The 144,179-nt window shown below is 38.5% G+C and overlaps 5 protein-coding genes across 5 annotated transcripts; all 5 read left to right on the top strand.

Annotated features, from left to right (window-relative positions):
* The first annotated feature begins 49,348 nt into the window (after window positions 1–49,348).
* On the top strand, window positions 49,349–52,436 carry LOC311077794 (B-cell receptor CD22-like). Its single transcript, XM_084106417.1, has 7 exons — window positions 49,349–49,755; window positions 49,854–50,102; window positions 50,191–50,433; window positions 50,517–50,613; window positions 50,782–50,875; window positions 51,822–52,030; window positions 52,148–52,436. The coding sequence occupies exons 1-7, from the start codon at window positions 49,485–49,487 to the stop codon at window positions 52,203–52,205; spliced, it is 1,221 nt and encodes a 406-aa protein (XP_083962543.1). The 5' UTR covers window positions 49,349–49,484; the 3' UTR covers window positions 52,206–52,436.
* A 26,500-nt stretch (window positions 52,437–78,936) lies between these two features.
* Window positions 78,937–113,181, top strand: LOC311069545 (B-cell receptor CD22-like; the record flags this gene model as incomplete). Its single annotated transcript, XM_084092771.1, has 7 exons — window positions 78,937–79,270; window positions 79,369–79,617; window positions 110,879–111,136; window positions 111,360–111,477; window positions 111,834–111,927; window positions 112,787–113,007; window positions 113,124–113,181. The coding sequence occupies exons 1-7, from the start codon at window positions 79,006–79,008 to the stop codon at window positions 113,179–113,181; spliced, it is 1,263 nt and encodes a 420-aa protein (XP_083948897.1). The 5' UTR covers window positions 78,937–79,005.
* On the top strand, window positions 79,903–82,589 carry LOC311069556 (uncharacterized protein; the record flags this gene model as incomplete). Its single annotated transcript, XM_084092793.1, has 5 exons — window positions 79,903–79,963; window positions 80,055–80,297; window positions 80,381–80,474; window positions 80,644–80,737; window positions 82,497–82,589. The coding sequence occupies exons 1-5, from the start codon at window positions 79,960–79,962 to the stop codon at window positions 82,587–82,589; spliced, it is 528 nt and encodes a 175-aa protein (XP_083948919.1). The 5' UTR covers window positions 79,903–79,959.
* On the top strand, window positions 105,711–113,326 carry LOC311069550 (Fc receptor-like protein 5; the record flags this gene model as incomplete). Its single annotated transcript, XM_084092782.1, has 6 exons — window positions 105,711–105,756; window positions 110,096–110,437; window positions 111,248–111,490; window positions 111,574–111,664; window positions 111,834–113,007; window positions 113,124–113,326. The coding sequence occupies 5 exons, from the start codon at window positions 105,711–105,713 to the stop codon at window positions 111,949–111,951; spliced, it is 840 nt and encodes a 279-aa protein (XP_083948908.1). The 3' UTR covers window positions 111,952–113,007; window positions 113,124–113,326.
* Window positions 113,327–132,400: 19,074 nt separating this feature from the next.
* LOC311069539 (B-cell receptor CD22-like) lies at window positions 132,401–137,609 on the top strand (the record flags this gene model as incomplete). Its single annotated transcript, XM_084092755.1, has 7 exons — window positions 132,401–132,641; window positions 132,731–132,979; window positions 133,067–133,309; window positions 133,393–133,486; window positions 133,593–133,638; window positions 137,313–137,390; window positions 137,478–137,609. 7 exons carry the CDS (start codon window positions 132,401–132,403, stop codon window positions 137,607–137,609), a joined length of 1,083 nt encoding a protein of 360 aa, XP_083948881.1.
* Window positions 137,610–144,179: the final 6,570 nt, after the last annotated feature.

The raw sequence follows: 144,179 nt of genomic DNA, 5'->3' as shown, positions 1-144,179 counted from the left end.
GGAATTAATTTGATTAATTATTACTCAATTCTAATTTGTTAAATTTAATTAATAATATTGCTTGTAATCTGTTGCCTCATTTTTATTAATTAGATATCAATAAAATCAATGTATTCTTTTTTACAGTGTAGATTCTTAAATTTGAATCCTTCAACAGTGAAGGACTTTGTGTGGATAACACTGTTTATTAACACCCAGCGACGGAAATATCACAGTACCTCCCTCAACAAGAGAACAACATTACTGAACTAAACCTACTGAAAGAAAAACTATGATCTTAGTTAAAAGAAAAAGTTAGTTAAAACTTAGAAAAGTTAGTTCATGCATTCATGACCTCTAGACTAGATTACTGTAATAGATTACTAACTGGTTGTCCTGCATCCTTAATAAACAAGCTACAATTAGTCCAAAATACCTAATTCTTCACCAGCTCTAGAAAATATGATCATATAACAACAATTATATCATCTCCACACTGGTTACCTATTAAATCCCATAATGAATTCACCCTCAAGCCATCCTAGGTGTATATGACTTTATTATATATTATATTATAACTATATTAATATACTATATTATAAAACATCCTGGCTCTATAGTGAATAGCGCTTCTGATTTTGAAGTTCATAAAAGTCCATCCATCCATCATAAAAGAACTCCACATGGCTACGGGGGGTTAATAAAGGCCTTCTGAAGTGAAGCGATGGGTTTGTGTCATTTATATTTAAACATTTTTAAACTAAAATAACTAGCAGACGGCAGACGGCCCTACGCAAATCGACTTGCACCAAAAGAGTAACACCTCTGACATGACGCAGAAGCGCAGAGGAGAGAGCAAAACAAAACACCGGTCACGATTTAGAAGTCTCGACCTGCTCCAAGCGGGATTCAGGCTGGGGACTCCAGCATGGGAGTCAGGCGCACTAACAAGGAGGCTAAAGACCGCAGTCTCTAACGTCAGTTGCTAGTGTGCCACTTGAGGCCAGGGGAGTGAGGTTTACATGCACAGCTCTCACTGGCTTACGTCTGTTACACACCTCATAACCTTGCACTGCACAGCAAAATCCCCAGTGTTAAATTAACACTCCTTGGTGTACATATAGGTCCAACTACAGAGTGTTAAAAAATAACACTGAAGCAGTGTTAAAGTTAATGAGATAATTAAGTGATTAATTACGTGATGATTGGGCATTAGTGGTGACACCTAATGTTAATAAGCAGAATCATTGAAGGAAAGAGAAACACAAGAACTACAACTGACTTGGAGCCTTTACACATTATTGCACTTATTATTACCAGTTTGAGCATTTATTTCTGTCATACATCTACAAAAGTTATTGAGATTCAGCAGAAGTTTAGACGGTAATGTTTTTTGAAATTTTTCATTTCGGTTTCATTTTAGTCACCATTATGGTGGTCAGTGTTTGCTTTAGTTGGGCTCTTGACCCTTTTAATTTTTTATTGTTAGTTTTTCTCTGATAGTTCCAACATTGTGTTTATGAAGCACTTTTGGTACGCCAAGCGAAAACCTGCTTGACATTATCATCATGTTGTGACCTTTTTCACTGATGTCATTCAGAGTCAAAATCTATGACTACATGCTTTGTTACATTTTATTATCGGTAATTTGTAGTCCTCAGAGTTTACAGTTTGAGATTCAAAAGCAATATGAACAATTTTGAAAAAACTTTTGAGCACAATCACTATTGTGTTTAAACACAGAGACATCAAGAATCAGCATATGAATCTCAACAATGGTGACAATAAACAAACTAGTGACAAACAGATCATCTATGAACATCACAAAACTAAAGTCATAATAAAACAATAGCAAAATAAAAGCAAACAGGAAAAAACAATGAAAATTAAAGGACAATTCAGCTGCATAATTTATTCATGCTGCAATGCATGATGTCAGCCAGGGATGCATTTTGATTGGTGGCTCCCATCATGCACTGCAACATGAAACATTTGTGTGATTGTCACCATTGTTGAGATTCATATGTAGATTATTGATATCTGTGTGTGATTTAAAAATATCAGATTGTTTTAAGCACTGTTGGAATTAACTATTGTATTGTATATGGAGAAATCATTTGAATATTAAGTTATAATGCTGATTCAGTGAATTAGGACAGTACAAGATTGCAACTTCATCAGGTAAACATTATCATCATGACCTGGGCTTCGTTTCCCAAAAGCATTTTAAGCCTAACTTGACTGTAGAACAATTGTAATAAATGGTCTGTACAATCAAATTAGGCTTACGATTGCTTTCGGGAAACACAGCCCAGGTAATAGTTTCTCTTGCCACAACAAATGTGCTTTATACACACAGAGGTGGAGCAGACAGAGAAAAACTAATGTTAAAAAGGAAAGGGTCAAGAGCCCAACTAAAGCAAACACTGATCACCATAATGGCGACATGAAACGAAACATTCCATAAAACATTACCATCTAAACTTCTGTTAAATCTAAATAAGAACTTTTGTCGATGTATGACAGAAATAAAGTCAAACTGGTAATATTACGTGCAATAGTGTGTGATGGCTCGAAGTTAGTAGTTTTTGTGTTTCTCTTTTTTCTGTTCTTCTTGTTTCTCTTTCCGTCAATGATTCTTATTAACATCAGGTGTCACCACTAATGGCCAATCATCACTTAATTAATCACTTTATTATCTCATTAACTTCAACACTGCTTCAGTGTTAATTTTTAACACTCTGTAGTTGGACCTATATGTACACCGAGGAGTGTTAATTTAACACTGGGAATTTTGCTGTGTGCAGTTTAGAAGTCCGATCCTAATTTCATGCAACACAAGATTCAATTCCCCAATGAAAGACGGTAGCAGTCGGTAACTCTGGTGTATTTTGGATGGGAGCGTGTGGTCAGACAATAGACCGGCCACTCCAGACATCCTTTGACAACAGCGTATCCGTGCTTGAACTTGAAGTGAACAAAACTTTCAGCAGTGGGGAAATTCACAGAGTTCCCAGTTCCTGCCCTGGCATGATATGTTCTGTGCATCCTGGCCACGAGTGCACCGTCAGAGAGAACATTCAGCCTTTGCGCTAGCATTTTGGAGGGGAGATGTAGGCTACTGAAACCGTAGTCAATCAGACATTCTGCTCCTGCATGGATGTTTAATTTTTTTTATTTCATTTATCAGTAGTAAAGCTAAGCCAACAGTGTCTGTTTATACATTGGGCTTTTGAGTGACAGATGTTTTATTTAATTTAGACTATTTTTGTCTGTGACTTTTTTTTTCTTTTCTTTTTTTACTGTTCCATGATAAGACAAAAAACAAACAAATAATATCCCAAGATTAGTGGGATTTAGTAGGATCGGTCAGGTCAGGAAGAAAATCATTCTGAGCAGATAGCGGGTGAACACAGAGTGAATTTTAAGTGGGAGTGGAATATAACCTACCTAGCAAACACAGAACGTTCCCCTAATGTTCCCATATGGTTCCCATTCAATTTTTTTTTTTTGGGGGGGGACCAAAAAATAACGCTTTAGGAAAGTAGGTTATTTTTTTGCAACTAAAGAGAACCATCCCAGAACGTTCCTGCAGGTTAGTTTTAGATTTTATTTTTATAATCATGTTATGCTGAAATGTGTCATTTTCCATAAACCAAGTATATGTTGCTGATACAGTTTATTAAAACCTGGATTAGATCAGTCAAAATGCATTTAAGTCAAGGTTAAGAGTAGTCATGACTGACTAACATTAATATGTCGACCTCTTTATTGAATATTCCTGGATAACCAAAACAACCTTTACAAATACATGTTTTGGGAACATTCCCAATTGTAGACTTAGTCTGGCCCAAAACATAAAAATTGTAAGCCCGATTTTGGGGCCAATTTGTAACCCCCAACAATCTGGGGGGGGGTGGCCCAATTCAAGGCTTCTCGCAACTGACTTTTTGTCCAAAAATACTCAATTGTGTGGTGTCATTAGAATTATCATGTGTCATTATAATCATGTTTGATATTTACGACTCCTGTATGGGCTGCCAATGAGAGCGAGCGAGCTTCACCAACCGGATGTTACGTGCCTCTATAGCGGAGACTTGGCAGCCACAAACATGCCATGAAAGTGGAGTATTGAGAAAGAAGATCACCCATATCCTTTTTTTCTCCCTTTTTTTTCTTCCTGTAAAACAAAACTCACGCCAGGAGTACCAGCTGATGCATTGATCATCCTCCATTTGTATTTCTTCTCAAGTCATGTTTGATCACACGAGTCTCCTTGAGATGAGAACTCGTCTCACGGTGAAAATGTTGCTACAGTCAAGAGGTGTACTAGCTTCTAGTATGTGCATTCGGAGGATTACAATGCTAAAATGTCTGTGTCTGTCTTGTGTCCCAGGCCTTACACAGATATTAGATGACCCAACACCTGTGAAGAGATGACGCCAACTCCTGCAAGGACTTCAGATGACGCCAACTCTGAATCAACACACACAACGGCCAAATTTCCCGTATTGTAATCATTATGATAACAACCTGTTATCATTGCTTTAACATACTCATTGTTTTTGCATAAATGAATACATGGGTTTATTAACTGCATGATTTGTATTATCTTAGAACTGTACATTTCTTAAAAATGTAACATTGCTTTGACATAGTCGGCTCTGTTAACAGATTACTCTGAGCTGTAATGTAGACACATGCATTTTCTGTAAAGCTGCCTTGAAACAAAGTGTATTATGAAAAGCGCTTTACAAATAAATGTGCATTGAAATGAATAAAAACTCGGGAAACATAACATACATTATGGGGTTTCTTTCTACTTGAAAACAGCGCCTTGTCATATCGTAAATATTTTAAGTTAATCTTCTCAGAATCTTTTGACTGAGAGATAAAAATAAATTGATCTCAGTGTGAATTACTTCATCAGCTTTGATGGAGGATGATGCAGAAATAAACTCACAGAGTTCGTGTGAAACCATAGCAAAGGAAGTCATGCTGCACTATCAAATAATCAAAGACATTATAATCACTGATGATATAAAAAATGTGAGTTTTATGGCTTTTAGTTCATGTCTATCAGCTCTGAGATCTTCTGCTAATAAAATCCTTTGACACATAAACCTCAACAATATCTCCACATTGTCTTCTGAGAAAACAAGCCAAAAATAATCATGATCTGGCGATACACAGATGCTTGTCCAATCAAATGCTCTGATGAGTGAGAAAGTCCCTCCCCTGAACCACCTGACACTGACTAGCAAGTAGTAAATTAGCAACTCATGTTCAAGACTAAAAAACTACTGGATATTTATAAAATAGACAAGCCCATTGACATGCCTCACCCAAACTTCATGCTCCAAAAGTAAATACATCAACATACCACAGAAAACTGCTCATTAATCATAAAAAAAAACAAAAAAACGTCACTATAAACATCAGAACAAAAGAAAAAAAAATCGAGCAGCAACTAGTTGCTTTAGCGCCTCAGAAGCTGAAATGTAAGAGAGACTCACCGTGAATCATGAGCAGAAATATCAGAGGAAGAGGAGGAGCCATTCTGACCCACATCAGCATAACATATATCTATAATACAAGCATTAAACATCACTTATATGCTCATAAACAGTGTATGTTCATCACCCTAAACAGCTCTTAGTGTTAGTAAGATCTCTGCACATCTGAAGATTATTAACCCATTTAATCCCAAATTTTTCTCAGACACAAAAATATCCAAATCATGTGTCATTAGTTTCCCTTTGAAACAATCAATCATAATTTTTTTAAATTTTCATGGAAAAGTGTGTGAAAAAGTGTGTTTTATGATCGGTCACAATTGTGACCGGTGGGATACTGTGTTGTATCAACCATTGGACAGACTGAATATAGGTCTATTTGACCTGTGCAGTGTGTGTGTGTGTGTGTGTGTGTGTGTGTGTGTGTGTGTGTGTGTGTGTGTGTGTGTGTGTGTGTGTGTGTTTTTGTGTGTGTGTGTGTGTTTTTGTGTGTGTGCGTGTGCGCGTGCGTGCGTGTGTGTGTGTGCATAAGAGTGTAGGCTATAAAATCCTTATAAAATCCTTAAGATACTATCTTGAGGCCATGGGATAGTATCTTGAGGCCATGGGATAGTATCTTGAGGCCACGGGATACTATCTTGAGGCCACGGGATACTATTTTGAGGCCACGGGATAGTATCTTGAGGCCACGGGATAGTATCTTGAGGCCACGGGATACTATTTTGAGGCCACGGGATAGTATCTTGAGGCCACGGGATAGTATCTTGAGGTAACGAGATAGTATCTTGAGGCCACGGGATACTATCTGGAAGCCACGGGATAGTGTCTGGAGGCCACGGGATAGTGTCTGGAGGCCACGGGATAGTGTCTGGAGGCCACGGGATGTGTCTGGAGGCCACGGGATAGTGTCTGGAGGCCACGGGATAGTGTCTGGAGGCCACGGGATAGTGTTTCGAGGCCACGGGATAGTGTCTGGAGGCCACGGGATAGTGTTTCGAGGCCACGGGATAGTGTCTGGAAGCCACCGGATAGTGTCTCGAGGCCACGGGATAGTGTCTGGAGGCCACGGGATAGTGTCTGGAGGCCACGGGATGTGTCTGGAGGCCACGGGATAGTGTCTGGAGGCCACGGGATAGTGTCTGGAGGCCACGGGATAGTGTCTGGAGGCCACGGGATAGTGTCTGGAGGCCACGGGATAGTGTCTGGAGGCCACGGGATGTGTCTCGAGGCCACGGGATAGTGTCTGGAGGCCACGGGATAGTGTCTGGAGGCCACGGGATAGTGTCTGGAGGCCACGGGATAGTGTCTGGAGGCCACGGGATAGTGTCTGGAGGCCACGGGATGTGTCTCGAGGCCACGGGATAGTGTCTGGAGGCCACGGGATAGTGTCTGGAGGCCACGGGATAGTATCTGGAAGCCACGGGATAGTGTCTGGAGGCCACGGGATAGTGTCTCGAGGCCACGGGATGTGTCTCGAGGCCACGGGATAGTGTCTGGAGGCCACGGGATAGTGTCTCGAGGCCACGGTATAGTGTCTGGAGGCCACGGGATAGTGTCTGGAAGCCACGGGATAATGTCTGGAGGCCACGGTATAGTGTCTGGAGGCCACGGGATAGTGTCTGGAGGCCACGGGATAGTGTCTGGAAGCCACGGGATAGTGTCTGGAGGCCACGGGATAGTATCTGGAAGCCACGGGATAGTGTCTGGAGGCCACGGGATAGTGTCTCGAGGCCACGGGATAGTGTCTCGAGGCCACGGGATAGTGTCTCAAGGCCACGGGATGTGTCTCGAGGCCACGGGATAGTGTCTGGAGGCCACGGGATAGTGTCTCGAGGCCACGGTATAGTGTCTGGAGGCCACGGGATAGTGTCTGGAAGCCACGGGATAATGTCTGGAGGCCACGGTATAGTGTCTGGAGGCCACGGGATAGTGTCTGGAGGCCACGGGATAGTGTCTGGAAGCCACGGTATAGTGTGGAGGCCACGGGATAGTGTCTGGAGGCCACGGGATAGTGTCTGGAAGCCACGGGATAGTGTCTGGAGGCCACGGGATAGTGTCTGGAGGCCACGGGATAGTGTCTCGATGCCACGGGATAGTGTATCGAGGCCACGGGATAGTGTCTGGAGGCCACGGGATAGTGTCTGGAGGCCATGGGATAGTATCTTGGACATTTAGGACATTTTGATGGGGGGGGGGGGGTTCAGCTTTTCTTCCTAGACCACTTGTGCGCGTGTGTGTGTGTCTGTGTGTAAAGTTAGGTAGAATTAGTTAGCTAGCTAGTTTTTGTGTGTGTGTTTGTGTGGAAAGTTGCAGTAGGTTGGAAGTTAGGTAGCAGCAGAATTAGCTAGCAGAATTAGCTAGCTAGCTAGTCTTCCTTGGGTCCGTGTGTGTGTGTGTTTCTGTGTGTGTGTCTGTGTGTAAAATTAGGTAGAAAGTTAGGTAGCAGCAGAAAGTAAGGTAGAACAGTTAGCCTATGTGTATTAGCATGTAGATACAATGGGTTATCCCACCGGTCACTATTGTTGCCGTTGACATGTTTGTGAGTTCTATGACCACATTAAACAAATTTGAGTAATTGCAAATGCATATATCAATACTAGACACCTTAAACATGATGTGTACCAAAAATCGATGTCCTATCTTTATGTTAACATACTTTAATAACCTTTTCTTTGGGAGCTTTTTTGCTGCCATCCTCTTCTCTTGGCGCAAACAGGAAGTAAACAGCTCTGGTCATGTGACAATTTACAGTAAACATGCGACACTGCACATATTTCATTGAGACCCTTTATTATTTCAATATCTGCTGGAAATGCATTGATAGATCATTCAGTAACATTTTTATAGCCTTAGAAATGAAACATTTTTTTACGGTCACTATTGTGACCGGTGGGATTATGCTCAACATCAGTGTGTGTAAATGAACTGATCATTAGATGAACAGAAGATATTCCTCATGTCAGGAATCATGTGTTATATGAGCTTCATCTATAGAAATAATCATCAGTTTTCATTTAATTACGAATGGTGTTGAAGCTCATCAGATCAACAGCAAATAAAGATCGATTAGTAAATGATGCTCTTACCCGTTTCACCAACACTCATGACCAGTGACAAATGAACTGAGTAAAACCAGCGTTGGGTTTTTATGTGGTCAACACGTTATATGTAACACAGGATATGACACTTCCACCAGTGCTGATAGCAGAAGCAAAGTTTAAACATCGCAACATCAGAGACAACATTAGACTAAAGTGATAAAAGTTAAACTGGTGAAACTCAGTCATTATAATGTTTTCAAACTTCTGTGCATATATAATGCACTGTGAGGAGCGTGGAGTGAGGAAGCTTCCAGAGGAGCTACAGTATGTGCAAGGAACAGTTTAATTAGGTTCATTTTAGCAAATTTCTCTTTTTAACTATTGTGTCATAACTTGTTTATTGTTTAAAAAACTGATTATGTCCGCATACTAAAGAACCAAGAAAATAATTGATTGTGCATTTGATAAATCTTGACTAATCAATAGCAATTTGGTAATAAAACAAACACTAAGAACTTTTCAGTAATAATTAACAGAGTAATAGAATACGGAAGTTTCATCCTCATGTCTAAAGGTTTCATATTATGAGAAGTTCTATATGGGGCGCCGTTTGTAAAGCGGCTCATACTGAAAATAACAGCAACATTTTGTCACATTAAGCTTCAAACAACGTTTAAAAAAACTGCTATGAATTTTTGACGGTCACTTTTTAGCACATTTACAACAATATTTGTCAACTTAGAGATATTTTAAATAGTTAAATCTAAATATTAAATGTTACACCTAAATGTTAAATGTTAAATGCCAAATGTTACACCTAAATGTTAAATCTAAATCTAAATTTTAAATCTAATTCTAAATCTAAATGTTAAATCTAAATATTAAATCTAAATCTAAATCTAAATGTTAAATCTCAATGTTAAATCTAAATCTAAATGTTGAATCTAAATGTTAAATCTAAATCTAAATCTAAATGTTGAATCTAAATGTTTCGGGTATAAAAACCAAACAAATAAAAACCATCTCATCCGAGGAAATGGACTCTTGGACATGGATTATTGTGATAGTAACTAATAAAATAATAAGCAAGCGAACATAACAGAGAGTGATGACAGAGTGATGACATGACATTCAGATTTAACATTTAGATTTACATTTAGATTTAACATTTAACATTTAGGTGTAACATTTAATATTTAGATTTAACTATTTAAAATATCTCTAAGTTGACAAATATTGTTGTAAATGTGCTAAAAAGTGACCGTCAAAAATTCATACCAGTTTTTTAAACATTGTCTGAAGCTAAATGTGACAAAATGTTGCTGTTATTTTCAGCGTGAGCCGCTTTACAAACGGCGCCCCATACTTCTATGCTTTTCATTATCACAGTGACATATTGTGTCACTTCTAGTGAAACTCTAAATGTGGCCATGCAGTTTCCTCTGTAGGTGAGAGGAGAGGTGAGAACAAAACGTATGCTGAGTTCACACAGTCCGCCTGGACTCTACGAAAACGCAGTCCTGAAGTGTCAACTAGTCTCTCCCTTTTGAAGGCCTCCTTCACTTTACCTCTGTACAGATAAACCGTTGTCAAAATAATTCCAGTAAACATGGATACGCGGAAGCGATAAAAAACTTTTGTATTAAACATTTTTAAGGCCAGACAAGTCATTTGTTGAGGTCAATTTGCAAAGAAAGACTACACGCCTGCACACACACAGAATATATATATATATATATATATATATATATATATATATATTACTATTTCAAGGTTTGCGTTCTTGAGTCACCAGGCACAGTTGTTATGCAAATATGTTGTTATGCAAATGAGCAAGTCGGAGGTTAGATAATGAAACTAAATGAACATAATGGTGACATATCGGCCCACTTTGACTATGGAGGAGGACGAGGTGATGGTGAGGGGATGGTGAGAAGCAGATGACACTAAAGGATGGTGATGGCAGGATGACGATCTCCTGGTGGCGACGATGGTGGTTTTGGCACGGCATAATTGAAGTGACACGCCCATTTTTTCCAGGTGCAGCGAGATGAAAAAATCTAAAATTTTCAGAATGCCGCAAGCTTCACCCTTTCCGTAACAGCATTGAAAGCTCAGTCAACATGAAGGATGGGGGTGCACCCAAACACTACAGGTGTTTTTCTCTAGCTACTAAAACTTCTTTGTCGTTGGGGAGAGTGCAGTGGTTGCATAGCATGGCTTACGATATCTGGGGCACAACCAATGTCGTCGAGGCCGATGGATCCCTAGGTGCTAGGATGCATCCCCTTCTGGAGGCCTAGGCGATGAGCGATGGAGCACCCAAGGACTGGGGCGATGACGGTGTGACCGAGGACAGAGGCGTACCCGGCGGGAGGGAGGAACCCGCTGCAGCCGAAGGGGTGGAGGGTCGGCGCGTAGCGGACGGCGCGTCCTAGACGGATCCTCTAGGACAGGCACTGCTAGTGATTGCATGACCTGCGGCTCGACGTCCTGGCAGGGCATCCCCAGAGACGGTGCAGGGCTGCAGACATCTAGTAGCGATGGGGCTGGAGGACTGGCTGAGCATTGTGGTGACGGAGAGAGGAGACTTGCTAAAGCCACAGTCACAATGACACAGTCTATGCAGGTTAATGAAAGTAAATGCTTCAAGTCCAACTGTTAAAACTGTTACAAACTGTTAAAAAAGTTATTGTGTGCAGATCCCACCATCTGGCAGGTGCTGGACAAAAAAGACTACTGAATAGAAAAGATTGAAATGTCCGCAACACTGCTTACTCCCATATTTTAATAAAAAAGCAATGTTTCGACCCTACTGGGTCTTCTTCAGGCAAAACTTTATTAAAATATGGGAGTAAGCAGTGTTGCGGACATTTCAATCTTTTCTCTTCCAAACAAACTGACAGAATATTGTCCAGACAGTTCTCATGGTCCAAAATGGTGGGAACCGACAAGTCTCCATTGTCCATCAGCCAGTCCTCACGTTCCGTTCCCTCGACCGCTGGTGTCTCGGGCTCACACCCCTGGTCAGATTCACACTGAGACTCCACTACCGGGGCGATGGCAAGCTCTGGCCTCTTATCCTCGGGCTCTGGCTCATTCGTGGCGGCGAGTGGTGTTGCTCGATCTGCGGGGGGCTCTCGTGACTTTTCCACGGTCGCTTGGGTTGAAATTTGCTCTGGGTCTTGGTGGATTCTGAATCGGGATGCGACACTCTCCAGACACCGAATGACGGCTTCCCTCCAATCCAGCCCTGTGGTGTCTGGGAGGTCGATATGCTGGTGAAACGTTGCCTCCGATCCGGAATAGGGTCTTTAGGGTCTCGTAGTCCAGGCAGCTGGTAGAAAGAAAATCCTTGACAAATGAAAAAAAGGTATGGCTCTCCTGAGCCAGGACGACAAACTTAGCCCATTCGTCCATTTTTGGGTAGTCCGATCTAGTGATGTGACGTTTGGCACCGAGGCTTCGAAGCTTGTATCAAAAAAACAAAACATCACACATTGAAGCAGTGTATCACAGCTTGATTTGTTTTGCCATAACCACGTGATCTGTGACGTCCGAAGCTTCGTTTCCACACACAGTCACGTGACTGCTTCGTATTCAGATTCAAAAATAGCGCAAACCCCTTGAGCAGGTTTCGAGTGTCATGCTCTTCGGTAGTAGTAAATAAAAAAAGAAATAGACTTAGCCCTCACTCTGTTGAACAAGTCCTGTTCCTTAATATAAAACTTTAATTTATTAAATTACCCACAAAATAAAATGTTAGCTCCCCAGTTCACAAGCACTTCACCATTCCACACAATTTTCTTTTATTTTGATTATATATGCTTAAATGAGCCTTGCCTATGAACTCGTAGGATTAGGAATGAGGCTAAAGTTTATGTGAATAAGGCTGCATTTGTAGATCAAAGCAGATTCATAAGAATTGTGAAAAGTGAATTAGTCCCATTTATTATTATTTTTATTTTCATAAATTAATTCATACAGTTGTTTGTTATACACTGTATAAGAACTACATCAACACTAACACATTAATTATGAGGATTAATTGTATTGTTTTGTGTTTTACAGAGCACAAAGTGATTTATTAAATGAAACAAAACAAAATAAATGGATGGGTCTTCTGGGACAAAAAGTCAGCTTTTCCACCTTTTGACCACAAGATGTCGTTAGTATGCAACGTGTTGAAAAGCTTCCAGTAATGAACCATTTTATAACACAGTCGAGGAGGAAAGCCCCAGTGCTTCACAAAAGCTTAATTTCACCATCACTAGTCCGGTCATCTGTCACGTGTGGTTTCAGGCAGACAGAAGAAGGCAGAAGAATAAAGTTTCGGTTCCCATGTTAACAGGTTAGAGCTTGCACACTGCCTGCGTGACACGCTCGTCTCAGGCACCGATAACGCCTGCATGCTAGAAATAGAACCGACTATTTTTCACGCGACATGCGTGTTGGAAGCGTTTCCAGGCAAAATAGAATAGGAAAAGATGTTTATGTCATTTTGACACGAATACATGTTTTTTGAAAGTCTCTAGATTTTGACATAAATGTAGATATAAATGTAATTAAAAAAAAATAATAGAATAATAGCTGTGGGATCATCGTCCTCTAACGCCAAATCATCACAATTTCAGATTCTCATATTCAGAAGAGTCTGACTGGTGAACATCAGGTCTGGGATGGACAGTCTATGGGAAAAACACATTGATTATTTATTACCCGAGTTTTGAATGAACAAACTCTTTTGCACTTGTAGTTTTTGATGTTTAATTTACTGTGAGTGTGTCGTAGAGGTCAGATGATCTGGACTTGAGGTCGAGAGCTGCATATAAGCCTGTACTGGGATCATCGTCCTATAGGGAAACAGAGAGAAATATATTATATACACTGTATACTATACTATATATATATATATATATATATATATATATATATATATATATATATATATATATGTGTATATATATGTATATATATATATATATATATATATATATATATATATATATATATATATATATGTATATATATGTATATATATATATATATATATATTGATTGATTGATATATATTCTGTAGTTCTTTGATCAGCTCACCTCACACTTGTGTATTGCAGATTGTCTGTTCATTATTTTTCTCGTACTGTCAAAAAAAGGAAACATATAATTCATATAGATAAAAACGACATATCCTTCTGCATTCGTTTTTAAGTAAATTATACTTGTACTCTTTATTATTTAATTTACATTATAAATAGTATGATGATGAAGATGATGATGATGAATAATCCTCCAGATGCCGCTGTGATCACAATCACATTCCCACCAGCAACATGATGAACTGAAAGAGGAAGATCATCATGATTAACTCTCCAAACTGATGAATGATGTGAAGATACAGGAGTGTGTTAATAAAAGCTTCACCTGTGACAGTTACAGCGTCTGATCTCTGAGATCCATGTTGATTGTGAGCCTGACAGTAGAAGCGTCCACTCTGTAGTGCACTGAAACTCTGTCCAGATCCAACAGCTGAGGTTTCATTCTCCTTAAACCAGCTGAAGTTCAGAGCAGGAGGGTTTGAGTCACTGATGCAGTTCAGAGTCACTGAATCTCCCTCCACTATTACACCAGATCCACTCATCAACACTGAGACACTCCTGGGAGGATCTAAAACAGACAAAAATTAAAACCCTTAAATCATCTATTTTAAACACAATTATATTATATAACTAATAAATCTGCACTCACACGTGACATTGATCTGAACCTCAGGAGAGATGTGAGTGTGTCCGTCTACAGCACAGCTATATCTGCCTGAATCCTCTCTTCTGACTGACTGCAGCAGGAGTTCATTGTTTCTGTCTCTTCTCTCAGTTAATGGCTGTGAGTTTCTGTACCAGATGAATGTTGCTCTGTCAGTCAGAGCGCAGCTGCTTTTACATCTCAGAGTGACTGAATCTCCCTCTGTCACTCTCTCAGGAGACTCCACCTGAAGATCTGAACACAACACACACATTATATCTAGTGCTGCTGTCATACACTGATTATTATTCAACATAATGCACAGAAGAAGAGATGAACCTCACCAAAGTCACCTGTGACATTAAGAGTCACTCCAGAACCATTTCTTATCAGGTTTATCAGTGATGAATCTGAAATAGTACATGTGTTCATCCTTCAGTGTCACATGACTCAGTCTGATGGTGCAGTTCTGCTGTTTATCTCCCAGATACTGAAGCCTCTGACTGTATTCAGGGTCCTTAGACAGATCTGGAAACTCTTCATCTTTCTTTTTATCTTTTGTTTTGCTCCAGAACACTTTCATGATCTGATGTCCAGTAGGGTATGTATAAGTGCATCTCATTATCACTGTTGAGTCCTTTAGTGCACAGATGTGTGAAGGACTGTAACTCACACCCCAATCATCACTAGAAACCCCTGAAACACAGAATTCATACTAATGAAAATGTTGTTTTATCAACTCCAACGGATCACAAAAACTTTAGGCTACTTGTAAAAGGTGACTCATTACAGGGAATATTATAAGTAAATCTTCTCAGAATCTTTTGAGTGATAAATGATCTAAGTGTGAATTTCTTTATTGGTTTTGACGGAGGATGTTGCAGAAATAAACAGAAGTGAAACCAGAGCAAATAAATCAGTCATGAACAACATGCTGCCCTCTAAAATAATCAAAAACATGACAATTAAGTCTAAGAAAATGTCTATATGCCAAAGTCATTTGACACACAAACCTCTTCCTCAAGGGAGCCAAATTCTGTTCCTGGAGATCTACCTTCCTGCAAAGTTCAGATCCAACCCTGATCACACACACACACCTGTCTGCAATAATCACATGCTTCTGCAGATCTTCATTAGCTAATTCAGTTGTGTTCGATCAGGCTTGAAGCTGAACTTTGCAGGAAGGTAGATCTCCAGGAACAGGATTGGCCACTCCTATCATATCTCCACAATGTCTTCTGAGAAAATGAACCAAAAAATCAGTTTGTCCAATCAAATGCTCCGATGAGAGAGAAAGTCCCTCCCCTAAACCACCGGACAATGACTAGCAAGTAGCAAATTAGCAATTCATGTTCAAGACTGTGATATAACTAAAAACTACTGGATATTTCTAAAATATACAAGCCAATTGACATGCCTCACCCAAACTTCATGCTTCAAAAGGAAATACATCAACATAACACAGAAAACTGCTCATTAAACACTCATTATGTGGTCTTTGAAAATAAAATAAAAAAAGTAATGTAACATTAACTCACCATGAATCATGAGCAGAAAGAAGATCAGAGGAAGAGGAGGAGCCATTCTGACCAACATCAGCATAACAAATATCTATAATACAGCATTAAACATCACTTATAAGCTCATAAACAGTGTACGTTCATCACCCTAAACAGCTCTTAGTGTTAATAAGATCTTTGCACATCTGAAGATTATTAATGCTCAACATCAGTGTGTGTAAATGAACTGATCATTAGATGAACAGAAGATATTCCTCATGTCAGGAATCATGTGATATATGAGCTTCATCTATAGAAATAATCATCAGTTTTCATTTAAATATGAGTGTGTTTGTCTTACCGTGTTGTCGCTCACCAGATTAACAGCAACCGAATGACTGTACTGTACTAACACAAGCACTTTTAGCTTTACAGTGAAAGACTTTAAAGTGTGAGAAGTGTGGTTAACACTGTTTTTTACACACAGCTGCAGAATGCAGGGATGACGTATTTTTGAAGGCATTTTAGCACTTCCGGGTGCATCGTCCTGAAGTCAATGGGTTTTTGGTTAAATGCTTGATAAAAGGTCTGTGGTGAACACAAGCTCACAATATTTTCATGTTTTTTTCTACGATATGAAATGCATATACAATACACATGCAATACCCTCTTGTGATTTTTTACAATCTTTTATGCGTTTATGTGATTGCTAACAAGTGGTTAAATGGGAGCACAGAGTTTGTCTGGGACATTAAACTGTCACGGCTCAGGATGCATCATGGGCTTCCCCTGTTGTCAGTTTATCCTGACATGTTCTGCTGCTCATGACCAGGGCAATCAGCACTGACTTAGCAGTGCAGTGTGCAAATCACAAGCTGTGATTTACTGTTTGCTGCGATCAACACCTGTCACTTATATTCTCTGTTGTGTCTGAAGCTCTGAGACTGGCGAGAGCATCTTCCAAATCCTCAGTACTCATCCTTCTGGATCTGTCTGCTGCTTTTGACACAGTTAACCACCAGATCCTCCTGTCAACCCTCATGAAGATGGGCATCTCAGGAACTGCACTCCAGTGGTTCAAGTCATACCTCTTCAGGGTGTCTTGGAGGGGTGAGATGTCAAAGTCACAACATCTAGCTACTGGGGTGCCTCAGGACTCAATGCTTGGACCACTTCTCCTCTCCATCTCCATGTCATCACTGTCATTCAGAAACAATTGCTTTTCCTATCACTGTTATGCAGATGACACACAACTCTACCTCTCATTCCACCCAGATGATCTGACAGTAGCTGCTCGCATCTCAGCCTGCCTGACAGGCATTTCTTGCTGGATGAAGGACCATCACCTTCAACTCAACCTTGCTAAGACAAAAACTGCTTGTGGTCTCAGCCAACCCAACACTCCATCACAACTTCTCTATACAGCTAGGTTTGTCAACCATAACTCCTTCCAGGACAGCCAGGAATCTTAGAGTTGTGATTGATGATCAGATAAGTTTCACAGACCATATTACTACAACGGCCCAGTCCTGCAGATTTGCTTTATACAACATTAGGAAGATTAGACCCTTCCTATCAGAGCAGACCACACAACTCCTTGTCCAAGCTCTTGTTCTCTCCAGACTGGACTATTGTAATGCTCTCTTAGCGGGCCTTCCGGCATGTACTATCAAGCCTTTGCAACTGATCCAGAATGCAGCAGCGAGGGTGGTCTTCATAGAGCCGAAGAAAGTACACATAACACCTCTCTTCGTCAATTTGCACTGGCTGCCAATAGCCACTTGCATCACATTCAAGGCACTGATGTTTGCCTACAAAACAACCACTGGCTCTGCACCAATATACCTTAACTCGCTAGTTCAGACTTATGGCCCTCCAGAACCTTTTCCTGGTCTGTTCCCTGCTGGTGGAATGACCTGCTTATCTAAATGCGAGAAGCTGAGTCTGATTTTTTTCAGAAAAAACAACTTCCTATGTGTACTGTGCTAGACTAACTGAGTTACAGCACTTGCATATTGTTGCCCTCTTGTTGGTCTGATTGCTTCTATTGTTCTCCTCATTTGTAAGTTGCTTTGGATAAAAGTGTCTGCTAAATGATTAAATGTAAATTAAATGTGTCTGCCCCATGTTGTCAGTAGATCATTTATGCTCCGTCTCATGTGTTCTTTGGACTGTTCTGTGTGTGTTACTTGTGTCTCACCTTTTGTTTGCTACTGTGCCCAGGACGCTTAGACGAGGAGTTCGTTCTCTCGTTCTCTCCCGTTGGGCACTGCATCTCGGGAGGTCTCTACAGCCTGTGTGTCCGCTGTTGTTATAAGGACAGCACTGGAGCTCCCATACATTCCCTTATATTCTCAACGCACGTCACTTTACGTTGATGCCGATTTCATGAAGTTTTCTAATAAACTTTGGTCACTCTGCATTTGAGTCCTCTGTTCATGTCCCTGACAGAATCTACTAAACACAACTCTCGCCGCACCTACTCTGAGATGTCTCTCCAGCTTTCAGAGCTCACAGAATAGCTTGAGAGGTTCCAGACCAATGCTCCCGTGGCTCCGACTGTACCGCCTTCTCCCGACACTGATGTGGCCGTTCCCTGTCGTGTCGAACCTCGCTTTAATCCACCTGCTCCATACTCCGGTGAGACTAATTCATGCCGCTCCTTTTTGTCATAATGTTCTCTGACTTTTTAACTCCAACCCTCCTGTTTTTCCACAGAATAATCCAAAGTGGCCTTCGCCATAATCCACATCTGGAAGGAAGGGGGTGAGGTTGATTTCCATTTTTTTAAGCACAAGTCTCTTAGCCACGACCATACCCAGCATTAGGGACTGTTGCAATGCTCCTGAAAGGCAAGAGGTGCGCTGTGAGAGGCCGAAGATGGCAAGTTCAGCATCCGGTGGAAGAGGCTTATTGTGAGCCTTGGAGTACCAGTCAAAAATGCTTGACCAAAATCCAGAAAATAAAGGGCAAAACCAGAAAGCATGAGAAGCAGTATCCTCTGCTACCTTACACCTGTCACACATTGGTGAAACAGAGGGGAACATTTTATGGAATTTGATGCAACTCTCGAACACATCCGGTGCTTTGATCGATTCTGGAGCGGAGGACTATTTTATGGACATACAATCGTGTGAAGGACTGTAACTCACAGCACTAGAAACCCCTGAAACACAGAATTCATCATGATGAAAATGTTGATTTGTCAGTTACAACAGACCATGTAAACGCAGGACTGAAAAATTCTCAAAATCTAATAAATGATCTGTGAAGTTCTTCATCAGCTTTGAAGAAAGATGAAAACAGCAAAGAAATCAGCAATGAACAACATGCTGCTTTGTCAAATAATGCAACTAATGACTTTTTTTTTCAGCTTTTAGTTTATGTTCATTAAAACAGGCCAAAAAAATTAATGATCTGCCTAACTTCCTGTGTGTTTGAGCTTATCAGATCAATAGCAACCAAATGACTGCTTGTTATAACAGTATTTTTGGACTAATGGACTTTGTGTGGTTAACACCATTTTTTTAACACACAGTCTTTCCCCCTTAAAATAACAACATCACTGAGATGAAACTCTATAAAGTAAAATCATTTTCTTTTCAAGTTTATATCGTTTTTTCATAGTATGTATTTTTCTGTTCACCCTCATCATTGTCACCATTATGTTCTGTTTAGTTCATGGACTTGTAGTTTCTTCAGTTCCTGTTTTCCTTGTGTTATCCGTTACTATGGTCACCGTCATTATGAGTTCATCTAGATCAGCTGAGTACCCTTCATTATCTCGTTTGTGCTTGCCCATTGTACCGTTCCTTCACACCTCGTCCGATCACCGTTATATTTAGTTGTGTTTGCCATTGCCTGTCTGAGGTATTGAGATTAAACTGGATCTGTCTGTCTGTCTTCGTCTTCCTGCCTGAAACACAACGTGACAATCATGAAGTTTAGCTGTTGTTTTTTCACAGCCTGTATATCTCCCCCTGCTTGACAGCTTTAGTCATTGTTTATTTATTGCACAAGTCATACATAAATTCATTCATTCATTCATTCATTCATTCATTCATTCATTCATAACGTGCATGAACGAATAAAAAATAAAATAAAAGGAACAGGAAGAAGAAAATCTTATGGTACCTGTCGTTTATTTGTGCACATCAAAAAACAAACAAAAAAAACAGCTGCTTTATAAATGGATCAACCCCAATCCTCACCCCAAACACCAAATATTTTCAGTAATATCTATCTTTACACTTAATTATCATCATTTTAAGCATGTTAGTCATCATTTTTCTTATAACATTCCTGTATTTTTTTCTTATACAAATTCTTAAATTTACAAACACTTTTGCAGCACTTCAGTTCATAGTCCAAGGTGTTCCACAGTTGAACTCCGTAAATAGACACACACATCTGTTTCTGTGTAGTACGTGCAAAAAGAGTTTTAAAATGATATTGCCTTCTATGCCCATCTTCCTCTGATACAAAGGTAAATAAATTTTGCAAGACCATAGGCAGAACTCTCTGCTTAGCTTTCCACATAAAAATCAAAATCTTCAAATCAACCAAATCTTTAAATTTTAGAAGTCCAGAATTTACACGTGATTCACTCGTAGAAGCTCTTCCGTACAGCAGTGGCGGTCCTTGGGAGCTCAGACGAGTATTATGTTAAGTATAACGGTTTTTTTTTTTACTTTTTTTTCATTCACAGAGCTTTAGGGACTTTTGAATCCTGAAGGCGAAACTGACCAATCCAAATTTATATTCAAATTGCACAACATCACTTGTGAACTGCAAATGAAATACAAGCAAACATATCAATGGCTCTGTCCCAAATGGCACAATTAATATGCAGTTTCGTTCTTGTGGACTTAATGGCTGCCGTGTGCTTGTGTCCGTTAAAGGCCCACTGTAGTGCGCTGGAACGAGCAGCTTTATATGATACGCTGACGTAATTTCCACCGAAACAGGAAGCTAAGGAGTGACATATTGAGTGGCTCCTCCCCCTTTTCAAATAGCCAATAGCATTTAGTTTACCTCACAGATTGGGAGCTGTTCTTGACAGCACCATGGAAGCGAATCTGAGCGCTGATGATACATTGGATTCAATAGTAGAAGTGAAAATAAATTCTAGACATTTAAATTTTAACAGTTGGAAAATGTAATAAATTTCAAGTGTTTAAGCAACCTGTATGTGCTTGATGTCTTTGATGCAGACAGCGTTTTAATCTTTTGTTTGTATTAATTAAGTGTAACCTTTATTAGTCGATTCATGTAAAATATCAACCTACTCCTATATTTTCTTTACATAATCATGCAAGTGGTGCTCACTGCAAAGTCAAATAATGTCCAGTCCCATAATGGGGTGAAGGGATTATGGTGACCACCCGTCCCACTTTGCGTTGTACCACGCAGCATTTTCACTCCTTGTCCCACACGTCGCATATTGAGAAAATGTCCCACATTTTCATCAGTCTAATGGTTTTTAATTATCATATTAAGAAAACGTGCATGCGTTATTTTGCCTTTTTAAGAAAGCATTTTATTTATCCTTTTTGCGGCGTAGTTTTTCACCTATATTATAAAAGTCTTCTAACTGATTGTTATAATATTGTTGGATCTCATGCTGCAGTAACACATATGGAGGAATTATTGGGTCAGATTTAAAACTAAAAGTCTAAAACTAAAAGTCTTAAACGAAAACTAAAAGTCTAAATTTGAAACTAAAAGTCTAAGTCGAAAACTAAAAGTCTAAGTCGAAAATGAATTTGGTATTTAGGATTGGGCATTTGGTATTTAGGATTGGGCATTTGGTATTTAGGATAGGGCATTTTGTATTTAGGATTGGGCATTTGGTCATTTAGGATTTAGGATTGGGCATTTAGGGATTTAGGATTGGGAATTTGGTATTTAGGATTGGGCATTTAATCATTTAGCCATTTAGGATTTAGTGTTGGGAATTTGGGGATTTAGGATTGGGCATTTGAGGATTGAGGATTGAGGAGTGTATGCAAATAAGGAGGCGTGGCCCAAATACTGGAGGCTGGGTTTGAAATGGCTGGTGCGCAGAGGCACCTTATGGACAGCAGAGGGAGCACCCAGTGCTAAGAACCACTGTAATGAAACCAAAAAGAGCGAGTGAGCAGGGCTGGAGCGAGGACTGTTTTATATTGAAAATCCTGAATCTCTTTTTTTAGAATCATAGTGATGCTGTAATCAACAATATAAATTTAAGTCAGAGATTAAGGGTCAATAGCCCAACTAAAACAAACACTATTCTCCATAATGGTGACTTAAAAATAGTGATTTTCTCCTTCAGTGATTCTGCTTGTTAACATCAGGTGTCTTCAATAATGATCAACCATCACTCAATTCATCACTTATTTATCTCATTAACTTCTTATCACTGGAGTTTTTGCTTTGTACGTTTTAGGAGAACATTCTGTGAAGCAAAATAAAACTACCCGCTGAAAACATTATTAGAACTTCATGGTAATGTTCTCAGAACGTTATTAGAACAAAACATTTAGCTAGCTGGGTTGCATCTTCTGTGGAAATGTTTTGCTCCAACACTAGCAGCTCAATATTAATATGACCTTATTCTAGATATCATCATGTGTTTCATTTGTTGCTCTGAAGAGCTGATGTGAAAATAACAGTAAAGTACAGATGTGTTCCAGCCAGCACACCCATGTGCATCAACAGCTAAACCTCTGTTCATTCTCAATAAGAACTTCTGTAGAGGTCTGACTGAAATAAAGTGTTTTGAACTGCTTTTGAACTACTTTCTGTTTTAATAAAATGGTCAGTTGTCATTATTATCACAGCATTTTTGTTTTTATTTCATATTTCATTCTTGTGTATCTGCTTTATAGCACTATTGATATATATATATGCTCCAGTCCAGCAGGGGCGGCAGAGAGCAGGTTTATCAGACTGAAGTGATCAGAGAGGAACAGAAACATCAGATTCAGGCACTTTCTGCTGTTTCCTGCATCATCAATGCAAAGGTCCAGTTTGGCCTGTTTAAGGGTGTTTGCGTTTATTTGAGTGTTCACAGATTCCTCTTGTTGACGTTTGAAGCTTATAACACGTGGTTGAATGTACAATACACAAACACAGTAGTATGAGTCTGTTTTTATTCAGTGTGATATGAAACCACTTCTTGTGTGTGTTCAGCATAGAACACACACAAATAATTTAAACTGAAATATTGAATGCATAGATATTACAAACACAATTGGACCTCGAACACAGAGTAACTGTCAGGATGAAGGAGAAGATGAAAAGCTCAGTAAGCAGAAAAATACTTTAAAGCTGAAATTTAACACAAGCAAGAGCAAAAGTGAAAGTGCAAAAAATGAATAGAGAGAAGAGTTTGTTTTGCTAAACATCTTTGGTTGTGGTGTTTATGGAAGAGTTGTCTTCAGCTAATTTTAGAGGTTTACTTACTTTTTCAATATGTTTGTATTCAGATATACCGTATGTTTGTCTTGTAAAAGAATATACTCTATAGAACTCTATGTAGAATTATCTAAAGAAAAATGTTGATTAAAATTTTGATTTTAAATGTTAAATCTAATAATATAGAATGAATTGTTCTTTGTGTGTTTTGTCTCTGTTTGTCAGGAAGAAGTAGGAGTTTGGTGTTGATGACAGTGTGTCTCGGGCTCATTTGTGTTCTTCTGCTGGTCTTCATCACATTGTTCTTGAATGTTTTTTGATAAATAGTCTACATAAAAATCACAAACAATACTTAAAAAAAGTTTTGTCAGTTCAACTTAGAAAATGTACTTCATGTGGTAACATCTACAATAACTGGTTTTGTTGAAATCAAATAAATGATTTAAAATGACTGATTATTACTGAATTCAACCAACCTGAAAAACATCTCGTTTACTAACGTAACCTCGGTTCCCTGAGATGAGGGAACAAGTATTGCTTAAGGCTAGCTTGCGCTATGGGAAAACTGCTTTTCTCGAGAATATTGAAACCAAATCTTTAAACGCAGTGCAGCTGCACAGCATACACAGATGAACGGCAAGTGCGGTCATTGGCTGTGCTGCGGCAACTGCACGAACCTATGGCGAGGCGGCTCAGACGCGCGAACCAATCAGGACACTTCGTGCCCTAGCACGTCAGAGCCCGCCAGAATGGATGTGGCTACAAAGGCTACGACGTTCGTCTGTTATAGGACAACTTAGTTTGAATAAAATTTATATTTGTGTAGTGTTCAGTGTTGTTATCAATAGAGATACGCGGATGGGGTATTAGTTCATCCGCAACCGGATCACATAACTCATCATCCGCACCAACATTTTTTGACCAGATTTCAAAGCCGCACCCGCCCGCCATCCGCTGATTGTTTTGCGGTCTATGGACGATGCAATGCTCTGCTGATGCGAGCCGCAAGAAAGCCCTTGTCTGTTCTAGAAAGGATGCAGCAAAGATGTTTAATGCTAATGTATGAGGCATAGGCCTACGCTACGAATGAGTTTCATTAATTTACGATGAGATGCACTCTAGTTCAACTTCACAATGCAATGCAAGTGAACGCGGCGCATCGGAGCCTCCATGTCACGGTTATTTTATTGTCCTATATTTGCTTTTTATTTATTAAATACATGCAATTGGTTGATGAAACATTTATTAAAATTAAGATACAATTTGTACAAAATGAAATTCGCTTTAAAGAAAGGCTTTCTACAAAGCAAAACTTAATGAAGTAGTAAAAAATCATATCTGACGATTTACAAAACAAAACTTCATTAAGTGGTAAAAACCATGTCTCCCGATTGCAAATGTTTTTCATTTGTTTAATAAATCTCATAATGATGGCACATCACTATATCATAGCTTTTATTTATATCTCAAATGACTGGCGGTCGGTCAGGGGGTACTTGGCAAAGAATCAAATACAGTTGGAAAGACGTAGACCATTAATAACACAGACTGTTAACAATTGTTTTTAATTAGTATTTAAACATTCTCTATGATAAAAAATGTTTGTAAAAAATATTTTAATAACACGGTTTTGGCAGTTATAGAGTTGTAATGACGGTGTTCAACTATAACCGTCGGTCTCACGGTTATATACTAACCGTCACACCCCTACCAACATCCTCTGAAATCTTTTGAGAGGAGCGCGAGCGCCCGCTCTGAAAGATGCCGCTAGGCATTGAATGGTGAGCGAGCACTCTGGTGAAAAGCACGCTTTCATTCGTATAGAGTCTATCACTGTACCCAGGAAAGAAATACTCTGGCTGGGAGACAATGTGCTCTTGGAAACGTTGATCCTGAGATCCAGGCATTCTAGATGGCTGAGGAGCCAGGATCTGTGAGTTGCCAACTGTGCCTGCGATTGAGCTATAATCAGCCAATCGTTGAGGTAGTTTTACACTCGCAGTCCCCGCTATCTCAGGGGGGTAAAGTGCTGCGTCCATACACTTCGTAATTTACGAGGTGCTAGCGATAGGCCGAACGGTAGTACTGTGTACTGGTAAGCCTGCCCCTTGAAGGTGAATCTCTGGAATGGCCTGTGAAGAGGCGATATTTGGATGTGAAAATAAGCATCTTTCAGATCCACTGAGAAACACCAAAAAAAATTGCACGAGGATTTGCTTGGTTGTCAGCATCCTGAACGGACGCATTTCATCAGCGCTTTGTTCAGGTGTCTGAGGTCTAGGATGGCCCTGTTTCGACAGCTCCTTTTTCTAACAGTTTCGACACTTCGGTGCGAAGAACGTGGGCAACGTCCTTTCTCACCGTTGTTTCGACCATGGCTGAAAAGTGCGGAGGTCTGCGAGCAAACTGTAGCGAGTAGCCTCGTTTTATTATGTTCAACACCCATTCTGATATACCAGGGATAGCCTCCCAGGCCTTGGCCCGCATAGCTAGGGGTTGAATGAAGACTGGAGACGGGCCGCTGTGAGATAGGGACCCGGCCGTCCAGCCGTTTTGTGCTTTCAGTGCTGTGTGAACAGCGCTCATGTGCAGGGGCGCGTGCTTTACAGCGGGGGCACCCTTTATCACATCTCCAGTGCAAGCTGGAGGGGAAACATTGATGTGGGAACAGTTTTTGTGTGTAGGGGTGCATACTTTACAGTGGGCACACAATCTACATTTATTATCTCTCCCGTGCTGGCTGGGGGGAGAGTTAATACCATGTTGGCAGTGTTTATGTGCAGGGGTGCGTACTTCATAGTGGGCACACGCACTACATTTATTACATTTCCAGCGTGATCTGAGGGAAAGCTTGAAACTGTGGGAACAGTGCTTGTGTGTAGGGGTGTATAGTTTATAGTGGGCACGTGACCTACATTTATTATACCTCCAGTGCCGTGGCTAGGAAGGTTTTCGAAGCTTGGGGTCCAACAAAATCTCGGGGCCCAGCTGCTCATGCTCGTGTGCTATTGGCACAGTGCTTGTGTGCAGGGGTGCATACTTTCTAGTGGGCACACAGCCTACATTTAGAACACCTCCAGCGTGAGCCAGAGGGGGAAAATGGTAGAAAGCACTCTTTCTTCATTAGAGTCGCTGTTGGAACAGCGTATGTTTGCAGGGGAGCGTACATTACAGTGGACTCAACCTGCATTTTAACTACCTCCAAGCTTGAGCTAAAGAGGATTGTTTTCACTACCCATTTTGTAGGAAGCCAGAGATGGCTCTTAAACATGGCTAAACTGACTATGCTTCGTCCAATCACACTTATGCTGGGCTTAGATCGGGGGTGGGGTCAAAAGTTGAGCCCGACCAACCCCGTCTTCGGACGCTGCCAAAGAGAGTGAGTCACGCGGGGGCGGGGTAAGCGCCAGTGTGAGCTCGTTCCCTTTGGTGAAAAGATTTAGCGCAGCCGAGATTCGAACTCGGGTCTCTGGCGTGAAAGTCTTAAATTTCACCACTGAGCCACAGGGGAATGTAGAGTCACGCGGGGCCGGTGTGGGCTCACCTGTTTTTGAACGCTCCTTCCCAATAAACAAAATGATGTCCAAAAGACATCTTTTCAACGTCTTTGTCAAAAAGTCGGACGTTGAAAAGACGTCCACTGGGGGGCCAGAATGAAAGTTTTTATGACGTCTTTTTTTGACGTGTTCTGCTCGTCCGATATAGAAGTTCATGGAACCTCCGTACAAGGTTAAAAACGAGTTCAAATGTGACCATTGTGGATGTATTTTCAACATCATTTATGGTCTCATTTAGATATAATTTATACTGTTTCTCGACCAAAAACTCTCAGGATGCATTAAATTAAAACTTGTGTTTATTTCAATGTTATTTCCTTTTGTAATTGCAAAGCAACTCACAGACAGTTTGTGTTTGTCCAAAGATCATGAACATAAAAGACACATCTGTAAATCACACATCTTTGGATCATGAGAGAAACCACATCTGAAGGAAAGACTTTATGGCTCAGACACTTGTGAAACTTAATCACAGACATAAAATACAGATACTTTGACTATTTCTGTCAGACATCTACAGAAGATCTTAGTGAGAATGTTGTCAGATGGTTTGGCATTTATAGCCGCCCACCTTGTGGAACTGCAATATTGGCACCAATAGCATATAAATTATCACTTATTTAGAGGTGGATAAAAAGGATGTGCACACGATATTTTGAGCAAGTGTGGGTGGCTATAAATGCCAAACCATCTGACAACATGAGATGCTTGTTTTGTAAAGATTTTGCTGATAACAGCTGATCTTGCTTTTTCTTGGCCTTTTCTGCCATAACAATTGTGTTTTACAAACACAGTTACAGCAGCCAAAGAAAAGCTAACGAAAAGAATGGGGACCAAGAGCCCAACTAAAGCAAACACTGGACACCACAATGGTAACTTCAAATGAAACAAATATCAACATCTAAACCTCTGTTAATTCTAAGATCTTCTGTAGATGTCTGACAGAAATAGTCAAAGTATCTGTATTTTATGTCTGTGATTAAGGGCAGCACAAGTGTCTGAGCCATAAAGTCTTTCCTTCAGATGTGGTTTCTCTCATGATCCAAAGATGTGTGATTTACAGATGTGTCTTTTATGTTCATGATTTTTGGACAAACACAAATTGTCTGTGAGTTGCTTTGCAATTACAAAAGGAAATAACATTGAAATAAACACAAGTTTTAATTTAATACATCCTGAGAGTTTTTGGTCGAGAAACAGTATAAATTATATCTAAATGAGACCATAAATGATGTTGAAAATATATCCACAATGACCACATTTGAACTAGTTTTTAACCTTGTACGGAGGTTCCATGAACGTCTATATCGGACGTGCAGAACACGTAAAAAAAAGACGTCATAAAAACTTTAATTCTGGCCCCCCAGTGGATGTCTTTTCAGGTAAAGAGAGCTAGCCGCTGGTGTGAGGTGCAAACATCGCTCGTGTCCATCCGCTCTGATATCCTTTGTGCGTGACGCTTCTTTTGCGCGGCTCAAGCAAAGGGGAGGAAGAGCAGGAAGCACGGGGTCGAGATCGGCGAAACCAGCCAGTCGAGCCCGCAGGGTGGGGAGATCCATCTCGTCGCACTCAGGGCTATTTAGCCAACCTTAGCGAGTGCAGCTTCCGCGTGGTCACGACCCAGACAGGAAGTGCAGAGGATGTGACGGCCTCCGTCGAAGAGAGAGCCTCTGCATGAGGTGAAGGTGGTTCGAGGCATTTGCAGCAAAGCCTCAAATTTGCTCTTTGTGTGACGCAACGGCGAACACCTTAATGTGTTAAAAGGATATATAGCGTGGTGGCGTCCAGCTGAAAAACCAGGAAAGCCGGCGTCCTCAGAACTGCAAGGCTTGTTCCGCTGAGCCGCCTCGCCATAGGTTCGTACAGTTGCCGCAGCACAGCCAAGGGCCGCACTCGCCGTTCATCTGTGTATGATGTGCAGCTGCACTGCGTTTTAAAGATTTGGCTTCAATATTCTCGAGAAAAGGAGTTTTCCCATAGCGTAAGCTAGCCTTACGCAATACGAGAAATCTCTCGAAAGGGAACAAGGGTTTACTGAAGGATATCGGTCTGTATATAACCTGATTTCTCCAGCAAGGTAAAATTACTTAATAAGTTTGATATAATCTTTTTTTTTTTTTTTTATATATGATGAAAGTCTTTTTCCACCTTGATGTAAATACACTCAAAAAAATATTTCACTGTCCTTAGAGAAATGTAGGATCTTCTAAGCTTCTACCATTCAGATTTAAACTCAAAGTTAAAGGGTTATTTATTTACTTATTTAATTTATTTATACCATCATAGTGAAAATGGCAGAACAGTGACATCTACTGAGAAAATGAATATGTGAATATCCTGTTGTTACACACTTGTGTTTAATAACATGAAGTCCTCATCCCACAATCTCTATTTCCCATCATCCTCTCTGTTCCTGAACACAACAGCAATGTTAATCATCATTCCCTTCCAGTTTATGGTCATCAACACACAGGTCCAGTTTGGCCTGTTTAAGGGTGTTTGATCATTTTAGGTGATCACAGATTCCTCTTGTTGGACGTTGTAGATGCTAACTTGATCACAGGGAAAACTCCACAATGCTCTGACTATATGAGGATGAATATGCAATATGTGTTCAATCATGCAGTAGTATAAGCATAAAGAGAGTTTAAGAGTGAGAATGAAATCTAGATTTATCTGTGTCTGAACTAATAAAAAACACTTCCTGTGTTGGTACTATTTAAAAACACAGCACACATCCTAAAGACCACACCTCATCTGTGAACACATACTGTACTGCACTGTAAGACTGTGAGTTTGAGCTAATAATGGAATCAGGGACCTTTTATGTAAACAGAAATATTAATAACAGATCGAGACCTCCAACACAGAGTCGCAGCAACGATGAAGGAAAAGATCGAAAGCAAAGTAAGCAGAAAGCTTCGTTTGATGCAGAGACGGTGTCGCTAATGTTTGAGCGGATGAGAAATGTTACGTAAAGTTTCAATCATAGTTTTCTGTGAAAAAAAAAAAGTCATTGTTTCTGATTTTATATGAAATGTTCCATATTTTACCGTATAGGAATTCCAGATGTTTGTCATTATAAAAGAACATAAAAAATCCCTACCGTTTATCTAAAAACAATGCTGGATTACTAACAAAGTTTGATTTGAAACATATTTTCTAATAATATGAAGGTTATACACTGATATGTGTGTGTTTTGTGTCTGTTTGTCAGGAGGAAGCAGGTGTTTGGTGTTGAAGACAGTGTGTCTCGGGCTCTTTTGTGTTCTTCTGCTGGTCTTCATCACACTGTACATCACCATCACAGCAGAGAGAGACCTGTTAAAGAGTTACAAGAACACAGTTGAAGAGTTCAATCACACTATCAACAGCTTACAGGACAAGAACACTGATCTAATGACTGAAAAAGACCAACTGAAGAACAACTTCAGCTCTTTGAGTCAGAAGAAACTGGAGTTGGAGGCTGAACTACGGAAGTTATCTGAACAAGGTCAGTAGCTACAAATGGATTTATATGTTTATTTGCACTTTACAACACAACACAAATAACACGCAAAGTGTTTGTTTGTTGAAAGGAAATGGCAGGTTTTTCATATTCAATGAGTTGAAGAACTGGTCTGAGAGCAGGCAGTACTGCAGAGATCGAGGAGCTGATCTGATCATTATCAACACTGAAGAGAAGCAGGTGAGTTTGTGTGAGTGACTGTTAATCAATGAGAGGATTCACACTTACTCCCGTTTTTATTCACACAGAGGCACATATCTTCATTCATCAAGGAGAGAGTGTGGATTGGTTTGTCTGACACTGAGCACGAGGGGATCATGAAATGGGTGGATAATTCAACACTGAATCAAGGGTAAGTGATAAAACACTCAGAGAAACACTTCGGATTAATTTGTTAAGTCCTTTAAATTCTCATTCAAAAATGAGATAATCACAACCTTTATAAATTAGATTCAGCTTTTCCACAAACACAAACACGACAACAACCACATCAACCACATTGTATGGATCTTTTTTTTTTTTTATAAATTATTTTGCTTTTCTGCACTTTAACTTCTGAACTACTCTGATTTTGTCCCAGCTAACAATTTTTTGTTCTAAGAGTGTTTGCCTAACATTCTGTTTTGGTTATGGAAACGTTAACATGTCAAGTTGTCTTGATGTTAGAGGTACGTTTTTTTAAGGTTAGTTTGATATTCCTGAAATATTCTTTCAAACATTTAAACATCTGCTGTTAACAACCAGAATCACTGAAGGAAAATGAAACAAGTGTAACGGAGGCCAGCTAGTAGTCGCTGTGCGAGTAAACCTCACTCCTCTGATCTCAATAGGCGCTCTGGCGACAGACGCTAGAGGCTGCAGTCTTTAGCCTTCTTGTTAGAGGCCTGACTCTCACACCGGAGACCCGGGTTCGAGGCCCGCACAGAGCGGGGCGAGTAGGACCCGAGTGGTACCCTGGAAATCCATAGTTCTTGCGAGAGCACAAGTTGAATTTGCTCAGCGAGTTTACTTTGGCGTTGAGTAATGATGCTCATTAAATATGCCCTTGTATCCGAGCTGCACCAATCACATCGGGTTATCTGATATAGGCGGGCCAGAGGCGAGCTAAACAGATGACGACAGCGCTGTGACGTTGAAGTCATTAGTAAACATTGCAAGATGGCTATGGATGAACACCAGTTGTTTGAAATGGCTTTGGCCGCTACAATGAACGAGTTAGACTTGGCTTTTTATCTAAAAGAGGAACAGAACCTTTGCAAGAAGGACGTTTTTGCTGTTTTGCTGACCAGATACGGCAAGTGTCTAATCTACCAGTTAGCTCCGCTGGTAACTAAGCGTATGGGGCTTGTTGTTGTGATTGGTCGTAGTGTTATCCAATTGCGTGCAGTGAGATTTTCAAATGCATGGGTGCCACTGCATCACTGTTAATCACTGTTAGGCCGGCAACACACTGGCTGCGTGGCTTGAGTGTGTCAGCTGTGTGGCGTGTCCGGTTTTATTTCGGCTTCCATGTTAACAGGTTAGAGCTTGCACACTGCCTGCGTGACACACATGTTTCAGGCACGGCTTGAGACGCGCGGAAAACGCGTGCATGCTAGAAACAGAACCGACGCCTATTTTTCACGCGACACGCAAGCGTGTTGGAAGCGTTTCCAGGCAAAATAGAATAGGAAAATATGTTTATATGTCATTTTAACACGAATACATATTAATAAATGACATTTTGATGTTTTAAAGTCTCTAGGTTTTGACAAAAATGCAGATATAAAAGTAATTAAAAAAAACAATAATAATAATTATCGATTTTCAAATATTGCACCTGTCAATACAGAACAAAATATGCTGTAGCCTATTTTGCCGTCAACACTGCGGACGTTGTCTTTGCTGCTATTTATGTTTAACATGAAGTATAGGCCTTCCACAACTCTCTCCCCATATGTCGAATATATCACCAATGAGGCTAGTCATATGTCACCTAGCAGCAGCGCCGCGTCAGACACGTTTCTGGTGTGCAAAGACAGAGAAAACGTCACGCTCACACCACGCAACCAGTGTGTCGCCGGCCTTATGGTGACTTCAAATGAAACACATTAGAGTTAAACCCCTCTAAAAATTGTAGACGTCTGCCAGAAATAAAGTCAGTCTGGTTAGTAATAAGTGAAGCTGGTAATGCTGTTTGTGGAGTTGTTTAATCCTCCTCTGCTGAGATCTTCACAGATTTAATGTCTTCTTTTCTCTTCAGTTGATTTCATCTGAGGCTGTGTCTGAAGTCAGTTGTAGTTCTTGTGTTTCTGCTCGTCTCTTTTTCTGTTCTCTTCTTTCCTTCAGTGATTCTGCTTGTTAACAGGCTTATTAAGGCTGAGATGACTCCATATTTAATAAACACAGGTTTTGTGGCTCAGATAAGGTCCAGTTCTGGTTTATTTCTTTGCTCTTGGCTGACATGTGGCATTGCTATGGCCTGCTTGTGGCCCAGATCTGGCAAACATGAGTGAGCCGCCCAAGGGCCGTCATTCCACGCTGCATGTGGGCCAGATCATCTTTCCACGTGTGCCAGATGTGGGCCGGATCTGGGACATCAAAATGTTGCTATGTGGGACCTTATTCATCTGAAGTTTGTTGTCATTCTAATGTTTAAAGGATGTTCCAAGAATATTGTTCTAAGAATTTTTCCTCCCAACATTATGAGAACATAAAAAAATAAAATAAAAAAAACTTCTACAAACAATGTATAGATAATGTTTTGTGCTAACTTTTTTAACATAATTAGAACATAATTAGAACATAATTAAAGACCAGATAACGTTAAACAAACATTCTATTAATGTTACTAGAAGAACGTCTGTTCATAACTTTGATAGAACTTTGCCAGTACGTTAGCCAATGTTATGAGATCGTTCCCTGTTAGCTGGGCTGGTGCTGTGAATATTGTTGGCTCTTTTATGATGAATAGCTTGTTAAGCTCCTCATTTATTGTTGTCTGAATGGATAAAAACTTTCATTGAACATCTGGGGTCCTGAATAACTGAAAATCTGACACACTTTATTCAGGTTTTGGTACAAAGGTGAGCCGAATAACTATCTATATGCAAATGAGGACTGTATTGAACTGAATCCAACAAAAGATCCTGTGAACAACTGGAATGATCTGCCATGCTCTTATACGAGGAAATGGATTTGTGAGAAATAAGTTTCATCCAGTCTTGTGCTTTTGCTTCTATGATTGATGATCTATGAATCATTCTTATTGTGAATGTATAATTTCTGATTGAGGTTTCTGTCTTTTTAAAACAAAAACAAAAACTGCCATCTGATTTTCATATGAATTTGTTAGAAGGAACATGCAAAATTGTCATTATTTTCTCATTGCTATAATAAACTCACAACATCCTGTTTCTCACAATGTGCATGAGGATGATCTGGGACACCAAACCTCTGATGTGGTCGTGACTGTTATTCTGATATTGAGTGTCTATGAAACTGCTTTTGAGTTGTATTGCTTTCACTTTTAATAAAATTGTCAATAGCCATTATTATTATAGTAAACTGTATTTTTGTTTTTATTTCATATTTCATTCTTGTGTATCTGCTTTATAGCACTATTGATATATATATATATATGCTCCAGTCCAGCAGGGGCGGCAGAGAGCAGGTTTATCAGACTGAAGTGATCAGAGAGGAACTGAAACATCAGATTCAGGCACTTCAGGGATGAGAAATGCAATCTCAGTCATTGTTTTCTTTGAAAACTTCTCAGTCATTGTTTCTGATTTAAATGAGTTCCAGATGTTTGTCGTTATAATGAAACATTGGAATTGCTAACAAAGGTTGATTTGAAACATATTTTCTAATAATATGAAGTGTACAGTATATGTGATGGGATTAAAGTATTATTGTGATGTTTATTTTATATGAATGTATTTTGATATTAATTTTATTTTTTTCTTTCATTGAGCTGTGCTTGTGTGTTTGCCATGTTTTTGCTCTCTTTTTGACATCCGTGATAGACTAATCTGTAATCCAGCATGATAGGCTGGTTATAGAAGAGTGGAGACTGTTGCCCTTTAAGAGCGCACTGTGGAGACTGAGAGCGTGTGTCGTATATAGGATGTGACAACATGTAGTCACGTGGGTGAAGGAGAAAGTTGTATGTCCTGCTGTGGTGCACAGATGCGGGCGTCTGACACCCATTTCACACTTACTCCGTTTGCAGTGCGTATGTGGTGCGTGTTGCGGTGCGTAACTGATCTGCGGCTGTACCACAAGCACATAGGCCTACTCACTATTTTTATTTCAAATCCAGAAGTTATGCAGCACCTTTTATTAAAAAAAAGAAAAAAAGTTTTGTCAGTATTGCGATTCTCTTTGTACACATATACACTCTTTAATGGACATATGTATGTTTAAACACAATTCAAACAATGTAGGCCTTATATTTATATTATACTTATTTACTTATATTAAAATCGCAAACATTTTAAATTAAAACTTATGCCTTTTCTTTTGCATTTAAATTTGAATACAATAAATCTTGCATGTCACAAAGAACTTGTTTTTCCACCTCCACGAATGAGACGAGTGTTGTTCATTATGTCGCCTTGTTGAGGTAAATTGTAGTTTTCCTTGCTTTACCTCGGTCTTAAAGTAAAAAGATGACTGAAAAATAATAGTAGCCTATTTAATTAAATACATTTATGGTGAGATTACTACATTTTATTTAAAGGGGTCATGAACTGGATTGTTTTATTATTTTATAATGTTGCCTGGGGTGCCCTTATAATGTTAGTATGATTTTTACATCAAAAATTGTCATAATTTATAAATAAAAGCCATTTTTCCAAGCCTGATTTCAGCCTCAGATTTGAACGTTCTGTTTTAAGGGGCGTGTCTGTTGTGAGACTGCAGTGCAAATGCCCACTGCTGTGATTGGCTGACATGCTTGCATATGAAATAGCTAGTATTACATGAACTCTCTCGAAAAGCTATCGAGATTAACAAATCGTGAAAAGTATCGTTTAAAGCATTATATTTAAATCTATTCCATCATATGAAAGGTTGCAGCATGATGAGCACTGACTGAGCAGATGACAGACAGTCTGTTGATCGCGTGAATAAAGATCTTATCATTGCAACGCAATTTTTGCACTCTCACAAATGCTTACACCAAATCACAATGCAAACACGATGTGAATACACAGTAAGAGCTTCGTTGTGTAGTGTAACAGTGTCATTATTTCATCACGAGTTTGGTAAGTGTCCAGATAAGCTCTCGCGGCTCGCGCTGTGCTGTTTGATTGACAGCTTGGGCGATTGGAAAGAGATCGTTCTTTGATCGCTTTCTGTATATAATTTAATAACAGTTTAAAAAAGATTATTTTCATAATACTACGAGAAATTATGTGAAGTTGATCGTTTAGTCACTGATGCATAAACAGTATTGAACGATTTTAAGAGAAAGATATCTGAACTTGAATAATTACACAGAAATCACTGATCGCAGATCAGGCATTACACATGGTTACTTACATGTTGCTGGCAGATCCGTGTCGGGAAATTGTGATTGACTGATTTAATAAAGTTTAACCATGCTGGAATCCGAAGGAAGCTTATGCAGACTGTCTTCTTCCACGTTTGAGGAACATTATACCTTTTAAAACACGTTCCTCTAACGTCAAGACATTTTTCACGTTCCCAGAACCAACACTGAATATTTGGAGAACGTTCTTATAACAAAAGTCTGTTAGCTGGGAAGATGAGCCAAAAAATGCAGGTGGAGATGAGGACTGTGTTGAACTGATGCCTTCAGAATCCATCCTGAACTGGAATGATCTCCCATGCTCTGAGAAGAGGAAAGAGGTTTGTGAGAAATAGGGTTCATTCCCAAATCAAGTTTTTTAAGGAATTAATCTTATTATGATCATAACATTTATGATTGAGGTTCCTATCTTTTAAAACAGTCTGCTACTTAATTTTTACTTTAACTGGTATCAATTTAATTTTATAATTTTCTATAACATAAAAAATCACAAATTGAAATTCATTAAATAAAACTGTAAAACTGTCAAAAAAAATGTATTGCTTTATTAAACGTATACCATCAGTGGGGTGAACTGGGTAACCCGGGACAGTGGCTAATGTGGCACACCAAATCTCTGATGTGTTCATGTCTTTGTCCATCACAAGCAGCTCTATGTCAATATGATAGTATTCTAGCTTTTATCATAAGCCAGTAAATTACAGAAGTCTGAAGTGTCTGGATTGCAATAATTCACCGTATTGTGCTGATTTTGAATATCTTTGAAACTTTTGAGTTGAATTTCTTTCTCTTTAAGATAAATAGTCAGTATAATATAAATATAATTAAAGGTGCTCTAAGTAACTTTTTAACCTTAACTGAACAGCTTCGGAGTCAGTGGAATGGTTATATTACTTATTTCGGGTTGAATGGTGGTGGTTTCGCACCCCCCTGGTGCCCGAGAGCGGAAAAAACTCACTTGTCTTAACTCTTTGTCTCGCCGTCAGGAAGTATCGCGTGATATCAGGTCTCGCGATGTAACGAATTGCTTGACGGCACTGCACACGTACACGCCCCCATTCAAGCACCGGCTAGCTATAAGCAAAGGGCAACGATAGATTGAGTTATGGCTGAGCCTGTAAAAAAGAAGCAGAAAGCTAGGAAATCTTTGTCGGAGGACCAACGAAAGAGGAAACGGGATACTGACCGAGCAAGAAGTCAGACTCGAGTAAATATCGGACCGGCTTTTTCAGAATGGGGAGAACTGAGAGAAACAGAAGCCTGCAAAACGGATGCTGGCCTTCTTGTTGTTGCACTTGCAAGTATCTTTGGATGAAAGCATTTACTACCAGACACTAGGGGGCGCTTCGTAGAGAAAAAACACTCAGGCTTGCCTGGTGTCCCTTTAAATGGTCAATAACTATTATTATTAATGGATTTTTAAAATTGATTTCATGTTTCATCCTTACATTTACTGCGGTGTATCTGATGCGTGATTATAGCGAGAGATTTCCTCCAGCCCAGCAGAACGCAGCAGAAAGACATTATATCCCACTTGAGTAATCATCAGAGAGGAAGAGAAACCTCAGATCCAATTTTTTTTTTTTACCAATTTATAGACATACAGTATTTGTGTTCAAGTTCAAGCACTTACATTTATACTTACGAAAGTACCTTTGACAATAATATAGTTTTATTTCTAAATAATAACTGTAATTTGTACTGTTTTCAGAGAATTGCATGATACTGTAGATTACAAATGGCAAATTCCAAGTGGCATTTATGGGTCTTTAAAGTGTTAGTTCACCCAAAAATGAAAATTCTGTCATTACTCACCCTCATGTCGTTCCAAACACGTAAGACCTTCGTTCATCTTCAGAACACAAATTAAGATATTTTGGATAAAATCCGAGCGCTTTCTGATCCCTCCAGACAGCAATGTCATTGCAACTTTTGAGGCCCAGAAAGGTAGTAAAGACATCGTTAAAATAGGCCATGTGACTACAGCGTACTCAAACCCCCCTGATCTGAACTTCAGCTGGTTTAAGGAGAATGAAACCTCAGCTATTGGATCTGGACAGAGTTTCAGTGCACTACAGAGTGGACGCTTCTACTGTCAGGCTCACAATCAACATGGATCTCAGAGATCAGACGCTGTAACTGTCACAGGTGAAGCTTTTATTAACACACTCCTGTATCTTCATGTGGCAGGTCTAATGAAATATATCCTGCCTGCAGGTGGCTGATTAATTCATTTGAGCTCGTCCTATCAGTGAGCTGTAATAGCGCATATAAACAAGCTGGTTAGAGTGTATGGTGTCATGAGGCACCGCCCCTTCCCGTGTCGTCATTCAGGGCGACATGCAAGCTTTCGCGGCTGGCATTCGGCTGAGGTTGTACCCTTGATGGTTAAAGTATGGTTGTTTATACTTCATGCCCGGAATGCTTAGTTATTGCCGACGCGCACGCTGTCCACCTGATAGATGGGATGAGTCCACATGCATGTTGTCTGTCTGACTGAGTTGGTCCCCAGAGATCGCACCTAAAAGATGTAGTACGGACCAATGGGTCGCATCTGCACCACCGATTAGTTTCCGTGCGGTTGACTGCGTGGGACTACTTCTGGAGGCGCTGTTGCTTTGCTGCTTTTGCTGTTGCTTTGATCCGCTGTGGACAAAGGACTGAAAACACTGTCCTTTGTGTTTATTTTAGTGTGTGTGCCTCCATGTGAGCCCTTTATTTCGGGGTTGTCTCCGTGTCTTGTGACACCAGGAAAGTTTTCTTTTCGTTGGTATTAGTTTTTATTTTGTATTTTGACTCAGAATTTTGTAATATGTTTAACGTGAAACTGAACATCTCTACTCCAATTTCTGTCTCTTGGAGTGACAGTTCTGAGTGTGTTTCAACAGTGACAATTCTGAGTGTGTTTCAACAGTGACACTTCTGTTCCAGGAGCTGAGTGCACAAAGCAGGGGCGGATTGTTGGTGGTGGTCTCCCTCACGAGTGTGGTGTGCTGAGTGGTGTGAGTGTGTGTGTACTGGTGTGAGTGTATATGCACAGGCGTACGGAAAAGGCGACTTGTCGTGGAGGCCTTATGTGCCCTTATCCACTGCTCTGCCTCGGCTCCTGTCCTGCTGACTCAGGTCGCTCCATGTGTGCTTGTGGAACCACAAAATTGTCTACATTGAGTGCCGTTGATGTTTGTGCATTTTATATTGATTATTTATCTTTAATAAAACAAATTTATATTTTTGTACCCACGTCTCCTGCCGCCTTACTGTGGACGAACCTGTGTGTCCTTAAATAACAAACTATATTTTATTGTCCCTGGCAAGATTCCAGGGTGGCGTAGTCGTTAGCAGAGATCATTTTATGCTTGAAATCATTCCATCCCATCCTCGTGCCGCTACATTCACATCATTCATCAGTTTGGAGAGTTAATCATGATGATCTTCCTCTTTCAGTTCATCATGTTGCTGGTGGGAATGTGATTGTGATCACAGCGGCATCTGGAGGATTATTCATCATCATCATCTTCATCATCATCATACTATTTATAATGTAAATTAAATAATAAAGAGTATAAGTATAATTTACTTAAAAACGAATGCAGAAGGATATGTCGTTTTTATCTATATGTGAATTATATGTTTCCTTTTTTTTGACAGTACGAGAAAAATAATGAACAGACAATCTGCAATACACAAGTGTGAGGTGAGCTGATCAAAGAACTACAGAATATATATCAATCAATCAATATATACAGTGTATATAATATATTTCTCTCTGTTTCCCTATAGGACGATGGTCCCAGTACAGGCTCATATGCAGCTCTTGACCTCAAGTCCAGATCATCTGACCTCTACGACACACTCACAGTAAATGAAATATCAAAAACTACGAGTCCAAAAGAGTTTGTTCATTCAAAACTCGGGTAATAAATAATCAATGTGTTTGTCCCATAGACTGTCCATCCCAGACCTGATGTTCACCAGTCAGAAGAAAATATCCTTACGACTACAGTGTAAAAAACGTGCTAATTACATTTAAAAAATGATGGTAACAATATTACACATGATATTTTTTAGTAGTTAAGGCTTGATTTCTTTCATGGCATCTACCTGAATAAATCATGTAAAATCCCCTCATTTATTAAAGTCTATAACACAATGAATTTAACATATTTAGTGAAATATGCTTTCTTATTTTAAGTTGACTCTCAAAATTGTGTCAATTTAAGTGAATAGAAACGACCTGTTTATATTTGACTTTGAGTTATTTTTTTTTAATTAAAAGACTGTAGGCTATTAGTACATCACTGAATCAAACTTGTTTTTCCATTATTACAGCAAAATTATTGCTTAAAGAACAAAGCAACATGCTTTGGATCATTAATATATGTAGTTATTCACAACCTAAGCATAAAGCCCTATTCTTCTGCACAATGGTAACGATCAAAACTTCAACATAATAGAAACTCTTTCAAATATCAAACATATCTGAACACTAAACATTAACCGATGTTTCCCTTTACTCAAAAACACGTAAGGGACGTAAACACGTCCCTTTACTGAAATAACACTTAATTTCAATATTTACTCTCCATTTCCAGCCATGTGCAAAGCATTCTGGGAACTAACAATGGTGTTTCTAAAAAAAACCGCATAATTGAGGTAATTCTCTTAAAATAAATAGGTAGCCTTTTTTCTTTAATTTTATCAGCTTAATCAGTTCCTCAATTCCAGCCTCAAAACTGTTTCCTTAAACAAATTAGGAAAATGTATGTCTTGGTTTTATTAGTGAAATGTTCTCAAAAATTTTTTATACAACACTGAACCACAATTTTCACCTTAATTATCACCTTTTTTTTTTTTAATGAAAATTACAAGACCCACGATTCTTTTTTTTTTTCTTTTTTTTTACAGTGTAGTCAATATATTCAAGTCAGTGTAATGATTAATCAATAAACAAGTTTTCCACTGTAAGGTTTTGCTGTAATGAAGAACCTTATATATGATCAAAAAATAAACAAACCAATTTCAGCCCATTGTTTCATATTGGTGCTTTGGAGCTCATCTCAACCTGTCGCGGGATTTCAACAAACGAGACTTTAGTACGTCATATTAGGCTTGTTTGAGATGCGCCTTGCCTCGCCTGAAATGTACGCGAGAGTAGGCGGCTGCAGTGAGGGGAGGAGTGAAAAAAGCGCAGGCAAGCCGGACAGATCTCTCTTCTCGTACTGGATCCATAGACAGTATATAAACTGGACACAGTGACCCCATAGGTTTCAACGGAGAGAAGTTGAAGCACATTAGAAGCAGTCACTTCCTGATTGCCGAGCGTACTGCGCAGACTCAAACTGAGCTTGACGACGTGGATGTGACGTGAGCAGCCTGCCTGACAGTTGTAAGTTTTCTAGTAGCCGTGCCAAGCGAAATCTGAACCATTCCCTTCCGAATCTCGCAGAGACGGAGAGTGTGAGTAGGAGCTGTCCATGAGCTAGGAGCAGGAGCAACGTCATGACTCTCTATGGGCTTCTCCCTTGACTTTATCGGACTTTATGCCTCCACGTCCCCCCGATTGATTGCGAGCTTCTCTTCCTGTCTCTACGGTAATTTCCAGAGAGTCGCGTGGTTATGACGCAATCGTTAGCCTACTTTTACAAAAACTGCTTCTACGGGGCCATAACGTAAGATACAAGGTACACTGTTAGACCTTACCGGGTTTTTTTACAGTAAAATACTGGCAACACTGTTGCCAGTAAAATACTGTTAATTGTACAGTTCTTTACTGTAATCTAGTTTGTTTCTGTAAAAATGCACTAAATTATAGTTAACTAATTACACTTGCAGAAACCGACTGCCTTAAATTGACCAACTGTCATTTAAATGTATTAACTAAAATTTATAATGCATTAATAATGTGAGCAAAGTATTACTGTGAACTTCTTTCATTTGAGACCACTAAAAAACTATTGTACATAAAAAGATTTCCACTGGATCAGCAACTACACAGTCACCGCCTGTTAAATAAAGCAACATGCAGCAAATCATCAATGTTAGTAGATCTTCTCCTGGACTGAAGCACAGGCTCTACTCTTCAGCACAATGGTGACCCAAAAAAATAAATTTACAGTAAACTACTGGCAACAGTGTTGCCAGTATAAACCTGTTTTATAACTTACAGTTTATTACTGTTAAAATACATTTTGTGGGTGTGTCTTTTTTATCTTACACAGTTAACCCTTTCAACCCCACAGGAAATCCACACTACAAAGAGTAAAAAGTAACAATGCAGTGAGATAATTAAGGGAATATGTAAGTGATTGTAAGCAGAATCACTGAAGAAAAGAGAAACACAAGAACAGAAAATAGAGAAACACAATAACTACGACTGACTTCCAGCCATTACACATTATTACACTTATTATTAACCAGTATGACTTTATTTCTGTCATACAGAAGTTGTTATTGAGATGTTTAATTGAAAATGTTTGGTTTGAAGTTACCGTTATAGAGATCAGTGCTTGCTTTAGTTGGGATGCTGATGCTAAAGCATTAGTTTTTCTTTTGCTGCTTGAGCTGTGTTGTTGCAAGTCACACTTGTGCACACACACAGTTTATGAATGACTGCAGTTATAATGATTATGATGACAAAATCATCATATTGCCTGTTCATTCACTAAGGAATTAATTCTTATTCATTCAGAGTTTAATCCTCAATCAAAAGTGTTACATTACCCCCAATGTGAAAATGCAGCAATAAGATACAATGACTCTTTTTTTTTAACACATGCATAACCAGAGAAACAGAGCTACACTGTGTTTTAGAAACACCGAGATATCACAATTTAGCACATGAATCTCAACAATGGTGGCAATATTTCTTTATTATTATTATTATTATTATTCATGCAGCAGTGCATGCTGGGAGTTTTATATTATCCTGGAACCCAGCATGCATTGCGACATGAAACTTTTCACCATTGTTGAGATTCATATGCTGATTGTTGATATCTGTGTGTGTCTGAGCTAAGCAGGAGCAAAATAAAATTGAATGCACTCTATGATTACAACATTCTTCAGAAGACCTGATTACAGAAATATTGATTTTATTTAGTAGATTCACAGATATATGCTAAAGATGAGATAACTATAATTTCAATGACTATACACAGTAAAAAACTGAAAATCAGGCATGTCCAAGATGATTGTGACATCATCACTAAAAAATAAAAACACCTGATCATCTTCCTCTTGACTTTTTCTTGCCATAACAAATGTGTTTTATAAACTCACTGTTACAGCAGTCAGAGGGAGAGATGAAAGGTAAGAAGTCCAGGGACAAGAGACCAACTAAAGCAAATACTGATCTCCATCATGGTGACAACAAATTTTATTAATAACTAAATCTCTGTTAATTCTCAACAAGAACTTTTGTACATGTATGAAAGAAATAATCGTAAACTGGTTTGTAAACTGGTTTCACACTCAGTGTGGCTGGAAGTCAGTTGTAGTTTTTGTGTTTCTCTTTTTTCTGTTCTTGTTTCTCTGTCCTTCAGTGATTCTGCTTATCAGGTGTTCATCAGTGTCTCAATTCACTCTCTTCTTTTCATTCAAGTGGACTATATTAGTGAACTAATGTAGGGAATAGTGAATGAGGGTATAGGGTGTGATTGTGAAAACAGCCTCTGAGTGTTGACTTTGAGCACTGTTAATTCACAGTATATTCCTGTAGGCTACTTTTATTTTCTACGGTATATTACTGTTTTAATGGAAAATGGTATAATATTGTCAGAATTTTACAGCAAGGGTTAACAGTGTAATGGAGCCTTTTATACATTGTCGTGTTTCTTTAGAAATAAACAATGGACAAATGGAGTCTTTAAACGCCTCAGATGTAAAGTTATTCGCTGTCAAAGTGACGCGAAAATGAATGGGAGTCAATGGGATGCTAACAGCAGGTGAAGGCTTGTTAGCCAATGGCGGCTCCCGGGGGTACCTTCAAAATAATATGAAACCCTGACCGCCTGACTGGATCTGACACCTGCGAGATCAAAGATGGATATCGCGGGATTCACGCTCGTGCACAGTGTTGCTAATAAACTGGATGTAATTCAAGTTCTGTTGCTTTTATATGAAAATAAATAAAATGAACAAGACACCTAAAAGTAGACTTGTTATTTAATTCCATTCCAAATACATGTTTATCAATTTTTTTTTTCTTTAATACAGACATATGTGGGGTTTTTTATTTTATTTTATTTTTTTTATAAAAATTAAATTGCATAACCCAAAGAGATCGCACTGTCAGATAGTTTGGGAATATTCACACATAACATATACACATCAAACATGATATTAGAGTTTTACAATCAAACATTTTAAAAGAGAACAATACATCACGGTTGTTTAAACCAATGAGCATTAAGCTGTGTCGTCAGCAAGTCGTTTCCCATCATGCTTTTGATCAGCGCAGTCAGTGGAGAGCAACTGCGCTCGACTGCAGAATCCGACACGTGCGGCTTGCGCTCACGAGAGTTTTTTGACATATGTCAGCATGACATCAGAGCCAGGCGGACCGCAGTCGGACACGTTTATAACCGACATGCATCTCGCGCTGATCACCGTTGATCGGTTCTGCGCAGATTTTGCTCATCTCAAACAAGCCTACTGTTTCAGATGGTGTTTTGAAATTGTGATGATTTGGCGCTAGAGGGCGATGATCCCACAGCAAACACCTGGACCGAAAATGTTGTGTTTTTACATGTCAGTTGTGTAGAAGCTTGAACAAATTAATGTATGGATTTTCTTTTTATATGAATACTATAAGATATAAACATACATCATTTGACTAAACATTGTACTCTGAACACAATCTTTATTGTTGTAAATCTGTTTTTAATTAAGTTGTTTTTAAAATAAAGTGTTTATAGAGTCAGTGATGTTAAGTAGTATATGTATTATATATGTATTATGTATTTTATTGTACTAACTGTACCCTGTAATTACATGAAACACAAGGGTAACAGGCACCACTTTAATTTAAAGCCCGCAGATGTCACACTTACCCTGTGACTGTCACCATTATGTTCAGTTACTTTCATTAATATGGACATTTAGTTTGTTTTCATGTTCATCATGTGTTCCTTTGTTCAGTTTTCCTGCTCCTCATTATTAGTTCATATTTGTCAGCGGTGATCCATAATCATCATCCTCATTTGTGTTGGCTATATAAGTTGGTCCCTCACATTCATTCACTGTCTGATCACCGTTACCCTGTGTGTTGCCCAGCCTGATATTTGTCATTAAACTTCATGTTGGAACTTTATTCTTCTGCCTTCTTCTGTCTGCCTGAAACCACACGTGACAGATGATCAGACCACCCAACAATGGACGAACGGGCTAAGTTTGTCGTCCTGGCTCAGGAGAGCCATTCCTTTTTTTCATTAGTCAAGGATTTTCTTTCTACCAGCTGCCTGGACGACGAGACCCTAAAGACCCTATTCCGGATCGGAGGCAACGTTTCACCAGCATATCGACCTCCCAGACACCACAGGGCTGGATTGGAGGGAAGCCGTCATTCGGTGTCTGGAGAGCGTTGCATCCTAATTCAGAACCCAGCCAGACCCAGAGCAAATTTCAACCAAAAAAAAACGTGAAAAAGTCACGAGAGCCCCCTGCAGAACGAGCAACACCCCATGGTCTATTGTCACACTGCCTTCGCCATGGACTTTCGGGCTGTCCGCTACGCGCCGACCCTCCACCCCTTCGTCCTCAGGTGCTCTGGCTCCACCTCCATCGCTCATCGCCTAGGCCTCCAGAACCTGCGACTCCGCTCAGCACCATCGGCTCTCGATCTGCACCTAGGGATCCATTGGCCTCGACGACATCGGTCGTTCCCCAGATATCGTAAGCGACCATTTTGGCTCCTCCCTCCTTCGACTCCGCCATAGGCTGTCGGCACTCAAGAAAAATAAATTACTGACATTTACAATGCACATTAGCTTATCTTTTATTATTTATTGTAAAATTCTGTGCAAATTTCCCGTGGCGTCTGTCGTTGCTATGCAACCATGCACTGTGCTCTTCCCAACTACAGATAAGTTTTAGTAGCTAATGGATTTCCATCACCGAAAAACGCTTGCTGTAGCTCTGCTACAAGATTTATTTACGGAGAAGAGAAAAACACCTGTAGTGCTTGGGTGCACCCCCATCCTTCATGTTGACTGAGCTTTCAGTGTTGTTACAGAAAGGGTGAATTGGTTAGTTCTTGTCACATGACCTGCGGTGTGCTTGTGGCATTCAGAAAATTAGAGATTTTTTTCATCTTGTTGCACCTGGAAAAAATTAGCACGTCGCTTCAATTATGAACTCGGGCGCAAAAAAGGTGCGATATGTTACCGGCAGGGGGCGCCAATTTGGCAATTCCCCACACAACGAATTGATAGATAATAGAAAACCGCTTCGCTCCACAGAGGATTATTACTTTTTTTAATCTGCTCGTGCCGCCCACGTGTGTCAATTAAAAATGCCTGCCCGGTTCGCCCGTGTCAAAAACCACTAGTAGCCAACCACCATCGTCGACACCAGGGGATCGTTGTCTTGCCATCACCATCCTTTAGTGTTGTCTGCCTCTCACCATCCCCTCACCATCACCTCCTCCTCCTCCATAGTCAAAGTGGGGGGATTTGCCACCATTATGTTCAGTTTCATTATCTAACCTCCGACCTGCTCATTTGCATAACAACAGTGCCTGGTGGCTCGAGAACGCAAACCTTGAAATAGTTTCCAAGGTACAAGTGTTGAATAATTAAAAAAAAATAAGTTATCATCTCCATGTAAACTTCAAAAGCGCAAATCTGTGAAAAAGCTGACGGCGTGCACGTGCGTATTAAGTGTTTAGTCTATAGGTATGTGCGTTTGAATATATATATATATATATACAGTACCAGTCAAAAGTTTGGAAACATTACTATTTTTAATGTTTTTGAAAGAAGTCTCTTATGCTCATCAAGCCTGCAGTTAAAAACAAACAAAAAAACAAAAACAAAAAAAGCAGTAATATTATGAAATATTATTACAATTTAAAATAATGGTTCTCTTTTTTAATATACTTTAAAATGTAATTTATTTTTGTGATGCAAAGCTGAATTTTCATCAGCAAGTACTCCAGTCTTTGGTGTCTTATGATCCTTCAGAAATCATTTTAATATGCTGATTTATGATCAATGTTGGAAACAGTTGTGCTGCTTAATATTTTTTTTTATAACCTGAGATACTTTTTTCAGGATTATTTGATGAATAAAAAGTTAAAAAGAACTGTATTTATTTAGAATAGAAATCTTTTGTAACAATATACACTACCGTTCAAAAGTTTGGGAACAATAACTATTTTTTTTTTTAAGAAATTAGTACTTTAATTCAACAAGGATGCGTAAATCTTGCAACAAGATTTATATTGTTAGAAATGTTTTTATTTTGAATAAATGCTGTTTTTATGAATAAATGCTGTTAACGTTTTACTCATCAATGAATCCTGAAAAAAGTATTCCAAAAAAATATATTAAACAGCACAACTGTTTCCATCATTGATAATAACTGAGTATCAAATCATCATATTAGAATGATTTCTGAAGGATCATAAGACACCAAAGACTAGCTGATGAAAATTCAGCTTTGCATCACAAAAATAAATTACATTTTAAAATATATTAAAAAAGAGAACCATTATTTTAAATTGTAATAATATTTCATAATATTACTGTTTTTTTTTTTTTTTTTTTTTTTTTTTAAATGCAGGCTTGATGAGCATAAGAGACTTCTTTCAAAAACATTAAAAATAGTAATGTTTCCAAACTTTTGACTGGTACTGTATATGTGTGTGTGTGTGTGTGTGTGTGTGTGTGTGTGTGTGTGTGTGTGTGTGTGTGTGTGTGTGTGTGTGTGTGTGTGTGTGTGTGTGTGTGTGTGTGTGTGTGTGTGCAGGCATGTAGTCTAATACAAAAGTAACTTTGTACTTTAATACAAACGTTTTTTTATCGCTTCCGCGTATCCATGTGAACTGGAATTATTTTGACAACGGTTTATCTGTACAGAGGTAAAGTGAAGGAGGCCTTCAAAGGAGAGAGACTAGTTGACACTTCAGGACTGCGTTGTCGTAGAGTCCAGGCGGACTGTGTGAAATCAGCATACGTTTTGTTTTAATCAATTAATCACAATTAATCAATTATTTTCTTGGTTCTTTAGTATGCGGACATCATCAGTCTTTTAAACAATAAACAAGTTATGACACAATAGTTAAAAAGGGAAATTTGCTAAAATGAACCTAATTAAACTGTTCCTTGCACATACTGTAGTTCCTCTGGAAGCTTCATCACTCCACGTTCTTATGCACAGAAGTTTGAGTTTAACTTTTATCACTTTAGTCTAATGTTGTCTCTGATGTTGCGATGTTTAAACTTTGCCTCTGCTATCAGCACTGGTGGAAGTGTCATATCCTGTGTTAAATATAACGTGTTGACTACATAAAAACCCAACGCTGGTTTTACTCAGTTCATTTGTCACTGGTCATGAGTGTTGGTGAAACGGGTAAGAGCATCATTTACTAATCAATCTTTATTTGCTGTTGATCTGATGAGCTTCAACACCATTCGTAATTAAATGAAAACTGATGATTATTTCTATAGATGAAGCTCATATAACACATGATTCCTGACATGAGGAATATCTTCTGTTCATCTAATGATCAGTTCATTTACACACACTGATGTTGTGCATTAATAATCTTCAGATGTGCAAAGATCTTACTAACACTAAGAGCTGTTTAGGGTGATGAACATACACTGTTTATGAGCATATAAGTGATGTTTAATGCTGTATTATAGATATATGTTATGCTGATGTGGGTCAGAATGGCTCCTCCTCTTCCTCTGATCTTCTTTCTGCTCATGATTCACGGTGAGTCTCTCTTACATTTCAGCTTCTGAGGCGCTAAAGCAACTAGTTGCTGCTCGATATTTCCTTTTATTCTGATGTTTATAGTGAAGTTTTTTTTTGTTTTGTTTTTTATGATGATTAATGAGCAGTTTTCTGTGGTATGTTGATGTATTTCCTTTTGAAGCATGAAGTTTGGGTGAGCCATGCCAATGGGCTTGTCTATTTTATAAAATATCCAGTAGTTTGTAGTTACGTCACAGTCTTGAACATGAGTTGCTTATTTGCTGCTTGCTAGTCAGTGTCAGGTGGTTCAGGGGAGGGACTTTCTCATATATATATATATATATATATATGTATATATATATATATATATATATATATATATATATATATATATATATATATATATATATATATATATATGTTTGAATATTTGATAGTGCAGCATGTTGTTTATGACTGACACCTTAGTTCTGTTTTCATACTTCTGTTTCTGTGTGTTTATTTCTGCAACATCCTCCATCAAAGTTCATGAAGTAATTCACACTGAGATCATTTATCACTCAGTAGATTCTGAGAAGATGAGCTTTTATTTCCTGTAATGAGTTACTCAAAATATTGAGTTTTTAAATAGTAATAAGTATTGTCATATTTTCATGGTCTGTTGTAACTGATAAAACAGCATTTTGATCGTGATGAATTCTGTGTTTCAGGGGTTTCTGGTGCTGGTTGGGGTGTGAGTTACAGTCCTTCACACATCTGTGCACTAAAGGACTCAACAGTGATAATGAGATGCACTTATACATACCCTACTGGACATCAGATCATGAAAGTGTTCTGGACCAAAAACCCTGTAAAGGGTGTTGAGCCTCCAGATCTGTCTAAGGACCCTGAATACAGTCAGAGGCTTCAGTATCTGGGAGATAAACAGCAGAACTGCACCGTCAGACTGAGTCATGTGACACTGAAGGATGAACACATGTACTGTTTCAGATTCATCACTGATAAACCTGATGGAAAATATACTGGTGATCCAGGAGTGACTCTTAATGTCACAGGTGACTTTGGTGAGGTTCATCTCTTCTTCTGTGCATTATGTTGAATAATAATCAGTGTATGACAGCAGCACTAGATATAATGTGTGTGTTGTGTTCAGATCTTCAGGTGGAGTCTCCTGAGAGAGTGACAGAGGGAGATTCAGTCACTCTGAGATGTAAAAGCAGCTGCGCTCTGACTGACAGAGCAACATTCATCTGGTACAGAAACTCACAGCCATTAACTGAGAGAAGAGACAGAAACAATGAACTCCTGCTGCAGTCAGTCAGAAGAGAGGATTCGGGCAGATATAGCTGTGCTGTAGACGGACACACTCACATCTCTCCTGCTGTTCAGCTCAATGTCATGTGTGAGTGCATATTCATTTGTTCTTTTAAAAAAACAGAGATTGTGTTTAAATGATATGATTTAAAGATTACATTTTTGTCCTGTTTTAGATCCTCCAAAGAACATCTCAGTGTCCATCAGTCCATCTGGTGTAATAGTGGAGGGAGATTCAGTGACTCTGAACTGCATCAGTGACTCAAACCCTCCTGCTCTGAACTTCAGCTGGTTTAAGGAGAATGAACCCTCAGCTGTTGGATCTGGACAGAGTTTCAGTGCACTACAGAGTGGACGCTTCTACTGTCAGGCTCACAATCAACATGGATCTCAGAGATCAGACGCTGTAACTGTCACAGGTGAAGCTTTTATTAACACACTCCTGTATCTTCACATCATTCATCAGTTTGGAGAGTTAATCATGATGATCTTCCTCTTTCAGTTCATCATGTTGCTGGTGGGAATGTGATTGTGATCACAGCGGCATCTGGAGGATTATTCATCATCATCTTCATCATCATCTTCATCCTCTTTATAATGTGAGCACAATACAAAAAACTGCAGTGATTGTATAAATTCACTTTTGGTCTGATGTAAAAGGAAATTATTCATTTGCGTTTTATTAGTAATCTTCAAAAACAGCATTCATATTTTCATTTAAATTGATACATTTATCCATATGCTGTTAATGTCTGTGATTATAACAGAAATAAACGAAGGAGTGTTAAATCTGAAGATCTCACAGTGAAAGATGTAAATCTAAACATGATGTCAGAAGAAACAGAGGATCCACGTACAAAGGCAAGTTCTTGCAATAGTCTTTAATGAAGAATTAACAGTCTGTCGACACAGAACTGGAATAAACTCACAGTCAGTGGACAGTAGGTCAGCATAAACAGAAGACTCTTGGTGATTGTTTGCAGAGCTGGTGATTCACGTAGGGCAGTAACACAGTCCTTGTAAGTGGCCACAAAACTGCAGAGAGAAAACAGTAGAAGGCCAGCAGAGTGACAGGGCAGAGAAAACACAAGACTAGCACAACTCCTCTAGGCTAGACAAGATAACACAAGCTAAATCTTCATGGAGATAACATAAAACACAGGCATGACTCACGTACACACGTAATAATCCGACAAAGAACAAGGGGAACAAACGAGAAAGTAACGAAAGACTACAGTGAGAACAGGTGTCACAGAGAAGCAGAGAAGCAGCGAAAGGTGAAAAAAAAAAAAAATGTATATATATATATATATATATATATATATATAGAGAGAGAGAGAGAGAGAGAGAGAGAGAGAGAGAGAGAGAGAGAGAGAGAGAAGCTCATGACACACGACTTCACAAAAGCAGAGAATGAATCGATCAGCCATTATCTGTGTTTCAGACTGTAACTGTATGGGAAACTAACATTATCAATTGTTAGTCTGTATAAATTGTTAGTCTTTATCAATAATATCCAGTAAAAAAACATTCATAAACTAATATTTCTTTCTTTTTAGACCAGTGATTCTCAAACTGTATGTACAGCGCCCTCAGGTGGTGTGACACATGAAGAAATAAATCACTTTTGACATGAAACAAAATCACTTTTTTTTTTACATGGTTTCGTTAAAATTTCTGATATAGTTACAGTTTTAATATAGATTTATTTTCTAATAATGTGATAATCATTAGTATATTTACAATCAGTTTGGTTATTTCACTTCTGATACTCATTCTGTCCTTTTCTTCTCCTGCAATCAACAAGCCTCTTTCTGAACCGGATTCAGCCAATGACGCTCTGTATGCCAGTGTGAAACCCAGAAGATTCAGAGGAAAAACTCCTGAATCCAGAGATACTGAGGAGATCCAGTACGCAACTGTCCAACATCACAGAAAGACAGAGACGAAGAAAGCAGAGGAGAATGAATGTCAATATGACGATGTAAGAGTTCATCAGCCTGATGCTGCACTGAGGTGAGAAAAACCAATTTAACCAGCTTAACCAATACCAATTTAACCAGTACCAGCTTAACCAGCACATGTTATATCACCTATAATATTGTTGTGCTCATGTTTGTTTTGATTGTTTAGGCGATCAACTGTTCAGATTGAGGAAGATTCATCAGTGATCTACAGCAGCGTTAAATGAGTGACAGAAGCCTGTGTTCAGATATCAATCTAGACCAGAAAATGGATTATTGTATAGTTATGGAATAATTTACCCCTCTGACCACAACCAATATAAACAGGTTCATCACCCACATTAAGACTCATTCACTGTAAAAGACTCATTTGTTCTCTTTGACCCTTTGTGAGAGAATGACAGTCATTGTGATCTGGACTGATGTAAAGTCTGTTTCTTGTTTGATGCTTTGGTTACTTTGTTTACTTTGTTTACTTTGTTCTCTCATTCTCTTTGTATATATATATATATATATATATATGTGTGTGTGTGTGTGTGTGTGTGTGTGTGTGTGTGTGTGTCAGTATTCAATATTCACTTTTAGGCATAAGCTTAGAAATCAAATAAACTTCAGAGAGAAATACATTTACAATCTGAACAATCTTGTTCACATTTTATACATCACAATCTCATCTCCACAAACAGCATTACCAGCTTCACTTATTACTAACCAGACTGACTTTATTCCAGAGTCTACAGAAGCCTATGTGGAGACTGCAGACCTGGAGCCGGTAGATATATGCATAGATATCCATATAAGTCTAGATGTCTTAAGGCGGAGTCTCGAACGGCATCACCGGCGGCCATCTTGTCACAGGGAAGCTTTCTGGGTATCTGACACAAATCCTCTTATCTTGCTGAAATCTTGACGGATTTACAAACGGTTCGGTTTCTTACAAACGTTATTAACGTGGCTATAATTCTGGATGCTTGAACATGTTTAAATATATAATATTATATTTATTGATAAGTATGCAGTGTCATAACTACGTCTCTGACGTTTATAACAAACCAAACCGTTTGAAAATCGCTACAAAATTGAGCAAGTTATGGTTATTTAAAAAGTACATGCACCATTAAAACACAATATTACGAGTGAGTGAGCTCCCTGTGGCAAGATGGCCGCCGCGTGCGGATGTCGACCTCCATTGGCCAGCAGCGCGGACGAGACATCTAGCCTTTATTATATGATATCTATGAATATACGACCCAGGCAGTTTTACACCCCTGTTGTTCCTGATGCGTCCAGTAGGGGGATATACGACAAAATAACTTAATTAAATCAACGCTCGAAACTTACACATTAATAACTGTCCTGTCCATAGACTTTGACTAATTTAGAGTTTTTTGTTCATTTAAATATAAACGTTACAGTGTAACGATAGACAGTTGAATGATCTGCAATATGGATTAAAATATCTGTAGATATTCAGTTGGGCTTCACTCTCTTCACTCGGCCTACAGAAGACTATTTGTTTTTGTTAATTGAAAAATTAATAACACATAGTTGGATCAGATGACAAGTAATGATATATGACCTACTGTAGAATAGTTATATACAACATAGGTTTTTATATACAGGAAACTGAGTGATATATGTTGTTGTGTAATTTATATAAAGTTACATTTAGATATTAACCATATTTAGCTCATTAGACATACAGTGTAATCATAAAGATCCTCGATGAAATATCTGCTGTAATATTCTCTATTGGTCGTCAAACAGCTACACAACAGTGTCCTATAGCATTTTATGAAGACAAACACAATTTATCCCTTTTCTAAAATGCCAAGGGCCATTTAGAAGAAAGAGACAATATTGTTGTTCACAAAAAAAATGTAAAAATGTAAAGGCAAGGCAGGCAAGGCAAGGCAAGGCAAGTTTATTTATATAGCACATTTCATACACAGTGGCAATTCAAAGTGCTTTACATAGAAGAAATTAAAATAATAAAAAGAAAGAAGAATAATTAAAATAATAAAAAGAAATAAGAATAATTAAAACAGTTAAAAAAAATAAAATACAGTACAGTACAAACATTCGGACGAACAGTGGCACAGTGCTCATTCATTAAATGCATAGTTAAACAGAAGTGTTTTGAGTCTGAATTTGAATGTGGCTACTGTAGGAGCACGTCTGATCTCCTCTGGAAGCTGGTTCCAGCTGCGGCTGGCATAATAGCTAAAAGCGGCCTCGCCATGCTTAGAGTGAACCCTTGGTAATTCTAGCTGATATGATCCTAATGATCTGAGTGATCTGTTGGGTTTATATTCTGTGAGCATGTCTGCAATGTATTGAGGTCCTAGGCCATTAAATGATTTATATACCAGTAATAATACTTTAAAATCAATCCTAAATTTAACTGGGAGCCAGTGTAAAGACACTGGCTCCCAGTGTAAAAATGTAAAATTAAGATATAAATGAGATAAATAGATCATCTCATTTATAAGAAACAACTCAAACCAAAATCTACAGTAGGATACATTCAAACCATATGGGAGCAAAGTTTTTAATGTGATTTTTACGTCAGACGTCAAAATATTTGAGTGAGTGTGTAGTTCAACTCTTTACTTAGAGAGAGAGTCTTACCAGAAGAGGCCATCTCACGCAAGCGGAAGACAGGCAACAAAAGACAATTAAAAAGAAGACCCATCTATTGACATATAGAAATGAACTAATGTCTACCCTTAGCTAATCGTTTATAAATAATAAATGTTGCATCATTGCAAAACAACAATAAATTTAGCCGATTATTTAACATACCTCAGTTTGTGTCGTTTACTGCACAGCCTCCCCCTACTGGACGCATCAGGAACAACAGGGCCGTAAAACTGTCTGGGCCGTATATCTCCCGGCTCCAGGTCTGCAGCCTCACCATACTCACTGAAGCTCTTAGTGAGAATTAACAGAGCTTTACATGATGATGCTTTATTGAAAATAATAGTTTAGTTTGATGTCACCCGTATTGTGATCAGTGTTTACTTTTGTTAGGCAGTTTGACGGCTTTTTAATATTATAATTTTGTTTGTTTGTTTGTTTTGTTGTCTACTGTAACTGTACTTGGCCAAAACAGTAAAAGAAAGGTTGTTGATGATAAAGATCATGTAGTGACCCGAATCACTGATCTTATTCAGAGTAAACTCTTTGACTCCATTGGTGATTATTTTTGTCATATTATATATTAAGTGTTCATGTCACTGCATGTCTTAATATGATTCTGTCATAGTGTCTAAAAGTTATTCATGTGAAATCTTTTTTTAAAAGTAAAAAATTGGAACATCTGATTTGAATCATGGCAATGTTGACGGAGACATTTTTGAGATTATTAATATCAATAACCCACTTTTAATTAGGAATGAGATAATTAGGGATGTGACATTATCACTAAATGATAATGAAGTGCACCCTTCAGCACACTTTAAACCTGTTGAACAAACAGGACAAACACACAGAACTACATCTGAAGAGTGATTTATGTCTGTACGAGTCACTGCTCAGACTCAGTCAGTGAATTTGGATTTGTTTGTATTGCTCTCTGACAACAAGATTAACATTTGAAATAACTAACATAACTAATTGTGTTTCGGTTTAGAAACTTTAATGCTTGTTTCTCGACAACAGTAACTGTGCAACAAAATGAATAAAATAAAATAAAAAATAAATCAATGCATATCCCACCACAAAAACGACAAATGATTAACTTAGGTGAACACACTCTGACACTCTGGTGACACTCTGACAGCACCACCTACAGGTCACACTCCTACAACAGTCTAATGCACCATACATACATAATGCACCAAATATGTTTTTTGTTTTTTTTACAATTATTTAGTTTAATGAAATCTGTGAAATGTCCAGGCCATTTTGTTTTCTTGTGATAACATAAATACAATGTTTAACATACACTATTTTTCATCGCACATATTTTACACACCATTGTTGTTCTAATTTTGAAGAATCTGATGTTGTGGTTCTATTCGTCTTACAATTACACATGTTTGTCTAGGGGTGTGTTTTCTCACACACAAAATCGAGTCCAGCAGCAAACACTGAGAAGTGCTCCTGATGCTGCCGTTTCTCCTGCAGTTAATCGATCTGTTCCCATATAAACAGCTATTGCTGCTCCTAACACTCCTACAGCTGCTCCAGTCACAAGTTTCTTGAGAAAAATTTTATTCTGAGTCTCCTTATAGTCCTGCTGTCTGTATCTCTCATATACATTCTTTCTCCTCAATGACTCAATCTTTTCCAGAAGCTCAGTGACCTGAGATCGATCTTCATCTTTGTTGTTAAAAACATGAAATCCTCCTGAACACTGATCAACCACTGACCGCAGTGTTTTACATTCTCCCAGATAAGCTTCTATTGGACCGTGTATCTGATCTCCGTGAGTAAAGAGCACTATTGTGTGTTTTAAGACCTTTTCTCCAAAATTCTCTTGGATCCATTTCACAGCTGCAATGACCTCCTCTGTGAACTTCACACCCACTTTGATCACCAGCAGAAACACATCAACGCCATGACGTGTACAGTCAAATATCTGCTCGATTTTGCTCTGAACGCCTCTTATGACTGTATCAGAGAGTCCTACAGTGTTGATGACATTGACTGTTCGTCCATCCACCTCTGTATGTGCCAGTGAACAAATCTTGGTCTCAGACTCAGCAGAATAACTTTCTTTAAATGTTTTTCTCTCTCCACCCAGGATGGTGTTTCCTGACGCACTCTTTCCTGCTCCAGTCGAGCCCAACAGTGCAATATTCAGATCTGACACTGTAAATGAGATGAACAAGATAGATAGATAGATAGATAGACTAATTACTTACGTTGAAGAGGAATTTCCATGCTGATCCTCCGTATCTTGCCTGTCAGTGAAATCAGTGTTAATGATTTTTCCTCTTACTCTTAAAAAACAAAGTGACGTGTCAAGTATGATGACCCATACTCTGAATTTGTCCTCTGCATTTAACCCATCCAAGTTAGTGCACACACATTAGGAGTGAGTAAATACTATCACACACTGCAAATCGTTGACACACACACACACACACAGAGCAGTCGGCAGCCATTTTGGTGCCCGGGGGAGTGATTGTGTGTTAGTTGTCTTGCTCAATGGCACCTCAGTTATTTCCTGCCGGTATTGAGAATCGAACCCGCAACCTTCAGATTGGTCTAATTCTCTAACCATTAGGCCATAAAACTTGCTGCTTTTTCACACATTACAAATAAAAAAGTAAGAAAAAAAGTTTTTTTAGTAAGAAGAAATATCTTCTATTCATTTTTCTCTGGAACAGCCTCATTTCTTTTCCAGTCATACATAGCAACACAAAATTCCAATAGTTCACTGAATGTTGTCCTGTTCATTTTCTATTTAAAGGGGTCATATAATGGTACATGCACTTTTACAAGTTGATTGTACTGAAATGTGTGTTGACAGTGCCTGTACACAACCATCATAAAATGATAAAAATCCATCCAGTGTTTTTTTTTTTAATCTTCTTATATGTTTTCCCCCGTCTCAAATCAAGCCGTTCGATTTTGTGATGTCTCAAAATCGACGCCCCTCCCACGATTGTTGATTGACAGCAGCGTTCCAACACAAACCCGCCCTCGCTCGTGAGCGAGCTGTCAATCATAGTCCGCGCGGACCGGCGTGGTCATTGTTGATACGCTGGAGCACTGTCTATGAGCAGAATGGCATCTAAGCGATTGTGGTGTTCTGTTCTTGGGTGTAATAAGGAACACAGCAGTCATTTTGATGTTCCTAAATCCGAACCGCTGAAGACGCAGTGACTGAGTTTGTTTATATGAGTTATAAGTTATTAAAGGAAATTTATTTTGATGTATTGACTAATATACTAAATAAAATAAGAATTTTAATGGAAAACATGGAAAATAATTGATTTTAATTTCAACTTCAAAAGGAGTGTTGTCCAAAAATAATTTGTTAATGTATTTTAAATGTGTTTAGTCTATAATATATACTGTGTGCATTAATGCACTTGAAATGTATCTTTCCAATACATTTGCTTATACATTATAATCAAGTACAACATATTGTTGACATTTTTGTCCGTTTTATACATAATATTTGCTGTAATTTATGAGAGGAGTCTTAGCATAGTAATTTGTTTGACTTTACAACTGTGAACAGAATACTTTCAATATCATATTATGTTGTTCTAAGTCAATTAAACACATGTAATTGTAATCAGACTACACTAAACAAAAATATGGACTTTTAGTAAGGTGAAAGAGTCAAGTTTTGTGAATTTAGGCTACAGAGTCTAACAACACAATGAGTTAGAACAACTTCAACTCAAACAGAAAAGCTGAAAAAACCCTTTTATATACTGTCTATGGAAATAACATTTAACCATGCATGAAATATAAGAACATGTTGTTTAATGCGCATGCGCCGGAAATACTACGTCATGATGACGCACTACTTCACTAGAGTTTGAAAAATGCGCTGTTATGTTTCTGTAATCGCGATGCGTGAGGAAACGGAAGCTTTCCAACCCAAACAAGAAGAGAACCAGTGTTGCCAGACGTACGATAATTATCGTATTTGTACGATAATTTTGACCTCTGTCCGATGTACGATCAATAATGACAAAAAATCCTATAATGTACGATCATTTCAGAACTGTGTGACACTTCAAATGATGGTCGTTCGTTGTAATCATATGGCTTCTATACTCATTGATCTAGCTGTGGATTCTACGTCTACCGGGAGAAGAATGTGAAGAGAGAGGGAGCGAGAGACCTTGCGTGTGTGTGCTAGTGTGCCTCACGAAGCGCATGTAAGGACCCAACCAATCAATTGTAAGTTCATGAAGATAGCTATGTGCGGCAAGCTTAAAATTCAAGATTACCTTTCTCAATTTGCATGGGTCTTGGGTTTGCATGGGTCATTATCTATATTTGTGTAATTGATAGTTATGTTTAATTCCCTGTAAAGTAGCAATACAAATGTTCTCTATTTTTAATCACTTTAAGCCCAGTGTCAGTGAAGATGATAGGGAGAAATGAATGGGAAATTTACTTCCGGAACCAAAGCGCTCTCGGGCTGTGGGCGGGACTGTGATGCTCTATAGTGCAATACTGTCTTGTTCCTTGCTTTTTGAAGAAGCCAAACACATGTCTGCATCTTTCATTTAAGGGATATAGTTCACCCAAAAATGAAAATCATTTACTCACCCTCAAACTTTTTCAATCCTGTATGAATTTATTTCTTCTGATGAACACAAAAGAAGATATTTTGAAGAATGTCGATGGTGTGGTCAGTGGAATCCTGGTGTTTGTGGGAAATAGAAGGAACCTTGCCCAGCTTTCTACTACGATGTGACCAGAGGTGTCAAAAGTATTCACATTCATTACTAAGGTAGAAGTATAGATACTAGGGTTTAAAAAGACTTCTGTAGAAGTTGAAGTATCAACTCAAGCTTTTTACTCAAGTAAAAGTATAAAAGTACTGGTTTCAAAACTACTTAAAGTATAAAAGTAAAAGTAATGTAAGGAAAAAAATGCCATTAAGGACAAAAGCTTAGGCCGCGCCACAGGGGCCTATATAGTGCACTACCCCAGCTCCTCAAAAAAACACATTTTTCTAAAGGCCATATTTGACTATAATTATATTAAAATGTTGATGTTGAAAAATTTGGGATGATGCACTAGGCTACCTGTTTCAGCCATATATATGTCCATAGAAAATTAATTTTCTAAATAAATAAGCTAAATAAGCGGAGGAATCAGGAAATTAATAGGGTAATGTATTAAGGTTTTTAGTCTATATTGACCTTAACAATACGTAAATTAATTAATTCTGTAATGTTACAAATAACTAATAAAGACATGGTGGCAGTTTAACAGAGACTTAACTTTACTCCGCTCATAGTGCAATGCAATAGAGCATCACAGTCCCGCCCACAGCCGGTTCCGGAAGTAAAAATTCAATACAATTTCTCCATTGACAGTTGGGATATAAGCCATAAAAACGTAACCATACATGGTAGACTTAAAACCAGCTACGGCTGTACTAAGCGATTGTATATGCTCATATAACCGCCAAAAGTTCATGGGGCACTAACCTTGTTTTGGGATAAATGCCTTTTATTCGCGATGTCTTGGAGAAGTACTTCATTACCCACAATCCTGAACAATCCCACAATCCCACAGTGATGCATCTGATTGGTGGAGCTCGTGTAACTGTCTGGTTAAACCCCGCGAAAGTCCGTGAAGACTGAAGATCATTAAAAAAAAAACCTGTGTTTGTTGCGTTTTTTGCACGGTAGACTTATCAGTGCAATCATGATCTCCTTGGCTGCCATGATGGCTTTTTTCAAGGAGGAAAACAAAAGTGTTAAAAGGGGTGAAAACCACTTCAAATCTGGTCATGTAGTTGAGTGTAGCGTGTCCGAGGGTCATCTTGTGGGTTTTGTAAGGGCCAGCATGAGGGACAAGACCTACAAAGTTGTGGTGAGTTTTGCAGGGAGATGGCAACGTTAGTTAGCATTATCGTTCACTTTAGCTAGGCTACTGTAGCCTCCATATGGTATGAGTCATATCAAGCATTTTATGATGCCACTGTCAAAACAATATTTAGCTTAGGCATACCTCTTCATGCATTTACTGAACATTTGTGTAATAATTTATTCATGGCAAGTTAATAAACTGAATATGATGCACTTTCTGGTTTGCTGACCATCACTGTTTAATTTTCACTTGTTGTTATTAAGAAAATACATTAAATGTTATTACAATTAAGGATGAACTATAACTTCATGAATAAAATGAGCATGGACCACAAGTGGGAAATTGTTGAGGCATTTGTCTGCAACCTGCCCGTGGGCCGCTGAAACTGATGAGCAGAACGCCGCGGACCGCCAAAACTATTAAACCTTGCAGGCTGTTGGTGACCCGGCTACCGGCAGTTTCATAAACACGTCCACACACAACACAACATGCTAGACATTACAAATAATTGTAAAGTAGGCTAGAATGCATGCTACATGTTTTGGAACCTTTGAACAGAAACATCTTCAACCTGTCCTGTCAGCAGAGTGTCCTGTAATATTGAGAACAGGCGCGCTCAACTCCCAAATCATTTATGGGTGCGAGTAATAAAAAAAGTTATCAAAAATAAAGACGAAAAACCGCACTCTCAAGGTATAATTTCATGAATTTATTGTAACCATGTCAACACAGAACTGTTAGCTGCTAACGTTATCGTTAACCGCTTTTCACACACGCACACAATATAAAATACACGATGATAAATATAAAATTCAATACACAAAACCTATAAAACACTATTATTTACACGATTACTACTGAAAGAACTGCTATAAACTGCACAAGAAAAAGTTCGCGTGGCTGTCGTCAGATTTGGAAGTCGCTCTAAAGGCTGTTTCGCACTTCAGTCGACTTCAGTGAGGTGCGGTGGTTTATGGGATGAGTAGTTCCTTCGCTCGGAAATGAAAATATGTACACAGTCTTGTACCTTTGACTTTTTTTGGATTTTCTCGTCGTTTTTTCACTCGAAACGATATGTTGTATGCCTATGAGTTCATCCGTAGCTGGTTATCCTCAGACATGCTCTAAAACTCTTTAAATACGGATTTTCCAAAACGTCAATGGGAGAAATGAATGGGAAATTTACTTCCGGAACCAAAGCGCTCTCGGGCTGTGGGCGGGACTGTGATGCTCTATAGCAGTGGTTCCCAAAGTGGGTGCCGCGGCACCCTGGGGTGCCGTGACAACTGGCTAGGGGTGCCGCAGAATCTCAGCTTTATTTTCCAATTTAAACAGCCTAAAATAACTATCGTACCATATAATAACCTTTTACAGCCAAGGTTATAATCGTTAACGAAAACGAACGAAAAAACGAAAACTAGGTGGGAAAAAACGCTATTTAAAACACGCAGCGTATTCGTTCAGCTGCATTTCCTTTCCCTGCTCTCTCTGTCACTCATGCGTCTCTCACATGCGCACGTGCGCACACACACACACAAACACACAGCTCCTCCCCTCCGTGCACACCGCGTCTCCATGAGAACGAGTGTTCGTTCGACGTTGAAAGCAAGTTCGCGAAAGGTTGGTCTCTCTATCTCGTGAACACCTTTACACAATCACACATTAAAAAGTGGTATAAAAATATTTTAAATAATGAATATAATTTTGTCAGTGTGTTATTGTCGACCCGAGAAGCGATTGCGCCTTCTTTAGAAAGTTAACTAGTCGCAAGTTTGAGGAAAAATGCACTTTTTGGTTGTGGTTGTCGATGTCAAAACACTATATAAGCTGTGATTCAAATATTAAATAATGTTAGGCTATGTCATTATGTCTTTTTGAATCTTGCCCCTGACAAATAACCCAAATTACAAACAAAAAAAAGACTAAAACTAACACTAAAACTAATAAAAACTAAACGAAAACTAAGCATTTTCAAAAAATAAAAACTAAACTAAACTAGCAAACCCACTTTAAAAACTAATTAAAACTAAACTGAATTTGAAAACAAAAAGTCAAAACGAAATAAAAATAAAAACTAATGAAAAATGCAAAACTATAATAGGCTAACCCTGTTTACAGCATATTTTAAAATCATATCAAAACACCAACATATGCAAAAATATTTGGAGTTGTTTATTATTATTTAAAGAGTTAAGTATCTTTAAATCTGTTTTATTCCAATGATCCTCACATACAGTAGCCTTATTGGTTAAAATCAGTCTGTTGACGTGTGTCCAGTTATTAATGGACTGATGATTCATCTGAAGGGGTTGTTTCGCCTCATATTATGTCTGTTGTAATGCATTCATAATAAATTCATGCTGCTGTTTATGCTTCATTGGTTGTTTGCTCATCTGGATATAATTGTATATATGTATGTACATATGTTCGTTTAGTTTAATTGGGTTAGGGTGCCGTGGAAAAAAAAAACACTACAAAGGGGTGCCATGCTTTCAAAAAGTTTGGGAACCACTGCTCTATAGTGCAATACTGTCTTGTTCCTTGCTTTTTGAAGAAGCCAAACACATGTCTGCATCTTTCATTTAAGGGATATAGTTCACCCAAAAATGAAAATCATTTACTCACCCTCAAACTTTTTCAATCCTGTATGAATTTATTTCTTCTGATGAACACAAAAGAATATATTTTGAAGAATGTCGATAACCAGACAGTGGATGGACCCCATTGACTAACATAGTAGGAAAAAAAAAATACTATGGAAGTCAATGGCTACCATCAACTGTCTGGTTATCGACATTCTTCAAAATATCTTCTTTTGTGTTCAGCAGAAGAAAGAAACTGGTTTGAAACAACTCGAGAGTGAGTAAATGATGACAGAATTTTCATTTTTAACTAAGTGAACTAATCATTTAACAGAAATTAGCTGTTGGCATATGTTTCACATCAATACAGACCAATTAAATTAGGTAGAATAACTTTTTATATGTTTGGTTGACTGTGTTTCATTTTGATAATGAGCAGTCTGCGATATGAAGCAACGCCAGAACTGATACTATGTTGTGTGAGAGCGCGATGCGCGAGCGCCATCTCTTGGATTTGTTCCACTGCTGTTATTTATAGTCATACAGATAATATGACATCATTCGAAACAGTAAAATGTATATTTTTATTTGTGTACATTCAAAATGACTACAAAATATCATGTCATTGAAAAATAAATAAAACAACATGATGCGCTGCTTTAGCGCGTCTCGGTCTCTTTAGATCTTTCTGGCACTCACCAAAAATTAACCAAAATACAGAGAATAGCCTTCTTGGCGCGCCTACTTTTGAAAGTCAACATTTAGATTATTTAACGTTATAACGTTGCATTATATATGCCCGAGTCACTTTGGAATAAATCACAGCGTTTCATGATAAAACGTGACTTAGCCTATACAGTCCGGAAAATAGGCTATAGGTTATAGCAAATTCAGACCAACTGCTGGTCTACACAGAGAAAAAGCCCTTTCTAGGCTCTTCTGTTGTACCGAGCCATTCGTTAGTCTAGTTGTTTGATGAGAAAATTAAATGTAGCCTATAGTTGCAATACACGCGTTAAGTTTTGTAATCTCCGTGCAACTGCTGCAGCGGTCTATTATTACTAGAATATTAGAAATCTAATACTCAAGCTGTTTTCTCATTTTTCTACTCTTAATATTAAATAAAAAAACGACTGAACGAAAGATACACGGATTCTCTTGAACCACCACCGCGTTTGCGGCAGAAAACTACTGCAGTGCAGCGAAAATGCTCTGTTCGACTTATCTGATACCCTTTACTCTTCCCTGTGGATGACCTGTGACCTACTTTCTGTAAGATCTGAATTTTTGAACTTGAATTTTTTAACTTGAATTTTAGAAAACTGAATTTGAAGTTCCGAATTTCTTCATCTTGAAAACTTGAATCTGTATTTTTTTTAACTGAATATTTGCAGTATACGAATTCAGAACAAAAAAACTAGCTGTTTGAAAATACATGTCTATAAAATTCAGCCATAAAAACATTTCAATTTGTTAAATTTGAAATGTTCAATATTCGTTTAAAAAAAATCAAATTCAGAACTATTTAAACTACCACCTAAAATTCAATTTTGTTAGATTACACTTGCAAATAATTCAAATTTACACAATTCAAATTCAAATCGTTTTGTCATATTATGAGCTCCATAGTCCCAGAATACTTTTTTTATTTCTTTTTTTTTTTTTTTTTTTTTATAAATCACTTTGTGCTCTGTAAACCACAAAACAATACAATTAATCCTCATAATTCATGTGTTAGTGTTGGGACTAATTCACTTGTACAGAAACAATTCATGAATCTGCTTTGATCTACGAATGCAGCCTTATTCACATAAACTTTAGCCTCAGTCCTAATCCTACGAGTTCATAGGCAAGGCTCATTTAAGCATATATAATCAAAATAAAAGAAAATTGTGCGGAATGGTGAAGTGCTTGTGAACTGGGGAGCTAACATTTTATTTTGTGGGTAATTTAATACATTTTTATTAAGGAACAGGACTTGTTCAACAGAGTGAGGGCTAAGTCTATTTATTTTTTTATCTACCGAAGAGCATGACACTCGAAACCTGCTCAAGGGGTTTGCGCTATTTTTGAATTTGAATACGAAGCAGTCACGTGACTGTGTGTGGAAACAAAGTTTCGGACGTCACAGATCACGTGGTTATGGCAAAACAAATCAAGCTCCGATACACTGCTTCAATGTGTGATGTTTTGTTTTTTTGATACAAACTTCAAAGCCTCTGTGCCAAACGTCACATCACTAGATCGGACCACCCAAAAATGGACGAATGGGCTAAGTTTGTCGTCCTGGCTCAGGAGAGCCATACCTTTTTTTCATTTGTCAAGGATTTTCTTTCTACCAGCTGCCTGGACGACGAGACCCTAAAGACCCTATTCCGGATCGGAGGCAACGTTTCACCAGCATATCGACCTCCCAGACACCACAGGGCTGGATTGGAGGGAAGCCGTCATTCGGTGTCTGGAGAGCGTCGCATCCCGATTCAGAACCCACCCAGATCCAGAGCAAATTTCAACCCAAGCGACCGTGGAAAAGTCACGAGAGCCCCCCACAGACAGAGCAACACCACTCGTCGCCACGAATGAGCCAGAGCCCGAGGATAAGAGGCCAGAGCTTGCCATCGCCCCGGTAGTGGAGTCTCAGTGTGAATCTGACCAGGGGTGTGAGCCTGAGACACCAGCGGTCGAGGGAACGGAACGTGAGGACTGGCTGATGGACAATGGAGACTTGTCGGGTCCCACCCAGTACCTGAATCCTTTTTGGACCATGAGAATTGTCTGGACAATATTCTGTCAGTTTGTTTGGAAGAACCACTGTTTTTGGACTGGGAGCATTTATTTTCATTAACCTGCATAGACTGTCATTGTGACTGTGGCTTTAGCAAGTCTCCTCCTCTCCGCTTCCACAATGTTCAGCCAGTCCTCTAGCCCCATCTCTACTAGATGTCTCCACCAGAGACCCTCAGCCTAGTGGCTCTTCCGGGTTCTGAAACTGCATTCATGGCCATATTTAGAGTTTCACTAGAAGTGACACAATATGGCCACTGTGATAATGAAAAGCATAGAAGATCTCATATTATAAAACCTTCAGACATGAGGATGAAACTTCATTATATTACTGTTAATTATTACTGAAAAGTTCTCTAGTGTTTGCTTTATTACCAAATTGCTATTGATTAGTCAAGATTTATCAAATGCACAATTAATCAATTATTTTCTTGGTTCTTTAGTATGCGGACATCATCAGTCTTTTAAACAATAAACAAGTAGTTAAAAAGATAAATTTGCTAAAATGAACCTAATTAAACTGTTCCTTGCACATACTGTAGCTCCTCTGGAAGCTTCCTCACTCCATGTTCGTCACAGTGCATTAAAAATGCACATAATTATGTTTGAAAACATTATAATGACTGAGTTTCACCAGTTTAACTTTTATCACTTTAGTCTAATGTTGTCTCTGATGTTGCGATGTTTAAACTTTGCTTCTGCTATCAGCACTGGTTGAAGTGTCATATCCTGTGTTAAATATAACGTGTTGACTACATAAAAACCCAACGCTGGTTTTACTCAGTTCATTTGTCACTGGTCATGAGTGTTGGTGAAACGGGTAAGAGCATCATTTACTAATTGATCTTTAGATTCAAAAGTGCATGTGTTAATGCAGTCAGTCATTTGGTTGCTGTTGATCTGATGAGCTTCAACACCATTCGTAATTAAATGAAAACTGATGATTATTTCTATAGATGAAGCTCATATATCACATGATTCCTGACATGAGAAATATCTTCTGTTCATCTAATGATCAGTTCATTTACACACACTGATGTTGAGCATTAATAATCCTCAGATGTGCAGAGATCTTACTAACACTAAGAGCTGTTTAGGGTGATGAACATACACTGTTTATGAGCACATAAGTGATGTTTAATGCTGTATTATAGATATATGTTATGCTGATGTGGGTCAGAATGGCTCCTCCTCTTCCTCTGATCTTCTTTCTGCTCATGATTCACGGTGAGTCTCTCTTACATTTCAGCTTCTGAGGCGCTAAAGCAACTAGTTGCTGCTCGATTTTTCCTTTTATTCTGATGTTTATAGTGAAGTTTTTTTTTTTATGATGATTAATGAGCAGTTTTCTGTGGTATGTTGATGTATTTACTTTTGAAGCATGAAGTTTGGGTGAGGCATGTCAATGGGCTTGTCTATTTTATAAATATCCAGTAGTCAGAGGTGTCAAGTAACGAAGTACAGGGTCATTCTATGAAAATGGTGGCTTTTTGAACAGACAACTTCTTAAAAATGTAATTCTTTTTTTTATACCAAAACTTACAGTCAGATAATAGTTAACCTCTTAACATTATAAATCCACTTAAATGACAGCTTAATGTTTTTTTTTATATCTTTACTACATTACATTAAACCAGTGGTTCTCAATCCTGGTCCTGGGGACCCACAGCTCTGCACATTTTATATGTCTCCTTTATCTGACACACCCAGTTCAGTTCAGAGCTCTTTCCTAACGAGCTGATGATCTGAATCAGGTGTGTTAAATGAGGGAGACATACAAACTGTGCAGAGCTGTGGGTCCCCAGGACCAGGATTGAGAACCACTGCATTAAACAATGCTTGTGCTGCTTTTTTGTCACTGGTGTTACTTATATTTTAGATGACAATTCAGGCTTCCCAGAATATAATTTGACTATTTAATTTGCATACATAATCAAAGACAGAAAAAGTTAATGTAATATTAAGAAATTGTCTTGATTAGTAATGATTTACTTTAAACAGGCATGTGTAAAGTTCTATTGTGTGACATTTTTCTATTTCTACCATTGTGTTTTTTGTTGTAACATTAGAAATAATTGAGGTTGAGTGATCAAAATTGAATGATCATATCCTAAAAATGCTTACTAATGAATGCAGCAACAGTTAGGTAGATACAAAAACCATATTCTATGAAACTGGGCAACTCTGATGCCAGAAAACCAATATGCCATGCGGTAACACCAGTGACGCAAAGTGAAACCAATGACAAAACATAAGATTATTTCAAACAATTTTTTATACATTTATTAGTAATACGCCCTTGGATTCGTTCCAAGACAGCAACATAGTCTCGGCCCAGATCTGGCCCACATCTGATAAATGAGGATTACACACGGCCCATATGTGGGCCGGATCTGGGCCAAGACTATGTTGCTGTCTGGGTTGTCTGTAAAGCATAAAGATGTAATATATAATTTTATTAGATTTCCAATGTGAGATGCATGCAACATAATACAACCATGAAATCTTACTCCATTTCTGTCATGCCTATGCTTTGGTTTTGTGTCACAAATGCTAAAAAGTTAGCATACATACAATGCACAATACATTATCTTAAAGGGGTCATATAATGCACTTTTACAAGTTGATTGTACTGAAATGTGTGTTGGCAGTGCCTGTACACAACCATCATAAAATGATAAAAATCCATCCAGTGTTTTTTTTTAAAATCTTATATGTTTCCCCCTCTCCTGAATCAAGCTGTTCGATTTTGTGACGTCACAAAATCAACGCCCCTCCCACAATGGTGGATTGACAGCAGTTTCAACACAGACCCGCCCTCGTGAGCGAGCTGTCAATCATAGCCCATTGATCAATCATAGCCTATCAGCTATTCATTGCATTCATGCACTCAAATGGTGTGCTGAAAACAGAGCTGTTTTGACCAGGTAAAATTAGTGTTTTCTTACAATACTAATGAGAATTTTTAATTAAAGTATATTACAAACTTTTAATTTAGACTCTAAAGAATCATATTAGCTTGTACAAAAATGACATTATATGACCCCTTTAAAACCTGACCTAGCAGACCTGACTGTCTGGAATGGATGGGGGGGTCAACACTGTCTTTCCTGCTCTCAATCTCTCTCTGTGTTTTGCCTGTCTGACCCATTGCCATTTCCTTTGCTCCTGTCTTTTTTCCCTTTCTGTGAGATCCTTCACTTTCTTTCTTTTTTGACCCTCCAAATCCTTTAAGTAAGTCTGCTGTTTCTGTTTAAGGTAGGCTGCTCTGCGGTCTGGGTCAGCATCCCTGCGCTGCCTGTAGAGTCTTTGCTTTTCAGCAGCACTTAATTTCGCCATATCTGTCAAAAGGAAAGCAATATTATGTTTACAATATTAAAACAGTACTGAAATGCTAACAAGTCTTTATTAATATAATTGTTGAGGCTTTTATGAAACCTTATGTTGAGAAAAAAGTTAGTGTTGTTATTGATTGTCACTGGTGTTATCATCATGTCACTGGTGTTACCAGCAGCAGCAGTAACACCAGTGACGATAACACCAGTGACAAATCTGCAGACAAAATGGCATATCTAAGATGGCGGCCACAGTAGCTCAAACCACACTTCTTAAATTGTAAATAAATCACTTAATCATGCAATTTGAAAAATTATATTAATAAAATTTCCTTTCCCCTTACTATAAACTGTAGAACACCAGTGACACATCTTAAGTCCTCGCATGAAATGATCAAATAATTTATCAAATTGCTAAAAGATGAAGAGAGAGTGCACACTCACCATGTGCTTTTCAAAACAGCCACACCTACAATGAACCTTTGACCCAGGAAGAAGTTGGCAAGGATGTTGATTTTTTTCAGAGTGGTGGTTTTTATAAATTGTAACACCATGTGACATGAAATTGAGGGACAGGTATTCCCTGTAAATTATTTAATAATATTTAGTTGATATTTTAGTTTTTTAAGTAGTCCACTAAATAACTATACTACTTCACTTTGTATTATGACATTTAAAGGGGGAGAAAAATATATTTTTTAACTCAAAATATGTCACTAAACCACAACTCCTGACCCGAGGGACAAGCCACTTTCATGGTACTGACCATGTTCTATAAAAAATGGTTTGCAATATAACTGTCTTACATATGTTTTATTAACAATAAAACACTTCAATTAAAACAAAAAACATATATTTTGTGTCATTATCTGACAATTTTAAGTGTTTTTCCTGGTGGTTGAGGCCGGGGCAGGAAAGCCACCATTTTCGTAGAATGACCCTACAAATACTTCGTTACATTACTTATAGACATTTTGGGTATCTATACTTTACTGGATTAATTATTTTTCAGACGACTTTTTACTTCTACTCCTTACATTTTCACGCAATTATCTGTACTTTCTACTCCTTACATTTTAAAAATAGCCTCGTTACTCCTAGTTCATTTCGGCTTGTTTTCATTCCGGCTTGTCGTCGTTAAAATTTTTTTTTGGCCAATTACACAAACGGTTAATCTGAGTCCCGCCTCTTGAACACACATCGCTAAACTGATTGGCTTTGTGTTTTCTTTTCTTTCTAACTTGTGAGAGGCTATAGTCACATTTGGTTGTGCGAAGCGCCAAAACTCCTCCGAGTCCTAAGGAAACCTAGATGCGGTAAGCGAGGGAGAAATCAACAGTTCTGTGCTCAAGAATACGGGGCAAATCGCGTCAAATATTGATTTGGGGAAAGACGTTTTTACAATATAATGACAATCGTAACATAACACTAACATAATCGTTAGTGTGTGTGCGAGAGAGAGAGAGAGAGAGAGTGTGTGAGTGTGAGTGAGTGTTGTGTGTGTGTGTGTGTGTGTGAGAGAGAGAGAGAGAGAGAGAGAGAGAGAGAGAGAGAGTGTGTGTGTGTGTGTGTGTGTGTGTGCAACTACATTATAGGGTCAAAATATCCCCACAAAGATGTCAATATCCGGAATCCTTGTCCTTTTGGGGAATTTTTATTTTTTTTTTTCTTCAGAAAACAGCTTATAAATCAGACTTTTGTTTTTTGAAATTGTACAAATGCAGACAGTTTTCTGTGATAGGTAAGGTTAGTCTATAGGGGGGTAGAATACACAGTTTGTTTGTACAGTATAAAAATCATTATGTCTATGGAAAGTCCCCATAAAACATGAAAAAATAACATTGCTTGGTCTGTTGAAGGCTGGTCTTGTTGAAATGAGAGGCCTGTTGATCAAATCATCCCAGTCTCATCAGCTGGACTGAAAGAAGTTGCAGTGCTCTTAGGACACTGAAAACATGGCTCAGAGCAATGGTCACAAGTGACACTTGACAGTATTGCCGTGTGTCGTGTCCAACAGGACAAACTAGATAGTATTGATGTGAAACATATGCCAACAGTTAATTTCTGTTAAATGATTAGTTCACTTAGTTAAAAATGAAAATTCTGTCATCATTTACTCACTCTCGAGTTGTTTCAAACCAGTTTCTTTCTTCTGCTGAACACAAAAGAAGATATTTTGAAGAATGTCGATAACCAGACAGTTGATGGTAGCTATAATTGACTTCCATAGTATTTTTTTTTTCCTACTATGTTAGTCAATGGGGTCCATCCACTGTCTGGTTATCGACATTCTTCAAAATATATTCTTTTGTGTTCATCAGAAGAAATAAATTCATACAGGATTGAAAAAGTTTGAGGGTGAGTAAATGATTTTCATTTTTGGGTGAACTATATCCCTTAAATGAAAGATGCAGACATGTGTTTGGCTTCTTCAAAAAGCAAGGAACAAGACAGTATTGCACTATTGCATTGCACTATGAGCGGAGTAAAGTTAAGTCTCTGTTAAACTGCCACCATGTCTTTATTAGTTATTTGTAACATTACAGAATTAATTAATTTACGTATTGTTAAGGTCAATATAGACTAAAAACCTTAATACATTATCCTATTAATTTCCTGATTCCTCCGCTTATTTAGCTTATTTATTTAGAAAATTAATTTTCTATGGACATATATATGGCTGAAACAGGTAGCCTAGTGCATCATCCCAAATTTTTCAACATCAACATTTTAATATAATTATAGTCAAATATGGCCTTTAGAAAAATGTGTTTTTTTGAGGAGCTGGGGTAGTGCACTATATAGGCCCCTGTGGCGCCGCGGCCTAAGCTTTTGTCCTTAATGGCATTTTTTTCCTTACATTACTTTTACTTTTATACTTTAAGTAGTTTTGAAACCAGTACTTTTATACTTTTACTTGAGTAAAAAGCTTGAGTTGATACTTCAACTTCTACAGAAGTCTTTTTAAACCCTAGTATCTATACTTCTACCTGAGTAATGAATGTGAATACTTTTGACACCTCTGCCAGTAGTTTTTGGATGCGTCACAGTCTTGAACATGAGTTGCTAATTTGCTACTTGCTAGTCAGTGTCAGGTGGTTCAGGGGAGGGACTTTCTCACTCATCAGAGCATTTGATTGGACAAGCATCTGTGTATCGCCAGATCATGATTATTTTTGGCTCGTTTTCTCAGAAGACAATGTGGAGATATTGTTGAGGTTTATGTGTCAAAGGATTTTATTAGCAGAAGATCTCAGAGCTGATAGACATGAACTAAAAGCCATAAAACTCACATGTTAATATCAGTTTTTAAATCATCAGTGATTATAATGTCTTTGATTATTTGATAGTGCAGCATGACTTCCTTTGCTATGGTTTCACACGAACTCTGTGAGTTTATTTCTGCATCATCCTCCATCAAAGCTGATGAAGTAATTCACACTGAGATCAATTTATTTTTATCTCTCAGTCAAAAGATCCTGAGAAGATTAGCTTAAAATATTTACGGTATAACAAGACGCTGTTTTCAAGTAGAAAGAAACCTCATAGGGCCCTATTTTAACGATCTGAAACGCAAGTGTCAAAGCGCAAGTAACTTTGTGGGCGGGTCTCGGCGCTGTTGCTATTTTCCCGGCGGGATAAATGACTCTTGCGCCAGGCGCAAATCTAAAAGAGGTTGGTCTGAAGTAGCTTCATTATTCATAGGTGTGGTTTGGGCGTAACGTGAAATAAACCAATCAGAGCATCATCTCGCATTCCCTTTAAGAGCAGACACGCTTTTTCCTTGGCGTATTGCTATTATAACGGCGGATTTGCCAGACGCGCGCCAGGAGCGGTTCACAGCCGAGGAGAGCAACACTCTCGTCACGGCCGTAAAAGAGAGAGAAGTGACACTGGGGATGGAGAAACACACCCAAATTAGCTTCGGTTAAACAGGCATAATAATGTAGGTAAATGTGTAAGCTAGATGTATGCTTTTATAATAAATTGTCTGTCTGTCTATCTATCTATCTATCTATCTATCTATCTATCGTTTGTAATAATATGATTTGCAAAAATGAAAACTGCTGCTTCTGTGTAGATTAGAGAATCAAAGTGTATGCGTGTTGTGCACGCTATACATTATGGTCAAGCATGCGCCCTTAAAATAGCATAATGAACAACACGCAACGCGCCACTCATTCCCTAGTTTAGCGACGTGCTTCTGTGGAGGGAAAAGCGCGCTTTGTGCGGGTGCAAAATAGGAATGAAACATGCGTCGGTGTACAAAGTCAATTGCGCTGGGTGCAAGATAGGGCCCATAATGTATGTTATGTTTCCCGAGTTTTTATTCATTTCAATTCACATTTATTTGTAAAGCGCTTTTCATAATACACTTTGTTTCAAGGCAGCTTTACAGAAAATGCATGTGTCTACATTACAGCTCAGAGTAATCTGTTAACAGAGCCGACTATGTCAAAGCAATGTTACATTTTTAAGAAATGTACAGTTCTAAGATAATACAACTCATGCAGTTAACAGACCCATGCATTAATTTATGCAAAAACAATGAGTATGTTAAAGCAATGATTACAAAATGGGGAATTTGGCCGTTGTGTGTGTTGATTCAGAGTTGGCGTCATCTGAAGTCCTTGCAGGAGTTGGCGTCATCTCTTCACAGGTGTTGGGTCATCTAATATATGTGTAAGGCCTGGGACACAATCTTAACTGATTTTAAAACTGTGGGAGACCACAGACACAGACATTTTAGCATTGTAATCCTCCGAATGCACATACTAGAAGCTTTGTTTAGACTGCGAGACCACACACCTTTCGACTGTAGTAACATTTTCACCGTGAGACGAGATCTCATCTCATGGAGACTCGTGTGATCAAACATGACTTGAGAAGAAATACAAATGGAGGACGATCAATGCATCAGCTGGTACTCCTGATGTGAGTTTTGTTTTACGGGAAGAAAAAAAAGGGAGAAAAAAAGGATATGGGTGATCTTCTTTCTCAATACTCCACTTTCATGGCATGTTTGTGGCTGCCAAGTCTTCGCCATAGAAGCACGTAACATCCGGTTGGTGAAGCTCACTTGCTCTCATTGGCAGCCCGTACAGGAGTCGTAAATATCAAACATGTTTCCCACCGTGATCGTGTAGCGCTTTTAACCCTTTCTTACATGGTTAAATAATGAAGCGCTCTGAGTTCGTATGAATAAACTTTGTTTTATCAAATATTGTGAGCTAAGTGTGCCTATTTATTCACTTCAACTTATTCTGTGTAACTGTGTTTGTTACTTAGCTCATTGGGTCCCTTAAACTTTAAAATAAGAATCACATAAACAATTATTAATTAGGATTTTAGAATTTACCTTCTGTTAATAAAGTAATTGTTTTACCAAAAATAAATAAATCTCAATGTATATTTATATCCCTTTTTTTTTTTACCTCAAATAATAATACATTGAAAACACTCAATTATACTGCAAGTTAAATAACAATTTACTGGAAAAATGTAAAAGGATCAAGTTTTAGGATTTGTTCAAAATGTAAAATAAAATAACAATTATGTAAATAAGCAATAGGAATTTCACCAATTCACACAGATGAATCAAAAAAATTAATCAAATACACATTTCATATGCACTTTTTTTGTAAAAAGTTATTTGTTCCCCTCTTTTTAGGTATACTTTAAACTTGAGTCCCCAAACTCTCACTCAAATTCAAAATACTCTTTAACCAAATACTAAGCCGGCAATATGAGCTCACACTTAACCTTATTCAATGGGTAAGTCTTTCATTGTCACGTTGCAGGCCTGTTTGATGCTGGGGTACGTTGTGGTCAACAAACAAACAAAAGACCGCTTCACTCAACACTGAGCAACAAACAAAAAAAGACCTTAATATCCCCAATCAGAAGAGCGTGTTTCACCCATAGACTGTAAAAAATATGGACAAAGTGTCTGTGACGTCACCCATAGACTTTCTGAAGAACGGTTTTGAAGCCGTTTATGGGGGGTATGGGCGGCGCCATCTTGGGAAATCCTAATCCCGCCCACCTTCTGGCCAATCCATATATGGGTAAAGGACGCAGCGCGCATCACTCAGCTCGCTCTGCTACTCCGGTTATCTCTGTATATTTTAGGCAACGAAATATGTTATAAAACACCATACTAACTCTTTTCCTTTTCATTTAAAGAAATCTTAAACATTATAGCCACACAAATGTTCGCGTATTGATTATATTCACTGCATATAACGTTTGCCTATTTATAAAAAAACGAAATATAAAACACAAACCTCATTTCATTGAGGAAACCTATATTTCATTTTAAATATAATATAAAAATATTAAACATTTTAATATGGTCCAGGCAATATGTGCATTTGTACTAAACAACAGATGTTGCAGTAAACAACATTACAGATCATCTTCGTTGTATTAAAATTTAAAATGACAAAACTCAACCCAGTCTCTTTTTGTTAAATTTCAGTTTTATCAATATTAGCTATTATAAAAGTATAAGTAAAAGGTACAAGAAGATATACAAATAAAGCAAACAATTCAGTCAAACATACAAAGTCAGCGCTCAAGTCTAACCATACAACGGTAAAGTTAAATAGCTTATAAAGTTATGAACTTCCCCTCAGCCAAAACGATTGGCCAGGGAACAAATTATAGATTCACGAGACCAAAAATGACCTGTTAGATATACACAAGACAAATTATATCTCATGTTTAACCACTACAGAGACGCCAGAGTCAGCGGCAAACGTCAGAACGACTAGCCGAGGAAAGGCTGTTCCAGGCGGGGTACATGAACCCCCAGAGCGCCCGGTCATCGCTGGATCTTTTCATAAATCTTTATAAATAAACCACAGATTTGAGCTTTAAACCACTACATTCTCGCCTGAAAAACTCTTAAAACTACATTTCATGATTCAAAAACAGTAGTATTATATTTCAACTGTGTTAAAAAATGGCGCTTCTTATGTTGTCATTCTCCTTGGCGCTGCCTTATCAGCTGTCAATCAAAGTTAACCACGCCCTCATACATTTTATATCTAAATACGATCTAAACTAACGAGTTAGAAAAAAATGTACCCCCCTCACAGTTGTCAGGCACTCGGAACCTATCGAAAAATACAATAAAGGTCCATGGGACCAACCTGTAAAAACATGAATTTATGCTGTGAAAACGGACATTTTAACATGGGGTCTATGGACATTTGCTCCCTTTTGGGACCTTCCTCTAGTGGATTTTCGATGTATTGCAGTTTTTCGCACTTCCGGGTAGGCTTCATTTTTCAGATTAGAATGTTGCCGCTTGGTTTCACCTCACAACGTTAAATGTCCATCAACCCCACGATTGCAGCGATTTCCTTATAAGGCCACAGGAATTCCGAGCACTCGCATTAACTCAAGTCATCTGGACTCATCCTCATCTGAAACTGCCACGAATCCTTACGCTGACGACTCGCCAACTAAACACACAATCCATCCGAGCAAGATAGACACTGTTCAGTCTCTATAAATAGTCCATTCGCTGTATTAGTAAATGGAGGCTGGAATAAACACAATCAGAAATATTTTGTGGAGAAATAATTCTTACCCGTCTCTGTAGTATAAGTTTCTGTTCTCGTTTTGACCTTAATCTAGAGCATTGATTGGACACCCAACATGGACAAGTGAATTCGATTGGAATAAACAATAGAAATATCAAAATACAAAAATAATAAAAATAATAAATTTCAACTTAATTAACATAGAACTTATTCACAACCATATACATTTATAAAATGCACATAAAATAAATATGTATATAAAAAAAAAACTTATTTGTAAAAATTATTACACTGGGTTACAATCAGTAGCAGTAAAATAATCGTAATGGCAGCACACAATTGAGTATTTGCACATTTGAGTCAGTTGCAAGAAGCCTTGAATTGGGCCACGCCCCCCAGATTGTTGGGGGTTACAAATTGCGCCCAAAATCGGGCTTACAATTTTTATTTTTGGGCCAGACTAAGTCTACAATTGGGAATGTTCCCAAAACATGTATTTGTAAAGGTTGTTTTGGTTATCCAAGAGGTCGATATATTAATGTTAGTCAGTCATGACTACTCTTAACCTTGGCTTAAATGCATTTTGACTGATCTAATCCAGGTTTTAATAAACTGTATCTGCAACATATACTTAGTTTATGGAAAATGACACATTTCAGCATAACATGATTATAAAAATAAAATCTAAAACTAACCTGCAGGAACATTCTGGGATGGTTCTCTTTAGTTGCAAAAAAATAACCTACTGAGAACTTTCCTAAAGCGTTATTTTTTGGTAAAACAATTTTGGTAAATGATTTTTTTTTTCTTTCATATTCATATTTTTATTCAGTACGATCTGTATTTTTTATTTAGAATACATACAAATGTCATTTACGTCTTTTAGTTTGTCAAGATATTTTCAAGAGTATGTGCTCTAGTACGTAAGAACGAGCCTGTATTGAATCTAGAAAATAAAGCAAAATAACTGACGAATATGAGAAATAGTGGTGATCAGTGTTTGCATTAGTTGGGCTCTTGACTCCTGACGTTTTCATGTTAGTTTGTGTTTTTTGTAAAGTGTAAACACATTATTTGTTGGTAATGAAGCCAAAAACAAAGATGATATAATTTTCATTATCATTTAGTGAAGTGAGTCACAAATCTCATCCCTGATTAAAAGTGGGTTGTTAATAATCTCAAATTTGTCATTGTTAATATTGCCATGATTCAGATCAGGGCCGGGTTACCCGATAATGATGTATCTTAGCTCTTAAGAGCTCTTTCTACGTGCAAGGTTACGAACGCTCGCAGCAATTCCACGAGCGTTTCCCAAAAATGCACTTAACATGAACGCGCGAGAACGTGCTCTACGTGCTACTTAAGAGTCGCTGTCCATTCGTGAAGTGCTGAAACATAACCTTATATGGAATCGTATTCTGAACGTTTAACCTAATAATTGTCATCTGTTGTGGATTAGCAATCAAGACAAGTCTATATAAAGCACCTACAGGCCGAGGCACTGACAAAATGGCTAAAAAAAACAAAAAACAAGAAAAGAAAAGATACCTTTCAAAAAGATGAAATTAATGTCCTTTTAGAGGAGATAGAGCGAAACAAAGATGTAATTTTTAACAGATTTAAAGGATTTATTTTATTTATTTTTTGTTCATTCATTTAATTTTGATTAAATTATTTATATTTATTTGTTTTGTTTTCTGACCTTTTTAATTATTTAATTTATACATTAATTTAACCAACAACAAAAAAGAGTAATAAAGTGTACAATAAAGTACAATCAAAACCTTATATTATAATCACATTGCATTTGAATAAAGTTAAAGGTGTAATCTGCCGGTTGTCCTGCAGGTGTCCTCATAAATCTGTCTTCTTACGATGCACTTGAGGATGTACGATTACTCTAGAGCACTCGTAGTTCTACGAAGATTTTCAAGTGCTACTTAAGCAACGATGCTTTTGGGAAACAGACCGTAATATTAAGATCAGTCGTACGATCGTTTTAACGATCAATTTAGGATTACGATGCTTTTGGGAAACACAGCCCTGATCGTCCAATTTTTTATTTATTTTTATTCAGACACGCACAGGAATTAAGAATCAGCGCATTAAGGCTGTTTTCATGGTCTGTTGTAATTTATAAAACAACATTTACAGTTTGATGAATTCTGTGTTTCAGGGGTTTCTAGTGATGATTGGGGTGTGAGTTACAGTCCTTCACACATCTGTGCACTAAAGGACTCAACAGTGATAATGAGATGCACTTATACATACCCTACTGGACATCAGATCAAGAAAGTGTTCTGGACAAAAGGCCCTGTAAAGGATGTAGATCCTCCAGATCTGTCTAATGACCCTGAATACAGTCAGAGGCTTCAGTATCTGGGAGATAAACAGCAGAACTGCACCGTCAGACTGAGTCATGTGACACTGAAGGATGAACACATGTACTATTTCAGATTCATCACTGATAAAGACAAATGGATTGGTGCTCCAGGAGTGACTCTTACTGTCACAGGTGACTTTGGTGAGGTTTATCTCTTCTTCTGTGCATTATGTTGAATAATAATCAGTGTATGACAGCAGCACTAGATATAATGTGTGTGTTGTGTTCAGATCTTCAGGTGGAGTCTCCTGAGAGAGTGACAGAGGGAGATTCAGTCACTCTGAGATGTAAAAGCAGCTGCGCTCTGACTGACAGAGCAACATTCATCTGGTACAGAAACTCACAGCCATTAACTGAGAGAAGAGACAGAAACAATGAACTCCTGCTGCAGTCAGTCAGAAGAGAGGATTCAGGCAGATATAGCTGTGCTGTAGACGGACACACTCACATCTCTCCTGCTGTTCAGATCAATGTCATGTGTGAGTGCATATTCATTTGTTCTTTAAAAAAAACAGAGATTGTGTTTAAATGATATGATTTAAAGATTACATTTTTGTCCTGTATTAGATCCTCCAAAGAACATCTCAGTGTCCATCAGTCCATCTGGTGTAATAGTGGAGGGAGATTCAGTGACTCTGAACTGCATCAGTGACTCAAACCCTCCTGCTCTGAACTTCAGCTGGTTTAAAGGAGGAACGATTTTAGGATCTGAAAGAATCTACAGAATCTCAAAGATCAGCTCTGATGACAGTGGAGAATACAAGTGCAAGTCCATCAATGAGCATGGGGAGAAATACTCTGATAATGTGACTTTAAACGTCATGTGTGAGTTAATGATCACCTACATATTGTTAAAAAAAACCTTCAAATTAATTATTTTCTAGTATTTGTTATGAATTTTAATTTTTGTCTTTAGACCCTCCCAGGAACGTCTCAGTGTTGATGAGTGGATCTGCTGTAATAGTGGAGGGAGATTCAGTGACTCTGAACTGCATCAGTGACTCAAACCCTCCTGCTCTGAACTTCAGCTGGTTTAAGGAGAAAGAAACCTCAGCTGTTGGATCTGGACAGAGTTTCAGTGCACTACAGAGTGGACGCTTCTACTGTCAGGCTCACAATCAACATGGATCTCAGAGATCAGACGCTGTAACTGTCACAGGTGAAGCTTTTATTAACACACTCCTGTATCTTCACATCATTCATCAGTTTGGAGAGTTAATCATGATGATCTTCCTCTTTCAGTTCATCATGTTGCTGGTGGGAATGTGATTGTGATCACAGCGGCATCTGGAGGATTATCCATCATCATCATCTTCATCATCATCCTGTTTATAATGTGAGCTCAATGAAAAAAAACTGCAGTGATTGTACAAGTTCACTTTTGGTCTAATGTAAAAGGAAATTATTCATTTGTGTTTTATTAGTAATCTTCAAAAACAGCATTCATATTTTCATTTAAATTGATACATTTATCCATATGCTGTTAATGTCTGTGATTATAACAGAAAGAGACGAAGGAGTGTTAAATCTGAAGATCTCACAGTGAAAGATGTAAATCTAAACATGATGTCAGAAGAAACAGAGGATCCACGTACAAAGGCAAGTTCTTGCAATAGTCTTTAATGAAGAATTAACATAGGCAGTCTGTCGTGCAACGACACAGAACTGGAATAAACTCACAGTCAGTGTACAGTAGGTCAGCAGAAACAGAAGACTCTTGGTGATTGTTTGCAGAGCTGGTAATTCACGTAGGGCCAAGGGCCAGTTTGGTTTGAAATGTGCTGGGGATTTTTTTTTTTTCTCTTTCGCGCAGGTCATTTTTTGAAAGTCGATGTCCTGTAGCTTACTAATGTAATACAAATGTTTAATAAAAAAGCGTTGCTAACACAATGCTAAATCATAAATCAGATGTATGAACAATAACATTACGATGTCCAGCAATCGATTTAAATAGTACATTGGGTTTAATTTGTCGTTTAATGAGGTCTAATATATGTTGTTAGTGATGAGAATTTTCACGTAAATATATACATAGGTCCGACTAATTTAAGCGTGTATTTAAATGGTCCAGTGGCAGAACTTCTGCCAAGCGTGTCAGAGGTTCTGGGTTCCAAATCCGCACTCCTAATCCATTTTTTTTTTCTCATCAAAACCGATTATGTTTATCAGTGGTTGTATATCAGGCAGGGACACGTTTGTGTGCATTATGTTTTGTAATTTCACCGGAACAAATAAAGAGTCTCCACAATGGATTGAAGCACGTATCCGAGTGAAGACTGTGCGCGAGCCACAAGAGAACACAGTATCCGCGCCACTGATCGCAGCGGCAACGAACACAACATTACAAAACAACATTTCAGCGCTAGACAGGGTTGCCAGGTCCCAGAAATATTTCCAGCCCAATGACAACTCAAAACCTGCCCAAAAGGAATGAAAACTAGCCCAATTTTCCAGTGTCCAATCAGATTAGACAACGACTGGATTCCCACAAAGGGCCTTAAAATAAATTTATATATGTATAAGTTTAAGTTTAAAGTTTTGGCCTTTTGTCTTATCCAAATTCTTAATATCACACACTGTGTTTTTTTTATACACAATCTCATACAATAAAGGTAAAATAAGAACATGTCCTCTCTGATATTTTCTGACCCTAGTCAGAAGTACTAACTTTTACTTACTTTTTCCTCTTCTCAGCACTTCTCTCTGATGCTTTTCTCTCCAGATCTGTGGTTGTTCTGTTTACACACAAGCACCAATATTAAAATGAACACACTGTTAAACTAAATTAACATACACTGGCTTTCATCAATATTATTACCAATATGCTTACTGGGTGATCTTGAACACTTGTCCTTTGTTTTTGTTGTTGTTTGTCTTCTCTTTTTTCAGAACTTTTCACAACATTTTCTTCTTAGATGGTCTAACTGTGCAGCCTCATTTTGATTACAGCTTTGAACAGAACTATATACAATATCAGGGCTGTTTTATTTTAGACATTTGTGCTCTCTTCCCCACCCTTCTCAAGTGGTGCTGAATAGATTTCACTAGTAAAGAGAGAAAGCATCCGTGGTGATGGTTTAAATTCATGGCAGCATATGTTTCTTCTTTGCATGTAAGCTCGAATCCTCATTATATTTAGCAAATAATTCTGCTCTAGCCTGTTTCGTAGCTTGTTCTTTATCAGTGACATTTGGGAAAATGAACGCTCAACTGCTGCATTGCTGAATGGTAGAGCAAGAAGACTCAATGCAAAATTACCAAGATCCTCAAAATTTATTTTACCTGCAGTATCTGTGTATGCAGAAACTTCTATCCAGAAGTCCTCTGTTTTGCCATCTTCTGCATTGTTCCATTCCAGAGTGTGGATTACTCTCCACTGTTGCTCTGCTTTTCCTACATCTCCCTTATAGAGGTGGAAAAAGGGAAGATCATCAATCCTTGGCTTACTTGACGACAGAGCATGACTCGGTGACAGGAATTTGAGAGCCTCTAACTGTTTAATGTTATCTGGAAGTATCTTCCTAATTTCCTTAGATAACTCTAGCATGTAGTCCCTGCACCTGCATTTCATGTCCTGTTCAGCTAGGTCACTTATTCTATTGGCTTCAAACAAAGCAAGACGGAACTGCACCCCAAAGTCTACAGCAAAAGATTCTCATCAGAAAGGTTAAACTCCATGATGTCTTGCCAGCTCTGGAATGTCTTAGGCAAACCTATGCGCTCAAGCAGGGACCGGTAAAATGTTAGAAGTTCCGTTAGAAGTTTTGCAGGATCAGGTTTGTCAAGTTGAAAGATTTTATTAAGTCTGTTTAACTCTGACACAATTGGTTGGAGGAATTTCAGGTATATCAGGTTAATATCGTCGCTATACATTTGGTACAGCAGTTCCGCAGCATAGCTCCTCTCACTGTCTTTTGTCAACTGAAAATGCAACTTAAGCTCCACATACTGTGAAAGGATCCGGTTGATGCATACTAATAGCGAGCCACCTAGTGTCAGACAGTTGCAGAATTTTCAGCGGGCTTTCACCTACATTTATGGTTTTGTACAGTTCAGAATATTTTTGGAGACGCTGGGTGGCATTTGAAAACCAACTGTAGGTCTGAGAAACCATGTACTCAACATTTCTGGGGAGGACACTGACGGCTTTTGATTAACACACTGTTAAACTGTTAAACACAGAGCTGAAGAGAATGGCACACACACTTTATGTAGACAATGAGGATTGCGGTCACGGAATTTCTGTAGCACTGAATTATGTTGCCCTCACATTGTGTTACAGCCATCAGTTGCAAGACTGATGCAATTCAGTATGGACAATTTGTTATCATCCAGGAATTTGAATAAAGCATTTGCTATGGTCAGTGATTCACCAGCTACTATATTGATCATTCCTGCAAAAGTGCTAATGATTCGTGAGAGCTTTTTGCTGTAATATCTGATGACTATACACAGTTGTTTTTTGGTCGTGACATCAGTGCTCTCACCAACAATAAGAGAGTATGGTCCACTTCCTACATCCTCCAGAAGGTCTTCATGTACTACTGGTCCTATCACTGAATTAATTAGTGCTGTGCATTTCGTTTGATGTAAACTAATGCCTTTTTTTGAAATTTCTTCCACAACACTTTCTAAGTGGTCAACAGTTGAAGTGCTTGAGTGACAAGCAACGTGGGCAGCCAGCTTCAGCTCTGCCTCTTTCACAGGTACATTATTTCTTAGAAAGGAACTGCCTGTGTCAAATAATGTTCTGGCATTTGAGAAAGGAGATGTTCCTTTTTTTGATGTTTTTCAGTCGCAGCATGAGCTACCAGATCACCGTGGTGAGCTCTTACTTCACATTTGCAATATTTGCAGAACGCTTTTCTATCATCATTTGGAAGACTTTGAATCCACTCCTTTAATCCTTTCTCTGTCTCCCATTCTTTGCAATACTTCTTTCCATACTTTCTCCATTTACCTGACATTTTAGAATGCTGCTTGTTCATCCACGGACAACCGAAACGACGCTTCTACAACGCTCTCATGTGAGTGACGTGATGATGCTTGATTTGTGATGTTGAGTCAAAAGCACATGTGAAGCGCTTACTCGCGTCTCGCGAGCAGCAGCAGTTGTTGCCAAGTATTCATTCCCGGGATCAACACCCACTAATAAAAGGTTCCCTTTTCATTTTATCTTTGTCTACAATTTTATTTTTATTTTATTTATTTATTTTTTGCGGCCGCAATACATTATAAATGTAACCCAAAAAAACGCAACCCACGACTCTGTAATTTTTCACGCAACTCCTTTTTTAAAATAGCCCAATTGTGCAGGAAAACCATTACACTGTTAGACTTTTCAAGGGTTTTTTACAGTAACTTACTGGCAACACTGTTGCCAGTAAGTTACTGTAATTACGATTTACAGTACATTACCGTATTTCAGTTTTACAGTACAGTACTTTAATTGTGTAATACAGTGCATTACTGTAAAAATGAAGCTAATCAGTACACTACTGTAATTATTTTTTTATTTGTACTAAATATAAATTAGATTTCATAATTTTGATATATAATTAATTTTTGTTTTTATCCTACATAAATACTACTAACATACAAACTAGAAAAATTTGTTTACACATTAATGGGTGAGTTTAGGGACAACGTTTTTTGTGTTAATGATTTTAACAAAGTAAACATGTCAGAAAGGTTAGCACAAAGATGTGTAACTGTGTTAAATTAACACATTATGTGCTGTCCTTCACTGCACACATTGTTAAAATCATACATAAAATCATAAACAAAACGTTAGCATTTGACAAAATGAATGTAGAGTCATTGGTTGTTTAGCTTATACAAGTATTATAATGAAATATCAACCATTACATTCATAAAACTGCAGAATATAAATACATTTTTAAGCAGTCAAAAAGGAAATGTCCAACACAGGACAAAACACAGTTCTTTTCACAATACATGACACATAACCCTACCTTCAAAATAATTTCACTTATTTACAAAAATTTGTTGGATTCATGTACACTGGTGGCCAAAAGAAGTATTTAAGTCTCTTAATGTTTTTGAAAGAAGTCTCTTTGATGCTCAAGAAACATTTCTTATTATTATCAATGTCTGACTGTCTACCCCTCAGTCTACTTCTACGAGTAAAAATCATCATCAAAATAATCTTTAAAAAGTCAACACAATGTTTTTGTCCACCTTTGTGAATAAATGAATGTCTCCAAAGATATTGGTTCCTGTTCAGAACTTGACTGACAACATCAGAATGTTCCCTGGTCTGTGTGCGTGTCCACAAACACAAATGTACTCAGTGCTTCAGAGGAGATCCTATATATGAGAGAGAGAGAGAGAGAGAGAGAGAGAAAATATTAGCGTCAAAATATATTTAACCTCCTTATTTACATTTTTATTATTATTTTTACAATAATTTAAGAATATATATTTGTAAACAGCTTTTGTCAATAGCATATTCAAACATTTCAACTGAACTAAATTAAATTATTCCAGATTAAATTTTAATACTTACAAATCCTAAATTCTGTCCAAAAATGCTGAGATCCATAGAGAGAAAGACTGACATCGATGATTTTAGCCCATTTCAGCTCATCTGCAGTGAAGGGGTCCCTGTCTGAGACAAATATACATTAAGACACATGCAAGAAATCACTGTGTGATGATCGTTCTCCTTCCTACAGTAGTTAACCCACCTGTGTGCTGATATTAGGACCTTCCTGTTCAGGTGGGACTGCAATGGTAGAGAGTCTTCTGCCTAATAAAATATCAAAATAATGCAAAAATATAAACCTAAGTTGTTTAGAATGCTAGATTTGGTATGAATGAATTAGTGAGAGTTTTACTGCAGTGCTTACCTGAATACATTTAATCTGGTGAGACTGAACAAAGAAAATGGTCCATCTTCTGATTGGTTCATTTGCTGTGTAATAAATATAAAGTTAGACATGATACAAAGGTCACTTACTTGATATAAAGTTAGCCAATTTTATAGAGATTTTATAAGATATTGTATGCTATCTGCACCAGTGGCTCCAAAGCACATCACATATTGCTAATCATTTCAGCAAACTTGTGTCAAAATATATCACAAATGGCCTAACGTTAACTTATCTCCGGAATCTTGCTAGAAGTCACTGGCGCGAATTGGCACTTTGTTGCAGTTGCCTTTAAACACATACAAAAATGGAAGTAAATATTAAATTCCATTAAAAAAAAAAAACTATAATATGTTATAGTTTGCAAACTAATGTTAAAACTAGAAAGGTGGCAGCTAGCCAAATAAAACTTAGCTAACATGCAATGTTATTTTCTCATCAGTAGGCCAACATTATCTACAACCAAAACAGAATTTCACATTAGTTAATTTATTGTTAATGTAAACTAACGTTAGGCGTTGCTCGTTGGCGTATTTTAACTCGACAACAAAGTCTGTAAAATGAAACGTTAGCACAGTTTACCGTGGTAAAGTTTGTTATACCGCCATGTTGACGAGTATAACAGGTTATCCTGTCAACACACACAGAATGTTTTTTTTACCTTGCTTGCTGGTCTCTCTCTCTCGGTGAAGTGAATTCCGTCTCTTCCCCGGGCCAGACACGAACGGTGCGGTCCAGCAAAAGACTTTACACTGGATTGATTGATTTTACACTGGATGCTCCGGCGCGACACGACAAATCCCAGAAAGTGTATAGTGATACGCTGTTATATTTCTGACGTACGTTACTCCGAGTCCAAGCGCTCGCGCTATTTCTGGCAACAGTGGCAAGGGACAAACAGGTTTACATTTTGCATTAATGGTCCGGTCCGGTCGCTTCAATGTGTCCAATATAGACAGCCTCTGACTGTTATAGCGTTGTAGACACGCGGTGTAAGGCAACAATTAGGAAATAAAAAGCACGATGGAATAGTGCCAGCCAGAGAGACCGTTACGTCAAATACAGTAGTATACAGCTAATTAAAAAAAAAAAACAGTAAGTCTCTGTATGTGGTGTTAGACGTCACAGAAAAGTCCCATGATGCAATGGGTATCACAGTTATTTACTGTAAAGAGAAATAGCAGTATAATACTGGGGGATTTAAAGTAAATAACTGTAGAAATTACAGAAAAGTCTAACAGTGTACCCTGGCAACCATGGCGCTAGATCGCCTCTTATTTAAAAAACGAACTAAATGAATGCTCTGCTAGTTAACTGGAGATGTTTTATTTATTTGTATTGGTTCGTGCCGCGAAATGTTTCAAAGTGGTGGGGACAATGTCGACCTTAGCAAAAAGTGGTGGGGACATGTCCCACCCGTCCCACCCACAAATTACGCCTATGCATAGGGCAGTAACACAGACCTTGTAGTGGCCACAAAGCTGCAGAGAGAAGACTGTAGAAGGCCAGCAGGGTGACAGGGCAGAGAAAACACAAGACGAGCACAACTCCTCTAGACTAGACAAGATAACGCAAGCTAAATCTTCATGGAGATAAAACACAGGCATGACTCACGTACACACGTAATAATCCGACAAAGAACAAGGGGAACAAACGAGAAAGTAATGACACTAAAGTGAGAACAGGTGTCACAGAGAAGCAGCGCAAATGCTAATTGCAATGATGAACAGGTGGGAAAATAGAGAGAGAGAGAGAGAGAGAGAGAGAGAGAGAGAGAGAGAGAGAGCAAATGTCACGCCCGAGCCGGAGGTGTGGAGGCGCTGCCTGCCAGCCGACACCCCCGAGCTACCACACCACCTTGAGAAGCTACCCCGTACCCAAGAAGAGGCGGACACCAAGAATTCGAAGGTTTAACACGTTTATTTATTTAAAGTGAATGCCTTTAAAAATGGTGGAAGCTTTAGCAGGCTCTCGTTGGACTCAGGCAGGGAATGGAGGTGCATATACTTCACAGCTCCAGCAGGCTCTTCACTGGACTCAAACAGAGAATGGAGGGTACGTATCACTCACAGCTTTAGCAGGTTCTTCACTAGCCTCAGACAGAGAATGGAGGGTACGTATCACTCACAGCTTTAGCAGGCTCTTCACTGGACTCAGACAGAGAATGGAGGGTACGTATAACTCACAGCTTTAGCAGGCTCTTCACTGGACTCAGACAGAGAATGGAGGGTACGTATCACTCACAGCTTTAGCAGGTTCTTCACTGGACTCAGACAGAGAGTGGAGGGTACATATAACTCACAGCTTTAGCAGGCTCTTCACTGGACTCAGAGAGAGAATGGAGGGTACGTATCACTCACAGCTTTAGCAGGTTCTTCACTGGACTCAGACAGAGAGTGGAGGGTACGTATCACTCACAGCTTTAGCAGGCTCTTCACTGGACTCAGACAGAGAGTGGAGGATACGTATCACTCACAGCTTTAGCAGGCTCTTCACTGGACTCAGACGGAGAATGGAGGGTACGTATCACTCACAGCTTTAGCAGGTTCTTCACTGGACTCAGACAGAGAATGGAGGGTACGTATAACTCACAGCTTTAGCAGGTTCTTCACTGGACTCAGACAGAGAGTGGAGGATACGTATCACTCACAGCTTTAGCAGGCTCTTCACTGGACTCAGACAGAGAATGGAGGGTACGTATAACTCACAGCTTCAGCAGGCTCTTCACTGGACTCAGACGGAGAATGGCGGGTACGTATAACTCACAGCTTTAGCAGGTTCTTCACTGGACTCAGACAGAGAATGGAGGGTACGTATAACTCACAGCTTTAGCAGGCTCTTCACTAGCCTCAGACAGAGAATGGAGGGTACGTATAACTCACAGCTTTAGCAGGTTCTTCACTGGACTCAGACAGAGAATGAAGGGTACGTATAACTCACAGCTTTAGCAGGCTCTTCACTGGACTCAGACAGAGAATGGAGGGTACGTATAACTCACAGCTTCAGCAGGCTCTTCACTGGACTCAGACAGAGAATGGAGGGTACGTATAACTCACAGCTTTAGCAGGTTCTTCACTGGACTCAGACAGAGAGTGGAGGATACGTATCACTCACAGCTTTAGCAGGCTCTTCACTGGACTCAGACAGAGAATGGAGGGTACGTATAACTCACAGCTTCAGCAGGCTCTTCACTGGACTCAGACGGAGAATGGCGGGTACGTATAACTCACAGCTTTAGCAGGTTCTTCACTGGACTCAGACAGAGAATGGAGGGTACGTATAACTCACAGCTTTAGCAGGTTCTTCACTGGACTCAGACAGAGCATGGAGGGTACGTATAACTCACAGCTTTAGCAGGTTCTTCACTGGACTCAGACAGAGAATGGAGGGTACGTATAACTCACAGCTTTAGCAGGCTCTTCACTAGCCTCAGACAGAGAATGGAGGGTACGTATAACTCACAGCTTTAGCAGGTTCTTCACTGGACTCAGACAGAGAATGGAGGGTACGTATAACTCACAGCTTTAGCAGGCTCTTCACTGGACTCAGACAGAGAATGGAGGGTACGTATAACTCACAGCTTTAGCAGGTTCTTCACTGGACTCAGACAGAGAATGGAGGGTACGTATAACTCACAGCTTTAGCAGGTTCTTCACTGGACTCAGACGGATAATGGAGGGTACGTATAACTCACAGCTTCAGCAGGCTCTTCACTGGACTCAGACGGAGAATGGCGGGTACGTATAACTCACAGCTTTAGCAGGTTCTTCACTGGACTCAGACGGAGAATGGAGGGTACGTATAACTCACAGCTTTAGCAGGTTCTTCACTGGACTCAGACAGAGAATGGAGGGTACATATCACTCACAGCTTTAGCAGGCTCTTCACTGGACTCAGACAGAGAATGGAGGGTACGTATAACTCACAGCTTTAGCAGGCTCTCGCTGGACTCAAACAGAATGGAGGGTACGTATAACTCACAGCTTTAGCAGGTTCTTCACTGGACTCAGACAGAGAATGGAGGGTACGTATCACTCACAGCTTTAGCAGGTTCTTCACTGGACTCAGACAGAGAGTGGAGGGTACGTATCACTCACAGCTTTAGCAGGCTCTTCACTGGGCTCAGAGAGAGAATGGAGGGTACGTATCACTCACAGCTTTAGCAGGTTCTTCACTGGACTCAGACAGAGAGTGGAGGGTACGTATCACTCACAGCTTTAGCAGGCTCTTCACTGGACTCAGAGAGAGAATGGAGGATACGTATCACTCACAGCTTTAGCAGGCTCTTCACTGGACTCAGAGAATGGTGGGTACGTATAACTCACAGCTTTAGCAGGCTCTTCACTGGACTCAGACAGAGAATGGAGGGTACGTATAACTCACAGCTTTAGCAGGTTCTTCACTGGACTCAGACAGAGAGTGGAGGATACGTATCACTCACAGCTTTAGCAGGCTCTTCACTGGACTCAGACGGAGAATGGAGGGTACGTATCACTCACAGCTTTAGCAGGTTCTTTAAGCTTCAGCAGTCTCTTCACTGGACTCAGCAGGCTCTTCATGCTTTCGTCGAGGGATTATAGGCTGGTCACCCGTACACTCTGCGACGTCCCACACTCGTGTTTACACTACAACACACTCAATTCACACGTGATATTTGAAACTCAGCACAGCATGCCCAAACTTCAGATCATTAAGGCAGAGTGTGACCCAGACGACAGCCTCGACGGATGAACTCTCCGTGCACTGATACAAACAGGGTTCTCACTGCTGTGTCACTTCCAAGCATCCATCAGGCACTTATCTCAGGATGAATCCAGTCTCGCTGCCTCCAGTCCCTCCCTCGCTGTGTCTCTGCTGCGGCCTGTAGTTCCGGCTTTCGTCACCCCGTGACACAAACCCAGCTCATGACACATGACTTCACAAAAGCAGAGAATGAATCGATCAGCCATTATCTGTGTTTCAGACTGTAACTGTAGGGGAAACTAACATTATCAATTGTTAGTCTGTATAAATTGTTAGTCTTTATCAATAATATCCAGTAAAAAAACATTCATAAACTAATATTTCTTTCTTTTTAGACCAGTGATTCTCAAACTGTATGTACAGCGCCCTCAGGTGGTGTGACACATGAAGAAATAAATCACTTTTGACATAAAAAAAAAAAAATCACTTATTTTTTACATGGTTTCGTTAAAATTTCTGATATAGTTACAGTTTTAATATAGATTTATTTTCTAATAATGTGATAATCATTAGTATATTTACAATCAGTTTGATTATTTCACTTCTGATACTCATTCTGTCCTTTTCTTCTCCTGCAATCAACAAGCCTCTTTCTGAACCGGATTCAGCCAATGATGCTCTGTATGCCAGTGTGAAATCCAGAAGATTCAGAGGAAAAACTTCTGAATCCAGAGATACTGAGGAGATCCAGTACGCAACTGTCCAACATCACAGAAAGACAGAGACGAAGAGAGTAGAGGAGAATGAATGTCAATATGACGATAGAGTTCATCAGCCTGATGCTGCAGTGAGGTGAGAAAAACAACTTAACCATCACTAACTTAACTTGCACCAACTTAACCAGCTTAACCAATACCAATTTAACCAGTACCAACTTTACCAGTACCAGCTTAATCACTAACTTAACCAGTACTAACTTAACCAGCACCAGCTTAACCAGCACCAACTTAACCAGCACCAACTTAACCAGTACTAACTTAACCAGCACCAGCTTAATCACTAACTTAACCAGTACTAACTTAACCAGCACCAGCTTAACCAGCACATGTTATATCACCTATAATATTGTTGTGCTCCTGTTTGTTTTGATTTTTAGGCGATCAACTGTTCAGATTGTGGAAGATTCATCAGTGATCTACAGCAGTGTTGAATGAGTGACAGAAGCCTGTGTTCAGATATCAATCTAGACTAGAAAATGGATTATTGTATAGTTATGGAATAATTTACCCCTCTGTTCAGACCACAACCAATATAAACATGTTCATCACCCACATTAAGACTCATTCGTTCTCTTTGACCCTTTGTGAGAGAGTGACAGTCATTGTGGTCTGGACTGATGTAAAGTCTGTTTCTTGTGTATTTGATGATTTGGTTACTTTGTTCTATATATATAGCTTAATATTATATGTATATCTCAGAATTTTTGGTATTCAGTTTTAGGCATATGCTTAGAAATCAAATAAATTTCAGAGAGAAATACATTTACATATAGGGCTGGGCGATATATCGCATGATATTGTTATGCGCATCTCGTCAGTAAAGCCGGTTCCTTGATTAGTAGTAAATCGCCATCACCTGCTTTCAGATGGAGCGGCATTTACTACAAAGAGCCGTAGTTAACTGACAAGCTTAGCCATATCGCATTAATATCGCAGACGTATGCCAGCGATAATTAATGCGATATGGCTCAGCTTGTCAGTTAACTACGGCTCTTTGTACACAGCAAAAACTCCAGTGTTAAATTAACACTCCTGGGAGTGTATATGAACACTCAAGAGTGTTGAAGTTAATGAGATAATTAAGTGATTAATTTAGTGATGATTGAACATTATTGAAGACACCTGATGTTAACAAGCAGAATCACTGAAGGAGAAAATCACAAATTGTAAGTTACCATTATTGTGATGGGTGTTTGCTTTAGTTGGGCTCTTGACCCTTTTATGTGTACTTTATAACTCACAGCTTTAGCAGGTTCTTCACTGGACTCAGACAGAGAATGGAGGGTACGCATTTGAGCCTGATTACTGAACTCCTTATTTGCTTATTTCTGACTTCAATTTATGTTGATGACCACAGGATAACTGTGATTCTGCATAAATATCCAGAATTTTAGATTTAATATAAAGGATTTCTTAAAAGTTGTTTAAAAAAAATAAAAAATCCTTCTTTTAGGCACACACAGACATCAAAATTCATGCATCTCAACAATGGTGACGAGCAGAATATTCAATTACGAAAAGTAAATTACATAGGCAATTCAGATCATAATTTATTCATACCGCAATGCATGATGGGAGCCATTAATGAGTTGTGATTGGTGTCAGCCACTGCAACATGCTTTATTATTGTCACCATTGTTGAGATTCACAGACTGATTATTGATGTCTGTGTTTCTAAAAAAAAAAATTGAAAGTATTTTGATCAGAACAATGTTTATTAAATATTATGGGTTAAAAGAAATATACTGAAAATCATATACTGTAGACTCACAAAGCTGCTGCTAACAAGGTAAACCAAACAATCTCAATAAGTTTCATTTTTCAGATCACAGCATGATTATGTCTAAACATAACCAACACTATCAGATCACACTTATCTTTGTTCATTTGACTGTTATAAATCAATAACAGCAGACAAACAAAATTTAAAGTGAATGTATAAGGATCAAGAGCCAAAACTAAAGCAAACACTGATCGCCAAAACGGTGACTTACAATTTGTGATTTTCTCCTTCAGTGATTCTGCTTGTTAACATCAGGTGTCTTCAATAATGCTCAAGCATCACTAAATTAATCACTTAATTATCTCATTAACTTTAACACTCTTGAGTGTTAATTTAACATTGGAGTTTTTGCTGTGTTGTAAATGCTGCTCCATCTGAAAGCAGGTGATGGTGATTTACTACTAATCAAGGAACCGGCTTTACTGATGAGATGAGCATAACAATATCGTGCGATATATCGCCCAGCCCTACATTTACAATCTGAACAATCTTGTTCACATTTTATACATCACAATCTCATCTCCACAAACAGCATTACCAGCTTCACTTATTACTAACCAGACTATTCCAGAGTCTACAGAAGCCTATGTGGAGACTGCAGACCTGGAGCCGGGAGATATACGGCCCAGGCAGTTTTACGCCCCTGTTGTTCCTGATGCGTCCAGTAGGGGGATATACAACGAAATAACATCATTAAATCGATGCTCGCAACTTACACATTAATAAACGTCCTTTCCATAGACTTTGACTAATTTAGTGTTTTGTGTTCATTTAAATATAAACATTACAGTGTAACGATAGACAGTTGAATGATCTGCAATACAGATTAAAATATCTGTAGATATTCAGTTGGGCTTCACTCTCTTCACTCGGCCTACAGAATGTTATGTTCTGCCTTCTATTATTCAAGAAGTCACGCATGAACATTTGTGCTGCTAGTTTCTGTGAGCTGCAAGCTATATTTATTTTATAGACATCCACAACATGGTATGTCCAACAACATTGTGTGTACTTGTTCGTCTATCCACAACATGTAGAATCACACAGAAGGAAAGGCTATACTGCCACCTTGTGGTTACTCAATAGAATGCCTATCATTACATCCCCTTTCCAAAGTTATAAAACAAAGGTTAATTAAACAGCTTTTTTTTTTTTTTTACTTAACTTTTAACTTTTGCTTGCAATAAAACCTTACGAACATGCAAAAGGTCAACATGTTGTACAATACAAGTACCTCATAAAGAAATAACAATAACAAGGCACTCTACACTGTAAAAAAGAATACATTGATTTTATTGATATCTAATCAATAAAATTGAGGCAACAGATTACAAGCAATATTATTAATTAAATTTAACAAATTAGAATTGAGTAATAATTAATCAAATTAATTCCTTAAAAGTTAACCATTTAAAATGAGTAAAATTTACAAAATATCTTTTATTGCCAACATTGAAGACACCTGGTGTTAACAAGCAGAATCACTGAAGGAGAAAACCATAATTAAAGTCACCATTGTGGAGATCAGTGTGTGTTTTAGTTGGGCTATTGACCCTTAAATTATTAACTTTAAGTTTTGTTTGGCTGTTGTACCTGAGTTATAACAGCCAGATGAACAAAGAGAAAAGGTGATCTGATGGTGGTGGTTGTGTTTTAACATAATCATTATTCATCATTTGACCTGAATCACTGCCCAACTAAAGCAAACACCCATCACCATAACGGTGGCTTACAATTTGAGATTTTCTCCTTCAGTGATTCTGCTTGTTATCATCAGGTGTCTTCAATAATGTTCAATCATCACTCAATTAATCACTTAATTATCTCATTAACTTCAACAATCTTGAGTGTGGACTCATACACTCACAGGAGTGTTAATTTAACACTGGAGTTTTTGCTGTGTAGTAAATGCCGCTCCATCTGAAAGCAGGTGATGGCGATTTACTACTAATCAAGGAACCGGCTTTACTGACAAGAGGCGCATATCAATGTCATGCGATATATCGCCCAGCCCTAATAGACATATGACAGAAATAAAGTCAGTCTGGTTAGTAATAAGTGAAGCTGGTAATTCTGTTTGTGGAGTTGTTTAATCCTCCTCTGCTGAGATCTTCACAGATTTAATGTCTTTTTATCTTCATCTGATTTAATTTAAGGCTGTGGCTGAAGTCAGTTGTAGTTCTACTGTTTCTCTTTCCTTCAGTGATTCTGCTTGTTAACAACAACAGGTGTTCATCACTAATGCTCAATCATCACTCAATTGATCACTTAATTGTCTCATTAACTTTAACACTGCTTCAGTGTTACTTTAACACCATGTAGAGTGGGACCATATGTGCTCTGAGCAGTGTTAATTTAACATTGGGGAATTTACTGTGCACTTTTTCAATAAGTCTCTCAGGTGGTTTTCTAGGTCTAGTAGACCTTCTGATTGGTTCAGTCATTTGCGAGGCTGTGGTATTAGGCTCAGCTTGGTGTGCATTTGGTGTATCACTTTGTTTTTCAGATTCAGCTTCACCGTTTTTGTCAGTGTCCTCATGAGTCTTTAACAGACTCCTCCTGTTTCTTCTCACTTTATGTCCATCCTCTGTTTCCACAACGTAAGATCTAGGTCCGACTTCACTGAGCACGGTCGCTTTTCTGTCCCAGCAATTAGGTCCCTCGATTCTCACAGTGTCCTTTTCACAAAGAGGTTCCAGACCTTTTGTAGCTCTGTCATAGGCCATTTTTTGTCTGATTTTGAGTCTCTTTTTGTTGTTAATCCAGTTTTTATTGTCTCGTCCTGGATGCAATTGCGGTAGTGTGGTGCGGAGCTTGCGACACATAAGTAGCTCAGCAGGGGACGCTCCACACTCCAGAGGTGCAGCTCTGTAGCTTAGTAAAGCAAGGTGAGGATCAGTCTTACCGTCCTTGGCTTTCTTCAGTAGTCTCTTAACAATTTGTACTCCCTTTTCAGCCTGACCATTGGCTTGTGGGTACAATGGGCTTGAGGTAACATGCTTGAATCCGTAGTGCTTCGCAAACTCTTTAAACTCTCCACAGTCATACTGCGGACCATTGTCACTCACAACACATTGTGGGATTCCGTGTCTGGCAAAGAACCCTTTCATGTGCCCTATAACAGACACAGGTGGTGCTGGAGAGTTGCGCAATCTCAGGGTAGTTCGAGTAATAGTCTATAACAAGAAGATAGTCCTTGCCATACAGATGAAATAAATCTGTGCCCACCTTTTGCCAAGGAGCAGTGGGAAGGTCGGTCACCAGCATTGGCTCCTTGACTTGTTTGTAGTGGTGTCTGAGGCAGATGTCACATTTCTCAATCATTTCCTCTATGTCTTTGTTGATACCTGGCCAGTAGATGGCTTCACGTGCTCTTCTCTTACATTTTTCCACTCCCAGGTTTCCTTCATGAAGACGCTGAAGCATGTCCTTGCGCATGGTCTGTGGGATCACAATCCTGTTCTTTCTCAGCAGGAGTCCTTTTGACATACACAGCTCTGCCCGCACCGGGAAAAACTGTGGGCAAACTCCTTTCGACCAGCCGTTGTTTACACAGTGAGACACTTTGTGTAGCATAGAGTCTTTTGCTGTCTCTTTAACAATCTGCTGCAGCATGATGTCTGATGCAGGCAGTGAGGCAGTGACCATGTTGATGTGTGTTTCAGCATCTTCTGCTGCGGTGTTCTCAGCTGTGTCACTGCTGAGTTCTGGTGCTCTAGAAAGTGTGTCAGCAAGCACTATGTATTTACCTGGCGTGTATATTAGGTCAAAGTCATAGCGCTGCAATGTCATCATCATGCGTTGGATTCTGGGCGACATGTCATTGAGATTCTTTTTACGGATTGATATGAGTGGTTTATGATCAGTTTCTGCTGTGAATGTGGGCAGTCCATAAACATAAGTGTGAAATTTCCCACACCCAAACACTAGGCCCAGCGTCTCCTTCTCAATCTGAGCATAGCGTTTTTCAGTCTCTGTCATTGATCGCGATGCATATGCTACAGGTTGCCATTTTTCTTCATTCATTTGTAGCAATACGGCTCCTAGTCCGTCTTTTGATGCATCAGTGGCGATTTTGTTGGGTCAAAGTAGGTTAAAACTGGTTCAGCAGTCACAGTTCTCTTCAGTTCTTTCCATTCTTTTTCATGTTTTGTTGTCCACTCAAACGCAACGTTGTGATGCAGCAGTTCTCTGAGGCATTTAGTTTTTGAGGAGAGGTTGGGAATGAACTTACCCAGAAAGTTAACCATCCCCATTGCTCGCAAAACTCCTTTTTTATCAGTTGGAGCTGGCATATTCAGTATGGCTTGCACTTTTGTTTTGTCTGGGAGCACGCCGTTTGCTGTGAGCTTGTCTCCTAAGAATGTCATTTCTGTCACTCCAACAAGACATTTCTCTCTTTTAAGTTTTAGTCCGTACTTTTTCACTCTCTTTAACAGCTTCTCAAGTCTCTCATCATGTTGGTGTTTTGTGTTTCCCCAGACAACTAAGTCATCAATGTACACTCGTGTTCCTTCCAGACCCTCTATGATTGACTCCATAGCTCTGTGAAAGATCTCTGGCGCTGACTTGATGCCAAATGGAAGCCTCAGAAAACAGTAACGCCCAAATGGTGTGTTAAAGGTGGTGTACCTGCTGCTTTCTGGGTCCAGTTTCAGCTGCCAAAATCCATGCGAGGCATCTAATTTGCTGAAGTACTTTGCACCGGCCATGTCACTCAGAATTTCTTCTCTCTTTGGGATTTTAAAATGTTCTCTTTTAATATTTTCATTCAAATCTTTAGGATCTAGGCAGACACGTAACTCAGGGGAGTTTCTTTTTTTAACACATCTGATGGAATTAACCCAGTCTGTGGGCTCTTCCACTCGCTCGATGACTCCCATCTGTGTAATTCTGTTCAGTTCCTTTTTAAGTCCTGCTTTAAACTACTATTAGTATTATTAAGTGTGCTTGCTGAAAGCAGCACACTTATTGTTCTTCTTAAGTTTTCTTATTATTATTATTATTATTATTATTATTCCCGGGATAAAAATTTTGGCCAGCTCCTGCGCCTAGGCCCTTTGAGACAGAGACACCGTTCCAACTTTAAAACGTACGGTCAGTACCGGTGTAAGTTGCTCGCGAAGATGACATCACGAGTCCATGTCGTTCGTCCGCCATAGTGGATTGAACAGAAAGTGAAACTAAAGTTTCACAGGTCACAAATTTGGTCCGAACTTCATGAAACTGGACGTACATGATCCTTGGACCAAGCCTCACAAAAGTTACTAGAAGGATTTTTGATTTTCGGAAGCGTTTGCCCGTCACAGCCAAACGAAATCATCGGCGTAGTCGCCAAACAGGAAGTCGTCCATATCTCAGGAACTATGTCACGTATCGAAACCAAACTTTGTACATTAACTCGAGACTCCAATGTGAGGATGTACAAGATAAAAAAAATAAAAAAACTTACAAAATTTTTCATTATTTGGCAAATATTTTTCATTATATACTGCATTCGTTTTTACTAGGTTTGTCTTAATAAATGCAGGCATGAATTTCGTTTTTTGCATTGGTCTAATTTAATTATCTTCATTTATTAAAGGGAGACTTCACCCATTTGCATTAAGCTTTGTATTGTTAGAAACCCAGTCATATATTATAATAAAGGTGGATTTTTCATTCATTTTTCCCTGAGATGGGAGAAATAAGGATTTAAGTGTTTTACTTCCTGCTTATTATGACGTAAAAATCATCATTTTGCGTCATAATAAGCAGGAAGTCACATTTCATTGAAAAGTGTAGAGACTACAATAGCTCCTCATTATTCCAGGGGGCGGGACCCGCTCACGCTACAGACCTATTACAAATCAGTGGGTGGGACTTCACTTTCTGAAACTGAAAGCAATATCCTCCATCTTGTGTGAAGCTAAGCTAACAGGCGCTGTGGAGACAGATATAAAGTTATGACAATAGTGGAGGAGAGTGCTCAATATGATATAGAAGAAGAGGATTTCGGAAGTCTGATGCTTGAATCAGGTGTTTGTGGCTACCTTTACAAGCCGCATTATAGCGAAGAGCAGCCGAGGCAGAAGACCTGCCGCGGACGAGGAGCCCGGACTGGCTCGAGTTAGGGCGGACTGGTGGCGCCGGTGATCTCACTATGCAACTACGAACCGCTACGAACACAGAGATAGAGTCCGTCTGCGGCAAAGAATTTCAACGATGACAATTTCTCCTGGACGAAATCTCTGAATCAGACGAGGACACGGACGTTTGTGTTGTGAACCATCCTAGTTTCGCACCGCATCTGACTGAACATCCCGGTAACGTTACCATGCAATAATTCACCACTTCGAAAGAAATACAAATGAGGAGTAATTCACTAATGAGTTCGCCAACTAACTAACGTTAGACATTGTGTGTGAAATGAATTTCAAGCTCCGGTGGTAGCTAGGCTTATGGACGGATGAGTGATTCATATGCTGTTCTGGATTAGTGGGAGTGGCTTGCGGAGCTGTGCAATGTGGTGCATTGTGGGAGTTGTTGTCTTTCATACAAATGCGTCCTGAAGTTACTTTCTTTCTTTCCTCGGTCAAGAAGGCACCAAATTCAAAATTTATTTTACATTTCGACTACATATATGACCCACTTTCAATAAAGATCAATGTTCCCATGGGTGAAATGCTCCTTTAATATATACAGATTTGTATGCATGAATTGTGCATTTCCAGTTCTCAAAGCAGTTAATAAAAAAAAATAAAAAACACTTTATACAAAATACATCATGCTCTTCTTCGCTAACCGAACAAACAATTCATTGTCTGTGGCTGTGTTTGTGCACACAGGAAATATGCTGCGCATAACAATAGAAAACAAGGAGAAACGCGCAGTCACATGCTCAAACAGTGCGTTCCATTTGACCGTAAGTGGACTGCGAAGTGGACTTCACAGGGTTTTCCGCCATCTTAAGTTAGATTCTAATCCGAAGGGAGCGAACATGTTCAGTTCGAAGGGCACTGCGCACGGCATAGGGAATAAGGGAACATCGATACATCACTTCACAGGAAGTGGAGAGCGATGATCACTCAACTGTCATTTCGCGCACCACGTCATCACCAGTCAGAACGGTCATAACTAACGATGGAGGAGTTTACGTATGTGTGTAAGTATTCATACATTTCGCCATTGTTATACAAATGACAGTATTTTAACGGTTATTGTTGTGAATATTACATATACTATTTTTGATGATTATAATTTACCTCAGTGAATGCAGCCAGCTTAACTAGTTTGTGAAGTAAAGTGATTTTATTTTAGGTAGTTGTAAAATAGTGCAATATAATTGTAAATATATAATATAATAATAAAAATTAAAATATGAATGTAGTCCTATATATATTTATGTTATATCATAATCTGCGCGACTCCGTCGTTGACTTTCTTTGATGACATTTGCAGGGCGTTTCAAATGAGCGGTTATTGTCAGTGAAGTCCACTTCAACTGATATACCGTGCTCAGGGAGTAGGGGAGCAGTGAACACTGCGTATGGACCCTGTCGAATGGAACGCACATTAGATGTGTAAAAACAAGTGGAAAGCGCGAGCGCGCCGCTGTCTCCTTTCCACAAGCGCTTGTTCTCCTGTGGCGTCTGTCGTTGCTATGCAACCGTGAACTGCGCTCTCCATGATGACAAGAGCTGTGTCTGAAATCGCTCCCTATCCACTATATAGTGCACTATTTAGGGTGTCGGCCATTTTGTAGTGGTGTCCGAATTCTGAGTGAACAACATCATTCCCTACATTCTTCACTACTTTTACCCACAATCCTCTCTGAATTCGAGTGTACATACGATGTACACTTGCTGAGACACTATTTCCCACAATCCAACACGATAAGGCGATAGAGCGCGAATGAAAAATAAACAAAAATGTCACCATGGCAACGGTGCACGCGAGTTAGAAAACAATCATTTATAAGACCAGACACCTGGTTATTTATTTATATATACCGTTATATCTATATTTGAATAAACAAATGTGTTGTGTAGTGTTTTGTTCTCTTTTATTTTCACATATAAATGTAAAAAGTAAATAAATATGACAAGCAAGTGTTTTTATTATCTTTTTTTTTAATCAAATAACGCAATAAACGTGAAAAATACATACATAAAATTGTTACATATAATTCATACAGCCAAAAAAAGGAAATATTAAAGATGGGTAGGTAATGTTTATGACAAATTGTCCGAGCTCTCTGGCGCGTGATAATTATGTCAGCGTCCGAATTCTTTGCTGATGTAGTGCACTCAACTGCCATTCACTATGTAGGGATTAGTGAATGAGTGAGCGGTTTCAGACACAGCTAAGGAAGTATCAGCAAAAGATTAATAGATTTCTAGCCCTTGCATTAGCTTTACTACTAGATATATTTATGGAGATGAAAAATAATAAGGCGCCCTGTACAGCTATGATCAGCTGTTCGGCCGAGCATTCAATGTTGTTACGCTGCAAGCTGATGGTTCGTTGCTGCCGCGCTCTATCACTCGCACACCATAAAGAGCAAATTGTTTTTTAATGTTTCAATTTCGTGATTAAAATTACATAATTTGGAAGCGGATAATTTCTTCACAAACAGCTCATTATGACTCAATGTTAGAATGCTGCACCTACACTCGATAGTGTGAATAAGATCAGCGCAATGCAGACCACTGCATTGACAGCGTAAAACATATGATCTGTCTACGGCCAGGGCTCAACGGAAGACAGAAAATGCCGGTCCAGCGCTGATTGAGGAATTAAATTCGAAAATAAAAGACAGTTTGACATATTTTTTCTCGCATCTATCCACTACCTGCTAACGTTAGTGCACTGCACCCGAGCAAGCACACTTTGCAGTTCCTCCGGAAATGCATTTTTCTAGTTTGAAATTAACATTATAAAATACGTAGACCTACACCACAAAACCAGTTGAGGATAAATTCTTTAAAATTGGGCAATTCCAGCGTCATTGACGTGACATTTGCAGTTAAAACATGAAATATAAATTCTCAGAAAATGCATTTAATACCAATATATTGAAACGTCTGTTTATATATCCATAGGTTACTCCCTTAATAAAGGAGTTTAGACATTAGAAAAATATCAGTCTACACATGCGTTTTATATTTATTATGAGGGAAATATACATGCATGCGTGACACAAAAAATCTTTAACTTTTAGGTAGCAAAACATTTTTTAGTAATTCTGTAAATGACACTACTAAGCAAACCAAAGGTAATAGGCTACTACCCACTGGAGGAAGAAGGACATGTTCTCCACAGAACATAATATATTCATTTTATTTTTTGTGTTCGCATTTATTTAAACCTGCCCTAAACACGGCTTTACTGGACTATGTCACACAATACAAAGTTACACCAACAAGAGGGAGATGAATGAAATAAATCGCCATACAAATATATCTGAAGCGGTAATTTAGTCTTTATTTACAAACTTGGACACCACACGCGGCTATCGACTGACCACGAGCAGGTAATAACTTACTTGCATTTTTCATTCGTTAATGTCTCGCGGTCTTGCTGTTTTTTCCCTCCGGTTTTTTTTTATTATTTTTTTTAACAATTACATTTTGGGCTAAAAGTGTGCTGTAACGCAAGCGTTACCGAACATGTACCGAGTAAAATATTACTGAAAATTGATTAGTAATGCCTTACACTACTGCGTTACAGCAAAAAGTAATATGTTCCTGTAATGCATTACTTTTGTAACGCGTTACTCCCAACACTGGTCTTCACAGATGAAGTGTGGTCTTTAGAGTGATGAGTGTTTTTAAAATAGTGCTAACCCTAAACAGGAAGTGATTTCATTTCACACTGGCCTTTTTTCTGCTTGCTGCACTTTTCATCTTTTCCTTCATCCTGACAGTAACTCTGTGTTCAAGTTCCAGTTGTGTTCTTAATATCTCTGCATTCCATATTTTGATTTCATAATTTGCTCTTACAGTATGTCGGACAGTACGTCTACACACATGAGCTGTGATCTTCAGAATGAGTAGCGTTGTGTGTGTGTGTGTGTGTGTGTTCTATGCTGCTAACTCTAAACAGGAAGTGATTTCATTTCACACTGGCCTTCGACAAGAATAAAGACTTGCAGTCCCAAAAAAAAAAAAAAAAAATCCCTGCAGACTCATACTACTGTGTTTGTGTATTGTACATTCAACCACATTATCAGCTTCAAAAGTCAACCAGAGGAATCTGAGAACACTCAAATAAACTCAAACACCATTAAACAGGCCAAACTGGACCTTTGTATTGATGATGCAGAAAGTGCCTGAATCTGATGTCTCTGTTCCTCTCTGATCACTTCAGTCTGATAAACCTGCTCTCTGCTGCCCCTGCTGGACTGGAGCAAATATAGCCATAGTGCAATAAACACCCAGCTAACAGAATTTTGTTATAAGAACGTTCTCCAAATATTCAGTGTTGGTTCTGGGAACGTGAAAAATGTGAAGTTTTCTTGAAGTTAGAGGAACGTGTTTTAAAAGGTATAATGTTCCTCAAACGTTCTTTCAACTTAATTTTGAACACTATAAAAACATTAAAGGAACGTTGATTTGTAACATACAAATGTTTCCTGAATGTTACTAGAATGTCATGTAAAGGTTTGTATGATGTTCCTGAAACATTCTTTCAATCATTCAAACACCTGCTGTGAACAATCACTGAAAGAAAGAGTAATAAGAACACAAACTACAACTTTATTCAGACACGGAGAAGAGAAAAACACCTGAAGTGTTTGGGTGCACCCCCATCCTTCATGTTGACTGAGCTTTCAATGCTGATACGGAAAGGGTGAAGCTGATTGGTTGGTTCTTGTCACATGAAAACCGCTACTGGCCAACCACCATCATCGCCACCAGGAGATCGTCATCCTGCCATCACCATCCTTTAGTGTCGTCTGCTTCTCACCATCCCCTCACCATCACCTCGTCCTCCTCCATAGTAAAAGTGAGACATATGCCACCATTATTAGCAGTTATTTTCATTACCTAACTTCCGATCTGCTCATTTGCATAACGACAGTGCCTGGTGGCTTGAGAACGCAAACCTTGAAATAGTTTCCAAGGTGCAAGTGTTGAATAATTGTGAAAAAAAAATGTATCATCTCCGCGTAAACTTCAAAAACGCAAATCTGTGAAAATCTTGACGGTGTGCACGTGCGTATTACGCGTTTAGTCTATAGGTATGCGCATTTGAATATATATATATATATATATAATATGTGCGCGCAGGCATGTAGTCTTTCTTTACGAATTGACCTCAACAAATTACTTGTCTTGCTTTAAAAATGTTTAATACAAAAGTTTTTTATCGCTTCCGCGTATCCATGTGAACTGGAATTATTTTGACAACGGTTTATCTGTACAGAGGTAAAGTGAAGGAGGCCTTCAAAGGGGAGAGACTAGTTGACACTTCAGGACTGCATTTTCATAGAGTCCAGGCGGACTGTGTGAACTCAGCATACGTTTTGTTCTCTCCTCTCCTCTCACTACAGAGGAAACTGCATGGCCATATTTAGAGTTTCACTAGAAGTGACACAATATGGTCACTGTGATAATGAAAATCATAGAAGATCTCATAATATAAAACCTTTAAAGATAAGGATGAAACTTCAGTATTTTATTACTCTATTAGTGCGCGGATGAGGAGGGTCGAGCTAGCCTCCGTTTTGTTTGACAATACTTTAAACGTCAACGAGAAGTGACATCACCCAACATCACTTAGAGCACCTTTAAAAAGAGAAATTTGCTAAAATGAACCTAATTAAACTGTTCCTTGCACATACTGTAGCTCCTCTGGAAGCATTAAATAAGCATTCTTCACAGTGCATTAAATATGCACATAAGTTTGAGTTTAACTTTTATTACTTTAGTCTAATGTTGTCTCTGATGTTGCGATGTTTAAACTTTGCTTCTGCTATCAGCACTGGTTGAAGTGTCATATCCTGTGTTAAATATAACGTGTTGACTACATAAAAACCCAACGCTGGTTTTACTCAGTTCATTTGTCACTGGTCATGAGTGTTGGTGAAACGGGTAAGAGCATCATTTACTCATCGATTTTTAGATTTAAAAGTGCATGTGTTAATGCAGTCAGTCATTTGGTTGCTGTTGATCTGATGAGCTTCAACACCATTTGTAATAAATTGAAATCTGATGATTATTTCTATAGATGAAGCTCATATAACACATGATTCCTGACATGAGGAATATCTTCTGTTCATCTAATGATCAGTTCATTTACACACTGATGTTGAGCATTAATAATCCTCAGATGTGCAGAGATCTTATTAACACTAAGAGCTGTTTAGGGTGATGAATATAGTGTTTATGAGCATATAAGTGATGTATAATGCTGTATTATAGATATATGTTATGCTGATGTGGGTCAGAATGGCTCCTCCTCTTCCTCTGATCTTCTTTCTGCTCATGATTCACGGTGAGTCTCTCTTACATTTCAACTTCTGAGGCGCTAAAGCAACTAGTTGCTGCTCGATTTTTCCTTTTATTCTGATGCTTATAGTGAAGTTTTTTTTTTTTTTATGATGATTAATGAGCAGTTTTCTGTGGTATGTTGATGTATTTCCTTTTGAAACAGGAAGTTTGGGTGAGGCATGGCAATGGGCTTGTCTATTTTATAAATATCCAGTAGTTTGTAGTTACGTCACAGTCTTGAACATGAGTTGCTTATTTGCTGCTTGCTAGTCAGTGTCAGGTGGTTCAGGAGAGGGACTTTCTCATATATATTTGATACTATATATATATTTGATACTGATTCTTTAAATCGTTGTTGATTATTTTCTTAATCTTAATTGTTATGTGTTTGAATATTTGATAGTGCAGCATTTTTTGGTAACACTTTAGAATAATGGTCCGTAGTTAACAAGTAACTATGCAGGAAGTAATAGGTAGTACTGCATTAACACCGAACTTAATACTATTAACTAATATGGAAGCAATATTAACTAAGCAGTAAGTAATATCTAAATTAGTACAAAGGTAGTTCCTTGGTAGGTATTTGATTATTACTAAAGAAATGTATCCTCACTGAGAACTACTTGTGAACTAAGAAAGAATAACCAATTAATTACTAATCACAAAAGTAACATGTCTAAAAAGTGAACAATTGTGGGGTTTTTTTTTACTCTTAACATGGTCATAACATTTCAGAAGCTTGTGCCTCAAATGGGTTCTTAGTGGAAACCAGTTTATGAATATTATATTTCCCCAAATACATTAGCTACAGGTTGAGATTGTGACTACTACTCTTGCCAAAGGATGGACGCATGTTCTCTGTTTATTTCAAACTTAAACATAGAATAATACTAATAATGATAATTTGTTTAAAATTTTAAATAATTAGGAAGTGATGCTGACACTCATGATTGGATTAGTTCACTATTATGAGCTCTTGAGTGTCAGTTCAATATGTCTCAGACTCCAAAGACCTACCTTTATGTTACAGTAGCCGCCAGAGGAGGACTTCTCTTTAGGATATGAATATAAACATTGATGTTCTCTTGTCAAAAACAATTTGCATCCTTAATGAAGAAATTGGCTGCATTTATGTTGCGATAATCGCAAAACCACATCTTCCAGATTACAATGTTTGTTAGAATATTACTAGTGCCTGTACAGTATGTGTTAAATATAAAATTAAATAACTTGTATTACTTGTGAAAAACATGCTAACTCCTCACTAATTACTCAAGCGTTACCTTGGTATCCCGCAGGAACTACTAGTGATGTGGCCCATTATTTTAAAGTGAAAAACATGCTAACTCCTCACTAATTACTCAAGCGTTACCTTGGTATCCCTTGTTAACTACTAGTGCAGCCTGGTCTCATTGTAATACGTAGGTATTAATACGTAATTTTCTCAAAGATAGAAAACATACTTTTTTGTACGTTTCGATAATGAAACGTATAACGTTAATATGGACGTATCTGCAACGTTTAAACGTAACATTATTACGATTTTACAGCTAAAAAATGTAAACTATTTACTAATATTTCATATCATAACGATATCTGTATAATTTCCCTTTTACCATTTTATAGATTATAAATGTAAGATATCTTAACCCTACTACCACACCTAAACATACTCACTTTATTGACAAAATTAAAAGGATAAAACTTAATGGACAGATATGTGTAGGGAAATGGCAGTTTTATTAACAATATAGCATTAAAACATAGTAAAACTAATCCTACCCCTAACGTTACCCCTAACAATTTCTGTAAACTAAGTTACGTAGGCTAGAATTATAAAGAAAAACAACAGACAGGTATGATCACAATCATTTATTTATTGAGAAAATATCAAAACCGTTACCAAAAGTTGTTCACATGACGATGTGTCGCAGTCCTCTCTGGCAGTATTGTATGAGGTAACGTTACAGAGCAGAATATAAATTATTAATCCATGAAAATGTTAATCCGGTTTCGGTTCGCTGTTCGCTCTGTGAAGGCGCGCGCGCTTCTCCAATTCAAATATAGTACACCAATTTAAACACGGCATGTTGTAATCTGTGACGAAGCATGCGAGAGCCAATAAGCGTCTGATATCACTGCCGTAAAACATGTCGTAACGTTTCGGGAGAAGCGGAAATGGAGATGAAGATCACTGGATAAAGGGCTGAATTTGGATCTGTTTCTTGCAAACAACGTATGGATTCTAAAGATTTGGATTACATCAAGCTAATAAAATTGATATATTTTGTGAATTTATGTTGTGTTTTAGTGTATTATGGGTCTATAGGAGAAAATACCTTTTGTGTCTCACAGTAAATAAAACACAAAATGGTTAAACGATTAAAGAAGGTATTTTTAAGGTTTTAAAGTGTATTCTTGTTTAACACCATATAGGCTAATCATCCGAAACTAATTTGCAGCAGAAGGTATTAAACGTATTACAATGAGACCAGGCTGCACTAGTAGTTAAAGGACAAATCCAGTGAAAAATGAACCTAGGGGTAATTAACACATGGTTACCGAGTCGATCGTTCCCTGCGATGCGTTTTCATGAAAATCGAATGTAAAGAGTTTTATCTTTAAAAACATTTTAGCTCATAACACTAGTATATGGGGCATAGAGTAAGTAAAAATAAATCGCTAGTTAATACCACTAACAAGGCTCAAAATAGCCTCACACTAACACGGTAACATAATGAGGGTCCTTACATACAAACCGAAGCATTGAGAACTTTGTAAGTGTACAGACAGTTTAATAAGAAGATACTTTATAAAGACAGTACATTACGTGTTGACATGCAGGATCCATCTTGGAAAACAGTCTCGACTAATCGAGCCACGAACGCCGTGCTACGTTAGATTTCACAAACGTAATTCCTATCGACCAGCTATCCTATCGACGGCGTTCGTGGCTCGATTAGTCCCGTGTTACCGTGTTAGTGTGAGGCTATTTTGAGCCTTGTTAGTGGTATTAACTAGCGATTTATTTTTACTTACTCTGTGCCCCATATACTAGTGTTATGAGCTAATCTGTTTTTAAAGATAAAACTCTATACATTCGATTTTCATGAAAACGCATCGCAGGGAACGATCGACTCGGTAACCATGTGTTAATTAACCCCAGGTTCATTTTTCACTGGAATTGTCCTTTAACAAGGGATACCAAGGTAACGCTTGAGTAATTAGTGAGGAGTTAGCTGTTTTTCACAAGTAATACAAGTTATTTAATTTTATATTTAACACATACTGTACAGGCACTAGTAATATTCTAACAAACATTGTAATCTGGAAGATGTGGTTTTGCGATTATCGCAACATAAATGCAGCCAATTTCTTCATTAAGGATGCAAATTGTTTTTGACAAGAGAACATCAATGTTTATATTCATATCCTAAAGAGAAGTCCTCCTCTGGCGGCTACTGTAACATAAAGGTAGGTCTTTGGAGTCTGAGACATATTGAACTGACACTCAAGAGCTCATAATAGTGAACTAATCCAATCATGAGTGTCAGCATCACTTCCTAATTATTTAAAATTTTAAACAAATTATCATTATTAGTATTATTCTATGTTTAAGTTTGAAATAAACAGAGAACATGCGTCCATCCTTTGGCAAGAGTAGTAGTCACAATCTCAACCTGTAGCTAATGTATTTGGGGAAATATAATATTCATAAACTGGTTTCCACTAAGAACCCATTTGAGGCACAAGCTTCTGAAATGTCATGACCATGTTAAGAGTAAAAAAAAAACCCACAATTGTTCACTTTTTAGACATGTTACTTTTGTGATTAGTAATTAATTGGTTATTCTTTCTTAGTTCACAAGTAGTTCTCAGTGAGGATACATTTCTTTAGTAATAATCAAATACCTACCAAGGAACTACCTTTGTACTAAATTAGATAATACTTACTGCTTAGTTAATATTGCTTCCATATTAGTTAATAGTATTAAGTTCGGTGTTAATGCAGTACTACCTATTACTTTCTGCATAGTTACTTGTTAACTACGGACCATTATTCTAAAGTGTTACCCATTTTTTTTTATGACTGACACCTTATTTCTGTTTTCATACTTCTGTTTCTGTGTGTTTATTTCTGCAACATCCTCCATCAAAGTTTATGAAGTAATTCACACTGAGATCATTTATCACTCAGTATTCTGAGTAGATGAGCTTTTATTTCCTGTAATGTTTTAGTCAAAATATTGCGTTTTTAAATAGTAATAAAGTATTGTCATATTTTCATGGTCTGTTTTAACTGATAAAACAGCATTTTGATTGTGATGAATTCTGTGTTTCAGGGGTTTCTAGTGATGATTGGGGTGTGAGTTACAGTCCTTCACACATCTGTGCACTAAAGTACTCAACAGTGATAATGAGATGCACTTATACATACCCTACTGGACATCAGATCAAGAAAGTGTTCTGGACTAACGAGTCTATAAAGGGTGTTGAGCCTCCAGATCTGTCTAATGTCACTGAATACAGTCAGAGGCTTCAGTATCTGGGAGATAAACAGCAGAACTGCACCGTCAGACTGAGTCATGTGACACTGAAGGATTCACACATGTACTATTTCAGATTCATCACTGATAAAGATATGAAATGGACTGGTGCTCCTGGAGTGACTCTTAATGTCACAGGTGACTTTGATGAGGTTTATCTCTTCTTCTGTGCATTATGTTGAATAATAATCAGTGTATGACAGCAGCACTAGATATAATGTGTGTGTTGTGTTCAGATCTTCAGGTGGAGTCTCCTGAGAGAGTGACAGAGGGAGATTCAGTCACTCTGAGATGTAAAAGCAGCTGCGCTCTGACTGACAGAGCAACATTCATCTGGTACAGAAACTCACAGCCATTAACTGAGAGAAGAGACAGAAACAATGAACTCCTGCTGCAGTCAGTCAGAAGAGAGGATTCAGGCAGATACAGCTGTGCTGTAGACGGACACACTCACATCTCTCCTGCTGTTCAGATCAATGTCATGTGTGAGTACAGATTCATTTGTAAAAAAAAAAAAAAAACCAGAGATTGTGTTTAAATGAGATGATTTAAAGATTAAATTTTGTATATTTCTGTTAGATCCTTCAAAGAGCGTCTCAGTGTCCATCAGTCCATCTGGTGTAATAGTGGAGGGAGATTCAGTGACTCTGAACTGCATCAGTGACTCAAACCCTCCTGCTCTGAACTTCAGCTGGTTTAAAGGAGGAACGATTGTAGGATCTGGAAGAATCTACAACATCTCAAAGATCAGCTCTGATGACAGTAAAACATACAAGTGCAAGTCCATCAATGAACATGGAGAGAAATACTCAGATGCTGTGACTTTAAACATCATGTGTAAGTTTATTATAAAACATAAGATGCTAATTCTGTTTTGATTAATTTGGTTCATATTAGTCATTTTAAAAATGTGTCAGAGGTCTTAAATAATTTGGTGATTGTTATTAGACCCACCGAGGAACGTCTCAGTGTTGATAAGTGGATCTGGTGTAATAGTGGAGGGAGATTCAGTGACTCTGAACTGCATCAGTGACTCAAACCCTCCTGCTCTGAACTTCAGCTGGTTTAAGGAGAATGAAACCTCAGCTGTTGGATCTGGACAGAGTTTCAGTGCACTACAGAGTGGACGCTTCTACTGTCAGGCTCACAATCAACATGGATCTCAGAGATCAGACGCTGTAACTGTCACAGGTGAAGCTTTTATTAACACACTCCTGTATCTTCACATCATTCATCAGTTTGGAGAGTTAATCATGATGATCTTCCTCTTTCAGTTCATCATGTTGCTGGTAGGAATGTGATTATGATCACAGCGGCATCTGGAGGATTATTCATCTTCATCATCATCTTCATCCTCTTTATAATGTGAGCTCAATAAAAAAAAACTGCAGTGATTTTACAAGTTCACTGTTGGTCTGATGTAAAAGGAAATTATTATTTTGTGTTTTATTATTAATCTTCAAAAACAGCATTCATATTTTCATTTAAATTGATACATTTATCCATATGCTGTTAACGTCTTTGATTATAACAGAAAGAAACGAAGGAGTGTTAAATCTGAAGATCTCACAGTGAAAGATGTAAATCTAAACATGATGTCAGAAGAAACAGAGGATCCACGTACAAAGGCAAGTTCTTGCAATAGTCTTTAATGAAGAATTAACAGTCTGTCGACACAGAACTGGAATAAACTCACAGTCAGAGAACAGTAGGTCAGCAGAAACAGAAGACTCTTGGTGATTGTTTGCAGAGCTGGTAATTCACGTAGGGCAGTAACACAGTCATTGTAAGTGGCCACAAAACTGCAGAGAGAAAACAGTAGAAGGCCAGCAGGGTGACAGGGCAGAGAAAGCACAAGACGAGCACAACTCCTCTAGGCTAGACAAGATAACACAAGCTAAATCTTCATGGAAATAACATAAAACACAGGCATGACTCACGTACACACGTAATAATCCGACAAAGAACAAGGGGAACAAACGAGAAAGTAATGAGACTAAAGTGAGAACAGGTGTCAGAGAGAGAGAGAGAGAGAGAGAGAGAGAGAGAGAGAGAGAGAGAGAGAGAGAACAAACCCAGCTCATGACACATGACTTCACAAAAGCAGAGAATGAATCGATTAGCCGTTATCTGTGTTTCAGACTGTAACTGTACGGGAAACTAACATTATCAATTGTTAGTCTTTATTAATAATATCCAGTAAAAACATTCATAAACTAATATGTCTTTCTTTTTAGACCAGTGATTCTCAAACTGTATGTACAGCGCCCTCAGGTGGTGTGACACATGAAGAAAGAAATCACTTTTGACATGAAAAAAAAATCACTTATTTTTTTTGCATGGTTTCATTAAAATTTCTGATATAGTTACAGTTTTAATATAGATTTATTTGCTAATAATGTGATAATCATTAGTATATTTACAGTCAGTTTGATTATTTCACTTCTGATACTCATTCTGTCCTTTTCTTCTCCTGCAATCAACAAGCCTCTTTCTGAACCGGATTCAGCCAATGACGCTCTGATTCAGCCAATTCATGCCAGTGTGAAACCCAGAAGATTCAGAGGAAAAACTCCTGAATCCAGAGATACTGAGGAGATCCTGTACACAACTGTCCAACATCACAGAAAGACAGAGACGAAGAGAGCAGAGGAGAATGAATGTCAGCATGACGATATAAGAGTTCATCAGCCTGATGCTGCAGTGAGGTGAGAAAAACCAACTTAACCAGCTTAACCAATGCCAATTTAACCAGTACCAGCTTAACCAGCACATGTTATATCACCTATAATATTGTTGTGCTCCTGTTTATTTTGATTTTTAGGCGATCAACTGTTCAGATTGTGGAAGCTTCATCAGTGATCTACAGCAGCGTTAAATGAGTGACAGAAGCCTGTGTTCAGATATCATTCTAGACCAGAAAATGGATTATTGTATAGTTGTGGAATAATTTACCCCTCTGACCACAACCAATATAAACAGGTTCATCACCCACATTAAGACTCATGTCAGTATTCAATATTCACTTTTAGGCATAAGCTTAGAAATAAAATAAACTTCAGAGAGAAATATATTTACAATCTGAATAATCTTGTTCACATTTTATACATCACAATCTCATCTCCACAAACAGCATTACCAGCTTCACTTATTACTAACCAGACTGACTTTATTCCAGAGTCTACAGAAGCCTATGTGGAGACTGCAGACCTGGAGCCGGTAGATATATGCATAGATATCCATATAAGTCTAGATGTCTTAAGGCGGAGTCTCGAACGGCATCACCGGCGGCCATCTTGTCACAGGGAAGCTTTCTGGGTATCTGACACAAATCCTCTTATCTCGCTGAAATCTTGACGGATTTACAAACGGTTCGGTTTCTTACAAACATTATTAACGTGGCTATAATTCTGGATGCTTGAACATGTTTAAATATATAATATTATATTTATTGATAAGTATGCAGTGTCATAACTACGTCTCTGACGTTTATAACAAACCAAACCGTTTGAAAATCGGTAGAAAATTGAGCAAGTTATGGTTATTTAAAAAGTACATGCACCATTAAAACACAATGTTACGAGTGAGTGAGCTCCCTGTGGCAAGATGGCCGCCGTGTGCGGATGTCGACCTCCATTGGCCAGCAGCGCGGACGAGACATCTAGCCTTTATTATATGATATCTATGAATATACGACCCAGGCAGTTTTACACCCCTGTTGTTCCTGATGCGTCCAGTAGGGGGATATACGACGAAATAACATAATTAAATCGACGCTCGAAACTTACACATTAATAACCGTCCTGTCCATAGACTTTGACTAATTTAGTGTTTTTTGTTCATTTAAATATAAACGTTACAGTGTAACGATAGACAGTTGAATGATCTGCAATACAGATTAAAATATCTGTAGATATTCAGTTGGGCTTCACTCTCTTCACTCGGCCTACAGAAGACTATTTGTTTTTGTTAATTGAAAAATTAATAACACACACAGTTGGATCAGATGACAAGTAATGATATAGGACCTACTGTAGAATAGTTATATTTAACATAGGTTTTTATATACAGGAGAATGAGTGATATATGTTGTTATGTAATTTATATAAAGTTACATTTAGATATTAACCATATTTAGCTCATTAGACATACAGTGTAATCATAAAGATCCTCGATGAAATATCTGCTGTAATATTCTCTATTGGTCGTCATACAGCTACACAACAGTGTCCTATAGCATTTTATGAAGACAAACACAATTTATCCCTTTTCTAAAATGCCAAGGGCCATTTAGAAGAAAGAGACAATATTGTTGTTCACAAAAAAAAAAATTTAAATGTAAAATTAAGATATAAATGAGATAATTAGATCATCTCATTTATAAGAAACAACTCAAACCAAAATCTACAGTAGGATACATTCAAACCATATGGGAGCAAAGTTTTTAATGTGATTTTTACGTCAGACATAATAAAAAATATTTGAGTGAGTGTGTAGTTCAACTCTTTACTTAGAGAGAGAGATTTACATACATACTGTCCATACATATATGGCCATTATAAATGTGTCTTTTGTGTGTTCACACATTTCCAATATCTACTGTAATATTGCCCCAGAAACCATGTGGAGTTTTAATGCAAGGAGTAAACAGGGGCCAGTTGCATAAACATAGCCATTATGTTAAGACTGTGTCTTAAGAACTAGTATGATCAACTAGAAGTTAGTTGGGGTAATCAGTCTTACTGTTCGGTGTCAAATTAGGCCAATCTACATTTTTATGTTACTGACTTTAAAAAGTTATTAACAGTTTTAAAGAATAAAATTGGATGACTAACTTGTAAGACTAGTCTTAACAGTTTATGCAACTGGCCACTGAGTCTTACCAGAAGAGGCCATCTCACGCAAGCGGAAGACAGGCAACAAAAGACAATTAAAAAGAAGACCCATCTATTGACATATAGAAATGAACTGATGTCTACCCTTAGCTAATCATTTATAAATAATAAATGTTGCATCATTGCAAAACAACAATAACTTTAGCAGATTATTTAACAAACCTCAGTTCGTGTCATTTACTGTCCAGCCTCCCCCTACTGGACGCATCAGGAACAACAGGGTCATGAAACTGTCTGGGCCGTATATCTCCCGGCTCCAGGTCTGCAGCCTCACCATACTCACTGAAGCTCTTAGTGAGAATTAACAGAGCTTTACATGATGATGCTTTATTGAAAATAATAGTTTAGTTTGATGTCACCAGTATTGTGATCAGTGTTTACTTTTGTTTGGCAGTTTGATGGCTTTTTAATATTATAATATTGTTTGTTTGTTTTGTTGTCTACTGTACCTGTGCTTGGCCAAAACAGTAAAAGAAAGCTTGTTGATGATAAAGATCATGTAGCGACCCGAATCACTGATCTTATTCAGAGTAAACTCTTTGACTCCATTGGTGATTATTTTTGTCATATTATATATTAAGTGTTCATGTGACTGCATGTCTTAATATGATTCTGTCATAGTGTCTAAAAGTTATTCATGTGAAATCTGTTTTTCAAAGTAAAAAATTGGAACATCTGATTTGAATCATGGCAATGTTGACGGTGACAATTTTGAGATTAATATCAATAACCCACTTTTAATTAGGGATGAGATTTGTGACTCACTTCACTAAATGATGAAGTGCACACTTTAAACCTGTTGAACAAACAGGACAAACACACAGAACTACATCTGAAGAGTGATTTATGTCTGTACGAGTCACTGCTCAGACTCAGTCAGAGAATTTGGATTTGTTTGTATTGCTCTCTGACAACAAGATTAACATTTGAAATAACTAACATAACTAATTGTGTTTCAATTTTGAAACTTTAATGCTTGTTTCTCGACAACAGTAACTGTGCAACAAAATAAAATAAAATAAAAAATAAATCAGTGCATATCCCACCACAAAAACGACAAATGATTAACTTATTAATTAAATCTGGAGGAAAACTGAGATCCTGACATTCGTTAATTGATGGACAGGTGAACACAAATAAAAAATAACATTAAATTGATGATGAAACTAAGCCATTAAAATGACACTCTGACAGCACCACCTACAGGTCACACTCCTACAACAGTCTAATGCACCATACATACATAATGCACCAAATATGGGTTCATTTTTTTTAATTTTTTTTTACAATTATTTCGTTTAAAGAAATCTGTGAAACCAAAATGTCCAGCCCATTTAGTTTTCTTGTGATAACATAAATACAATGTTTAACATACACTATTTTTCATCGCACATGTTTTACACACCATTGTTGTTCTAATTTTGAAGAATCTGATGTTGTGGTTCTATTCATCTTACAATTACACATGTTTGTCTAGGGGTGTGTTTTCTCACACACAAAATCGAGTCCAGCAGCAAACACTGAGAAGTGCTCCTGATGCTGCCGTTTATCCTGCAGTTAATCGATCTGTTCCCATATAAACAGCTATTGCTGCTCCTCCTATTTTTAGTCAATTATTTTGGTATGTTTAACTCAATCAAGTAAACGATATTCAGAGATTGTATTAAGTTAATAAAGTTAAATATCACTGTAATATTTACTAGCCACATAATTCTTTTTTAGAGTGCATATAAACAGCTATTGCTGCTCCTAATGGTGCGTTCACACCAAACGCGAATATGCGTCTGGCGCGAGTGATTTCAATGTTAAGTCAATGGTAAGACGCGTTTACGCGCGTCTGGAGGTCTTGCGGCGCGAATGAGGCGTTTAGCGCGGCGCGGTAGACGCGAATTCGCCTCATTCGCGCGAACTAGACGCGAATTGAGCGTCTGGCGCGTTTCGCGCGTTAAGCGCGAATTGTGCTTTTTGTGCATCACGCGTTTGACGCGAATTCGCGTCTGCCGCCCGAGTTGAAAAATCTGAACTTCTGCGTCAATTCACGCCGCGTTAACCAATCAGGAGCCTGCCTGCTTGCTGCTGTCACGTGGTGAACTGACAGTTTAATGTTATTTTATGTTTGGCCTCAATAAATTATTTTGTAATATGACTAAAATGCACAACAAAGCAAATCTTTCACATAAAAACTCGATTTCAATATGAGAGATAGCCTACTCATTTGTATTGAATGCTATTTATTCCATATCTATTCTAGATTAGCCTATATGAAACTTTATTAATCTAATGTAAAGACACCAAACACAATTAAGTGTATAAAAACTTTTCAAAAAAAATAACAGGACAGGTTTCACTTTTGGAGGCTGCCTCCATTTATTATCAAAACAAAAATAAATGACAGATTAGGTGCGGGAGAGGGTGAACCTCGCGCCGGGCTTTACAGCGCGGGCTCGTCAGGCAGCGACCACTCGAGGCCGAGGCTTTATACGGCCTACGCTGTCCTCGTCAGCGTCCTCACCGTTAGGTCCACCAAACCTACCTCCTGGAGCAAATTGTGAAACTCCTGAAACCCTCCGGAGGTTTTGGTGGACCCGAGTACAGCGACGATGTCCCCTACGCAGCTGTTTCTGCTCTTCAGATCATATAAGAGCGGTGACTCTCTCGATTAATGCTATTGCTAATGCTCGATAAACATCTAAAAAAGATGGCCGCCAACAGCTTAGAAACTTTCGCCCCCTGACTTCGCCTTTGACGCGCGTAAATTTCGCTTCAAACTTTTGATTTTACGCGCGTCAATTTCACTCTTGACGCGCGAATGCACACAAAGTGGTCACGCGTATAACTAGACGCGGCAGGCGCGAATTTTGACGCAGATTCGCGTTTGGTGTGAACGCAGCATAACACTCCTACAGCTGCTCCAGTCACAAGTTTATTGAGAAAAATTGTATTCTGAGTCTGAAGAAGAGCTTTCTGAGTCTCCTTATAGTCCTGCTGTCTGTATCTCTCATATACATTCTTTCTCCTCAGTGACTCAATCTTTTCCAGAAGCTCAGTGACCTGAGATCGATCTTTATCTTTGTTGTTAAAACATGAAATCCTCCTGAACACTGATCAACCACTGACTGCAGTGTTTTACATTCTCCCAGATAATCTTCTATTGGACCGTGTATCTGATCTCTGTGAGTAAAGAGCACTATTGTGTGTTTTAAGAACTTTTCTCCAAAATTCTCCTGGATCCATTTCACAGCTGTAACGACCTCCTCTGTGAACTTCACACCCACTTTGATCACCAGTAGAAACACATCAACGCCATGATGTGTACAGTCAAATATCTGCTCGATTTTGCTCTGAACGCCTCTTATGACTGTATCAGAGAGTCCTACAGTATCGATGACATTGACTGTTCGTCCATCCACCTCTGTATGTGCCAGTGTACAAATCTTGGTCTCAGACTCAGCAGAATAACCTTCTTTAAATGTTTTTCTCTCTCCACCCAGGATGGTGTTTCCTGATGCAATCTTTCCTGCCTCAGTCGAGCCCAACAGTGCAATATTCAGATCTGACACTGTAAATGAGATGAACAAGATAGATAGATAGATAGATAGATTACTTACTTTGAAGAGGTATTTCCATGCTGATCCTCCGTATCTTGCCTGTCAGTGAAATCAGTGTTAATGATTTTTCCTCTTACTCTTAAAAAACAAAGTGACATGTGAAGGTCAAGTATGATGACCCATACTCTGAATTTGTCCTCTGCATTTAACCCATCCAAGTTAGTGCACACACATTAGGAGTGAGTAAATACTGTACTCTCACACACTGCAAATCGTTGACACACACACACACACACACACACACACACACACACACACACACACAGACACAGAGCAGTCAGCAGCCATTTTGTTGCCCGGGGGAGTGATTGTGTGTTAGTTGTCTTGCTCAATGGCACCTCAGTTATTTCCTGCCGGTATTGAGAATCGAACCTGCAACCTTCGGACTGGTCTAATTCTCTAACCATTAGGCCATAAAACTTGCTGCTTTTTCACACATTACAAATAAAAAAGTAAGAAAAAACGTTTTTTTTAGTAAGAAGAAATATCTTCTGTTAATTTTTCTCTGGAACAGCCTCATTTCTTTTCCAGTCATACATAGCAACACAAAATTCCAATAGTTCACTGAATGTTGTCCTGTTCATTTTCTATTTAAAGGGGTCATATAATGGTACATGCACTTTTACAAGTTGATTGTACTGAAATGTGTGTTGACAGTGCCTGTACACAACCATCAAAAAATGAAAAAAATCCATCCAGTGTTTTTTTTTTTAATCTTCTTATATGTTTTCCCCCGTCTCAAATCAAGCCGTTCGATTTTGTGATGTCTCAAAATCGATGCCCCTCCCACGATTGTTGATTGACAGCAGCGTTTCAACACCAACCCGCCCTCGCTCGTGAGCGAGCTGTCAATCATAGTCCGCGCGGACCGGCGTGGTCATTGTTGATACGCTGGAGCACTGTCTATGAGCAGAATGGCATCTAAGCGATTGTGGTGTTCTGTTGGTGTAATAAGGAACACAACAGTCATTTTGATGTTCCTAAATCCGAACCGCTGAAGACGCAGTGACTGAGTTTGTTTATATGAGTTATAAGTTATTAAAGGAAATTTATTTTGATGTATTGACTAATATACTAAATAAAATAAGAATTTTAATGGAAAACATGGAAAATAATTGATTTTAATTTCAAATCCAACAGGTGTGTTGTCCAAAAATAATTTGTTAATGTATTGTTTACTATGTGTTTAGTCTATAATATATACTGTGTGCATTAATGCACTTGAAATGTATTTTTCCAATACATTTGCTTATACATTATAATCAAGTACAACATATTGTTGACATTTTTGTCCGTTTTATACATAATATTTGCTGTAATTTATGAGAGGAGTCTTAGCAAAGTAATTTGTTTGACTTTACAACTGTGAACAGAATACTTTCAATATCATATTATGTTGTTCTAAGTCAATTAAACACATTTAATTGTAATCAGACTACACTACACTGAACAACACTGACTTTTAGTATGGTGAAAGAGTCAAGTTTTGTGAATTTAGGCTATAGAGTCTAACAACACAATGAGTTAGAACAACTTCAACTTAAACAGAAAAGCTGAAAAAAACCTTTTAAATACTGTCTATGGAAATAACATTTAATCATGCATGAAATATAAGAACATGTTGTTTAATGCGCATGCGCCGGAAATACTACGTCATGATGACGCACTACTTCACTGGAGTTTGAAAAATGCGCTGTTATGTTTCTGTAATCGCGATGCGTGAGGAAACGGAAGCTTTCCAACCCAAACAAGAAGAGAACCAGTGTTGCCAGACGTTCAATAATTATTGTATTTGTACGATAATTTTGACCTCTGTACGATGTACGATCAATAATGACAAAAAATCCTATAATGTACGATCATTTCAGAACTGTGTGACACTTCAAATGATGGTCGTTCGTTGTAATCATAGGGCTTCTATACTCATTGATCTAGCTGTGGATTCTACGTCTACCGGGAGAAGAATGTGAAGAGAGAGGGAGCGAGAGAGCGTGTGTGTGCTAGTGTGCCTCAGGAAGCGCATGTAAGGACCCAACCAATCAATTGTAAGTTCATGAAGATAGCTATGTGCGGCAAGCTTAAAATTCAAGATTACCTGTCTCAATTTGCATGGGTCATTTATCTATATTTGTGTAATTGATAGTTATGTTTAATTCCCTGTAAAGTAGCAATACAAATGTTCTCTATTTTTAATCACTTTGAGCCCAGTGTCAGTGAAGATGGTGTGGTCAGTGGAATCCTGGTGTTTGTGGGAAATAGAAGGAACCTTGCCCAGCACTACGATGTGACCCTGATGAGGTAATCACATCACACATTCATCAACAGTTAGCAGTCAAAAGTTTACATACGCTTTGCAGAATAAACTGCTTCATCAGGGTAGTACTAAATAAAAAGAGAAAATATACATTTTTGTGATCCCTCCTATTGCTAAAATTATTAACATTTTGCAGATACTGCAAGGTGTATATAAACTTTTAATGAGTATTTTATTATTAATCTATTATTGTTCCTTGCAAAATTTCACATTCACTGTAGTAAATTCACTCAGCAGAATCCCTTATTCATTGTTTTTAGAAGAGAGGTCCAACAATACATCCAAAGCATTTCGTTATCTAAGAATCTTAAAGCTCTTAAGACAATAAACTTGTTTCAACTTTTTAATTTATTTCATTAAAGCTTTCTGTTCTGTTTTTTTATTTTATTTTTTATGAGCATATGTACAGGCTATATGTATATATAGCCTGTACATATGCTCATAAAAAATAAAATGTACAAATTACATACAACGGAATAAAGAAAGCAAAGCAACATATATATATATATATATATATACTGCTTTGCTTTCTTTATTCCGTTGTATGTAATTTGTAAATTTTTGCTATGTAAGTTATATTTTTGATACCTTGGCATTAATTAAAAAAAAGAAAAAGAAATTGAAGAGAAGAGTACTTAGGCATGCGCGAACGCACGGGACACAGTCTAAGCACATACACGCTTACTTTAAGCGAAGAGGAGAGATTCGCGATTGCACTGAACACGTTTTAAGCGAGCCCAGAGAAAATTCTTACAAGAGCAGCGTGTATCTGAGAGCGCGCGCCCAGTTCCCGCGCGCGAGCAGAGAGATTCGCACTGGGCACATTATATTCCGCACGCGAGCAGAGAGATTCGCGCTCGCGCATTATATTCCGCGCGCGAGCAGAGAGATTCGCGCTCGCGCATTATATTAATGTACTTTCGCGCTACAATAATGCGCTCTCGACATTTGACAGGAAAATAACGCCATAGTTGGAAAGCATCTTTTGCAGCGATTTTTGTGTGAGCGTATCAGTGAACACCACAGACCACTCGGTGAGTTTCAAGTCTTTGTAAATTTGCACCTTAATCATTTCTACAGCTGGACGAAGGTAGCTTAATGTTCAATATAAATAGTTGCAACACATTTTATGTGAGGGTTTCGGCTAACGTTAGCTAACTTAAACTAACGTTAGCTTAACCAACTAAATCAGATGCACATGTTCGGAAGTGTGTAACGTTAACTTTACTGGCTTTGGGTGGGTAAATGAGCGCAGCGCGGTAGACGCGAATACGCCTCATTCGCGCGTCGAGACAGGAACAAAAATGATCTCTCTTGGAAGAGGATTAGTGAGGAGATTGTACAACCTGGTAAGTTGTAAGATGTACAAATTTCACTTTTGAGTCACGTTATTGACCTACCAGCTACACAGCAAAATCCCCAGTGTTAAATCAACACTGCTCAGAGCAAATATGGTCCCACTCTACAGAGTGTTAAAATAACACTGAAGCAGTGTTAAAGTAAATGAGATAATTAAGTGATTAATTGAGTGATGATTGAACATTAGTGATGAACACCTGCAGTTAACAAGCAGAATCACTGAAGGAAAGTGAAACACAAGAACTACAACTGACTTCCAGTCACAGTCACATTAAATCAGATGAAGATAAAAGAAGACATTAAATCTGTGAAGATCTCAGCAGAAGAGGATTAAACAACTCCACAAACAGCATGATCTGTGAGCTCAGGGCAGTTGAGATTCAGGGAGATCTGTCAGCTGATGAAAGTGCTATTGGTGGTGCCAAATTCTAACTGTGACGTGGAAAGGGCATTCAGCATTGTGTGTCACATCAAGACAGAATTTAGGAGTCAGATGTCTCACCAAACACTTGTGAATCTGATGTCTTGCAAGATAAACAAATTCAAGGGGCTTTGGGATACCTCCCTGAAATTACTTTTTGCAGGTTGGGATGTCTGCGAGAATACTTTTTATGCACAAAAACTAAACAAAAATAAAGTTTTTATTCATCAATCTCTTCTCTTCCACGTCATTTTCCTACACTGTAGACGTAGTAAATACAGTGGAGCGCTTCCAGGTTCTACGTCAGAACGTTGCCTCATTATTGGCCGGCTCCTGCATCAGCATTGCACGTGTGTCATACTCACGTGACCAGCATCGGCCAATCATGAGGCGGTGTTGTAACCCTACCCACAACTCTATGGCTGAGTCCCAATTCGCATACTATCCGTCCTAAATAGTATGCGAAACTAGAATTAGTACGTCCCAAATCGTAGTATGTTGAAATGAGTATTCCAAAGATACCCGGATGGTCTACTATTTCCGGTTAGAATTCGAAGTGCAGATCAATGCACACTCTAACGGCTAATATTGCCCACAACCCATTGCGTGCGGGAGGGAGAAGCTTTGTGGTGATGGTGGTGATGTAAACATGGCAGCCGGTGTGGTGAACAATCGAGTCCGATTGAAGAGATGAGTCCGAGCTGCGTCAATAGCAGAGGAGAAAGACCGCGAAATTTAAAAATACGACTGTATTTTTTACACACCGGATGCAGCAGCGGAGATGCGCCCTCAGTTTTTAAGTGTAAGAATTCAAATGTTTAACCCTAATTAAAGTTATATTTTATTGTATCGTAATATTAATGAGTTTAAGTTGTGCCAAAAAAGTACCGTGTTTATCTTGTAGGGTAAATAAAAAGGCTCTAGTACAGTGTCATGCAAGTGTCTTTTTTTATGTATTTCTTTTGATGTTTCTGTCTTAGATTTATACTTAAACACCTTTTACTACACTAACCATAGTTTAACCACACTGACTTATTTGTAGTAATACTGTGGCTGTACAAATGTTAACTTTATCAGTCCAACCAAAGAAACATGGTTACTACACTTTTACTATAGTAAAAGCATGGTTCGTTTTCATCGGGGTATTTTTGAGTATTATACATAAGTATAAAATTAAGTATAAAATACGTTAAACAATAGTTATACTATAAACTTTAAATATTTTAACTCAGAAAATAAGTAGCTTTCGTTACACACAGTGCACATGAACGTCAGAACCAGCCGCCTCACAAACGAGCGTTTAGTTGATCTACGATGACGCCCTGCTTCACTCCTCAGTTTGGTAGAACACATTGTAAATGTATTGTGGAAAAAACGATGAGGAAAAAAAGATGGGAATAATAAATAAAATTATATTGGACATATAAGAATGAATGAAATGTAAAATGTTTTGTTAACAGTCACGGTGTGCGTAACTAGGCAACCACGTTCTCGTTCACGTTGCATGACGTCATCAAAGTATGTCCCAGAACGTGCATACTCTTTTGCTACACACTCAAAAGTATGTACTTTTTCCTCACAAAAAAAGTACATACTTTTTGGTCGTAGTATAAGTAGGCGAATTGGGACTCAGCCTATCCCTCCACCTGTCAGGGTTTCACCAGATCTGCACACTCCGCCCACTCGTTCACTCTCCCCTGATTACTGATTTACCTCACCTGCACATCATCATCATCAGCACCCTATATAACACCACTCCACCATCAGTTCACTGTCTATGCTGAGACAGAAAAGAGGTAAACGATGGGTACTATACGGTTATCCGGACCACACGTAAATAATTATCAAAATGGCGCCACACTTATTTCTGAATAGAACGTGTGGTCCGGATAACCGTATAGTACCAAACCATGTACTTTTTGCATGTGAGAAATATAATGATAGTAGAATAAATTGGCAGGAAATGGAAGGAGAGAACTCAATACATGATATACTTGAAGAACAGGGTATGAAAAAGGAAAGACTTGATGCTTTATTTATTTTTCTTAATAATACTGGTTTAATGAAAAGAATATAAGTTTTTTTTATTTTTTTTATTCAAAACTAAGATTCTATTAAGTTCATGGTATTATACACTCCTGTACAGTTGGTGGTGGTATAATACAAAAGTAGTAATCTGCCAAAAAAAAAAGAAGTTCACTGTCTAGTCTCGTCTTTACCAAGACACGCAAGACTCACTCCCATGACTTACCTGATCTACTTACCTGCGATACTCATCTTTTATAGTATGTATTTTCATAGATCATAATTTTTTTTGGCCTGTTGTAATGGACATAAACTAAAAGCCACAAAAAGAATTTCTAGTGCTGGCTGGGGTATGAGTTACAGTCCTTCACACGATTTTATGTCCATAAAATAGCCCTCCACTCCAGAATCGATCAAAGCACCGGATGTGTTCGAGAGTTGCCGCGTGCAGGTGGGGAGGAGCTGAAAACTTTTTTTATGTTTTTTTTTTAATCCTACTGACTCTTCAAGGCATCTTATTTTTAAATGAGTTTGTTTATTTGTAAAACTGCTGTAAGATTTAAAGAGGCATGGGAAGAAGACCTGGGAGTTGAGCTCTCCGAAGCTGCATGGGACTTGACTACGATACAGGCCTGCTCAGTCAGCAGCAGACACCAACTGATCCAATTCAAAGCTTTTCACCGCTTACATTACACTAAAGCCAAATTGCATAAAATGTCCTCTCTGTTTCAACAATGTGTGACAGGTGTAAGGTGGCAGAGCATACTGCTTCTCTAGTTTTGCCCTTTATTTTCTGGATTTTAGTCAAGCATTTTTGACTGGTACTCCAAGGCTCACAATAAGCCTCTTCCACCGGATGCTGAACTTGCCATCTGCGGCCTCTCACAGCGCACCTCTTGCCTTTCAGGAGCATTGCAACAGTCCCTAATGCTGGGTATGGTCATGGCTAAGACACTTAAAAAATGGAAATCAACCTCACCCCCCTCCTTCCAGATGTGGATTATGGACATGATCTCTGTCCTACAGATGGAAGACTCCCGACTTTTGAGGACTGATCATATTGAAAAGTTTTCTGCTTTTTGGGGGTAATTTCTTGGACATTTGAATAAGTTAAAACACTCAGTCGACTCAAGGTTTAAGGTGCTTATCCCTTCTGGACACCTGGACTGTTACACAGCTTTTTACTATTGCACTTTTATATTTTGGTATTTCTTATAATTATATTTCTTTTTTTCTTTCTTGTGTGTGTGTGTGTGTTTGTGTGTGTAGTCCGAGCCAGTGCTGTTTGTTCTGTGTATTGCGGAACTCCTCCGAAAAATCCTTAAACGAGTCACAGCATTCTTGCCCATTGTCCCACATGGCCGTTTCCCATTTTCTGGCTTGGCCGACCATGAGTGTGATGGCAAAGGCCACTTTGGATCATTCTGTGGAAAAACAGGAGGGCTGGAGTTAAAAAGTCAGAGAACATTGTGACAAAAAGGAGTGACATGAATTAGTCTCACCGGAGTATGGAGCAGGTGGATTAAAGCGAGGTTCGGCACGACGGGGAACGGCCACATCAGTGTTGGGAGAAGGCGGTACAGTTGGCTCCACGGGGACGTTGGTCTGGAACCTTTCAAGCCATTCTGTGAGCTCTGCAAGCTGGAGAGACGTCTCAGAGAAGTAGTGGTGGGGGAAAAAATCGATTCTGTTTAGTATCGCGATATTTTGCGCACGCGATTATATCGATACAGTAGCGCAAAGTATTGCGATATTTAATTATAAAATTATCTGTTTTACTTTCGGGTTTTCTTCATTGGTTTTCTCGGAGTTTACTCTGATCATGTACATTCGCGTATTACATCCACAGGGTGGCGCTTTGTAGTCGTGCTCGTGCATTCAACAACAAATTAAAATGAAAATGGCTTCATCACAACCGGTTGTACACGACGCTCCGTTGTCTTTCAAATCGAAAGTGTGGGTAAATTTTGGGTTTCATCAAAAAGCAAATAGTAAAGACCTTGACATGCAGCATGCTATATGCAAGGAATGCCATATGAAGATTAAGTACTGTGGGAATACGACAAACTTGAGAGCCCATCTTACAAGGTATCATTTGGAGTTAGCCGCCACTGAGGAAGTGAAACGCCCCAAAGTTGTTGTCCTACCCCCAAATCAACGCACCTTGGACCAAACAAAAATGATCAAGTTACCTCCAAACTCCGAAAGAGCTAAGAAAATCACGGAGGCGATTGCCTACTTTATCTCCAAAGATTTGCAGCCTTACAGTGTTGTGGAGAACGAAGGTTTCCAGAATCTGCTTAGCATACTGGAGCCCAGGTATGTGATCCCCTCACGTAAATATTTTACCGACTCTGCCATCCCCAAACTCTACAGCGAAGTCAGAGATGAGGTAAATGAAACTTTGAGTTTAGCCGACGGAGTTGCTATAACGTGTGACGGTTGGTCATCAAGAGCTACGGAATCGTACATGACCATAACCGCGCATCACATCACGAATGAATGGCAGCTTTTAACTCATGTTTTACAAACCAGGGCGATGCATGAGAGCCATACCGGGGCCAGTGTGGCCGAGTTGCTGAAAACGGCAACCGAAGAGTGGGGTATCGCTAACAAACAGATTGTTTTGGTTACGGACAACGCGTCCAACATGGTTGTGGCCGCGCAGGTGGGGGGGTATCTTCACGTGAAATGTTTTGCCCATACGCTCAACCTCGCCTCACAGCGCGCACTAAAGCTGCCTGCTGTCGCCAGGTTACTAGGAAGAGTCCGGCGCATAAGCACTTTTTTCCACCGCAGTGCAATCGCCAACTTCATGTTGGAGCAAAAACAAAAGCTTCTGGACCTCCCCACTCACAAGCTCAAGACCGATGTTGTGACCCGTTGGAACAGCGGGTACGAAATGCTTGAACGTTTCCTGGAACAGCAACCAGCGATCTGTGCTGCTCTGTTGTCCTCTGAGGTCAGGAGGTCAGGCAGTGATATCTGCACCCTAAACGAAAATGACATTACAGATGCTGAGGATATAATGCTAGCACTTCGACCGATGTTAGTAGCCACAAAACTTGTTTCAGAGGAGAAGAATCCCACTTTGTCTATCATTGCTCCAGTGCAGGCAAAGCTGCTAAATGACACACGAGAGACAATGGGGGACAAACCAATTGTGAGGGACATCAAACAGGCAATAAGTCAAGATCTGCAGAAGAGATACAGCACTGTTGAAGAAAAAAACACCCTCCACACAGCATCTGTCCTGGATCCACGATTTAAGTCACTGCCTTTCCTGACCACAGATGACATCAGTGACATTTATTCCAGACTGGTTGTGGAGGCAGCCAGCCTTCAGGTAGGCTTTATTTAATTAACTACATTGTTTAAAGAGTTATTTTAAAATGTTAAAGTATTTAAAAATGCTATATTATTTATCTGATTTTTTACAACCAAGCCTATGTTCATCTGGTGATTATTCTCTATACTGGTTTTAGTGGTGGTTAGCATTATTTTCTTATATCTTTTTTAATGCAATTGTTTAAATAGTTATTTTAAAATGTCAAAGTATTTAAAAATGCTATATTATTTATCTGATTTTTTACAACCAAGCCTATGTTCATCTGGTGATTAATCTCTATACTGGTGGTTAGCATTATTTTCTTATATCTGTTTTAATGGAAAATCTTTTAACATATATCTAATGTTTCCCTACAGCCCACTATTAGGCAAGAAGAGACCAGCAGTGCCTCTGGAGAAATGGATGGACAGGAGCTTGAAGAGCCTAAACCTAAAAGAAGATCTGGGCTAGCTGATTTACTGGGAGAAACATTTTCTACCACAGCCCCACAAAGGTCACCATTTACCCAAGCTGAAGAGGAAGTGAAGAGATACCAGGAGGCTTCTCCACTGCCACTAGAAGAAAACCCCCTCAACTGGTGGAAAGCTCATGAGACAACGTATCCTTACCTAGCCAAACTCGCTAAAAGATACCTGAGCATTCCAGCCACTAGTGTGTCTGCTGAAAGGGTGTTCTCCACTGCAGGAGACATAGTATCGGCCCAGAGGAGCACTTTAACATCAGAGCATGTTGACCAACTCCTTTTTCTTAACAAAAATGCCAATATTCCCAAATGAGTTTTGGTTGATGACCTTGCAGCCAACAGGACTGGACTCTAGCAGTACACATTTTTTTTCTTTTTTTTTTTCAATTTGATTGAAGCTCTAAGTTACTCTTATTTATATAATTATTCTCATGTTTATGTTACTAAATTTTATTTACATTTTAATTTATGTGCTGAGAGCTCACCATTTATGTGAGAGGTCTCCTATTCAGAGAATAATTGTGTCCTGTCCTGTAATAAGGTCATGTCCTGAATGTTCAAGGACAAAGTTTTTGCACTACCCTCCTAAGTTTTTGCACTACCCTCCTAAGTTTTTGCACTACCCTCCTAAGTTTTTGCACTTCTGTTATTAATGTGTAAAAGATAATGTCAACATAATTAAATGTGACATTTGAAGTGAGTTGAGCAGTCTTTTTTTCCTCATTTTTTGTAATGCCTTCGAATAATATGGGAGACATGAATCGCAATATATCGCAGAATCGAATCGCAATACTTGCTGTATCGCAATATGTTAAAAATCGCAATAATATTGAATCGTGGGCCAAATATCGCAATACTATCGAATCGTCACATTTTTGCCAATTCCCACCCCTACAGAGAAGGTGCGGCAAGAGGCGGTGAGTTCCTCCTGCTCCCGTCCCTGAAGGATGCCTTGCTCCATCAGGACTTGGTGTATGTCTGTCTCCTCTGCTGAATCAATGTTGTGTTCAGTAGATTATGTCAGGGACATGAACAGAGGACTCAAATGCAGAGTGACCAAAGTTTATTAGAAAACTTCATGAAATCGGCATCAACGTGAAGTGACGTGCGTTGATAATATAAGGGAATGTATGGGAGCTCCAGTGCTGTCCTTATAACAACAGTGGACACACAGGCTATGGATACCTCCCGAGATGCAGTGCCCAACGGGAGAGAATGACCTGTTGAGAAACTCCTCGTCTAAGCGCCCAGGACTGGGCCGTTGTAGTAATGTGGTCTGTGAAACTTATGTGATCATCAATCACAACTCTAAGATTCCTGGCTGTCCTGGAAGGAGTTATGGTTGACAAACCTAGCTGTATAGAGAAGTTGTGATGGAGTTTTGGGTTGGCTGAGACCACAAGCAGTTTTTGTCTTAGCAAGGTTGAGTTGAAGGTGATGGTCCTTCATCCAGCAAGAAATGTCTGTCAGGCAGGCTGAGATGCGAGCAGCAACCTTTGGATCATCTGGGTGGAATGAGAGGTAGAGTTGTGTGAAATCAGCATAACAGTGATAGGAAAAGCCATGTTTCTGAATGACAGTGATGACATGGAGATGGAGAGGAGAAGTGGTCCAAGCACTGAGCCCTGAGGCACCCCGGTAGCTAGATGTTGTGACTTTGACATCTCACCCCTCCAATACACCCTGAAGAGGTATGACTTGAACCACTGGAGTGCAGTTCCTGAGATGCCCATCTTCATGAGGTTTGACAGGAGGATCTGGTGGTAAACTGTGTCAAAAGCAGCAGACAGATCCAGCAGGATGAGTACTGAGGATTTGGAGGATCCTCTCGCCAGTCTCAGAGCTTCAGACACAGCAGAGAATATAAGTGACAGGTGTTGATCGCGGCAATCAGCAAATCACAGCTTGTGATTTGCACACCGCGCTGCTAAGTCAGTGCTGATTGCCCTGGTCATGAGCAGCAGAACATGTCAGGACAAACACAGAGAAGAGGGGAAGCCCATGATGCACCCTGAACCGTGACAGTTTAATGTCCTAGACAAACTCTGTGGTCCCATTTAACCACTTGTTAGCAATCACATAAACACATAAAAGATTGTAAAAAATCACAAGAGGGTATTGCATGTGTATTGTATATGTATTTCATATCGTAGAAAAAAACATTAAAATATCGTGAGCTTGTGTTCACCACAGACCTTTTATCAAGCATTTTAACCAAAAACCCATTGACTTCAGGACGATGCACCCGGAAGTGCTTAAATGCCTACAAAAATACGTCATCCCTGCATTCTGCAGCTGTGTGTAAAAAACAGTGTTAACCACACTTCACACACTTTAAAGTCCTTCACTGTAAAGCTAAAAGTGCTTGTGTTAGTACAGTGCAGTCATTCGGTTGCTGTTGATCTGGTGAGCGACAACACGGTAAGACAAACACACTCATATTTAAATGAAAACTGATGATTATTTCTATAGATGAAGCTCATATATCACATGATTCCTGACATGAGGATTATCTTCTGTTCATCTAATGATCAGTTCATTTACACACTGATGTTGTGCATTAATAATCTTCAGATGTGCAAAGATCTTACTAACACTAAGAGCTGTTTAGGGTGATGAACATACACTATTTATGAGCATATAAGTGATGTTTAATGCTGTATTATAGATATATGTTATGCTGATGTCGGTCAGAATGGCTCCTCCTCTTCCTCTGATATTTCTGCTCATGATTCACGGTGAGTTAATGTTACATTACTTATTTTATTTTTATTTTCAAAGACCACATAATGAGTGTTTAATGAGCAGTTTTCTGTGGTATGTTGATGTATTTCCTTTTGAAGCATGAAGTTTGGGTGAGGCATGTCAATGGGCTTGTCTATTTTATAAATATCCAGTAGTTTTTAGTTATATCACAGTCTTAGACATGAATTGCTAATTTGCTACTTGCTAGTCATTGTCCGGTGGTTTAGGGGAGGGACTTTCTCATTTTTTGGTTCATTTTCTCAGAAGACATTGTGGAGATATGATAGGAGTGGCCAATCCTGTTCCTGGAGATCTACCTTCCTGCAAAGTTCAGCTTCAACCCTGATCAAACACAACTAAACCAGCTAATGAAGATCTGCAGAAGCACGTGATCATTGCAGACACGTGTGTGTGATCAGGGTTGGATCTGAACTTTGCAGGAAGGTAGATCTCCAGGAACAGGATTTGGCTCCCTTGAGGAAGAGGTTTGTGTGTCAAATGACTTTGTCAGCATATAGACATTTTCTTAGACTTAATTGGCATATTTTTTTATTATTTTAGAGGGCAGCATGTTGTTCATGGCTGATTTATTTGCTCTGGTTTCACTTCTGTTTATTTCTGCAACATCCTCTGTCAAAACCAATAAAGAAATTCACACTTAGATTATTTATCACTCACAAGATTCTGAGAAGATTCATTTATAATATTCCCTGTAATGAGTCACTATTTACAAGTAGTCTAAAGTTTTTGTGATCCGTTGGAATTGATAAAACAACATTTTCATCAGTATGAATTCTGTGTTTCAGGGGTTTCTAGTGATGGTTGGAGTGTGAGTTACAGTCCTTCACACATCTGTGCACTAAAGGACTCAACAGTGATAATGAGATGCACTTATACATACCCTTCTACTGGATATATGATCATGAAAGTGTTCTGGAGCCAAACAAAAGATAAAAAGAAAGATGAAGAGTTTCCAGATCTGTCTGAGGACCCTGAATACAGTCAGAGGCTTCAGTATCTGGGAGATAAACAGCAGAACTGCACCGTCAGACTGAGTCATGTGACACTGAAGGATGAACACATCTACTATTTCAGATTCATCACTGATAAAGAAAAATGGATTGGTAAATCTGGAGTGAATCTTACGGTCACAGATAATTTTGGTAAGGTTTATCTCTTCTTCTGTGCATTATGTTGAATAATAATCAGTGTATGACAGCAGCACTAGATATAATGTGTGTGTTGTGTTCAGATCTTCAGGTGGAGTCTCCTGAGAGAGTGACAGAGGGAGATTCAGTCACTCTGAGATGTAAAAGCAGCTGCGCTCTGACTGACAGAGCAACATTCATCTGGTACAGAAACTCACAGCCATTAACTGAGAGAAGAGACAGAAACAATGAACTCCTGCTGCAGTCAGTCAGAAGAGAGGATTCAGGCAGATATAGCTGTGCTGTAGACGGACACACTCACATCTCTCCTGCTGTTCAGATCAATGTCATGTGTGAGTACAGATTCATTTATTCTTTTTAAGATTAGGAGATCGTGTTTGAATTAGATGATTTAAGGTTTTACTTTTTGTACTTTTTAGACCCACCGAGGAACGTCTCAGTGTCCATCAGTCCATCTGGTGTAATAGTGGAGGGAGATTCAGTGACTCTGAACTGCATCAGTGACTCAAACCCTCCTGCTCTGAACTTCAGCTGGTTTAAGGAGAATGAACCCTCAGCTGTTGGATCTGGACAGAGTTTCAGTGCACTACAGAGTGGACGCTTCTACTGTCAGGCTCATAATCAACATGGATCTCAGAGATCAGACGCTGTAACTGTCACAGGTGAAGCTTTTATTAACACACTCCTGTATCTTCACATCATTCATCAGTTTGGAGAGTTAATCATGATGATCTTCCTCTTTCAGTTCATCATGTTGCTGGTAGGAATGTGATTGTGATCACAGCGGCATCTGGAGGATTATTCATCATCATCATCATCATCATCATACTATTTATAATGTAAATTAAATAATAAAGAATATAAGTATAATTTACTTAAAAACGAATGCAGAAGGATATGTTGTTTTTATCTGTATACAAATTATATGTTTCCTTTTTTTGACAGTACGAGAAAAATAATGAACAGACAATCTGCAATACACAAGTGTGAGGTGAGCTGATCAAAGAACTACAGAATAAATTCAATATATGTAAGGAATAATTGACGACAGGCCGTTGAATTATTAGAAAAATAATGCACACCCGAGGTGGTAATGCGGTCACGACGCGAAGCGGAGTGGCCGTTACACCTCGGTGTGCATTATTTTTCTAATAATTCAACGGCCTGAAGTCAATTATTCCGCTTATACTACAGTTACCACACCTCGAAACATTGTTCAGATTATGTATTTCAAGACGTTTGTAAAGTTTTTGTCATTAAAACGCTCTTGTATGTAGGACTAATTTCTTACGCATCTAATCCAATGCCTCCGTTGCTAATTCCAAAACGTCATTTTAGAGTTAGTAACGGAGGTTTGAGCCACTGATAGCGGACTAATGCTGGGACACACGACTAGCTGACACAATCTCTGACTGTTTTCATCGCAGCATATTTTAAACACCGACTTTGAACACAGACTGAACGCGCTGAACACGCGTTTGGGCATGATCAGTCATAAGTATCAAATTACATTCATAACCGGCCTTAAAGTGTGTCCCCGGCTTTATGCAGTTATTAATGCAGTTATTAGAGAGAGATGTTGCAATAATGAGACAGAAAAGCATGTGCGTCGTCAATATTATTATTTATTTATTAATTTAGTTCGTTTTAATTAATTCGTTCATTCTTTTTTTTTTTCATTGACAGACAGTAGACTAGCCAAATAAATGAAACACAAAGCTATTAACAAGTGGGCCTATCAATACTTATTTATTTGTTATTATCTGCAATAAAAATCCGTACTGCAGGATTATCCATTTATTTAGCCTATATTCAGTTTAATTTTCTATTGATTATAATATAGATAGGACTATATACTTTATTTATTAAAATTAAACTGCATGTTTCTATTAATTGTGAAGCTAGACATTGAAAATTGCAGATCAAGCGCATGGGGCTAAATGCTTTTTCTTGTTATGAATTGTATCCTATTTTCCGTTATTACAGTTAACTACGCGAAGTGATATGGAACTGTAATGCGGTCAAGACCTGCCTGGAACTACTTTAGCCGTGCGTTTCCCTGAAAATAATGCACACCTTAGAACGTTCGTCAACCAATCAGATTCAAGCATTCAACGGCCCTGTAGTATAAATATATATATATATATATACAGTAGGGCTGTCACGATGTTAGATTTTTCACACCACGGTTATTGTGGCCAAAAGATTTCACGATATCGATATATCGCGATATCTATAGAATCTATGGGGCGGGGGTAGTAGTTATCAGTCAAATTAATTTTTACTTTGTTTATATAGTTTTTCTTTTTTACCCAACAAACATAAGGATACTGATAAACACAAGGCACATGCATTTTTACTTCTTGCGTACTCAATCTATGGCAAATTTTTGTGAAGGAAGACAAGCATGTGAAGTTTATCTGGTTTTAAACTGAAGCCAAACACTGTCTGAAGGTTTCCTGAAGAACTGAAAAGCTCTTAAACCTATTGCCAATAAAGTCCTGCAGATAGCAGATTTGAACAAAAAAAAAAATCAAGTGCAAATACAAAAATAAGATGAGTAAAGAAAACAGGGTCCTTAATTTTAATAATCACCCTTTATTAAATATATGAACACAGAAACCCCCTGTTAACAGTTAATGTCACGTTTCCCATTCCATGACTAAAATAATAGCCGCGTCGCGTCTATGACAACTCGAGGTATCGCACACCGGAGGCGCACTTTCTCAGTTTATGGCCAGCAATATCATTATGTTTAAGGACATTATGGAATTGAGATAATGTCTGTACTAGGCATGTGCCGGGGGGGGGGGGGGGGGGGGGTAAAAAAATAAATAAAACTTGCATCACAAGGTGTAATTGTGATTGTCAAAACATTTGGTAACTAAACTGAATTTTATTAAGTTTAGTGACAATGTTACAATGACTGGTAGGCTACTGTTTGCGTAACACAAATTTAACGATTTCAATTCAATACTTGGGATTTAATTTAAATCTCGATTCAATATTGACTAATTTTGGATAAATATTAGGAAGGCTACAGTAGATAGCCCACATGTTGTTTTTTTCTCATGAAAAAAAAATCTCACATAATGCTATGTAACCATATAGAGCCCTATCAGCTGGTATTGTTAAAGGTTACAAATAACTAATTAAATCAAATATAATGTGGTTTTCATTATAATAACAATTATGTAATGACACAAGTAAAAATATAATAAATATGTAAAAAAGTGCAGTTCACATATTCAGCAAAATACTCCTCTTTATCTATTTGTTTTAGTCATCTAACATGCTGCTGGTCATTAAATGGTTTAAATGTAACGTTCTGTGACACAATTGTTCTCCTGTTTCATATCAAAAGTAACCTGCTCTGTCTTGTTTGACGGTCTTCGTGTCCTCTTTGCTCCGCGATTTTTCTCTGCGTGAGAAAACGGATATGTGGCGTGAGCGTGTGAAGAGTCTCGCGCTGAATGCGTCGAGTTGGCAGCTCTGCTTTTAGAAGTGGGATGGATCCGGATAGATCGGCGGCGGCGTTCCTCCTTCCACCATGCTGCTTCTCCATGTGAGGACTGTTTACATTAGACTAGAAGTGCGCACCGGCCGCATGCTTATACACGTGGCGATTGTTTCCATCAGAGTGCGCACGTGTTTCGCGCAGCATATACGCAGTGTTTGTTTAAGCGGTTGATGGAAAATAAGCTATAATGCGCGTTCTAAAAATCTAAATTCGGATCTATTATTTTTCACGGTATTTTGAAGTGCCCGCGATAACAATATCGTGCATATTCATTACCGCGATTTATCGCATTACCGAATACCGGCACATGTCTAGTCTGTACTATGTTATGATTATACTGTACAATTAAATACAATAGTTGCTGAGTCTGTCATCTGAACACTTTACCTCAGAGCGTCCGTTAACTGAATGCATTGAGAATATCACCTGAAAATCCGATAACATCAGCAATTTTCATTCAAGCAGCTGATTTCTATAAATAAATGTAAAATTAAATGTATATTGCAGCACAGGGTGAAATCATTTAGGATGATTTGAGACAAATATAATGTAAATATAATGTAAATTTAATATAAAACGATGTAAATGGCGCTCTGTGTCGCGGCAGGATTTTGAACAAGGTCCTGAGCCGTTGCTGGGCACCGCCGGTGTGTGTGTACACCATAGACTGTAAAAGGTGTACCCTCATACAGAATGTGTTCTAATTTTAAATACGTGGCGCTTCTCGTCCGGTGTGCGACTATCTTTAATGTGCTGTTTTCTTTGATGAAGTCGAAGAACTCTTTTCTTATTACTGGCGAGCTTACTTTTTTTGGTTGTGGACAGAGTGTTTCACTCTAGCTGCGCGAGCGCGGACGAGCGCTGCGTCGTCTTCTTATTTGACAGGTGTTCGCGGGTGCAATACTGCCACTTGAGAGGTCAACCAGGTACTGGCGCTGTAGTATTTGTGTGTCATGTTATCATAAGAATCCTATTCATTTTAAACATTGTGGTTATTATCGCCAATACCGGTATATTGTCACACTCTAAATTAACACGATGTCGATATTTCATGCTTTGAATATCACGATTATCGTCAACACCGGTATATTGCGACACCCCTTATATACAGTGTATATAATATATTTCTCTCTGTTTCCCTATAGGACGATGATCCCAGTACAGGCTTATATGCAGCTCTTGACCTCAAGTCCAGATCATCTGACCTCTACGACACACTCACAGTAAATTAAACATCAAAAACTACAAGTGCAAAAGAGTTTGTTCATTTAAAACTCGGGTAATAAATAATCAATGTGTTTTTCCCATAGACTGTCCATCCCAGACCTGATGTTCACCAGTCAGACTCTTCTGAATATGAGAATCTGACCATAAGCAGGAGATCCTTGGGTCATCTTCATATCACCAATGAAGAAGAAAATGTCCTCAGGAGTAGTCAATAGATTCAAGTCAGTGTAATATGTGTTGTGCTCTGTTTCTCTCCCTCACTCTCTCTCACTCAGGTTAATTACATAATTAATAAAGTAAACCTAACTCAGAAATTGGGCTCTATATGAGTTCAGTGATTCAGGTCAAATGATTGTGAAATAATGATTATGTTAAAACATAACCAACACCATCAGATCACCTTTTCTATTTGTTCATCTGGCTGTTATAACTCAGGTACAGCAGCCAAACAAAATCTAAAGTTAATGGTTTAAGGATCAAGAGCCCAACTAATACAAACACTGATCATCATAATGGTGACTTAAAATTACAGTTTTCTCCTTCAGCGATTCTGCTTGTTAACATCAGCTGTCTTCAATGTAGGCAATAAAAAATAAAGAGTTCTTAATTGATCTTTGATGTCGGTCTGTTATTCAGATATTTTTGTTTTAAAAAAACATTTTTTGTAAATTTTACTCATTTTAAATGGTTAACTTTTAAGGAATTAATTTGATTAATTATTACTCAATTCTAATTTGTTACATTTAATTACTAATATTGCTGGTAATCTGTTGCCACAATTTTATTGAATAGATATAGCATATTAATTTTTACAGTGTACAATCAAATCATTGTGAGCATGCCTGAGACTGAGCAGAGGAGTATAAATGGTGCACTCAGAAAAGCCTGTGCTGAGCAACACTTCTCCCCAGGCTTAGGCCAGCGACACATTGCATGGCGTGTGCGTCGCGTTTCTGCTGCATGTCATTTCTCCTGCGTGTCAGCTGGTGTGGCGTTTTCTATGTCTTTGCACACCAGAGACGTGTCTGATGCGGCGCTGCTGCTGCTAGGTGACATATGACTAGCCTCATTGGTGATATATTCGACATGGGGGGAGAGTTGTGGAAGCCTATACGTCATGTTAAACATAAATACATAGCCTACTGATACAGCAACGACAACGTCGGCAGTATTGACGGCAAAATAGGCTACAGAATTTTTCGTTCTGTATTGACAGGTGCAATATTATTTTTTTTATTTTTATTTTTTTTAAATTACAATATCTGCATTTATGTCAAAACCTAGAGACTCTCAAACATCAAAATGTCATTTATTAATATGTGTTCATGTCAAAATGACATAAACAACTTTTCCTATTTTATTTTGCCTGGAAACGCTTCCAACACGCTTGCATGTCGCGTGAAAAATAGGCGTCGGTTCTATTTCTAGCAAGCACTCGTTTTCGGCGTGGCTCCAGCTCCGCAAGCTCTAACCTGTTAAAATGAGAGCCGAAATAAAAACTGACACGCCACGCAGCCAGTGTGTAGCCAGCCTTAAGGTGATGATACACAGGGCAACTTTTTGAGCAATGTTGCCCAGCGATTGTTGCTTGGGCACTTTCCTACTGAAAATGGGCAATACATTTCTATCTGGATAATTTAGATCGATCGTGGGCCCTGTGTCTCATCTGGTTGCCCGATGATGGCAACATTGCCCAGCAACATTGCCCAAAAGTTGCCCTGTGTATCATCACCTTTAGACTGTAAAGCGTGTGTACGTGCGCGTGTGAGTGAGTGAGAACCGGTGCTTATCTTTGAGTTAGGAGTGGAGCCTATGCTCATTTGTTGTGTGCCAACAACAGTTACTTAGCTTACATTCTAGTGTTGACTTTTTACCTGTGGGTAATTAAAAGGTATTGTATAACTTAGTATTAGCTCTGTTCACTTGTTTATGATTATCTGGGAAATGTAGGGAGAGAATACCTTTTAATTTTGTACTGGCTCCACCTCCATCGCTCGTCGCCTAGGCCTCCAGAACCTGCTACTCCGCTCAGCGCCATCGGCTCTCGATCTGCCCCTAGGGATCCATTGGCCTCGACGACATCGGTCGTTCCCCAGATATCGTAAGCCACCATTTTGGCTCCTCCCTCCTTCGACTCCGCCATAGGCTGTCGGCACTCAAGAAAGATAAATTACTGAGATTTACAATGCACATTAGCTTATCTTTTATTATTAATTGTAAAATTCGGTGCAAATTTCCCGTGGCGTCTGTCATTGCTATGCAACCATGCACTGACAACGACAAAGAAGTTTTAGTAGCTATATTTCCACCGAAAAACGCTTGCTGTAGCTCTGCTACAGGATTTATTTACAGAGAAGAGAAAAACACCTGTAGTATTTGGGTGCACCCCCATCCTTCATGTTGACTGAGCTTTCAATGCTGTTACAGAAAGGGTGAAGCTGATTGGTTGGTTCTTGTCACATGAAAACCGCTACTGGCCAACCATCATCGCCACCAGGGGATCGTCATCCTGCCATCACCATCCTTTAGTGTCGTCTGCTTCTCACCATCCCCTCACCATCACCTCGTCCTCCTCCATAGTAAAAGTGGGGCATATGCCACCATTGTGTTCATTATCTAGTTTCATTATCTAACTTCCGACCTGCTCATTTGCATAACAACAGTGCCTGGTGGCTCGAGAACGCAAACCTTGAAATAGTTTCCAAGGTTCAAGCATTGAATAGCTGTGAATAAAAAAAGTTATCTCTGCGTAAACTTCAAAAACGCAAATCTGTGAAAATGTTGACGGCGTGCACATGCGTATTACGTGTTTAGTCTATAGGTATGTGTGTTTGAATATATATATATATGTGTGTGTGTGCAGGCGTGTAGTCTTTCTTTACAAATTGACCTCAACAAATGACTTGTCTGGCCTTAAAAATGTTTAATACAAAAGTTTTTTATCATTTCTGCGTATCCATATGATTATTTTGACAATGTTTTATCTGTACAGAGGTAATGTGAAGGGAAGGAGGCCTTCAAAGGAGAGAGACTAGTTGACACTTCAGGACTGCGTTGTCGTAGAGTCCAGGCGGACTGTGTGAACTCGACACACGTTTTGTTCTCTCCTCTCCTCTCACTACAGAGGAAACTGCATGGCCACATTTAGAGTTTCACTAGAAGTGACACAATATGTCACTGTGATAATGAAAAGCATAGAAGATATATTATAAATATTAATCTCATAATCTCATATTATAAAAACCTTTAGACATGAGGATGAAACTTCCGTATTCTATTACTCTGTTAATTATTACTGAAAAGTTCTTAGTGTTTGTTTTATTACCAAATTGCTATTGATTAGACAAGATTTATCAAATACACAATCAAATATTTTCTTGGTTCTTTAGTATGCGGACATCATCAGTCTTTTAAGCAATAAACAAGTAGTTAAAAATATAAATTTGCTAAAATGAACCTAATTAAACTGTTCCTTGCACATACTGTAGCTCCTCTGGAAGCTTCCTCACTCCACGTTCCTCACAGTGCATTAAATATGCACATACGTTTGAAAACATTATAATGACTGAGTTTCACCAGTTTAACTTTTATCACTTTAGTCTAATGTTGTCTCTGATGTTGCGATGTTTAAACTTTGCTTCTGCTATCAGCACTGGTTGAAGTGTCATATCCTGTGTTAAATATAACGTGTTGACCACATAAAAACCCAACGCTGGTTTTACTCAGTTCATTTGTCACTGGTCATGAGTGTTGGTGAAACGGGTAAGAGCATCATTTACTAATCGATCTTTAGATTCAAAAGTGCATGTGTTAATGCAGTCAGTCATTTGGTTGCTGTTGATCTGATGAGCTTCAACACCATTCGTAATTAAATGAAAACTGATGATTATTTCTATAGATGAAGCTCATATAACACATGATTCCTGACATGAGAAATATCTTCTGTTCATCTAATGATCAGTTCATTTACACACACTGATGTTGTGCATTAATAATCCTCAGATGTGCAAAGATCTTACTAACACTAAGAGCTGTTTAGGGTGATGAACATACACTGTTTATGAGCATATAAGTGATGTTTAATGCTGTATTATAGATATATGTTATGCTGATGTGGGTCAGAATGGCTCCTCCTCTTCCTCTGATCTTCTTTCTGCTCATGATTCACGGTGAGTCTCTCTTACATTTCAACTTCTGAGGCGCTAAAGCAACTAGTTGCTGCTCGATTTTTCCTTTTATTCTGATGTTTATAGTGAAGGTTTTTTTTTTCATGATTAATGAGCAGTTTTCTGTGGTATGTTGACGTATTTACTTTTGAAGCATGAGGTTTGAGAGGCATGTCAATGGGCTTTGGGTCTATTTTATAAATATCCAGTAGTTTTTGGATGCGTCACAGTCTTGAACATGAGTTGCTAATTTGCTACTTGCTAGTCAGTGTCAGGTGGTTCAGGGGAGGGACTTTCTCACTCATCAGAGCATTTGATTGGACAAGCATCTGTCTATCGCCAGATCATGATTATTTTTGGCTCGTTTTCTCAGAAGACAATGTGGAGATATTGTTGAGGTTTATGTGTCAAAGGATTTTATTAGCAGAAGATCTCAGAGCTGATAGACATGAACTAAAAGCCATAAAACTCACATGTTAATATCAGTTTTTAAATCATCAGTGATTATAATGTCTTTGATTATTTGATAGTGCAGCATGACTTCCTTTGCTATGGTTTCACACAAACTCTGTGAGTTTATTTCTGCATCATCCTCCATCAAAGCTGATGAAGTAATTCACACTGAGATCAATTTATTTTTATCTCTCAGTCAAAAGATCCTGAGAAGATTAGCTTAAAATATTTACGGTATGACAAGGCGCTGTTTTCAAGTAGAAAGAAATCCCATAATGTATGTTATGTTTCCTGAGTTTTTATTCATTTCAATTCACATTTATTTGTAAAGCGCTTTTCATAATACACTTTGTTTCAAGGCAGCTTTACAGAAAATGCATGTGTCTACATTACAGCTCAGAGTAATCTGTTAACAGAGCCGACTATGTCAAAGCAATGTTACATTTTTAAGAAATGTACAGTTCTAAGATAATACAAATCATGCAGTTAACAAAACTATGCATTAATTTATGCAAAAACAATGAGTATGTTAAAGCAATGATTACATTGTGGCATGACGAGGAGTTACTAAGGATCTAAGGTAATGACTACGCCACCTGGGAATTCTCTACCCAGGAAAACCAACCTAATAAATAGGCTGCACAGATTTATTCCCGTAATAGGATAAGAGACGTGGATGAATAAATTACTTTTTTTTTATTAAAGGACACAAAATAAATAATTCAAGACAAAGACAATACAAGGAAAATGTTTAAAATACTACAGCGCTCAATAGCACAAACCTCACAACATCAACACAAAATAAATACACTTAGTCAAAAGAACACTCAAAAATAAGACAACAGGACTGAGTGAAACCAGCAGGGGGGGACTCAATGAGCACCACAACACTCAGTAAGTAGCACTAGAGATGCAAAAGAAAAACCAGAGCAATAACCACATCAGTATCACCTTCACACCGGTGCACATCCACAGCACAGCACAAGATAATCCACAAGGCAAGCCCCGCCCCTTTTTGCTCTTGGACACTCAACCCCTAATGACATCAAATGACATAACACGTACGTAGAATAATTAAATACAATTCATAGACACAAATACAAAAATTAGCTAAACAAACATTTGAAAGAAAAATACAATTACCATACAAAATACAACACTCCTTGTAAACACACACACACACACACAGCACATGGCCTACACAAGCACATGCACAAACACGCAAACACAAACAAACACGCTAAAACTGCAGGGCAGCAATATTCCTCCTGTCAACCTGCATACGCCAGTAAAGCACTAACAGTTTCTTGTTCGGCCGCAGCCGGAGTTGAATGAAATTGACGCGAATCCCTTCATTTTAATATCTAGTTGAGACAGCAGCAAAACAGCAGCGCTCCGTAATCGAGCGAACGTCGGGTAACCCCAGCAACGGAATCCTCCCCGCTATTCGGCAGAATACGCTGCACTTCTGAAACGACAACTTTAATTAATTAAAAGGACATATCAGAGCATGATGCACATATACAAATAACCTGCATACTTGGGGTGCGAGGAATCCCAGTCACGGCAGTCCGAAGTGCCCATAAATCAACGTGCACGCTGTAACATGAAACACAAGGCATTTCAATTTACCCACTGCCCTATAAGGGAAGGATAGACGCTACAAACAACCGCGTTCCTACCTGTGAAGAGGCTGCAGACACATCAACCATGGGAAACAGTACTCGTTCTCCTATATGCTATGGGACCACACAAACAATTTTCCTGCATGCCTCTTCACAGCATGCAGAACCGGAAAAGCAAGGAAGAAGCTCCGTGACGTGACTCAATACAGGGCAGGTATATATGCTCCGCCTTTAGCTGTGATATAGGCTTAATAAATAGACCTGAAGCAACCAATAGTAGCCTGAAGCCAAACATCTATACTGCCACACGTTGTTATCATAATGATTACAAAATGGGGAATTTGGCAGTTGTGTGTGTTGATTCAGAGTTGGCGTCATCTGAAGTCCTTGCAGGAGTTGGCGGCGTCATCTCTTCACAGATGTTGGGTCATCTAATATCTGTGTAAGGCCTGGGACACAATCTTAACTCAATCTTAATCTTGTCTGTGGGAGACCACAGACATTTTAGCATTGTAATCCTCCGGATGCACATACTAGAAGA

This window comes from Abramis brama (genome assembly GCF_963993115.1).
Source record: "Abramis brama genome assembly, chromosome: 2".
NCBI classification, from domain to species: Eukaryota; Metazoa; Chordata; class Actinopteri; order Cypriniformes; family Leuciscidae; genus Abramis; species Abramis brama.
This window is presented reverse-complemented; position numbering and strand designations above follow the sequence as displayed.

What these genes read in the sequence shown, in the direction of transcription:
- LOC311077794 (XM_084106417.1), top strand. Translation starts at nt 49,485, where the DNA reads ATGAGATGCACTTATACATACCCTACTGGACATCAGATCATGAAAGTG. An exon ending in AGTGACTCTTAATGTCACAG is followed by an intron (nt 49,756 to 49,853) that starts GTGACTTTGGTG and finishes TGTTGTGTTCAG; the next exon opens with ATCTTCAGGTGGAGTCTCCT. An exon ending in ATCTTCATCCTCTTTATAAT is followed by an intron (nt 50,614 to 50,781) that starts GTGAGCACAATA and finishes TGATTATAACAG; the next exon opens with AAATAAACGAAGGAGTGTTA.